This window comes from Natator depressus, chromosome 21, assembly GCF_965152275.1.
Source record: "Natator depressus isolate rNatDep1 chromosome 21, rNatDep2.hap1, whole genome shotgun sequence".
NCBI lineage: Eukaryota > Metazoa > Chordata > Testudines > Cheloniidae > Natator > Natator depressus.
In genome coordinates this window covers 6757777-6873191 of record NC_134254.1, presented here as the reverse complement: position 1 = coordinate 6873191, position 115415 = coordinate 6757777, and the positions used below count along the sequence as shown (strand labels likewise).

Below are 115415 nucleotides of genomic sequence, written 5' to 3'. Positions count from 1 at the left end.
AGTCGGATTAGCCAGCTTGAGGGGTTCTCTCTGAGTGGATGGGATGAAGAACTAGAATAAGGCTCCTGGCTATGGAGCTGACATAGAGCAGTCAGGACAAGGAGATAAAATCCAGAGAGCGGGGGATAATGCAGCCAAGAAAGCACAGTTTGTGCATTGCTTCCTGCTCTGTGTTCCCCAGCAATCAGTCTCCGTGGACAGGCCCCTCCTACCCCGCTGCCAGTCCTCTCTACGGAACATTGCTGCTGTCTCTCTGAACATAAAGAAAAAGGCACGAGGCTTCCACCCTCAGTGGGATTGATTGTAACAGACAGGAAAACCGATCAAATCCCCAGCCAGACTCCGTAACTAGGATTTCATACATCTACTGAAACAGATGATAAAAAGGGCAAGACAATGTATGTGCAGGGTGGGCTTGTGGCTAAGGCACTGCTACAGAACTCAGGAGAGCTGGATTCCTGGTGTGACCTTTGGCCAGTCATTTACCCTCTCTGTGCCTCAAATACAAATCCCTCCTCCCTCCCACTATTTATCATGGCTGGACTGTACACCCTTGAGGGCAGGAACCATGGCTCACTCCATGGATATACAGCACCTAGCACAATAGGTCCCAATCTTGGTTGGGGCTGCTGAAATACTGCTAATTCAGAGATTCCAAGGTCAGACAGGACCATTGCGATCATCTAGTCTGCATAACACAGGCCACAGAACTTCCCCACAATAATTCCTAGAGCAGATCTTTTAGAAAAACATCCTGTCTGGATTTATAAATGCTCAGTGATGGAGAATCCACCACGACACTTGATCTTTCATGCAGACTCTCACCTTCGTTATCATTTGGTAGCTTCCTATGGCTAGCAAAGCTGATCAGTCAATAGCCTGCTGCTACTCAGCCGTCCGAGTTCTGATAAAAGTGACACCATTTTCCACTTCGCTCCACTCATAAGGGTGTGTTGAAGAGCGATCAAGCCACGTGAGCAACGCATTGAGTGGGTAGAGCATCATGGGGGCCATGAGAACTGACTCACTATTCCCAACGCTGCCACTAATTCACGGGAGCTTGGACTCCCTCGTCTAGTCGGTGTAGGCTCTTAAGCCACACTCCTCGCTGTAATATCAGAGCGCCTTCCAGGCGGGCATTAAGCATCGGGACTATCATCTGTCACATGTTCAGTCATCCTCTCCCCAGGGGAGATATGGGAACAGTGCCGTGTTTGTTTTGGATTTACATACACACGCATGCTTATATTATACACACACACTATCTGTGTACACACAAATACACATATATGGAGTATGTGGGTAATATCTAATCAACACACACAGCTGTCTGTTTATGGTAGAGAAGGCAAAGTAAAAGAAATGTGCCTTGCACAGAGCAGAATGTGGCGAGATTCACTTCTTTGCCTTGGGTTACCTATCTGTAAAGTGAGGTAATAAAACTTACCTGCCTCCCCCGGGGAGATTGTGAGGATTAATCATTCTAAAGTGTTAGGAGATCAAGTGACAACAATGTCATATTAAATATTAAGAGGCCAAAGCTGTTCTTGGAAACTTCATTACCTTCAACAAAGTGACATCAGGAATAAATCTGACCCCTCCACGCTGTGCACTGAACACTACAGAATCGTAGCTTTGGCAAAGATATAAACAGCTCTCTGTTGTGTTCTAATCTGAACTAGTACAAAAGGTCCTGTTTATAACATTTTGTATGGAGTACAGCGATAGGAGAGAGAGCATAACGAAATAGTTTTTTTTTTTTTTAGCCAATTGGTCATTAAAGTCAATGCATAGCCTTGAAACGAAATCCCACAGAGCACAATTAGAGCACAATGTTGGAAGCTGTTCTAAAATGAAGGCTCAAAGGGCTAGAGGTGAGACACAACGAACTAGCAGAGGAAGGACTTATTCCCTAGCCGCTGAGAGAGTGAAGCACTCAGGCCATGTTGTTACCCTCACCCATTCAGGTATGCCGTGATTCAACAAAGCACTTGCCTTCAGTGGGACTTACGCATGTGGTAAGCACTTTGCTGGATCAGAGCTTCCGGGTCAGATTTTCAGAGATGCTGAGGACCCACAACTCTATTTAAAGTCAATGGGAACTACAAGTTCCTTAATGTGCACGGGCTCCCCAGACCTACCGTGCATTTTAATCTCCTCTGATCTCCAGAGACTCTTTTCTGACCCCGAATAGAGGGAGTGGAATTCCTGCTGAGCATTTATGAAATCATTTATCTTGCCTCATCTCAGCAGCCTAATTACTTCCTTTGGCTGCTTCCTTTAGTGAAAAGCCAGCCGATTAAATACTGCTGCTTAAAACCCATCTTCCCGTCCTGCTGCTCTGACCATGTGTCATTTCCCCACTTCACATCCCCTTCCTACCTTCCTCTCACCTGACCTACCAAGTTCTAGCTGCACATCCTCACCTTCGAGCCCCCATTTCCATCTGCTCCCCTGCTGGATACCCATCCTTTGCTTTCTCCACACTCATAATTTCTTCTCCCATATTGTCCCTACTACTTGGAACTCCCCAGGTCAAATTCTTTGCAAGTGTAACTCTACTGACCGCAATGGAGTTACACAAGTAGAGATTTGGTCTTGTCTCTACTCACATGCAACTAAACTCTATTTAAACCCACCTTAGAACATGATTTTCCTATTAAAGATCAACATAATTTTAAGATTCTTAAATACTAAGCCACGTGCAAATTCTACCCTAAAGTTGGCCACACAAGCTCTAAACTTGTGGAGACTGGCATAAAAGATACCTCCAACATTCTGCTTGCAAATATGGACTGTTCAGCCATGTTCAGCTGAAACTCAGCAAATGTATTACTGAAATCTTGCCATCTAATGAGCTTAAGTGTACAGCATATCAAGTTTAAAGACCCAAAACTCCTACAAAATGGATTTAAAAGAAAGAGGTAGGAGCCCATCTAGCTGAGTCTGAGCATCACATTTTGATTGCAAAAAAAGTTTACAACTTACGGCTATTTGTAACATCTGAGTTTCCAAGAACTGTTAAATTCAGTTGAGGCAAAAAGCTTTCAGCCAAGTAACGATGGCCCCAGAACAACTTGGAGTTACTGAGCTTCCACCAGATGTTTGACACCTTAAAATAAGAGTGAAAACGGAAATATAGAGCCCTGTTTATTTTCCTCTTTCCTCATTTGGCTAATTGATGAACTACAACCCACTTGTGATCTCTCTATAATGGAATCTGGTTTATTCATCATCATGGGCTTCATCCTGTGCCCTTCTGGAGCCCAGAATAAAGCTCCCACTAACTCCAATGGTGCTGGATGAAATACCATTCATGGTAATGCTTTACCTATCTGCCATTTTTGACAGGTTTCAGAGTAACAGCCGTGTTAGTCTGTATTCGCAAAAAGAAAAGGAGGACTTGTGGCACCTTAGAGACTAACCAATTTATTTGAGCATGAGCTTTCGTGAGCTACAGCTCACTTCATCGGATGCATACTGTGGAAAGCATAGAAGATCTTTTCATGCTTTGTGTGTATAAAAGCTTTTCTATCTGCCATTCCACACCTATCAAAACCAGTGCAAGATGCAGGTATTGGCTGTACAATGTGCCTTGTGATCACAATATCATCTTTATGGTTCTCATAAGGTAGAAATCATTCAAGGGGCTTGCCTTAAGCCAAGCAAGACGAGCAACTGTTTGAGGTTGTCTGCTCTCACTCAGGATACGCTGCAGCAGCCTCAGCACTTCATATCGTGATCACCACCCTTCAGCAGCTGGGCCCGCAGTAAAGATCCCTGGCTACAGAGGGAATCGTTTGAGTTGGAAGAGCAGCCTTGATTACTGCAGAAGTAGTAACAATAAGCATAACCTTCTCCCCTGCCCCCCAAAAACTGGTCACTTAATTTCAGCAACAAAGCTGCACCCCTGCATAAACTTTCTTACAACTGCAATATGTTCTAGGCCACGTCTCAAGAGCACATGACACGAGGCATTCCTCATGAATACATACACGCAGGGAAACCCAAAATGTTTGTGAAAAGTAAAGTTCAGGCTGAATAAAGGAAGAACCAACACACACACACACGAGATCTAATAGATTCTAGGATTGTCGCTCAAGGGAGTTGGAAGTCCAGCTAGTTGATAACAAGCCTGACAAAGCACTAGAGAGCCATGCTAGACTCAGTTATGTCCCCTCCTCCCATTCATTCCTCAGGCTGGGGCTTTGTCTTCATTGAAAGGTTTGGGTTTTGAAATACAGTGAGAACACACGATATTTATCTTGTTGTAAAATCCTAAAAGAAGACAAGGCACATGTAGCATTTGCTGCATGGTAGCAAGGTGAGGTTAGCACTATACCCACACCCATGGCTGACCTTGCCTAGTTTAGCACACAGTAGAACTACAGTGCTTTGTCTCCAGTAGGTTTTTACAGCTGGATAGTTTGGTGCGTTTAACAGACACAGGTTGTCAGTGAGGACCTAGAAAAAGAATGTCAACTCTTTGGGGCCAGGGTTGTCTTTTACTCTTTGTCTGTACAGTAGCATGACGGAGCCTTGTCTGGAGGGAGCTGTAAGTCTGACTGTAATAATAGTATGGTATATTGCGGGGAACAAGAACACGAAGGGAGGAGGAGGAGGAGGAGGAAGGAAGGAGCAGTAAGCCAATAAGGTCTTTTCCATCTCTGTTCTCCATGGATCACTTCCCTATTCCCTTGTTTTGTCCAGGGCACGAAAATGAAAGCAGCAGCAGCATTTGAACTTGAATAGGTGCCCTGCTGCACTTCTGGATGATCCCTGAACTTCAGACCCATGTTTTACCATAGGCATTGGCTAGGACTGATGTACTGGTAACTTCTGACGCCCCCCGCCTTTCTGTGCGCACCAGGAACAATGGCTGTAGGCTAACTGCCAAGAACACACACACACACACACACACACACTATTAGTTACGGACTGTATTAAAGCTACCTTCCACACACGAGAATATTGCCTGTAGCTATCATTTTTCAACAACTGATATCCTGGTGTAGCACAGCTCATCTTCTATCGATGCCTTACACCACCTTCATGTTTGTTCGTTTTGCTGAGCTGTTCTGTAAAATGAACAAGCACAATATGTGCTAAGTTAGCTCCCTGGGGAACAGGCATTGCTTCCTCTACCGCTTTGGTAAGGTAATGGTTGCTTTCTCTAGCTCAGGGGAGATGGGTAACAGCTGGCACAAACAACTTCTCTGGAGGTTGAGGAAGCTGCTTGTGTTGCCCCCTTCCAAGGTGAGAAGGGGAATTAAAAAAAAAAAAAATATTGACAAGGATTAACTAAGCTTTCAATCTATTACATGCTTTCTTAAGTAGCCGAATCAATTACAGGGAAGCAGATATTGCTATAGGGTGGGTGGAAATTTGAATACTAGGCATTTTCAGCAGATCCAGCAAACCAGTTTTCCGCATTTGCTGCAATAAATTAAATTCAGGGTTTTCCCTGGCCCCAGGTCTCTTCACTTAGAATGTACAGCACCAAACATAGTAGCCCAGCAAACTGAAAATTAAAAAATAAAAACCCACCTATATACACTTGCCCTTGCAGGTCCTAGATCAAGAAATAGAACCTAGTGAGGGAGAGGGCATTACCTGCTAACATTTTCCTCAGGAGTAGATGGCAGCAGGAGAAGCAAGGAGCACATGATGTCCAGAGCAGTGGTTCTCAAATTATGTACCATTGTGGGCTGTATATACAGCTCTCTGTGTGTTACATGGGCTCCATCCATCCATACCACACACACACACTGTATGGCCCTGAGGATGTCACCTGGGCTGCTGATGTGTGCCACAAGCAGCCCACAGGTTGAGAATCACTGGTCTAGAGAGGGACAAGAGTAAATTCACTAGCTTCTTTGCATTATCCCAGTGGGGGAAGCACTGATGGGTCCCCCAATGTGTTCCATGGTGTTAGGCAGCTAATGCCAAGAGACGGGAAGTCTGGTTAATATTGCTTCTTCCTAGCACATTATAAACTTAATTGATCTGGTGGTAATGAGAGGAACAGGCTTTAAAAGAACTCGCAGACAAAAGTTAAACAAAAAAAATTGACGTTCATGTGAACTACCCATTCAACATACAACTCTCTCCAGTGCAACATCCTTTGTAATTCCATGAAGACTATTGTGTAAATCTGGCACGTCAGTTGCTGTGGTCTCAGATCACATCTCGATGCTGGGAAAATGACAGGTTCTCTTCAAAGCACTTGTGGGCTTGTCTACACCAACAGAGTTCATGGTAAGCTAGGGTGCAGACTGAAACGGGAGTAGATTACAGAGCATTAACAAACTGTGCACGCGCATCAGAAGAGTGCGCATGGACAGTCAGCACACGGCAGCCTACTGTAAGGTAGATTCATACCCCAGCTTGCCACAAACTCAGAGTTCATGTAGACAAGCCCTGTGCTGCATTACCCTGTATTCAGAACTTGGAACAGTCTTAGCTCTTATCTCAAAACCAACATAAATTTTGAAAGTCTCTGTAGAGGCAAGAGAAAGTTTCTCAGAATCTGCAGGAAATGGGGGAAAAAAGGGAGACAATACCAAGCTCTTTTCATCACAGGAAGCACCAAACTTTGACCTTAAGGGGACAAAATTTAAAGCTAGTTGCTTAAGCCGAATCATCTATCGGAGGCAATATATTTTACAACTAAGACAGATTTTGGGAAGACAAAAGTTGCCATACTAGTTCAGAACAGCAGTCCCTGGGGGGGGGGGGGGGGGGAAATGCCAAAAAGCAGAATACTAGCCGCTTCAGAGGAAGATTTAAAACCCTTCTAGAATAGAAGGGTTTTGCAATAGCAAGCTATTAGGAATGTTAAGGGTGTACAAACTACATCTCCCATTCTCCATCCTAAATAACCAGACCTAAGAAACCAATTTCAGCTGGAAAATACAACACAAGATTTAGAGACGGGACTGAGTGACAGCTAGATTGCTGCTTACGTGCCCCTGCTGTCAAAGGCTGAAATCACAAGGTGTGAATTTGAGGAGGGAAACAGATTTCTTATCACAAGGCTCTTTATTTAACATTGTAGCAATTGAACTTAAAATAGCTTGGTACTTACACAACAATCTGAACCAGATAAGTGTTTCCATGTAAATACAAAACCATGCAAAAATAGCACCGTCCAGCTTCCGTTGCATATGCTATATTGAAAGATGGCATTTTTTCAAAGCAGCTAGCATTTTAGAACGTGCAACTCAGAATACAGTGGCAGAATTTTCTGAAGCAGTGGAATTAAAGACAACAATTGTAGGAGTCAAGCCCTTTCTCCTTGTTACTAGTTATCTGTTTAGGAAAGATAATCCATTATCTCACATTGAAACTTTAGCCAAGGTTTTAAGTGAGGGCATTAGACACAGTCGTAAAATGATTTGCTGAGATCTTAGGCTAATTTTTAAAGGCATTTCATTTAGAAGAGACCATTCAATATCTTATGCCATTAACGGACTACATGAGTAGACTTCAAATTAAACACATTTCATAAGGCTTTGGTGATGTGTTAGATTTCTTAGGGTCAAGCCCTAAGTTCAGAATTCTGTGTTTTTCCTACAAGAGCTGCGGACACTAAAAGCCCTCAACTTGGTCCTAGCAGGTAAAGAGAAATGAACTTTCATTTATGGTTTTAAAGCATCTTAATTTTTACAGCATTGTAACTTGAGTGATTTAGGATTTTATATTTAAAAAACAAAAAAAGACAGCTCAACTTTAAATCAGGAGGAAGTGCATTGCCTCAGAAACGTGCTGATAACCACAGTACCCACTTTTGATACGATCCAGAATTGGAGGAGTGAAAAAGAAAGCAAATCTCCTGTCATAGTTAAGATATGAGAAGGCACTCCAGGGGGAACCTGAGACTTGCTCCTCACTGTCTATGGTACCATGCTGGCTGTTACCTGGCTTGTTAGAGGTGTGCAATTTGTTTTCTAGGTCTCAAGCTAGTGCTTCTCCAATACAAGGGAGCAACAGTTCAGTACAAGAGCGTTCATTTTGGGGAAAGAATGATCAGCCACTGGTAGTTTAGAAAAATGCAAAACCCTTCCGCGTGGATGAACTGATGAATCTGATCATGAGATACATGGCTGTTTCTCCCCTGCTCAAGGTGAGGTGATAAATTGTGAAACAAGTTGGGTCTCCAAGACTTATGAGCCTCTCTATATAATGAATATTTGACAAAAGAAAACTCAGTGACTAGAATTTTTTTTTTCCCTGTTGGCCTTTTAATTCACCATCTCAAGAGCTTATTCACATGTAAGTAGGGAGCGAAAAAGGCGTTTGCTTTGTTTTGTAGTCACTCCTAAATGCTCCCTAGCTAGTTATCGGGACAGCACTACTATCCTCTTCCTGTGATGAAGTTTGTGAATGGATTGTCTGGGTTGGTCTCCATAGTTACATAGACAAAGAGTACGAAAACAAAGATAGCGAGTATAGCAATCCTTATGGGCATTGATAAGATTCCTCGATGGACCTCCTCCCGCTCTAATGCTGCTGCCTTGGGCTTCTCCTTTTCCACTTTGGACTTCTCCACAATATTCTGTGTTGACTGGTCACTCTCTCTCACTGATCTTCTCTTAGCAGGACTGTGAAAAGGATGGTAAAGTTTAAGACAACTTTTAAAAAAAATCCATACCGCTAACCACGGTTACCTTTCAAACTTAAGCACACAGACTCAGAGAAATATAGCACCAGGAATCAGGCTTCTTGTGAACAAGACATACTAAAATATAGTCATGGCTGGAGCAAACCTCCATATGATCAAACATGCTCCTTTGAGATTAACGTAAAAAGAGGTCGTTTTTGTGAACTGTGTATACAGGGACAGCCAAGGGTTGCTTTAAACTCAGGCTGGGCACCCACTGCAGCCAGGAAGTTCATTTTAACACTGCATGGACCAGCATGACCTGCCTTAAGATAGAACTGGAAGGAATACGTTCCCAGATGGGCTTGTGCCATATGGTCACTATTTGTTGTGTTAACACTGATGGTAAAGTGGTATTGGGAAACGCTGCATTCTGGTTGGTAGCCAACAGAAGCAAAACCTGCAGGTCAGGATGCCTTTTGTTTAATGAGCTGCACTGCATGATAAGCGCTCCTCCCCAAGGCTTTCTAAGGCAGCAGCAGGACACATGGGTTCTTGTCTACGAGAAGCGCTAAAGAATTAGAAAGTAGCTTTTTTGCAGAGCTGCAAAGGAAGCTCATACCTAAAAGAGAAGCAGCTAAAAGCCTCTACACTAGTTTCAGTGTATTTTTGAGCAGTGAATTTTTGAATTTGTGAATGGCTGAAGAGCATTACCTTATTCCTATGGGAGACCGAGGATCAGGAAACCATGTTTCACCTTGACCATCATCTTTGCCCACTGAGTCACCCATTGTGTCAGCTGCCTAACAAGAGAAGAAAGTTTATAGTGGGAGATTTAGTAAATAGAATTTATGCAGGATCCTTTATTCCCAACTGCTGAAGCCACTGAACAAGGTGTGGATACTTGAGAGGAAGAATATCTTCGTTAACTTTTTTTGGAGTGAGGATTCATCGTGGTGGATTTTCAATGACCAAAACCAAGATGAATGGGAAAAGGCAATTACATGCCCAGTGCTAGCCTGGAACATTAGCTGTGATCACAAAAGCCGGAAGGAGAGTTGTGCCAGAAACGTAATAACCAAATTCTTTATTTTCAGATAAGAAGCAACTCAGTAAGTGGAAACAGCCTTCAAATAACTTCATTTAAAGTGAATATTTCCTCTATCATGACCAGAAAAAACACCTTGTGAAGGATTTATAGCCACCCAGGAGATTAAGTTTAAAAAAATAGATTAGTTGCCTGCGGTCTACTCTGTTTAACAAATATTGAGGCCTGTGGAGTATTAGCTGGTGTTCGATAAGTCATTGTGCTCTTGTCCAGCATGATCTTACCCTGCCAAAGAAGCAAGTGATTGCAGCTTACTTTAAGTAAATAAATCAACATTCCACAGTAAGAAGTACTTTGTATCTGGACATAGGATCTAAATCCACTAATTCAGTAGCCCATATAAACAAGCGTAACAAAGACCACCACTGCAATTAAAAAAAAAAAAGTGGTTCAGGTAAGAAAGAAATGGAATAATGGGTGAGGGGGAAATGGGTTTTAAGCTTTTTTTGATTGTAACACTTAGGGCATTTAGGGCAAATCTGAAATTCAAGAGTGAATTTGTTCAAAAGATTGGAATGGCACTTACTCCAAATGGACCCAGTTAGGTTGTTGGAAGGCTGACTAGCATTCACTGATCCAAACAAAAAGTGTTCAACTGCCAGTCAACAATTATTTTTATGGATAAGCTAGGTTTATGGGCTGAAGCACACAATAGGTCTGGTCTAAAGCCCTCAGAATGAAAAAGAAACAGTGATATATCATATATATCCCACGTCTCGTTCATTTCAGCGGGAGCAGGACTGGAACCTGAGAAAGAGCTGCTAACGCCTTCAATCCTTTCCCACCATGAGATACCTACAAGGAGAAACTGGAATATGCCACATTTGTGCCTTGTAGCATACTGGCTGGTCCAGGGAGATGGATGGGCAGGGTCCCATAGTCAGGCAAGATTTATTGCTAGGCATCGGTACCGTCCATGTGACACTGCAGGAGCAGGCACTGAGCAGCGCTGGGGGGTTCCTCTCTTTTCATGTCCTGGTGATATAACATTTATGTTATCACAGCATCCAAAGGCCTTCATCAGGACTGGAGACCCACTGTGCTGGCTGCTGTACAAACATAAGGACAGCCATACTGGGGCAGACCAATGGTCAATCTAGCCCACTATCTTGTCTTTGACAGTGGTCAGTGCCAGTTACTTCAAACACAATGAAGAGAACAGAACAATCAAGTAATCCATCTGATTGTTCAGTCCCAGCTTCTGGCTACCCTCACTTTAAGGACATTACAATCTAATGCCCCAATCTGGCAAAGATGTAGGCATGTGCTTAACTTTGTGCTCTGTGATAAGACTTTACAGGACTGGGGCCTAAAACAAATTCAACTCTGCTGCACTGAAATTTTGCATAAAGTTATTAAGGGTACATCATACAGTTTCAACATCTCTCGCTGATTTAGAAATGCAAAGAAACATTGTGATTATTTTCTATTCTTTAAAAGGAGGCATGCAAATGTTTGTGCATTTTGCTTGTTTTAAGAGTCCACCTTTGAGGTAGCGCTACTTTGTCTTAAATTAGGGTAAGGGAAGATTTGTATTCGGGATCAAATGCAACACCAAGGAAAGGAATATTTGAAGGGCATGGATAGTGCCTTAGGTAGCTAAATGCTATTCACTGATACCTCATTTGCACCATTTTGCTTTACTATTTGCTCTGGGACATGGTTTTGTGGATAGCACTTTTGGAAGATTTTCTGGAAAAAAGCCAGTTTATTATAAGTTAATTGGTGCCAGAGTACCTTTGTCCTACGACTAGCCTGGGGACTGCCGCCACCTGACCTCTTCTGTCCTTGTGTCCGATGTGCTGGCAACTTATCCTCTGGCAATATTTGCTCTAGCTGTTAATATCCAAGACAGGCATTCATTAATTGGAAGGGTAAACAACCTATGCATAATTGAATACTCTCCTGGTCAAAGATGCTGTATCAAGGTCAAGAATACTGTGCACAAGAGACTATTCTCTTGCAGTTAACAACCTGCGCTTATCCAAGTAATGACTACTAGTGATTTTTCCCACCTGTGACAATAAGTCTACACCTTCATTTATTGTGCACTGCTAATTTTTTTTTTTTTTAAATGTAAGAACCTGGAATCATCTGTGCTTCACACATCAGACGTATAAAATAGTTCTCAAGATAAGTTTCTGCTCTAAGTAGCAATCGAATATCAGCTTGCTTTATTTGTTAAAGGCCCAATGTAGATGTCTAGAACACGGCCCATTTGACAGTTAATGGAACACCTTCATTGACATTGGCCAGTAATTTCATAAGAGAATTATTCTCATGACTATTTCTAGTATGTAATTTGAACGATAAGGCTTTTCTATATGAACAAGATGAAAATAGGCCAAAGCCAATGTTATAGGTCAACCCCTGATCAGTAATAACCATTGCTGAAAAGTTAGCAGTAGGTGAAATAAGAAGCATTCAGCTCCACTACAGCATGCCTAACGAGAAGCTTTTTCTCATGCAAGTTCATGCACAAAATTCAAGATTTGTGAATTGTTAGGAGCACCAACATAACCATAAATTAAAACATTGGGTGGGTGGGTACTTTCCTCGGCCACTATCTTGGCAAGACTGTAATCTGCATCAGGTGCTAGGAGTTTCTTGTGGCGTTCTGAAAATTCGATGTGTGGCGCCTGTAAGAAAAAGAAATCCATGAGGAACGCTGAAAACCGATGGAGACTTTTACTCACACCTTAACTAAAGGTCCATATTTTTTGAAGGGCACAATATAGAACTGTTTATTTTACACAGATGGAGCCAGCACATCTTAGTATGGTATTTATCACTTCAGCTTTCTTCAAATGCTGCAGGGCAATCTTGGAAGCCAATTGTTGTAATTAGGAAATTTTTTTCCATAAAATATGAAGAAACATGAGGAAGGCTTGTCCAATGGTTAGAGTAGTACCCAGGATGGAGGTTCAATTACATGTCTTGCCACAAACTCCCTGTGCAGCCTTGGGCAAGGTCACTTAGTTTCTCTCTGCGCCTCAGTTCCCCATCTATAATGTAAGATGGGGATAACAGCACTTCCCTATAAGAACTTTAGATAGATGGGATGAGTCTGGTCTTAAGGTTTATAGGAACTTGCTTTCACACCACTTATAATGGTCACCTTACTTTGTGTCCCTTTAAAATCTAAGCTTAAATGTTATTTAACATGGTTAAACACTGGTGACAATCAATATTTAATAGTTAATTTTATATTTTAAACACACTGATAAGTCAACATTTATAAATTACTTGGGCACTTTGTATGTCAGGAAATACACTTGCATATTCTTAAACACCCGAGCTGACTTTTACAGTTGATTTCCTTGGGCTGCACAGTAGAAGTTGTGCCATAGAAGCATACTATAATTAACTGATTGAAGGTAATTGCTGCATTTGTCAAGAGCTTAATACAAAGAACATCCGTTTCTATTAACTTGAAATTTCCTGCATGTAGCAGCTACATAAAATATTCATGCATTAGTAGGTTACTTACTTTACAGTAGCCAGTGGCACAAGCTGCTGTCACTTTAAAGTCTTTTGTTTCAAGGACTACTTCAGTACCTGTCTCTGAATAAGGAGAGGAAAACTAATAAATGAGGGACTTAAGAGTAATTATGCTGGAGTATCTATGCCACCTTGCCTAAGTCAATACTTCAAAACAAGAGCTGTAGGACAGCCATCTTTAGAAATTGCTTTGCTTAATTATCCTCCAGTGCTTTCACCCAGCTACAATGGTGATAGGCAACATACAAATACATAGATGAGAAGGTGCAAAGAGGCAATGTGCCCAAATGCCAGCGGTCTACCTAACAGAGGATTAGATTCAAGTCTTCAGGGCTACAGGGGCAGGAGAGGGGTCAGAACAGTATTCATATATTGGCAATCACGTCTGGAAAATTAACGAGTGAATAATTCCTTATCCATTCCCTAGCATTATGCAGTAGAACCAGGAAAGTTTTTATACTGAGTGAAAATAATTTAAAGGAAAACAGGCAGCTTGTTTGAGCTAGCTATGCTTTTGTTAGGACAGCTGCTATGCTGTCAGATTAGTCCAACGTGCAGCTGTTGGTTTAGTATTTTTCAAAACATTTCTAATCCGCTCAGGATTTTGGAACTCCCTTTTTTCAAACAGCAACAGAAATTGACCCACCAAACTAATTGCTTAAAGAAAGCTAGCAATTCCTTACAGCCTGTAAAATAAATGAGAGGCTTGGCTATCTCCTTGATAGGAACTTCAAAGGAGGCTTACAAGTGATAAAAAAGAAAGCTTGGTTTTCAGTTCTATGCAGCTCCCCAAAAAGATCTTCAAGATTGAGCTACTGAACGTTACACTTCTGCCGAGAGAAAACCCTACATTCGTTTTTTCTTCTGAAGATACTTCAATTCCCTTGATAGTCACAAAGGAGTTAGCATGCCAGATCAGACCACAGGGCCATCAGGTTCAATAGCTGTCAGACAGCGGTCAGTGCCAGACATTTCAAGGAACCCTGTGGCAGGCAGTCACAGAACAACCTGCCCATAGACTAAATTGCTTCCTAATTCCCACACAGATTGACTTATGCCCTGAAACATGCTGGTTTACATTTCTTCAGACTTCTAAATGTCTCATTTAACAGTGGATGTTCTCATTTTCCATATAGGGCCTGATTCTAAGTTACAAGTTAGGAGCCAATTTAAGGCCCTTTACAATGTCAGAAGCAAATCCTCAACAAGGGTGATGATAGTTTACACCAACTGCGGATTTGCCCCTCAGAGTACTGTAAAGAAGTATTAGTGCAAATAAGAATCAGGCCCCTAACTTCTAGTCCTTTTTATAAAAATCTAGCTAAGATCTCAGGCCTGGTCTCTGCTACAGAATTAGGTCAATGTAAAGCAGCTTATGTCGCCTTAACTCTAAGTATCTACAGTAAAATTTAGTTCCCACCGACTTAACTCGCCCACTACACCTACTTAACTCCACCTCCATGGAGAGATGTAGTGCTTACGTCAATGTAGTCAGGTTGACGCAGCGTCAGCTTAGACACTGTTGCAGACATTCACAGTTGCTGCCTTTCAGCAACTATCCTACGTGCCCCACGCTGGCAGTGAAATCGATGCAAGTGCTCCTGGTAAGGATGCGCACCGCTGACACAAGGAGCATAGCGTGGATGCGTAAAACAGATTCACTTACTGCGGTGGCTGCACGTCCACGTAACTTAGGTCAACTTAATTTTGTAGTGTAGACTTGCCCTCAGACTCAACAATATCTTGTGATGCTGAGTTACAACAGTTAGCTGTGCATCAAGTATTTCCTTTTATCAATATTCAGTTCATTACCATTCAATTGCATTCATTTGTTCTGTGTTTGTCCAGAGCCTAGCACAATGGGGTTCTGGTCCATGACTAGGGTTCCTAGGCATCTAATACAAATAATTCTATGTCCCTAATTTACCTTCTTAAAACTCTTGCTTTGTTTGCCTGGATTGTGTCTCTTTATTTCCCTCCTCTTCAAACTGAGGAGCCCCAGTGTTTTCAGCATAAGAGACGAGACTGAAGACTCCATCCAAAAGCCAAGGAAACTTATTTTCTGATTTGTGGAATACGTGCAAGCCCTGTAGTGTGTGTGGTTTACTTGGGTTACGTGGCCCAGATCTGAATTTTGTTGCATCACCCAGGGACATTTGCTGCGGAATCACACTGCTCATCCCAGTGTTTTATAGCATTTTTAGTTTTCCATCTCGGAGCAGAGTCAGTCTACAACTCTACTGACACTGAATAAGCCATGTGCCATTATAGTTTTGGTTTAAAAAATCCCAATCATATACCAGACAGTATGCAGGGGTGCACTTGATAGTGAAGTGCAAGATGGGGATTGGAGGAGTGGAAGACAGCAAGAGGTGATAGAACAGTTAGACCACAAACCCATTAAGCCACACTAAATTAAGGACAATAGGTGAAATCCAGGCGTCACTAAAGTCAATGACAAAGCCCCCACTGACTTCAATGGGACCAAGATTTCACCCCATGATTCTATGAAGAGCACAATATGGAAGGGACAGAAGGCATTTGACCTAAGAAATTACTCTGGAGTTCAGCTGCAAAGACTCTCAGAACCATTGCAGCAAGATTACTTTCCTTCATAAAAGGTCACCATTCAGATACTTTTGTTTATCAGCAACATTTAAAATAATTTCAGACAGGTGGATTAGCACATCGTGCATACTATATTGAGTAGACTTTTCAAATGTCAAAGGGCTCATCTACACTTAAAACACAGCTGCGCCACTGTAGCGTTTCAGTGTAGACACTACCTACGCCAACAGGAGGGATTCTCCCACCGGCGTAGGTACTCCACTTCCCTCAGAGGCAGTAGCAAGATCTAGCCGGGGATTTAAGTCTGCTTTACTGCACCGGTCAGGGGTGTGGATTTTTCACATCCCGGAGTGACATAATTATGACTACGTAATTTTCTAGTGTAAACCAGGCCTTAGGAGCACAAGTCCCACTGAGAGTCAATGGGATTTGTGCTCCTAAATTACTTAAGACCAGATTTTTGAAGCACTCAAAGATGCAGATAGGCCTAACTCCCATTGAAATTAATGGAAAATAGGTTCCTAGGCAATTTAGAAAAAGCTCAGTTATACTAAATGCTCTCAAACACACAAAATATTAAGATGGATAAACTGACATTTTAATTTCTGCATCTAAAGAGTCGAATACTGTACCTTTTTCTTCCTCACTCTCAGAGTCCCGGTCAAGATCTCCACTTTCCTTTGGCTTGGCACATAATCCTTGTGGACTTGGATTCACCAACTGCCGTAGTTTATTCTCATAAAGAGTCCTTGTAGAAGCTAAAATAAGCAGTTCCAAATACAAGGGGATTAATAACAATTGATTTCTGAGCAATTAGTTTTATTGTTGTAAAAACCCAGAAATTTAGGACCAGATTTTCAAATGAGCTCAGCACCCAGCAACTCCAGTGGAGAACAAGCGCTGAGCACGTATGAAACGTCTGGCCACATCATTTAGGTGCTGAAATGGGAGCTGAGCTCTTTTGAAAATTCAGGCCTTTGTTTTTTGTCTTATGTTTTTGAATTGGGCTGAGACTCAATTTCTCACTTTAAAGACCCTTTAAATTGATTAGGAACAGATGGGGAAGTAGAATCCAGAACCATAATTCATTTGAAGCGTACGTAGTATCGGTCCAGGCTCGGCACCATACATGAGAAGCTTTTCCTGCAATTCATTGTCACTCAGTAGTTTAATGCTGATTTCATCTGTTGCGTCTTGGTCTCGGTTTTCTTGTTCTTGCTTTTCTATCAACACACCAACAGTGACCTGGGCCATCTTTTCCAACAGCAGAACCTTTGAGATAAGATATGAGAATTTACCATGAAAGTTAAATACAGCACAAGGCATCTTTAAGCATTTATCCTGTTGCTCTGCAAATCCTGTTTTATTAATCACTTCTATATTTTTAGATAAACTGGAAGAGTTACATTCGGGTTTCCTGCCACTGTTGGAATGGTTTCCAAGTGCCTCACTATTCCATCACAGATTTCATACAAAGTTAAGTAATAATTATATTTAACTAACAATTACAACTAAGTGGAACAAGAGATGGTGTGCTCAGATTTCAGAGGCGGCTTCCAGAAATGAGGTAAAAAGACTGTGTGTACACTAATATATATGGCCAATAATTACTACTAAATCCCTAGGCCTATATGCAATATGTTTAGAAAAGTAGTTTGAGTATCCCTTTATAGTCCAGATCTCCATTGTTTGCAGTATCAAGAGTTTGGAAATAATTTCTCCTCCCTCCCACCCTCAATCCTGCCTTCTTCACTTCCTTGTCTGTCACGAATGCTCCAGAAATATGGTTTTGTTAACTTGCTTTCCTTTTGCTGGCCGTCTCTGCAGCAACCTAAAAATATTGTATTATCATTCAGTTATGTTTGTCGTGATGGAGAGGTGTCCTTTTCAGGCCTGCCACTCTGTCCAAGTTGTATATATGTAGATTTAATAGTCTTCAGTAAAGCGTCTAGAGCGAAGAGGCAGATTGCCTATGCCTATATGACCGAAGGGAAAGCCTATAAGATCTGCTTTGTCTGGGTTATATTAATAAGATAGGTTATTTTTAAGTACCAGACTGACATTCCCACAGCACATTTCCATATATATTACACAGACTAAATGAATCATTTCTAGCACAAAAATACCGCGCATGACTGCATGCAACAGCTGCTCTTCCATGCCTTGGTCTCTTGCGCCCTGGTTTTGATTAGAACAGGCACCGTGTTCTGATTGGAAGAGAGTCTGTAGAGATCCAGATATTTTAAAGGGGCAAAAGCATTGCCTAAAGCCATGCCTCTTTCACTCACTTCCCCTTCCCTTTAGTGGGAAGAAAAGGTTTCGAAGCCATCTTATGCATCTTTTCAGATTGTGTTTGGGAACCACTCTACCCCAATTCTACCTTGACAGAACTGGATAAGATCGAATTAAAGCGGTTTCACTCTGTTTGCTTGCTTCTGTGTCCATCACCCCATCTGTCTCATGCCTCACAGGGACGTTGTGAGGTTTAATTCATTAACATTTACAAAGCCCTAGGGGATTCGCACATGGAAGTTGCTATAGAAGGGTGATGTTTTTATATAAGCAGAACACTGTATTCCTCTGCACACTTGATTTTTTCAATTGACCCATGAATGTCAGAATGAAGTCTTAGAAGCAGTACAGGAAACACTGGCAGACAAGTCCACATATTGTTGGCAGAACAGACATCTGTGGTGCACTTTCATATGCCTTTATTATTTATTGACTGTCATCAGCATATGAGGTGCTCTGCAAGACAGAAAGACAGTCCTCAAACAGTTTTCAGTTTGGAGCAGACAATCCAGTTTTTAATCTCAAGATTAGTTAACAATGCATTAGAATGAGATTATTCCAAACACAAATTCTACACTTGTTTACCGAACGTCTTAAACATTCAACCAAACCTTAACGCTTTGCATCACGGGAAAATAAACAGTTAGACATCAATTCAAATTCTCACTCTGCTTATTTATGATTTGAGACGTGAACTTAACCGTATGTTGTCTGTGATCACTCACTTCTACCCCTTATTTACCAGAGCTGTTTTAATATTGCAGTGACTATTACTGCAATGTAATTACGTGTTACAATATGATCAGTGCCAACGTTAAACTGGAACTCTGCTAGCGATCTGTCACTGTCTAATTACAAAAAAACTTCACTAGCCAGGTCTGTAGACTTTTATTCTGTAACACTGGCTAATTCAAAACCCTGTCACCTCTACTATTAAGATTAAAAAAACTGTTTAAAAAAAGCGTATTAAAAGAACATATTCTATTGTAGCAGATTATCCAGAGCTTTTCTACACAAGAGTTGCACCAGTTTAAAAACAGATTTGGTTAAACCAGTACAAACCCCACTGTGGACACTTAGCTAAAGGTCCAAGCTCAACTGATATAAAACCAGGTTTAAACTGACATAATAGTGACTACACACAAAGCTGCCCCAGTTTATCGTCATACCATTAGCTAAACAGATGCAACTTGGTGTTTAAATCAGGCCTCAGGATCGTTAAAAGCAGACCTTCTTTCTAGTTCTAGAATTCTGTAATTCAGACTGGGATTTTCAAAGCAGCATGAACTAGCTAGGCATCCAACTGCTGACTTCCAATGGGAGCTGAGCACCTACCTCTTGGCCCCACCCTAAATCTGTTTAATAACAAACACATTTCCATCTAGAAGAGGTTTTAAAAATAAAAATTAATTGTACCTAAAAGTGTCTAATGAAAATTCTAGAACAAAGACCCTAATGGGTTATCTGAGGCAGCTTGCACTCATTTTTTCATGCAGGGAGCCAGTCAACTCACTATATTTTAGTGTAGCTTAACAAGTCTCTTATCTCTTGGCTGAAGCCCAGGATACAAAGTCAACTCATGCCTTCATTTCTCTGTAGTGAAAAAGGGCAATTTTCTAAACGACTTACATATTTTTTACAGCAAAGTACATAATTTTACAAGAACCAAGTCTAGATATTTCATGTCACCGTTTCAAAACGTATTTGTGCCTCAAAGTTCAGCAGCCTTTTTTTTTTTTTTTTGGGGGGGGAGGGGTTAAAAAAAGAAGGTATCCCTGAAAAGACCCATTTCAATTTAAAATGAGGGTGTCATTTCCTAAGGCTGAATCTACCCTGGTCAAAATTACAATTGGTCACTCTCCACTGGGACAGCTCTACGGATAGGAATGCCAGATCCCTCGTATGCCAGGTTAGAAACAGTCTTGTAGACTGTTCTGATATTCCAGACAAATTCACTTACCCCCTCACATGATCTTATGAAATTCTGACTCTGTAATTAAAACAGCTACAGATGTTAAAAAGGACTTCCTCTTTCTCAAAGCCCAGATGCCCCTGCTCTTCATGCCCAGAATAAAGCTCTAGTGACTTATCTGTGACATCATTAATTTCCATGGTAATAGACTGGTGTCAAAACAGATTGTGACTTCACTACAGGTTCATTACAAGGAGGAATTTTGCTGGGAAGAAGAAAAGCCAATCTATTACGCCGGTGAGGCCTGAAAATAACGTAACAGCTTCATGAGGTTAGAAATACAAGATGCATATGTTCAGAAGGCAAGTAAATACATATGGGGAAAGCTAATCCAGGATAGATATTTATGGAAGTGATACTTCAAAAGAACATCTGTGATGTCTACAAAGTTCTAGGAGCTCTAGCAAAGGACAGAGCAGCAGAAATGCTAGTGTTTTGAGGGTCGTAGAGGCATCACACAATGGAAAAGGAAAGAGATACTCCGTCTATAATCACTCAGTTGAGAGCATGACTAGAATACTGCATTCACTTCTGGACACCTCAATACTAGAAGGTATTAGTTACAGTCCTTGACTAAAGGATACTGTATAGTAATTACTAAGACAAAAGGTAATTCAGAAGAGCAACAAAAATGATGAAGAGTCTGGAGTGATTTATTTATGAAGCAAGATTAAGAGAACTAAATATGTATAGCTGACTGAGACTGAATGTTAATGAAGATCTCCTCTATAGGAAGTTAACTACACTGTAGAAGAAGTCTTCCCAGAGAATTGGCGGGGGGGGGGGGGGGGGAAACGACACACAACATTGCTTGAAATGCTTAGGACAAGATAAAGCTCTCCACACTACGATGCAACTAGAAGTCACTGGCTGATGGGTGTTTTAAGAATGACGTTATTAGGATTCTGTGTTCCAGCTCATTTAAAAACATTTAGAGCAGGAAATAGTTACAGAGAGCGCCATTTTAAAGTTCTGATATTCGCTCAGCCATTACATTAACCAAGCTCACTGGAGGTGGCTAATATTAAACAATATTTCTTCAGATGCTTTACTCCCTACCACAGACAGGCCTCAACAATCTGTCCTCGGCCCCTAGAATAACAAAGCTAGAAATTAGTATTTACTAAGTACCTGGCATGTTTCAGCCCCTGTTTAAAGCAAGAAACACCCCCCTCTGCCCATTATAGGAAAATTATTCAGCTAGCACTGGGATAGACATTTAAAATCCTTTATCTAGCTTTGTATTTATACTATGCACCTTTCACTAAAGGCCTATGTGAAAATAGGATTCCCTTTGAAACATGTGGCATTCTAAGTAAGAATTTGTACAAGGAAACAAGAGCTGGGGACCTTCAGTGACATCTCGCACTTACAATTAAAACATGACTAACAATTATCTTAAATTGTGTTCAGTTCCCTTCCCATGGAAGCCACATTCCATTTAAAGACCCTTTTCAGGTTGCACTTGTGAGTGTACGCATTCACTTAATCTACAAATACATTTTAACAAAGGAGTCAGCCAAACTGAATGAACAGCATTTCAGATGGCCATCTGCTAAAGCCTATTTCCATAAAAACCTCAACAAATTGCACCAGAAAACTGAAAGTTCTGTTTTCCATTCATTTTTATGCATAAACATACAACTCTTTACCAGTTCATTCATTTGAAGAGATGCTATTAACCTGCCTCAAGTTTCCCCGTGACACTTCATCTCTTCCCCCGCCCACCCTGCCCCCAAACATACAACTAAAACACAAAATCAAGGCTGTATGTTTGGTTATCAGAGTCAATGTGACAAGGCTATATGACCTATTCAGCCCCACAAAGGCTAGGTTTAGACTTAATTCTAGATCTTGTAGCCATATGAATGATTTTAATATAGCCTCTTTCATTCACAGGACTCTTAATCAATGCTTTTGGAATTATTGTTTTGTCCATCAACTTCTCTTAATTTAAAGAACATCAAGGACGACAGTACACTGGACTAAACAGGAAATTCAACTTCAGCTCTTTTTAGTCAGAAATTATTTTTCTAAATAAACAAATTGAGGAAACAGATAAGCTCAAAAAACAACTTTTGTTCCCAGCGAGATTTGGTGAACAATCTAGTCATAACAAAAGCCATCTAAGGAAAAGAGACTGAACATTTAAATGAATAGAAGAGCACTAAAGACCAAGGTTAAAGGAAATGCAGGTGTACAAAATAAAACATCTTGAAATGAAGGTTGAAAGGGTTAGAATCCAAGAACACTCAAAAGCTTTTTCTATTGCGAAATCGTCAACACTTTTATAAGGCATTCTGTTGCTTCCCAATCCAAAACTATTTGCATAACCAAGTGCGTATGTCACTTTCCAAGCTACCATGACACTGCAATGTCATCATAACTAAATTAATAAAATGGCATTATTAGGTAAAATTAGTTCCAAAAATTGGGTTAGCAATTGTTTGTTCCAGGCAACTACTGACTGAATGACTTTGCAAAAAGCTCTGCTAAACTGTGTCATGTCATAGAAACAGTCTAATGATCTAACAGTTACTGGTGGGTTTGTTTTGTTTACCTTTCTCAAAGTTAGTTGCCTAAGTTTTCCTCTAGGCTTTGTACAGGCATCAAGGACTGTAAGGAGCTGGAGACTGATCCAAAACATATTGAAGTTAGTGAACGAGACCCCAATAGATGTCAATGAGCTTTGGATCAGGTGCTGAGTTCTCACAGCTCCCACTGAAACAAATGATAGCTGCAATTGCCCACCACCTCATGATCACATTTGACTATGCTCAGTACATTGAGAAGACTGGATAACATTTTCAACATAGTCAAAAGCAGTTAGACTCCCTATCAATAGGCCTACTCTGCCTGAAAGTGTTTTTCCCCGCTGTGGTTACGAAAAACACCTAAAAATGCTATAAACTGAAAGATGAGAGCAAAATATCCCTCTCAACACTGAGATTTGTTTGCTTTATGCATCTGACAGCAGTACTGTATGTAGAGATGGTCTCCGTTTCCCCCAATTATAGTCAGTTTCCTCGGTTATATTTATGAGGGTATTTCATACAGCAGAGAAAACAGAATTTTAAGAATCAAAAAGTGTAGTTGTGAAGCTGTATGCATTGGCAGAGGAACTCAGAAGCAGGTGCAATAGTTGAAAACAACCTCAGATTTTTTTGTTTTTTTCAGTTGGCTAGATTTGTTGGTAGTTAATGGTATCGGGCCCCAAATTTAGATTTGTGGAGGTTATGATTGTTTTGTTTTTGAAAAAAACAATAAGCATTATACCCACTCAATCTCCTCCTGACTTTTAAGTGTTAGTAAAACAGCTTTGTGAGGATGTTTACATCCTCTAATTATTTGTAACTTAAGTACTGTAGCCATAAGTTTCTGCATGATAACCAGAGTGAAACTAACTAGTACAATAATTCAGTTAAAGGGGAAAAAAAAGAAAATAAAATCAAACTTTGTTTCAATTTAACCTTTGGTGTAATTTATATAGGCAAATGAGGCTCACCCCCATGTAATTTTAACCCAGTAACGTCAATTTACTATAATCATAAGTACTTACTTAGGATTTACATCTGTAATGATCCCTCTTTTCAAGTTGATTTTGCTGAGACTAAAGAAGACTGCTGTAGGAATATATGCCAGAACTGTATCATGTACATATACATAGTGTTTTTAAAAAGGAAGAGGAAGGCATAAAACTCACTCTATCATCCTCCCTCAGGGGAAGTCACAAGTCAGCTGAGCATCTGCATCCAAAGGGCAGGAACATACACCCCTCCCTGTGGGGCTAAGCAGGAGTGCAATAGCTAACAAGAGAGGGGTCAGCTGCAGCAGGATGAAGTAGCAGATTGCCTGAGGAGGTGCCTTCCAGCCCTACATTTCTGTGGCCTGGTCTACACTGGAAAATTAAATTGGCTTAACTACATCACACAGGGGTGTGAAGCAGGGTAGTTAAGCCACCCTGTCTCCCCCACACACAAACAGTGCTAGGGTGAGGGAAGAATTCTTCCCTCGACCTAGCTGCTGCCTCTTGGGGAGATGGATTACCTGTGCAGAGGGAGAATCCCTCCCAGAGGCCTAGGTAGCATCTACGCTGAAAGTCTGCAGCTGGGCCACTGCAGTATAGACAAGACCTATGAGTGGAAATATATATAAAAAAATGCTCCTTGGGGTGACTCCTACCCAGGGCTCTACCCTGCAACCACACCTCCCAATTGCCCTTTGTTTTAATTTGGGGAATCTTTATCCTTCCCATTATCTCCCTCTGCTTTGGGGGAAACCCTATGCTGCTCCCCCACTGCCTCCAATTGCACCCCCATGCACTATTCCTAGCGTAGGGGATTCCCAGAGACCCTATCTTCCTCCATTTTAATGGGCCCCCCTCCATTTTACTTTTAGGGGCACCCCTCCCATGCACCATCAACTTGTGTTATATTTCAGCTCCCCCTCACCCTTCCCAGGGATCATTACTGGGGGACCCCCAGTGCCCTGTCTCAGACTGCCTGGGTTTATGGCTTGGGATCACCTCCCCCTTATTCCCCTACACCAGAGGAAACGCCCCCACCCCACCTCTCGTTTGTTAAGGGTGTAAAATAAATCCCCCGCAAGCCGGGGGCACCCTGACCCCGACGTGATTCGAACACGCAGCCTTCTGATCTGGAGTCAGACGCGCTACCGTTGCGCCACGAGGTCCCATCAGCCCAGCCTGGAGCGGCGCTTGAAGAGGCTGTGCGTCTCAGGTCTCCCCGTCACTCTCCCTCCGCGCATGCGTACTCTGCCCCAGGGGCGTCCCAACCTCACACCTGAGCCTCTCGCTCTCCCGGCCACCGCCGCAGGCTGCTGCGCGCTCCCGTGGCGGCCCTCACCTCGGTCTCCCCGCCGGACGCCGACGGAGACAGCGATAGCGCCCCCACGTCATCCTCCCACGGCCGGGCTGGGGCCCACCCAGCCGCCTTCAAACCGCCCGCCGGGCCGCCTCGCAGCCAACCACCGCCCGGCCACGCCCCTGTGGGCGGTACCAACTCCCTGTGTCTGTGCCGCGGGGGGGGGGGTGTCAGCGGGCGCTACCACTCGCACATCTCATAGGGTCATACCACCGACAACTCCCGGGAGGGGATCTGCCTCTCTTACTCCACAGGACTATACCATTCCCATGCAACCTCAGACATAAAGGGACAGGACATGCCCAGCCAGGGTTGGAGCTGTATTAGGTGCACTGAGTTTTCTCAGACATCAGTTCTCAGCTCAAGCTGAAATCTCTGGGTTTAATATTAACTATTATTATTATTGCATTTAGTATTATGTAATATTTAAATCAGTATTGTACTTTAGCATTTTAAACCCTTTATACATTATAGTATTTACCATTTATTCTTACACGTTGGACTATCAACTAATCAGTTAATCTGATATCTCCTTTCATAATGTCCATCTCTTTCTTCTTTCTAATGCAGGATTGTACTATATGCTTATCTCACTCATTCCACTTGTCTCAGTTTGACATTCCTGCAAATAATATTATTCCCCCTCCAACCTCATCTTCCTCTCAGTAAATTCAAACCCCACTTTAAACTTAAGCCTGTCATCTCGTGTAGTTTGTTGATCAGGCTGGCTTCTGTGGCGAGTGGGAGGTGTTACATTGTCTGGTCTGGTTGATATAATGAGGGGTACAAGAACAAAGTGACTCCTGACAGCTGTCTGAAACCTACCCAGACTGGAACTGAGGAATGTCCTATAGGTGGCACTGTCTCACCCTGTCTCTCAGCCTGTCTTCAGCCCACACAGAATCAGGCAATGAAGAATGCAAAAGGAAAAAAGCAGAACATGCCATTCACATATTTACATCAATACTGTCAAAACAGTTATTTTTAAGCTGGGCACATCTTGCTGCTGATTTAAAACTAAACAAAATGGCTGCATCATTCCTGGAGGAGCTCTGGGTTACAGCGGCATTGGTAGAAAAGAAAGAACAGACCCCAGATGCCCCAGCATTTGCAGGGTGGGTTGGATGAGAGTCCCCCGATCCAAACCCACGTGTGGGTGGTTCTGGGATGAATCCCAGCCAGAAAGGACCTATTTTTGCAAGTTGCAAGGTGACAGAAATCGCACCGATCTTCTGAGGTTTACACCATTTTGGGCCACACTCCTGCCCAAGCAGTTATGATATTTCAGTGCTGTTGAACCCTAACCTAACCCGTGGGTCTTGAACACCAAGCCCCAGACAAATCCAGATCCAAGCACCACCCATAACAAATCAATTGTCTTTCTCATTTCAATCTTGTTTTTCAAAGGCAATTTCTCAACATCTCTGTGATAGCTTCTTATATTGACTGTTTGCTTCTGTATATGTCCGCAGAATGATCTACCTTTCCAGTTGTCAGCCATAGGTGCTGGAACTAGCAGTGCCGGGGGGATGCTGCTGTACCCCCTGGCTTGAAGTGATTTCCATTATATACAGGGTTTATAGTTTGGTTCAATGGCTCTCAGCACCCCCCACTGTATAAATTGTCCCAGCACCCCTGGTCAGGGCTGTTTCAGTGGGAATCTTTCCATTGACTTGGATAGGATTCAGATCAGGTCACCAGTGCATTGTACAGTGGAGACTGCACCAAGATTCACCTTTTGTAGGCCATGTCCAAGTTCTTCTCACATCACCAAAGTTTCCTGTACAATTTACTCAGCCTTTAAAGACCTACCTTTACTAGGTGGCTAGTTTTTGCTAGACCCCTGCCTTTAGAGAGAAGCAGCATGGAGTACTAGATGGTGCAACAGACTGGCACGCAGGAGACTTGTGTTTTAGTCCTGGTTCTGCCACTAGGCTGCTGAAGGACCTTGGGCAAGTCACTTTACTTGCTCTGTGCCTCAGTTTCCCCATCTGTAAAATGGGGATGATGATACTGACCTGCTTTGGGATCTAGATATTTTTATTCTTTGAAATGAGTGACACTTGGCAGCATCCTTATTTGTCTTGCTGCAAGTCCTGCTACTCTATTTTTAGCTCTTCTTATTTTTAGCTCATCACCTCCATATTGGTGCACATAACAAAATTCATGTGGTGGGGGTGGAGCTGAGGCGTTGGGAGTATGGGAGGGGACTCAGGGCTGGGGCAGAGAGTTGGGGTGTGGGGGTGAGGGCTCTGGCTGGGGGTGAAGGCTCTGGGGTGGAGCCAGGGATGAGGGGTTCAGGGTGAGGGAGGGGGCTCACGGCTGGCACAGAGGGTTGGGTGTGTCAGGGGGGATGAGGTGCTCTGGCTGGAGATGCAGGCTCTGGGGTGGGGCTGGGGATGAGGGGTTTGGGGTGCAGGCTGCCCCGGGGCTACAGCGGGGAGAGAGGACTCCCCCCAGCTCACTCTCCCCGCAGCAGCACCTTGTCTGGGGGGGAGAGGCAGCAGCTCTGGGGCTGGGACTGCAGGATAGGCGCCTCTTCCCCGGCTGTAGTAGGTCCGGGCTGGGCTGGGTTGGGGCTGGGGGAGGGTTGAGGTGCGGCCTCCTGCAACTTTCACAATAAAGAGATTGTACTTCAGTACTTGCATGAGGTGAATTGAAAACTACGATTTCTTTGTAATTTTTACAGTGCAAATATTTGTAATAAAAAATAATAATAGAAAGTGAGCACTGTATATGTTGTATTCTGTGTTGTAATTGAAATCAATATATTTGAAAATGTAGAAAAATGTCCAAAAATATTTAATAAATTTCAATTGGTATTCTGTTGTTTAACAGTGCGATTACAAGTGCAATTAATAGAGATACATTTTTTTAATTGAGATTAATTTTTTGAGTTAACCACGTGAGTTAACTGTGATTAATCGACAGCCCTATTTATTATTTATTTGTGTTGCAGTAATGCCTAAAAGCCCCAGTCATAGACCATGCCTCCATTGTGCTAGGCGCTGTTCTAACGCAGAACAAAAAATAGCCATTGACACATCCAAAATGGCTATAAAATGCTACCTGACTGGAATTCTCCACTCACAGACGGGCTGATCCAAAGGCCAACATAATTCAGTGAGCTTTGGATCAGGCCTTTATGTCACTGCTGGCGTTTTACACCCGCTTTGCACAAAATAAATGGTTAAAGAAGGTACAAGACAATGGAGAATCAGGCACAGGGAGTTTCCAAAGTATCTGGGGGCTTGGGAAGGGGACAGGCCTTTCTGAGCCTCAGATGCCCCAATATGCATGGAGAAACCCCACAGATCGGGAGGCATCCTTTCAAGAGTAGAACCTCTGTAGAAGTCCCCTGGGGTCCCTTGTCCGCTGTGGCAGTACAGTTCCCTCAGGATCCAAAACAGCCATTTCCAAAATGCCCCCAGTTTTGCACCGCTCTACCAAATACACAGCATGTGAAGGGGTGTTTCTTTGCACAATTTGGCCTATATAAACAACAAAGGGTGCAACCTCTAGATTTAATGAGGAGTCCTTGTGGCACCTTAGAGACTAACAAATGTATTTGGGCATAAGCTTTCGTGGGCTAGAACCCGAAGTGGGTTCTAGCCCACGAAAGCTTATGCCCAAATAAATTTGTTAGTTTCTAAGGTGCCACAAGGACTCCTCGTTTTTTTTGCTTATACAGACTAACAGGGCAACCACTGAAACCTGTCTAGATTTAATGTTATCTGCCGTTAAGTTGATTGAGTGACACCTTATTTGTTTTCATGAGAGTCAGGATAATAAGGAACAATTGATCAATTTTGACCGTAATCTTAATGACCCCATTTGCACTCTCTTTAAATGTTCTCCTTTCAGCCTTACTCTTTGTATTCTCTTTCCCACCATCTGTAAGTGCCATGTTTGTACTCCTTTTGCTTGGCAATGTTTGCAATAGCCTGTTGGTGTAGATTCATTGAGCTCAGTAATAATAAAGAAGTATCAACAACATGGAAAATGTAATTCATCTACTGCAAAGGGATATTATAAAGACTCTTTATTACAGCAATTAACATACCTGCTTTCCTAGTCATGCTTTTACAGTTAGAACAAGAAAGTGCTTACTCCAGGTGCATAGATTTCAGAGACATACAAAAGAACAGAAATAAAGCCAGTTAGCCGCTTCCAAAAATGGAACTAGTCAGTAAAGAAAATTAATCAGCGGGAGACAGATCAATAGGCAGGTATTTCAGTGCAAGATACAGACATGATATGCATCTATAATTTATAATACATTCTTGTAAACTAGATATGTTACACCAGAAGTCACTGGGCTACATGTATATATAGCCCTGGGATAGCTATTAAGTGTATAAAGAAAATCACCTTGGTCATCATCACACGTGAGAGTTTTATTGATCTGATTCCAGGACAGTTTTCCTAGCCCAGCTACCAATGTTGGAGTGAGTAAGCCGGATCCTCTGCTACATTGATTTACACCAGCTGAGGATCTGGCCCTGTGTTTCTCTGGCATCAATGCTGCAAAGTATCCTCAGTACTTCCTGCAAGATACAGCGTATGCCTTCAGCTCCGGTTGAAGTCAGTGGGAGCTGAGAGGCAAGCAGCACCTTGCAGAAGACATTCAGCCCTTTGCAGGATCAGATAGTCTATGAAGGGTGGCTTGCATAGCACCATTGCCCTGCCAGAATTTTCCACCTCACAAGGCTTGTGTGATCTGTATGAAGGGTGTATAAGGTTAGGGTATTCAAAAAATACCGTACAAGGTATACATGCATAATTTTAATCAAGTCATACCAAGTATGTGGGAAAATACCACCAAGGCCTCAGTCCTGCAATGTGATGTATGTGGGTGGACTTTTGTGCCAGTATTATTGTGCCACTGAAGTCAATGGGGCTCTGCATGTGTGCAAAGGTCTGCCCCGTTACATTGCATTGCAAGTCGGGGACCTAAATAATTTCTGCAGATGTGACTGGTTTTAAGAAAACCTCAAGGAAACAGATCCTCTATCCCGCTACATTTATTTCATATTGCATATTGAATTTGGCTGTAGAATGCTAAGCCACTGTCACTCATTAAAATGCGGCGTGATAATTAATCATACACATTTGTTTCTCAGTCCTGTTTAAAAAGCCTCCAGCTTCAAACATGAATGAAATCCTAGAAAACAAAGTCATTGTTTGGGGATTTTTAATACGATTGCATTCTCACAGGCATTGATTTAATTTCCAAACACTGCCAATGTATGTCTGGGACAGGGATTAAGCAAGCAGCTTGAGAAAGGAGAAAGCAAAACATGTCATGTACCAAAAATACTCTTTATCTCCAGACATCTATAAAATCTATACTCTAAAGCGTGTGCTCTAAAAAATTATTACAAATACTTTTGTTAGATAGGAAATATAATAGTAAGTGAATAATCTACTCTGCATGTTTATATACTCTCCTATTAACAAGTTTCACATTTATTTTTCTTCTTAAATATACAGTACTTTACAAGAAGTTTGCATGGCTTTTAAAAGACACTAATTTACCATGCATTAATACATGAGGCTGACCGGGTCCTCTGTCTTTCCAAAGTAGAGAAAAGTCATTTATTGGCATCTTGAAAAACAAGCTAAAAATAGCTGGTTTCTATGGCTACTGAGGCTGGGAGACTCCTGAGGAACATGTCTGGTTAGGTCCCTTTATGATAGAATCCAGACAGTGAAAGAAAAAAGGGCAACAGGGAGACACTTAACCCACTGAAAAGACAGTCCTGTACCTTTAAATGTGTGGGTAACTGTACATTTCACTGAAGAACAATGGGGTTACATTAGGGGTGAATTAGGCCCATTGTATTTTAGGATCCAATCCAGCAAAGCTTTTTAGCACAAGCTTAAATTTATGCATATGCTTTGCTGGGTGAGTCAGGGCCTTAGTGTTGCGTCTTCTGTGACTATATCCTTGCTTTGTTCTGCTTTTTGTTGGCATGCCTTTACACTAGAGATGGGTCTGAGGCCCCCCCAACATCCCCAAACTTGGTGGAAGTTTTGGGGTGCTTGGATCCAAGGGGTTGGTTCAGGCCCATCTCTGTACTACACATATTTTTTTGGAGACATTTGAACACACAGACAGACTCTCTGCATTTATCAGCATAAATGAGAGTGAAATGTGACCCTATATATAAGTCTGTACATATAATAAACTTCATAGTGAGGATTGTTTGATTATCAGTGGTTTAAGTCCACGAGTATGTTACCCATGTGGTCACCCTGCTTTACAAAGTGGCTGTGCAAATTATGTACAGATACATTCAATAAATATACATTGCATTTAACCAACTGTCTTTTTACCCTTAAAGAAGAGATGCAAATAATGGTCCAGATCCTGCAGTTCTTGTTCAGGGAAAAATTCCTGTTTAGCTCAACAGAAAGGACTGCAAGATACGGACCAGGAAGGCTATTCTGCCGACGAGTGGGGATGGGGGAATGGGGGGGGAGAGGAGAGCAGGGAGATTTTCTGAAGTGACTAATGATTCTGAATGCCCATCTAGAGACACCTTAAGGGAGCCTGATTTTCAGAAAGTGCAGAGCATTCACCCTCTGGAACTCAGCACTCATTAAAGTCACTCAAGTTGGGGACCCAAAATCACTCGTCACTTTTGAAAATATTGGTCAAAGAACTCATTGGGGGACCATGTCGGTTACAGATAGATGGACGGTATCAGATGAGACAGTAGTGTGCAGATGTTTGATTTCTTCACACCTAACTACCCATAGATGTTCCTGTGCATAATCATAAAGAGCAAGATAACTGAGGCCACCAACTCAACATGGGGGAGTAAAGTGCATTTAAAAAACATAATCCTATCATATCACCCTAGAAGTGCAAGAAAGAAAAGGACACCTTTGGTTAGATAATCTTAAAAGAAATTGGATACACACTGGAATGCAGAAGTCACTCTGGCCATAATAAACAGAACACTGGTACTTTCCCAGTCCAATTAAATGCCAAAAGCTTGTGTTTGCAAAGTATTCCAGTGGAATGAAGACTTAAATCCTATTGTGGAGTTTATGAAAAAAAAGAGATTCCAACTTGATATATTATAGATACGTGGGCTTGTGTATCAGATTAGATTAGGCCAGGGGTTCTCAAACTTCATTACATTGCGACCCCCTTCTGACAACAAGAATTACTACATGACCCCAGGAGGGAGGACTGAAGTCTGAGCTCGCCTGAGCCCAGCTGTCCCAGGTGGGGAGGGCCAAAGAATGAGCTCCACCGTTCTGGGTAGGGGAGCCAAAGCCCAAGGGCTTCAACCCCAGGTGGGGGTCCTGTGACCTGACCCCCACCACTAAGTGATGACGTCCTCAGGCTTTAGCCCTGGATGGTGGGACTTAGTGTTGGGCTTCGGCCCCTAGCCCCTGCAAGTATAACGCCAGCCCTGGCGACCTGATTAAAACGGGGTCGCAACCCACTCTGGGGTCCTGCCCACAGATTAAGAAATGCTGGATTAGGCTAGATCCCTGTTCTTTTTGCACATCTTCAGTAAGACTTTCAGGAATATGTTACACGACAAGAGTTCAAGCTGCAGCTTTTTTATGGGCTTCACTCTTTGTGCATGTTCTGTACCCTTCCAGCTCACTGCACAAACATTTCCTTCATCTTAAATAAATGCAGTGAAAGTTCCCTTGGCAAGACCACATCTGTCAAGAGATCATCTGCTGCTGATAAAAAACAAAACAATTTGGGATGAAACCCCACCACGCACACACACACACACACACACACACACACTCACAATTTTTTGGTCCCCTACCCACTTATTGTCATGCAAATAAACATCTGGAGACTCTCTGGCTCCAAAGTAGGCCAATATTCACAAAGAGGGTACACTGCCTCTGTTGGAAGTTAGCCCAAGGCAACGGTCTGGTTATTTTGATCATTAAAGCTGTTTCCCCCTTGACTACACCATCAGCACTGCTGCAGACGCTCTACTGTCAAGATCAAGCAATGCTGGTTTCCTTTTAATTGCAACACATTTTGGGCCCGATCCTCAGCTCTAGTAAATTGGTGTAATTGGAGCTGTGCTGATTTATACCAGTGGAGCATCTGGCCCTTTAACTTAAATACATTTTGCCAGCTGCCCAGAAAGGATTGGATGGGGAAAGGGGGCTGCATATTTGGTTTCCTAAATTCCCATGAGCCCACCACCTTGCTAAATTCATAGGTCCCCACTGGGTCATCTGAAAAGCTGGTCTTGGGGAAGGGTGGCAGGTGGCCAGTGGGGTGGGTAGCAATGGAGTTGCACACCTCAGTGCTTGCTGCATTGCAGAGATGAGCAGATTTGCCTGTTTCAGAAATATCCTTCCATTCTCATTTAGAGAAACTTGGATGGTTTCCTTCACTGTAATAGGATTAAAGATGGATTATTTCTGGTGGGAACAAATGCATCTTTGAGGAGCATAACATTCATTTTCTGAGGAACAATGATGGTAGCTAGCACAGCACACTTCTCTTTGAAACTGTTCCGGGGAGTTATGTTACAGTTAAGACTCCTGTTATAATGGGGAGAATTATACACAGACTTCAGCATGGATGGGATTGATATTAAAGCAACTGTCATAAAAAGGGAGAAATAACCTTACATTTCCACAGCACCCTTTTCACCCAAAGGATCCAAAAGAGCTTCACAGGGACAACTGGGAGTCAGGACACCTGGGTTATTTTCCTGCCTCTGCCACTGACTCCCTGGGTGGCTTTGGGCAGGTCACGTCTCTGCTCTGAGCCTCAGTTTCCCCCTCAGTACCATGGAGGCAATGATGCTTCCCTTCCTTTGTAAAGTGCTTTGAGATTTATAGATGAATAGCTCTGTATTAGTTTATCATTATTGTTAATTTAGTAGTGGTAGTAGTAAGATTTGTATTTCTATAGCACCACTGAAATGCAGTCACCTCTGACATGGAAAGGTGGAAGCCAGATGGACAAGCAGCATAAAGCATGTTACACAAGTATGGGAACAAGGGAAATTCTGGGCACTGAAGCAAAATGCTTCTTATATAGACATAAAAAATGCCAGGGCTTGTGCAAGTATGTGGCTGAGGAAGAGAAAGGGAGAGGGGAAGCTCATTTGTACTTTGACAAGAGCTGTTAGCTTTCCAGCTTTCACAGTTTTGGAAGAGTCTGGTGTCCTAATAAAATGCTGCCACTGGGGGAAAAAAATCTAACTTTTTGCCCACTGCAAACTTGTCATGTGGAAGTTAGTTGGCAGCACCCGCTCTCAGCCTGGGCAATTAGCAAAGAGCAAACTGCTTGGAAGTTCAGACTATTGACAGGTTTGCTGCAGAAAATCACGGTGCTGGAGCCTGGTGGGAAATGATGTGTGGATGAAGGAACCTTCAGCCATAAACCTAGAGGTCAAGTCATTACGATAGAAGAATCAAAAAGCACCACGAGGCATTTATGAGCACCACAGGGGTCAAGCCAGGAGCAAATGATTTTGCTTGGAGCCACTGTGGATAACATATTATTACTTTGGGAGCTATCTGTCCACATACATGGAAAGTTCTCTTTAAAAATAACTGCACCTTGAGCTTTTAAACACTCATATTGTACTTGTGTAATTTATTGCATTTTCAGTTTTATATATATATATATATATATATATGTATGTGTGTGTCTGTCTCTATATATTTTACATACTGTATTCATCCATGCCTACCTAGGAAGCTCTTTGCTGGAGGCAGGTGCAATTCTAGAGCTGAGAAAAATTCGGCAGCCATATGGTGGTCTACAATATACATTCAATAGGTTACCGTATTGTCCTGGATAGATCCCCCTCCTGCTTCCAGACCAGATTTTGGAACAACCACAGTGGAGAGAAAACCTCTGAAGCACCCATACCAGTTTTTACGTAAGACCCATTTCAGGAGCATTTAATTAGTACTATATGAACCTCCAGCCAAGCTGGATACATTCAATAAAGCTGTTAGCTCTTTACAGAGTCTCAGGGTGTGTGTATTAATTTTGGAATCTTAACTATGAAGCCGTGATGGCTGCATAATCAAAGGCTCATAGCAGCCTAGGTTCCACAACGATAACCTTGGCTATTCACCGAGTGCTCCATTAAACAATTAAAAACTCACCGCGCAGGAGAAAACATTAATATTCTTAGTTTACATGGGGTCCAACTCACTAAAAAGGAAACTGACTGTGATCATCTGCAAATCTCCTGCCTCTGACTTCGACCCAAAGGAATTTGAAAGGTCTCAGGGACTTGCGGCCAACTGATCTTCAGTTGGAACAACCTCCTGCTGCCAGAATGGCTGCTATAGCTTACAGCTGCGATGAGCAGGGGCTGTACCCACACAGACACTGGTCCTAAATAGGGATTGAATTTGTGTCCATCAGCACCAAATGCACAAGTCTATGCCACTTGCACTAAAGAGGTAGCTCTTGTTGCTCTGTGTAAGTAGAAGGCCAGTAAAGATAGTCTCTGGTATCCATGGAGAGCTATAACTGCTAACAGTGTGTTACACAATCAGCTGAGCATGAGGTGATGAGCTGACCTTGATGAAAATGAATGGGGATGAGTCAAAACAACTACCCCCACCTTGCTCAGTGCAGAAAACAGAGTAAAAGTTCACAGGCTGCCAAGCACTTCTTGCTATGCAGAAACTCAGAACTGTGATAGGAAATATTGAGCTGTATCCTGGCTTTGGATACATATATTGGGCTCCCACTGGCATCAGTGGGAGCTGCGCAGGCATATCCCTACCCAGAATACGGTTGTAGCCGGCTTTCTTTAGAAATCATGTTTCCTATTGCTGCCAACTTGCAGAATAGGGCACACATTTGTGATATTGGCATCTAGAGATGCTCAGTGACAGGATTCGTCCTCTGCATCACTTTTCCTTCTGCTTTATTATGGGATCAATGATTGGAAAGAATTTTAGGGCCAAATCCTGAAGTCTTTACTCAGGCAAAACACCCAGTCAAGGGGCAATATCCTGAGGGACGCTGAGCACCTTCGGCTCCCTCTGCAGCCAATGGAATTTGAAAATGCTCCATTCCAGTGAGGCATTGACCCAGTGAAAGCTTTTCCTGGGTGAGAGACCCCAAGATTTGGCCTGTAATGTTTAATATTTAAACACGACCATTTGCTAAACCTCCTAGGAGATTTAGATACCCAAACTAAGCCTAAAATTCAGCCTTCTGCTAAACGTTCTGCCATCATTGGAATGAGATGAAAATGAGCCCAACAGCCTCCAGTGATGGGCTTCTGTAATGCATCAAGCAGTAGCAAAATGGTCACCATCACAAGTTGGCTCAGCCATGCAAAAGTTCGCTGAGAAAAAAAAACATCTGGGCCATATATATCTGGAGTGTGACCCCAATGCTTTCAGTGTTGAGTCCTTTCCCTATGCTTGATCCTTCATGTCCATGAACCAGACAGCACCTTGTGTGAGTATCTTCTTCATGCTCCATGGCGAAAATACAGTGCTTCTCAGCATGTGAACTTTCCAGACTGACTCACTAAGCAAGATCAGGTGCAGCTGGACTCCTTGCTATGGTCTGCTACCAGCTGTTTCGTGTTTGAAGTGTTTGAAGTGACTCAACCATCTCCTAGAGCAACCCCGACTACTGGCACCCGACAAAGATTATTTTAAAGCCGCTTAGTTCGTTGCTCTTCTTATACCCCAGGAGATGATCTCATGTGTCTCCTTTTATTGGTCATCCTTGCTGGGCAGAGGTTTCATGCTAAACCCTTCAGATAAGACAATAAAATAATGGCCCTGTTGGTTTTGGTAGTCGGCCAAGCTAGCAAATCTTCCCAAAAGGAGAGCTTGTCACCAGCACACACAGCTCTGTTTGTCAAGCGTAAATCCGGTCTGGCAGCAGCGGTCTGAGCACTGGAAAGGTCAGTGTGTTTTATAAGTGGGGGAAAGGATTTGTTTTCTGAGTTAGCTCAACTTATTCTTCTTGGGGCCAGATCCTCAGCTGGTGTAAATCTGCATAGCTCCACTGAAGTCAACGAGTCTCCTCTGATTTACACTGGTCACAGATCTGGCCCCTAAAGATTTACCTGTCTGCCCTTCCTAGAGGGGAGCAGAGAAAATATTCCTCAGAGACCCTACCGGGCAAGGTTTTGCACCAGAGTTACAGCATTAACAATCTCTGGCCCCACCGCCCTGCTCCTCCATGTTTGGTCTTTAAATAGAAATGGTGGTTTTGCCCCAATTACTATTTTTTGTTTAATATTAATAACCTACCCAAAGCCTTTGGCTGGCTGCAGTGAAGGCCTATTGACAGTCCCATGCAACGTCATTCACTTGTCCCCCTCCCCAGACCTCATCCACCAGATTTAGCACATGACCTTCTCCCACTACCCATCCTCTGCCCTGATCGATTCTGAGGGCTTGGTTCCATTCTGTGATGGGAATCGGGCCTCAGGAGATGTATCCAGAACTGGTGCAATGGCTTTGCTGAGGGACTTAGAGGAGCAAGTGAATGGAGGTTTTCTGTTACACAGGAAGAGGCAGAGAACCAGCAATTTACCCTAACCAGGAGCATATTAAAGGGGGAGGCATCCCCATTCTCTAGGGGGCCCAAGTGGTCCCCACTGGGTTCTTGTTCAGCACAAAGCAGCTTCTACTCCACACCACTGAACCCTGGAGCAACAACAAGGAACCTCCCACTGGCTTTTCCATACAGAGATGACTGGGGCAGGAGGGGGTTCATGAGGGTTCCCTACAGCCGCCAGCTTTGCAGTACTGGCTTAACCACCCCTGCCTGAGGCAGCCATTTTGAACCCCTCCCCAGATCTCCACGGCTACCATCGCAGCCTGTCATGCTGACAGCCTGCCTTTCTGACTCTGTCATGCACCCAGCTCAGGCCTTGCCACCAGTTCTCGAAAGCCACAGCAGCTGCAGTTTATTCTGACTGAAAGGGCTACAAATACTGTGTGACCATCCTCACTGGGTATTCCCTCCTAGTCACTGCCATCGAAAGCGCAAACCCCTAGTAGCCTCGGGGGCTGCACATTTTGGAGGTGGCAGCAAACGATTCAGGAGTGAAGGGGTTGAGGCTGCCTGAATTAACCAGAGCTGGGTCTGAGTGGCTAAATTTGGGTCTGGATTTCCAGTGCCATAAGGCTGCGGGTGTTTGGAGCTGAGGGTTGGGTTCTCCAACACTACCACAAGAAGACCTTCCTGAGTGAGGTCCTGATCCAAACCCACTGAAATCAAAGGAAGAGTTTCTACTGACCTCAGTGTTCTTTGGATCAGGCCGTGAAATAGCTGTATTTTCTGGGATCCACAGTGACAACTGCTAGGGCTACTTTAGGGTACCTGAAGAGGACAGTCTGTCTGCAACACCTCCTGAAAGGCACAGCACCCAGGGAGTTTCCATATGGCTTTAACAGCAGGAAGGAAAGGCGTACAGACAAGGAAGGAGAAAACAGGGACAACCTTTGAAACTGTAGCACTACACTAATGCTAATGGCTATACCTGGATTAGGTGAGGCAGTGCCAGCAAAAAAGGTTAATGATTTGAACACTGGCATTTTCCAGACTGTCAGCTGCATGAATTTTTTTGAGAACATGGGCTCTTATCCTGGGGGTTGTGACCCACAGCATGTACATGAACAGGTGTCAGAGGGTCATGGCCATTCTGCCTGTCCCAGGTTGCTAAATGGTTAGATTGGAAGAGGGCACCCATTATGGGAAAAATGGAGAACCACAGGAGGATGCATACATGCTAGAGATGGACCTGAGCTTCAAAACTGAGATCTGAGTCCCAGTTCCAAACTTTTCTCCACATAAAGTTCAGGCATTTTGATTCAAGCCCATTATAGAAAAGGGGCCAAATGCAAAATTCACTTCCCATAGTTAATATAGACACATAAGGGGCATGAGTCTGCTCTCCCACTGGGCTAACACCATAGACTTCAGTGGAGTGACTCCTGATTTGCACCCGTGCGAGAGGGAGCAGAATCAAAGCCCAGTGTGTTTGCACCACTTCCTAAGAGTTTCTCCATGCTGTCATCTAGCACATCTGAGCACAAAATGTCTCAGAGGCATTAGGAACTGCTTCTTGTAGACACAGACATTTGCCTGGGAGATACTAAAAACACTCTACAGCTTGTTCATTTTCAACTGACAGTGCACTTAAAAACACAGAGCCAATTCCTGCTGCCCACTTACTCCAGGGAAACTGAGGGCAGGACTTGGCTCTTGATTTGGAAATCTCCTTCAGAGTCTGTTCATGGGGAAATATTCGAGCAAGACAAGGACAGCTTTCTCATGAATGAAACTTTTACCCAGCAAAGGGACAAACTCTCTCTCTGCCGCGGATAGCTGTGGGGTCCAAGGCCAAGCACCTTTGAGACCGGGGATCTGTGCTGAACCACCCTAGCACCCAGGATAATGCCTGTTTGTGGCTCTTCTGTAAGGGTCATTTCTGAGTTTCAGCTTTTTTTCCAAGCCAGGCAAGTCTCTAGGAAAGAAGAAGGAAGAGAAAGAAAATGAGAGAAGTTGCAGGATAAACGTGTGAACACAAATTAACCAGCTCCCTCCGCCTTCTCCTCAGCCTGCTGCTGACATCGATGAGCGAGCCCATCATTCACATCCCAGGCGCACCTCCTCCTGCCAGGACACCTTCCCGAGCTCATCTATCAAGTGCTGTGGGAGGGCTGTACTGAGCAAGACAGCCTGCCCCTTGGGAATGTTGCACTGATGTTGAATCCCCATTTCCCCTCCCTTGCCCCAGTCACAGCTATTGTTGCTAACAGGGGCTGTGTGCTGATGGTTAGATGATCCTGGCTGGAATTCCCTCTGCTACAGTAACCAAGAACATCCTACTAAACTTGAACTGGCTCCCTTCAAGTCCCCTAAGAAGCTGGCTGTCCTCTTATGGATGCCAATAAGGTTGTTCTACGGGGAAGAGAGGAGGAAACCAAATTTATTCAGGTGCAAAAGACGTTGTATAACCAGAGGTGCTGGAACTAGGGGTGCTGAGGATGCTGGCACTGTCGCATCCCCTGGCTTGAAGTGGTTTCCATGATGGACAGGGTTTACAGTTTGGTTCAATGGCTCTCAGCACCCCACTGTACAAACTGTCCCTGAGTATAACTGACTCCACTTCGAGCAACAGAGCGTTTGAACCCAAGACCTTCAATACTCAAAGCACAAGCTGCTACCACTTAGGCTAAAGGACTAAGCCATTAACTAGGAGCAATAGTAGAATCATAAGCCTCTTATATGGGCCACCCACTAGAAGGGAACAAAGATCTGCAGTCTCCTAGTGGAGGTCACAATTAGAGCTGGTCAAGAAATTCTCAGCAAAACTTCTTTTTTTGTTGAAAAAGGCCGATTTCTCCAAAGCAAAATTGTTCATGAAGTGGTGTGTAAGCTCGAAAGCTCATCTCTCTCACCAATAGAAGTTGGTCCAACAGAAGATATTCCCTCACCCAACTTTTTCATGAAACTGGGTCAGTTTCGACAAATCTCCTGACTCAACAATGTTTGGAAAAAAGTTTTGGCTTTTCAAAGGAAAACGACGTTTTATACAGAAATTTTAGTAAATATAGACCCCCCCCCCAAAAAAAGCTTAAAGGGGAAAGACTCAAAATGGAAACGAAACATTACAATTGATCCAAACTGTTTCCCCTGTGCACATCAAGTGTTTCAGTTAGTGGAAGTTTTTGAGATTTCAATTTGTCATCCTGATTCAGGACATGAAAACATTTTGAAATTTCAAAAGTTCTCACGGGACAGGAACCCTGTTTCCTGCGGCCCTAGTTATACTTGGAGGATTAACTATCGACAGTCAAGCATAGGAAACTCAGCTTTGCTGTTAGGAGTTAAATGAACATGCTGGTCTTCCTGTCCCAGGGTTTGGAGCATCACTCCTGTGACTCCCTTCTCTCCCCTCACCCCCCGATCTGCGCACCCTCCAGTACAGAAGGGGAGCAAAATAAGCAAGGGACACAGATGTGATGGGTGCCTCATCATGGCTACAGAGGTCAGAGAGCAGAAATGGGACTGATTCCCCTGAGGTGGGATCTCAGTCAAAGGGCAAAAGTGTCATACCAAGTTCAAACCGGGGCTGGGATCCAGCGATGTGAGTGAGCGGGTAAATGTGATACACCCGAGACAAGTCTCACACTGATGTCTCCTGCTCTGCGCTGGGCTCTTCTTTTTTCCTCTTCATCTTGCAGAAGCCATGGAGCCCGCAGAAGCAAGCGAAGGTGAACTGGGGCATCCCCTATGGCAGGTCAGGCTTAGGAGCATCCAAAGGAAACCTAGTTGGGGACGGGGAGAGGAAGAAAAGAGAGCGTTTTTTAAATCAGAGCAGCTCTTGCTGATGACTGGGAAGGAGGGTGGGCAGGGATGAACAATCACTGCCTTTCTTTGCAAGACAGACTTCCCCCCAACCCCAGATGCAGAACTCCTGGCAGTCTCCTCTCCCAGCACAGAACCTCCTATCTCCAGCCTTCTCCATGTCAGATGCCCCCAGTCACACTCTCTAAAATTTTCCTTTCCAGTAAAAGAAGAGGGGGTTGAACCAAACACTTGCTGCCCGTGGAAGCCTGTGAGCTGCAGTTCCCACATGCACAGAAACATAGATAGTTTGCACAGTCTGCTAAGCTAATGAATATTACAGGGATCTTAAGCTTAGGCTCATTGGGGTGTTCTAACAAAGCTTAGCGATATATACCCAGCAACCGCAATTAATGAGAAGCAGCTGATATCAAAGCTCAGTGTCTTCTTGTCCATTTTCAGTGGATCAAATCATGCCCCAAAGCACAGCCCACATTAGGGAGTAACAGCTCTAACAGCTGCAAAATGTAATTATGCAAACAAAAGCCTTTTTTTTAAACACATGGAAGGGAAAGAATAACATCTGATGTCAAACCCACCCGCGCTTTCCCCCTATTTTAATTTTTAGCATTTCTAACTTTGCAAATGACTAAATCTAGTTTTGCCAATGAGAAAGAGGGTAACAGTGATTAAAGTGCTCGAAAACAGGAGTCTTGAACACTAAATTTCTACATTTTTATGGCTAGGTCAGTCTAGTCTCTGAAATACAGAAAGTCCTGAAGGAAACTTCAACTGACCCCTCATCCCTATCTCAGCAAGGGAGGCAGTGTGTGCTAGCGTACAGGGCATGGGATTGGGAGAGCAGACTCTTCCAGTTCTGTCACTAAATTACCATGTGAGTGAGTCACTTAACTCCTCTGTAAAATGGGGATAATGAAACTCATCCAAGCTTTGAGATCCCTGAGTGGGAATTGCTATGTAAGTTCTAGCATAAGCTCCAGAGGGGCAAATATTGCCCACAGTGGTTAGCAATGAATCATAGCTTCTGACACTGGCAAGCTGCTAACAGAGACATGCCTGATTCATACGTCCCGTAACTTTGTGGAAATTCAGGGCTGGACCTGTCTCTAACTTACATGGAGACATTTAGGAGAAAAATAAGAACAATATCTTTAACTGCATTGAATTAAACTGAACACACTGGGCCAAGTGCTGCTATTCGGCCCTGATCCACCAATGCACTTTTGCATGTGCTTATCAACGAGTAGTCCCATTAAATATGTGCTTGAGAGATTTGCTGGTCGGGTCCAGTGTGAGTGCAGAATAAGTCCACTGAGTGAGAGCAGGATTTGGCCCAAAGGAGATTTTGCAAGAGAAATGGCAAATATATTGCTTTAAAAAAAAATCCATTTGGCATGTGACTCTGCCCCTTCCCACCCCCAGGGTTACAAAATATCCCAAGCTGATAGTTACTCCAATGGAGAGACTGCAACTAAAATCCCATTCAGGGTGGCTGCTTGTCAATAGCTCAGCTGGCTCTCAGGGGTCATGCTAAGCTCCTCAAGGCCATGGAGAATGTTTGACTGACCTTCCGGCTTCCAGCAAGGCCATTCAGTATCCATTAAGAGCCCTTCAATTCCCAGCACTGTCATTCCGACATGGCAATGAAAATCACATCATCCCCATCCAGTAACCTGGGAACCAGAGCGCAGCTACCTAGTGGGCTGGCTTTGTCCTCTGTGCTTTTGCCTGACTTTGCCTTTCCAATCAGGGCCCAGCACTAATATAGAGCAGATAGCAAGCAAGGGACAGAGTCCCTTTAATAAACTTCTCCAGCCGCCCACCTCCCCACCTTCCCCTTCGTTTGACAGCCTTCTATGTACCTCTCTAGCAGGCTCCCAAATTAAAAAGGCCCCAATGCTACCTCTGAGGCTCAGAGTCAGGAACAATGACAACAGGCTCCTTAACGAGTCTTCCTGTCTGCAGGGTTTCTTAGCATAGTGGCAGCTCTGTGTGCGTCTCTCTGTATGCTGCTGCTTTTTATTATAAGCCAACGAAAGGGTCTTCTGAGGTAACAGCTGGCAGGGAGCAAAGTGCCACTGGACGAAGCTGTCTGAAGGCGAGATATGAAGCTAGCTCGTTAGTGTCTCCCTCTCTCTCACTGTAGCGACACTCTGTGACTTGAGGTGGCAGAAAGGAACTCTCTGCCGAACCGGTCTGGTATACTTGCAAATTTGCATTGAGAGAAAGAGCCAGTGAAAATGCCTTGGTGGCTTTACCCTGAGGTAACTGCGCCAACCTCAGCTGCTGCTGATTTATGCCAGTGTAAGCAAGTGGAGAATCAGGCTCAGCGAACCTACTTCAGCTCCTGCTGCAGACAGTGGGCCAAATTCTGTCCTATGGACCAGATCTAGCTCCCATTAAAGTCAATGGAAAGACTCCCATTTCACTGTAATGGCGCTACTGCCCGTGAAACCTCAGCTGATGTCAGGAGCTGTAAATTTGGCTCATCAGGACCGTGTTTGAGTCAATGAATATTTTTGTAAAGGTAGAAAATTTCTCCTCGATCCCTGTACCCAAATACCATCCCCCAACATTAGCGATGGGCCTGAACAAAATCACCAGATCTGTCTCAACTTTGGGGGTGGTCAAAATCTGAATCCAGATTCAAATTTCTCAGCATACATATTATGTGGGCCCAGCTCTAGCTAAAAATTCCTCCTGAAACCCAGGCGTACTGCAGAACTTCAGGACTGTTAAGATTTTTAAACTATTTAACAGGGTTTTACCACCTGCACCTAAAATGGGCGAACATATTTTGGGGATATTTAAAAACCCAGAGGCCAGATCCTTAGCTCATGTAAATCAGTGTAGCTCCTTTGGAGTCAATAGTGTTAGGCTGATTTATACCAGCTGACGATCTGTCTCCCAGATATAGGGAAAACAAAATCTAGCCCATAATATCCATCAGAACTAGGCCCTAGAAATGGTACCCTCTTGAAAGTACAGTTGTGGGCATATGTCAAGGGTAACAATACCCTACCATTTTTAGGGAAATGGGACATTGGGACAATTTCCAGGGAAATTTCAAGACACACTGTCAAGATAAAAATCTGAAGTCATAGTGCAATGAACCTGCTACCTCACTATTGGGTAGTTTCCTTGCACCCTGGAAGAGCTGGATGGAAATGGTCTAGTAATATTCACCATTCACATAAGAAGCATAAAATTAATTGAAGCTTGAGGAGTTGCAACCATTTATGCCAGTGGTGAACCTGAGCTCAAATACTTTAGGGCCCAATTCTGTCCTTTCATACACACAAAGGTAACCCCATCGAAGTTAGTGGGACTTTGGGCCTGAGCCAAAGTCCACTGAAGTCAGTGGGAGACAAATCCAGTGACTTCAGTGGCCTTTGAAACCTGCACTATATGTAGAGTAAGGTACTACTCAATGGGACAGAATCTGATACCTTATGCTACAAGGAGCTCTGTGAAATCAATGGGGCTGCCCTCTGAGTAATGTATTATTCAGTATGGGCAAGGCTATCAGAATCGGACCCAGCGTGAGAAAGGATGCCAGGATACATTGTTACCATTTAAAATACTTTTTCAAGTCAGGTTTGTTTCCCATTATTTATGCTGCTTGTTTCCAAATTTTTCAGCTTGGACAATGAAACTTGACAGCTCAGTTTAACTTTTGTTCATAGCTAGTTTCTGTTTGTTTTTCTCATGCATTTCCAAGGAAATGTTAAAATTTAAGAAAAATGAAAATGGGATCTTCTTGGATTTTAATATTAAAAACCCATGAACATTTGTTTAATATTATTAATGGATCAAGTCAATCCCTGGTGTGTGCAAACCAACAGAGTTACTCCAGTGCTAAATTCAGCCCATTATGTCTTGTAAAACTCGTTGGAGTGCATTTTGCACCCAAACGAATTATTATTACTGATATTATAGTAGCACCTAGAGGCCCCTTTGTGCTAGGCACAGTACATACATGGCAAGAGATAGTCTGTCCCAGAGAGTTTACAGTCTAAACAGATGGGGGGGGGGGGGGGGAAGAGAAAGGAGAAACAGAGGAGCTAAGTGACTTTCTTAAGGTCACTTGGCAGCTCAGTGGCAGATCCAGGAGTAGAGTTCAGGGCTCTGGACCACACCATATCTCTGACCATGCTGTCACTCTACAATAAGTGTGAGTACAATAGGTAGATAGTGTGTCCCTTTAAGCCCAGTCAGGCAGGTAGTACTAACAATAGATCTCCCCATTCTCTGGTCAAGCTGTGTTAATCTTGGCTCTAACATGTATCGTGGGCAACATCATTCTGCCAGCATTTCCCTTTGCTAACTATCTGCCACTGCATACGTATCCACAATGAGCCAGCAGCTCACATAAGGCGCTGGCAAGCCTGACATAACTGATAGGAAATCCTTATTCTAGGCAAATGGCCACCTAAAAGGAACTAAAGACAAGTTTTAATCAAGCTGAACCTGGAGATAACAAACATTTAGCATATGGTCTGTACTGCAGCCATGGCATTTCCTGCTGAATTGACATTTTCCTGCCCAGCAACGGGCTGATATTTACCGTTAGTGCTCTGCATCTCAGCGCCCTGGGCCAAGTCCAAAGCATGAGGTGCCTGATCCAAAGCCCATTGAAGCTTGAGACTTTTCATTGACTTTGATGGGCTTTCGATTAGGACGTAGGCAATCAGGGAGACAATTGGCCAGATCCTCAGCTGGTGTAGATTGATTTAGTTCCAGCAGAGTCCCTGCTGATTTACATCGGCTATGGATCTGGCCCCACGAGAGCTTCCAGAGGAAACCAGAGGTGGCAAAAAAGTAATGGCCAATACCAAAAGAAAGAGTAACCATAAAATAGCTCCTAAGTGGCTACCATTGACTGTGTGGACAGGACTTTGCTCACGGTACAACAGGTCCAATGAGGGTGCTGACTCCAGTTGGACAGGCCTTTGCTCTGCCTGCTTATGTCTCCAGGGCCTCATCCTCGTTGCTGTTGAAATTGATGGCAAAAATCCCATCGACTTTAATGGGAGCAGGTTCAGGCCCTCATTCAAAAGGAGGGGGGAATGGGAAAGGCAGAACTGCTGAGGATTCTTGTTGGACCCTTGCATGACTTGCCCTTCCCAACTCAGAATCAGCAAGAGAGGAAGATGGCAGCTACTACCATGAATGGAGCCCAGGTCTCAAGAAGCCAGAGCACCTAGAGAAGCTGCTCAGAACCAGACATGTTCCTTGTCCTTACACGGCCACTTCCAGTTCACTTCACAAGCTCATTTTAGGCCAAGACCCTTCCCCTTCCTTGCTACACTTTCTCTATTAAACAGGGATAAAAAATTACTTACCAGACCTCACAGAGAGGCTTAACTAACAAACATTTGCGAAGCACTTGCACTCAAATACCTTTCTCCTTGGATATTAGCAGATCCCAGGACAGACTGACTTAGCTGCAGACACAAAACCATCATCAGAACCTGGGCGGTCTGACTGACAGGACCCAGCTTCCATTATGGAACTATTGATGTCTTTAGGGAAACTTGTCGCACGGAGGCTTTTAAAAGTGACCCCTCTGCCTTCCATTCAGGGAGCAGACAATGATGAACGAGCCTGGAAGAATGAAGGCAAGCACAGCTGAGCCTAATGCTCCCGTTCTTCTTGAAAAGGTAGAAAAAGGATCTTGAAGGAGCAAGGAATAATTAAAAAATAAATGAACTGGCTTCGGTAGCAGTGACAGAAGCCCTGTTTGATTTGCAAGAGCTGGGTATGCTTCACAGAGCTGCGCTGCCCTTTCTATTCAAGGGAGAAGATCCTTTGGATAAAGCCCTGTGCAGCAGAGAAAAAATGCAGGGTGCATTAAAAATGTTAAGCTAGAGAATTCTCTTTAGTCAATTGCACAACCCCTGGCCATGTTTGTCACTGTCACAGTGATGAATTGGGAGCTGTCTGAAATCAGCATGCTCACTTTAATAATGTCACTTTCTCTGAGTGCTAATAAATGTCTTTCTGAACCAGCTGGACAGAACCTATTCCTTAGCCCAGCAATTACTGATTTCACTGGGTTCTGCTTTTCAACCCCAGCTATTCTTAACAGCCAGGTCAGGCTGATGAAATGGGAAATCTTTATTTTATCTTAGACTTTCCATGCTGTCTTTTCCTCTCTTTCTCGGTTGTATGGCAAGAGGCAGTGTAATCTTGTGGTCAGAGCAAACGAATGGGAACTGGGACTTCTAGGCTTTATTCCCAGCTCTGCCACTGACTCACTGTGTGGTCCTGGGGTAGTCATTTCTCGAAGGGCCTGTCTACACTGGGGATTGGTGCAACAGGACAAACCCCTAATGTAGACATGGTGCACCAGGGCAAACCCCTGTGTACCGTGATGCAACATGTCTACACTAGGGATTTGTACCAGTGCAAAAATTGGTGTAGCTAGAAGGGTGCAAAAATCCTCAGTATAGAGAAGCCCTCAATCTCCCTATATGTAAAATGGTTAATGTATTTATTAGTCACCTCCCAGGAGGGTTTTGTGGCTTAATGAATAAAGTGCTATGAGATCTTGGTTAGAGAAGCGCAAAGGGGCAAAATTCTGATGTGATTTACACTGGTTTAAATGCAAAGAAAGTCCACTAAAGTCAGTGGGCCTGAATCACTGCTGCCCTGCCCCTTGTGCAGCGATTTACGCCAGTGAAATGTGAAAGTAAAATGCTACCGTTGCATTCTGATAACGTTTTACACCTGCTTTGCAATGATATAAATGACAACGCAAGGTGCAGGGTGACAGTGAATTGGGCCCAGAGGAGTTACTACAGGAATAACTGGAAAAACTGAGGACTAAGAGAGTCTACCTGGGGCGTTATACTGGTATAACTTGTAAAACTTTCCCATGTAGACAAGCCCTGAGAGAAGAATCTGACCCATGCTTTTTATTCTAAGTTTATGTCTACACTGCAATAAAAGACGAGTACATTTGTCCCTACTGTTTATTCCTTCCTTGAAGTCATAGGACTAAATTTACCTACAGGGCAATTGCTACTGTCAGGTTGACCAATCACCTGCATCTTGTGGTATCATGTATTGTTATCCTAAAAACGGCTACCGGTCATAGCCACTGGGCTCTGCTTCGGGTGAGGGAAGAATCAGGTGAACCCTCTTTTCACATGGCTAAAAGCAGAGTTGCACTGAAAGAGAAGGTTTGTCATGATGTGTCACTGGCCCTTTAATTGTCCTGGCAAAGGTTTGCACAGAAATTCTGAGGTTTCAATTCATGTGATTTTTATGCCACTCCAGTTTTGCTTTTCTGAGAAATGTGATCAAATTAACTTTTAATTCCCCCACTAGAAAAATGTTAAATTTTACACTTTGAACTCCAAATTTTAAAACTGCCTTTTGCCCCCAGCAAGACAATTTTTCTTGGGAAACGGACTGTTTTTCGATGGAAACGGGTCCCGTTTTTTTGCAAAAAATTTGTGAGGTGAGGCCAATGTCCAGGTAAAATGACTTAGTACTGGAAAGTGCCCAAATACCAAGGACCTGAATAGAATAAAATAGCTTGTAATGAAATATGAAAAAATGCCTTCAAATTTCAAGTTGTTTCCCATTCATGGTGGATATTCCAGCCATCTCTGACCTTTGTAACCAAGATTTTCAAATGGGATCAGTGATTTTGGGAGCCCGATTTGAGACACCTTAAAAGAGCTGGTTGAGTAGACAGTGCTGAGCACCCATCCTCTGACCATCAGGCCCCTTTCAGGGTCTCATGTGGGACACCCCAAACGACTGCCACTTTTTTAAAACCTTGGGCTTCAAGTGTGTCAGCATTGTGAGCTATGCCCCAGCATAGAGGCCTATGTTAAGAGATTTATGACATATTTTTTTACACCCTCACCCAGTTCCAAAAGCCAGCGGACTCTGGAAAGCACAGATCTGGACTCAAATTGGGCTAGGTTGGTCTTTACTCTTGACTGTTGTAACGAATCCACTCACCTAGGCCTTTAATAGTCACTACTGCACACTGTGCAATGTGGCCTTAAGAACTTAATGAAAATTACAGGGATGGAATCCAGAGCCACCTGCTCTAAAATCTATCAGTTAAAATAATGGACCATCTATTCCTTTAGCTATTAGCAGTACAGGGCCATACTGATCCCATCCAGCAGAGGGCATGCCTCACATACGCACTAGACACTTCATTACACTCCTCTGTATGCCAGTTGCTGTATCGCTGGCTAATTTTACCACAGTATCCACATTATTTAATTTGTTTTTTATTTCCACTTCTAAAATTATGGTTATTATTTTTTCACACACCGTGGGTGCCTCCCTCATTATCACCAACCTAAGGCGAAACCCAATTAAGAGCAGCAACCCATAATTTACAGCGGGATACTTTTTTTGAAACAGAAGAGACCGGAAAAGGACTAAATCAAAAAGAAATTCTGTCCCTTTAAGAGGAGATAATGAACCAAAGCACTGTTTCTTGGGCCCGCATGTTTGCAGAGAATTGCTAATTAAAACATCACTTCTGTAAAGTATGCTGATCCCATTGATTCTTCCCCCCACACAGTTAATTTGCTGCTAGGAAGGCAAAGTCACAAGGGTACTCATTATAAAAATTTCACTGGCTGCAGCTAATGGTTGTAATTAATAGGTGCAATAAATTTCAAATGGCCAGCCAGGGTGTTCATTAGTTTCAGGCTGACTCAGCACCAGTGGGGTAGCCTGTTATTTAATAACCCATTTTCAAGCGGACCTGGCGGCGGGGGCCAGGGAGGAGGCATCCCATGGTATATACAGTAGATCCATATCTTTCCATAGGTAGCAGAGCCGAGTGAATAGTTCATAACAAAAAAACTGTTTGTCCCTTTTTGTCCTATTTGTGAATTTTCCAAGCAAAACTCAAAAGGCATGAAGACACTTAGCAAATCAAATGGCGCCAGATTTTCTAAAGAGCTCAGCCTCCAAAATGAGCTCTTTTGAAAATCTCTCCTTTAATCTCTCTGCGACTCAGTTCTCCAACTGTACAATGAGCATAAAAAATCCTTCCTTTCTTCCACCCTTTGTCTGTCTTATCTATTTCAATTGTAACGTCTTTGGGGCAGGGACTGTCTTGCTGTGCATATGTACAGCACCTCGCACAATGGAGTCTCGATTTATGTTAAGGCGTTTATGTGTTACTGTGACACAAACAAACAATAAATAATAATGTGAACCCAGGCACGGATCAAACGCTGACAAAATGGCTTGCATGAACCACAGAGCTACACGTGTCCAAGCGAAGCCCCAGTTGTACAGATGTGTCTCTGGGTCTGACTGCCAGTGAAATGGACTTGGGCATGTCTAGCACATCACCTGGTCCTTATTTCTCTGGTAGTATGAGCTGATGGGAGCCTGACACAGAAAGCCTGTGTGGTGTAATCAGTGGAGGGATTTTTTAAAAAAATATTTTCTCTTTTCAGGAGGGGCCTAGCCAAAGAAATGTTAACAGCTGGCAGATGCACAGACATCCTGCAGCACAGCGGGGCCTAAGAGAGCAGCACGTCTGCATTCTAGTTCTACTATACCTAGTGTGTTACCTGCCCTCGCCCACAGATCTCTCATCACCCATGAAACCTTCCTTGTTGCTGAATGCAGGTCCTGAACTTGTGAAGTGCTAAGAGTGCTCCATTTCCAGGACTGGGCTCTTAGTCAAAAAGTCCCTCGTGACAGGAGAGGCAGCATGTCCAGCTATATCCTCCATAAGCCCCTTGGCTTTCCTCCTGAAGTTCCCTATCTGCAAAGGCTTCCCAAAGAATCAATTGTAGTTGTGGTCAGGTTTTACGAGGTTCAGGTGCTTCCTGCAACATGCTCAGCACCCTCACCCCTGACTGACACCTCTGGGAGTTGAGGGCTCTTGGCACTTTACTGAAGTAGTGCAGCACATTGCCAGGTCAGGCCCTGAGGCTGGAGGGACCAGGTCAAACAAAAGAAGAACTGACCCGAACCATTGCAACGACAGCTTGGAAAATTGAGGAAACTCGGTCCCCATCCAATGTACATCCATAAATGAGGATGAGGCAGGAGGGAAGGAAAAATGAACTGCAAATCTCCTGACATTTCCCCCCTTCATTATCCATGGAACAGGTACAGTGTGGGCAAACTTCCCCATCACTAGCCCAGCAATGCACCATAGTCTCACCCTGGGAAGAGGGACCACCACTAAGATATAAGAGGGGAGTCAGTCTCCATGGCCCAGTCAGTGCTTGACCCCTCTGCTGAGACTGTCAACAAGCGTCCAGTTAGGATGAGTGGGATTTTTGGACACTTGCCCATGAGTAACTGGACTGAGACCCATCAACGCAAAAGACACAATTAAAAAGAAACTGGAACCACACAGCGACCTGCCTTGAGCTGAGAACCTTTCTACGATTCTCCACCCAGTTAATGGGGATTTTCCCATGGTGAGCAGGTGGCAAAGCAAACTCTGGGTGAATAAACAGGCCAGTTTGATCCCTGATGTTACTGTGGTGGCTTCATTGGGATGGATGGGTCCAATGTACTTGGGTCCTGATCTTCAGCCCACTGAAGTCAATGCAAAGACTCCCACTGACTTTAATGAGCTTTGGATCAGGCCCTTAATGATAAGAAGATAGAGGGGACTGGCTAACAAGTGAAGGTGGGAATGGTCTCTGCGGCCCATTGAGACAGAACTAAATAAGAACAGCAGCTTCTTCCTTCTTTGTATCTCATCCCCCAACATCCTCAACCTAGAGCGAGTTAAATGAGCTTGGCGTGATTGAAGGAAAAGAGAAGCAGCCTCTTCCTTCATTACCCAACTGCTGCAGCTTTAATAAAAAACGGCTTTTCGGTTCGTTATCATCTGGCTGTAATTAAAATATTAATAATTACAACTCCCTCCCTGGAGTCATTTATCATAGTCTGCAGGGAAATTGCTCCTGCTCAAGGGATTGTCTTCCATACGACCAGCTGACCCAGCAAGAAATCCAGAACTCCAGCTCTGTTTGTAAGTAGGGGGAAGTGTGTTAACGCAGAGCCCAAGTGTGGCTTTGCCCTAAGCCCTGAGTAAGTTATCCAGCCCCTGGAGCAGACCAGCAAGCAGATTGTGACTTATCGAGAATTCCCCCTTGCTTTGGTAGAAGTACCTGTGCCAGGTTACCTGAATAGGTATGCTGGCTGGCACATAGGGGAGGGATATGGCACCAAGGTTCTGCCCATGCACATGGGGTAGGAGAGCTATAGCTGCCCTGTACAAGCTGCTCTCACCTATAGGCAGCTGCCGATGATGGGATGCATAGGTGTGTCCTACTGTCCTGCACAAGCCAAGCCGCCATCTGGCCCATAACAAATACTAGCTAGGGTTTAGGGTGTCAATAGGTAATGGATGCTCCTAGTAGCTTGACTGGCCCTCCTCTTTAGTTCTTGGTAGCTCTGAAAGGAATTAACAATATTGTAACAATCTGATTTCTCCTGTCTCCTTCTTTTCAGGGCAGGAGACAGCATTATTGCAATGACAATAAATAGCATGGCAAAAACAATGAAGAGCTTTGAACTTCTTAAGAGCTCTTCCTTTTGTTAGGGATGAGATTTCCAAAGCAGTCCAGGGGACTGAGACCCATCTCTCCTGTTAAAAGTAATGAAAGGTGTGTGTACAGTCTTCAAGGCTGCTTTGAAAATCTCACCCTACGTTTGTTAGTTCGACTAGTCGTTTTATTTTTGTTATAACCACAGTGGCAGAGTTGGCCTGAGAGTCTTTGTCTCGTCTCTTAGAGAGCTAAGTCACAGAGTCCCGGCTGGGGTCAGAGGTGGAGGGGTGGCTGGAGAAGGGATTTCTACTAAATTAAACAAAAGCTTTGAGATGTTTCACTTCAAAGGGAAGACTCATCATCTTCTTGCTGCATTGAGAGGCAGGGATGTTATTAATCTCATTGACCCTAATTCAAGCACTGGAAGCTGGGGCCCAAAAGTCTGCTCCTGGATGTGGTCAGCAGGGCTTGTCTACACTTGAAGGTTAGTGTGGATTAAGGGAATGTGTGGATAAAAGCTCAATAGCTATTCCTGAACAATTCCATGTGTGGACACCCTTAGGGCTGGTCTACACAGGGACTTATTCCTGATTAGTTTATTCTGAATTAGCTTAATTCATTTTGGAAGTGGATTAAGTTAATTCAGAATAAGGTTCTCTTATTCAGGAATCAGAGCCTCTATACAAGAAATTATTCAGGAATAGCTATTCTTGTTTAAATTCACACACTACCTTCACCCAAATTCACTTCTTTGGGTAGACAAGTCCTAATATAGGCGCTTAGACCAGCAGGCAAAGGTTGCTTTAACTGTAAGGCCGCATGAGCTACTTTCAACTCTTGGATGACAACCAAGCCCATAGCTCACCTGACCCTGGAAGTCTTATGTCTTCTTCAGTAGATGCTTTGCAACCACCCTTGCTAGCATCCATTCCTGCAGCCACTTGTCCCAAGTCTTACTATGCCCTTCGTGCCTCCTATGAGGTCTTGTTTCAAATGCCCCTTCTGCCGCAGTCCCCGAGACACTCCTCCTGAGAGTCCCTGCAAGGTCAACCCCATTTCCATTAGTGATACGTCTGAAACAAAAGCCCAGAACCAAAACAACTCTGATTTTTTGGGTTGCTTGATGTCTGAATCAGGCCAATGGCAGAGACAGGCCCAAATATGCTCTAGGTAAAAAACATGCTCTCGCTCAGCTCGAAGGACTGGGTTTGATGCAGTTACCATAGGGTGAAAGCCTATGGCCTGTGCTTTGCAGGAGGTCAGATGAGATGATTGTAATGGTCTCTCCTGGCCCGAAAGCATATGAATCGATGCTCCTGTCATTATTATAGGCCAAACCAGATCCAAATACTCCTCAAACTGTGGAGTGTTCAAAAATCAGAATCCAGGTCTTGCAGCTTGGGTTGTCTCTGGCTTGGCAAGAAAATATTCCATCTGAAAAAAAAATGCTAAGGGAGAAAAAGACTTTGTGGGACGTGTTTGGCCCTAGATCCATTTGTTTTTGACCAACAGAGGTGATCAAGTGATCAGACCCAGCTCTCACCCTCCTACCCCAGCTGGGTTTCCGTCCAACACAGTGTTGAAAACATACATGTTGTGGACTGTTTCTCTCTCTTTCTTTTTTAAGCACCTGCTTTGCTAAAAGAAAAAGCAATAGCATAAAGGGTAGTCAAAGCGAGTCTCAGGAGATGAGTATCTAGCCTGCGTTCTGCAGACAGGCTGCCAATAATCTTGTTCTGAGCAGCTTTGCCCGACAGCCACCGAAATATTAATGGGGTCTACTGCCGCTTCTGTTTGGGTATTTGAGATCCTTTGCAATCTCTTGGAGCCTGTTGACAATAAGAAGCAATTACCACTTAAAAATTGTGCCTGTAAACAAGTGCCAGCTTCCCGGCATCCTGATTATAAAGGTGGCATGTTGTGCCCTCCATATTCATGAAACAAAGATACAAATTAACCCAGCCTGGCGGCTGGATTTAGCCGCAGAATGAAGCGTTGCAATTACCGGAGATGACTGAGGCTAATCAGGATAAGTGGGGACAGCGTAAGGAGAGCTGGGATCCTGGAAGAACTGGTTCCCCAATCCTTTTCAGCAATGTTCCCCATTTAAATCCCCTATCGTTATGAAAGTGTGGGGGGCCCCAGAGCAGCTGCACTGATCATTAGGAATTCATTCAGGAATAGCATGGTGATCTCAGGGCTGTGCATTCCACAGGAGTTTTGCCACAATTCAAGATGGGTTAATGTACCATTAACAGGAAAAGGGGATTTTGCTCATTACTTTCCCAGCACAACAAAACATTTTGGTTTACGACAAAGAAGGTGGTTAAATGGGCTCGTTAATTTTTTTCCTTTCCTATTATTACTGGTTAATTATCCAAGCCCTCCAGGACTGGAGCATTAACTATCAGAGTCCTGCTCCTTCACTAATAGCTAGCCAAGATCAGAGAAACAGGTGTCCACATTGAGTCCAATTGAAGTCAATGAAGATGTGACTGCAGGGTTGAGTCCTCATTGACACAAGTGATGGGGACCGGTTGCAATAGGCAAATTTTGTGAATGAGCAAATCCTGCCCCCTCCCCCCCCCCCCGCAAACCCAAACCAACCAAAAATACCCTAACAGCCTCACAAGATCTGCTTTGTTCAACTAATTTTCACTAGCACTGCTTAGTTTTAATTATTTACGTGGCACACTCTTGCTAACTCTCATGATTTTATCATGAGTCTTGGGATGGTATCTGGTGCTTTTCTGAAAGCCCCAGCTCCTGGAGTCATGTGAGAAGCTCAGCTTTCACTTTTTTATAAAAGGATAAGTGTGGAGGAAAAAAGCTTAAGACTGTGACCCCTAAAAGCTCAAAGATCAGAAAGTAAGCCTCATGATGGTGGAGGTCCCGGATTCATGATTTTGAAATGCTTGGCTTGGGGATACATCATGCATGTCTTCCCACTGCACGACCAAATGTGTAGGGAAATATAATGAAGTCTGATCCACATGAAACCTCACCACCGCATCTTCTTTGCTGCTCAGTCTGAGCCAAGAAGCTGGGCAAGACCTTGCCAGGTTTTGAACTTGAGGATTATTGAGGTTTGCAGATTAGCACAGTGAGAATTAGCACAGTTCTGCTGTATGATTTTCATCTTTCTCCAATCACGCCCCCGGTTTCCCCCACCCCCAACTGATCTCACAGCACAGCCTCACAGAAGACACTGGGACAAATCCTTGGCTGGTGCCCATTGATGTGGCTCCACTGAGGGCAACCGAGTTTACTGCACCTGCCATGGCCTCGAAGTGCACAGAGGGTAGGGGAGACTGGGAGTGCAGGATGGAATCAGAGTAAAAGTGATTGGAGGGGCCTGTCCCTTTCTTGGACACCTGTGCGATCCCGCTAGAGAAAGGAGACAATAGAAGAGAAAGGGCTTTTATAATTACCTGGTGGCTACTTTCTGTGGCTCTAGTTAACTGGCACTCTGTCTCCATAGGAAATAGCCTTCATTTGTGCATGAACCTTTTGTTCAGAAGAGCTGCAGGTGGGGGAGCTTTGAACTGTGTGAGAAAAGCCCGGCACTAAAAAAGAAACTCAAAGCCTCCCTCCCAAAGACTTCTTAACAGCAGTTGTGCAGCCCTGGACGCACCAAAGCTGCCTTTCAGCTCTGAATGGGGAGGAAGGGCTCTGAAAGGCCGACATCACCCCCCACCCCTCCTTTGTCTGTCCCTTTGCTAACCACCCCCTACCCTATTTGTCCGGCTAAAACTTCAAGGTCGTGCAAGGCTTCAATGCCCCCTTTCACTTGCTATTTGTTACCAAATAAATATGGGTGATTAAAAAGGGATCAGGAATCCGTGCAGAATGTAGAGGTGCCTGAGAAGGTGGAGTCGTCCTCTATGTAGCCCATGGCTTTTAGCCCTACATGAGTTAGGAAATGCAATCACATAGGAATAAAAAGCCATAGACCACAGCAGAGGGCTTACCGAGGATAAGCCAGCCGTCTTTAGGGAAATAAAAAAAAAGGGAAAGGGAAATAAAAAAAAAAATGAAACCCCTCTTAATCCCTCTGAACTGTGGCCACCTGGACTCCATGTCTGACTCCCCAGAGTTCACAGGTTCCTGAAGAAAATTTAATTTAACTGGAGCTAGGCCCTGGAGTAATTTGCTCCACTTCTAAATAAAGTCACCGGCCTATCATGTGATCCCTCCCCACTGTCATTACTGGGATGTTCGATGGGGTGGGATCTGAGTTACTATAGAGAATTCTTTCCTGGGTGTCTGGCTGGTGAGTCTTGCCCATATGCTCTGGGTTCAGCTGATCGCCATATTTGCGGTAGGGAAGGAATTTTCCTCCAGAGCAGATTGGCAGAGGCCCTGGGGGTTTTTCGTCTTCCTCTGTAGCATGGGACACGGGTCACTTACTGGAGGATTCTCTGCACCTTGAAGTCTTTAAACCCTGGTTTGAGGACTTCAATAGCTTAGACATAGGTGAGAGGTTTATCGCAGGAGTGGGTGGGTGAGATTCTGTGGCCTGCATTGTGCAGGAGGTCAGACTAGATGATCATAATGGTCCCTTCTGACCTTAATATCTATGAATCTGTGAATCTTTCTTGGGCCATCCTTGAAATGAGTTTGGTGGTCTCAGCTTAGCTGCTTTTACAGAACAGGACATGCTGTCTAATGAAGGCCATTATGGAGTCTTTACCATGCGTCGCCTCCATTAATTAGCTAAAGCCTGTCGCAGTCCGGCTGGGACCCTACAATGAGCTGGTTGCTGCTCTCACTAGAGGGCTAAACCTAGCCGAACACCTAGGAGTTTCACCGACAGGACCTGACTTGCAGTGTATATGAATACCCACCTGTCTGGATGAAGTACACTAACGGCAGTGGGTGCCTGGAAAGGCCATATTCTGATTTTAGCTACACCATGTAAATCCAGAGTAACTGAAGTCAGTGGCGTTACTCCAGATTGACAGTGCAGTAACTGAGAGCAGAATCTGGCCCTTAACATTTCAAAGTGCTGTTGTGGTCGGAAGAGTGACAGTAAAAGGGATATCTTGAGGGTGTGCATTTATGTCCAGCAGTTTGCACAGTTTACAGATCAAAAGCTCTAAAATCCCAGCTTTTCTCCTTCTGCCTCTTGTCTCTTTTTCAGCAATACAGGTTTTGCAGTCAGAGCTTTGCTGGCAAGGCAGCAGGTGGTGCAAACACCGCAATGGATTGATTCTCCTCACACCAGTGTAAATCACGAGTAGCTTCACTGCCTAGTCAGTGTCATTCCTCTGGTTTAAAATGAGAGTGAGGGAGAGGAGGATCAGGGAAATAGCATGCACCACACTCTCCCCCTGCCACACAGACTCCTGCAGGGCTAAGGGAGTAACGCTGAGTTTGGGTCAGTCGTCCCTGCAAGTTGTACAATAGGGCCCTGAGTTTTTATGTTAAGGTTGCTGCATTATTCCTCGCTTACAAAGACATCTTTAAGGGGCAGATCCTGATCCCTTTGGACCCTTTGGGAATTTTACCATCAACTTCAAGAGCAGCAGGACTTGGTCCTTAGAGCCCTACCCTGCAAGATGCTCAGCACCCACATCTATCATTGACTGCAGTGTGAAATGAGGTGCTCAGCACTTCACAGGGTTGGGGTCAAAATATGCAAGAATGTGGAAACTCCCTATTAAGGACACCTATGTATATTAGACCCAATTCTTCTCTCACTTACGTAGGCATTTTAATGTAGTTACTCCTCATTTTCTCCAGTATAAATGAGAAAAGAACGAGGCCCATCGTTTCTAATTCCCTTAGCGTTGATTTGCAAACGGAATTGTATAAAACAGGCAGCTAGAAAGCCCTGCGCCCTTCTCATCCAAGTTGTATTTTACAAGCTGCACTGTAGCATTGTAGTTCTAGGGGCAGCACTGTCTTCCAGCAGCGATGAATCTTAAAGAACTTACCTGCTCCAATCCTGCTCCTATTGAAACCAATGGCAAAACTTCCAGGGAGCAGTTGTGTAAAGCACGAAGGAGCCGATTTTTACATAGTCCATTTTCTGGCCATAACTGCACCTGCATTATTTCCTGCCTGTTCTGCTAAATGCCTGCCATTGGCATCCGATATGACAGCATTTTATGTTGCTTTTAAGGATCTCAAAGCATGTGATAAACATTGGATCAGATCCTCAGCTGGGTGTAAATCAGTGTAGCTGCAGTGTACACCCGCTGAGGACCTGGTCCATTAAGTACAGTAATACTTTGCACTTATAAAGCCACTTTCATTTGAGGATGTCCAAGGAGTTTACAAAGGTGGTTTAGTGTTATTACATCTCCTTTATAAGCAAGGAAATGAAGCCACTGAGCTTTGAAAATCTGGCCCCACAGCTGGTAAGGGACTTGTCCAAGGTCACACAGCAAGTCAACAGCAGAGTTTGGAATAGAACCCAGGAGTCCTGCCTCCCATTTCCAAGGACTAGTCTACATTTCTTCTCTAGCAGCTATTGTAATGGCACTGGCTACTAGAATAACTGAATGCATAATAAGACGCAGCTGCAAAAGGTGCACGAAACAAAACTTTCTCTGTAGGCTGCTGGAGAAAGAAAGACTTTTGCTGAGAGTATGTTTCCCACTCCCTCCCACTCCGCTTCCCAGGTTGATGGTCTCCTTGGGTGCCTCTTCCAAGAAACCTTTCTTTCTGCAGAATCAGAGGCAGCCACGAAACAGGCTCGTCTGGACAAGGTAAAGTGTGTTCAGAGGAGAGGAACACAAGAGATACTCCCAGCAGCTTTGTCTAGACACAGGAACAGTCCCCGCTCTCTAGCAAGTGCCTCCGCACCCTGTGTGCAGTATAAACCAGGGAAGCCTGCCGAAGTCAATGAAGCTACGCAGATTTATACAGCTAAAGATCTGGCCCTCTGCCGTTATTCTCTTCCCTTACATACCCTGCTGTTGCTCACACTTGTTCAGCAACAGTGATTGCTAATTACCAGGTGCTGATGAGGCCAGTCTAAGAAAGTCCCCTCTGTTGCCTCGGTAAAAGTCTTTGGGAAATTCAGTTTCTCTAAAACGGTACAGTCAGCAGGTTTGGTGAAATCTTAAACCCTGCAGTATAGAATAGTACACAGGCCTTTCACTGACTAGCTGAGCTTCTGAAGCACGTGGATGGCTCTGAAATGTTGCTTGCCCACATCCGTTCTCCTTTAACAATCAAACCTGAATGTCAGGAAAAAGGCACCACCTGCTCCATATGGTCCTACGTGGACACATTTGCTTTTTGGCAACATAGTCTTTATCTAGGCAACGGAACTTGCATTGTGAATGCCACCTGCATGGGCTTAAATGGGCACTGTGCAGACATACTCTGAGCATGGCTACATTGTTCTACACTGTCGTGCATTGTGTGTGGGCTGTGTGGCCACCTGTATGGTCCTGTGTTGGTGCACATAGTGCTCACCTGTTATGTATCCACTGGTGCTATACAACAACCTGCTCCTATAGACATATCTGTACACATATGCCTATGTGCTCCTATACAGTCCCATGCACCCTATCCCCAACTGCTCCTGTGTGGACATGCATGCTATATGCCATGGTATCCCATTGCTGGACATAAAGCACAGCCCCAGCTTTCCAAGGAGCCTGGTGCCTTCAGCATCAAAGCCAGGTGCCTCTGTGGGGTCAGCACCGATTGCCCGTGCACCCTACTCTTAATAGAGCAGCATGGTGCTTTGCACTGTCTCCTTGCTCCAGCGCCCAGGGCTGGGAGGATATAGGAGGAACCTATTGTGCTTTTAACTCCCCCCCCTCCATGACACCAAAACAACCCAGCCCATCTCTGCTGCAAACCTCCAGTGCAGCCTCCAGCCCCGTCCTGCTCCCTCAGTCTCGCCCCAGGAAAAGACTGCTCTCTACCCTTGGAGAGCGCCACACAGCCGTCAAGAGGGAAAAGGGAGATGCACGCACACCGTGTCAGGTTAAACGCCATCCCGGATCTTTCCTGAGCACCCTCCACTGCTTCCCCCCTCTTTCCTCTCCACCTCGCCCCCCTGCTGGCTGCACTAAGCCCTAATCAGACACGCCAGCCCCCAGCAGGGAGAGGATTGAAGGGACGCATTGTTTTCAAAGTCTCGGCGCCGACGGCTGGGCACAGATGATCTCACCTTTGGCAGCGCGACATCGTCACGGCGGGGCTGGCGCCCCGAACCAGCCGACCCGGATATAGGCCTGAAAAATGGCAACAGCTCCCGCCACCCACCCCGCTGGCTAGGAGAGATGAGATCTGCGTTGCCGTCTCCTTCCCAGCCCCCGGTCCATGGCTATTGAGTCACAGGCTTTCCGGTGCGGGGGGGACAATCCTCCCGGCCACACCAGCCTCCCGGGGATCCGGCCGTGAGCGCTGTGCACCCCGACTCCCGCTCCACACCTCCTGCTGCCGTCCCGCCACAGAAATCTGAGCGGCATCCAACGAAACTTGACTCATTTTTGAAGCCGTTGACCCCTCCCCTGCCTGCCGTCCCCTCTCTGCCTTCCCTCTCCATCTCTCCACCAGTCGCCAAGTGGTTGCTGTTCCACTGCACACTTGAGATGGTTCATCACCCCGGGGCTGGGGCTGGCGGGCGGGGGGTGGGGGTGGTGGTCAGGTATTTCTCCATCCTTAATTCTCAAGAGCCTGGGTAACAAAGGCTCTATTGAACTCCTGCCTCTCTGGTCTGTGAAGCAGAAACCTCTTGTATCTACTTCACTGGCTTTGATCTAACTCCCACAGTGGGATGCGTATTACTCACGTCCCAGTGCTGGGGTATTGCTGCCAGGATGGGGAGTGGGGGTGGGGAGGAATAAGCCTCTCCTCCCCTCATCACCCCTGTTTTGGAAAGCACCCTGCCGGTAAGCCTGCAAGGGATCACCCGGCCCTAGCCTCTCACACCAGCTTTTCCACTTTCTCTCTCTCTCTCTTCTTCCCCACCCTGCCAGTTCTCTCCCCCTAGCCCCAAACAGGTCACCCTCCCAGTCCCAAGGGATGAGCTACGCATGCCTTTTATCACTGGCCTGGCCACTAAAATGACCGAGTCTTGGCTCCACCGTTCCTCTCTCACCCTGAGAACACTGAACTTGGTGGAGCAGGGACGAAGATTTTGTTTGTCAAAAAGGCTTTTACTGGCATCTGGGCAAGGGGCAAACAATGAAAACATCTGACTCGGGGGGGGGCCCAAGTCTTCTGAGTCTTGAACACACAGTATCTCCCCCTTGTGCAGTTCCCCTGTGGGGCATGTTTAGCTCTGGGGGCTTTTTGGAGGAGTGGGGTGGAGAGGGGGCATGCAGCAAGTTGGTTGTTGGATCGCTGGGCTCACAGCCTGATCTGATGGTGCTGAGCGTGCTGAGCTCCCACTGTCTTCTGCTCAGGGGACAGACGTTGAGAAGCTCTCAGAGCCCAGCAGCTTGGACCATGACGCCGGTGGGCGGCTATTCCTAAAAGCTCCCAGGGAGCTGAGCTCTTCTGAGAATCCAGCCACTTGTTTAGCTGCCTGAGCTGTTCGGAATATCTAGTCCCAATACTGGGAACTGGACCCTTCTGAAAATTCTGGGCAACATTTTCAAAAGCCCGCAAGTTCCTTGGGTCACTTCTGACCAGATTTTCAGAGGCATTCAGGTGCCTAAAGATGCAAAGTGGGATTTTCAACGCGCCTAAGCAGGCTGGGTGCCTAACTCCCATTGACATCAAACGTTTATTTGCATCTTTAGGCACCGAAATGCCTTTGAAAATCTGTCTAGGAGTTACTTGAAAGGCAATAGAACTAAAGTCCCTGAGTCACTCAGGCCCCTTTGGAAATTGTACCCTCTTGCCTCAATGTACGATTTTCAGAAAGTGTCAGCACCCAGCTGTTCCCAGTGACTTCAGCTAGCTGTGGGTGCTCAGCACCTTCTGAACCGCAGTCCTTAAGGGGTGTCTCAAATTACGTACCCAATTAGTGAGCCCTAATCTACAAATTTAGGCCTTAGTATAGCCAAGGGCTTTCAGTGCTGCCTCCCCCACTCCAGCCGCTTCGCTCTTCCTTCACTAGCCCTCTCCCCCATTCCTCAGGTGCTTTCATTCCACTGCTGCCCTGGGCCTCCAAAGAGCTGAGACATTCAAAAGAGTCTCTTCCCAGGTGCCACAGAGGCCCCATTCTTCTCCTGCCTCTGTCCCCTCTGTGCTCTCATTGTTCACCATGACTACACACATTCTTGAGCTTCTAATGAGAGCCACGTTGCCATTTCCGTCTTATGAGGGGGAGGGAGAGAGAAATAGCATTATAGCAAAAATAAATACAAATAAAAGGATAGATAGATAGATAGATAGATAGATAGATAGATATCCAGGAACTGCCAGACTGGATCAGACCTAGGGCCCATCTAATCTGGTATCCTGTCTCCCACAATGGCTAGTGCTAGATGTATAAGTGGAAGTTGCAAGAAACCCTGCACGTATGGCATAACCTACCCCCAGGCAAAGTTTCCTCCTGACCCCCATCACCTAGCAGCTGGCTCGTGCCTTGATGCATGCGGGCCCTTCCGAAAGTCTTGCTTATTTTTTAACTATTCACTGTTATAACTCAAGAGAGCAGCGGAGATCAGTGAGCTGGGAGATAGTGGGGCAAAGAAACCTAACTTGTTTCAAGACTGAACATAATCAATTTGTGCAGGGGATGGTATAATGAGGTTGCCTGCAATGGCATATGGCCCATCTGCGACTGCTAGTAGCAAATATCTCCAATGGCTGGAGATGGGACACTGGATGGGGAGGTCTCTGAGTTACTACAGAGAATTCTTTCCCAGGTGTCTGGCTGGTCGGTCTTGCCCACATGCTCAGGGTCTAACTGATCGCCATATTTGGGTTTGGAAAGGAATTTCCACCCAGATCAGAATCTTGGGGTTTTTTTTTTGCCTTCCTCTACAATGGGGGGAAACGAGTCACTTGCTGGTTTGAACTAGAATGCGTGGTGGATTCTCTCTGACTTGAAGTTTTTAAATCAAGGTTTGAGGACTTCAGTAACTCAGCCAGAGTTTATGGACCTACTGCAGGAGCAGGTGGGTGAGGTTCTGTGGCCTGTGATGTGCAGGTCAGACTACATAATTGTGATGGTCCCTTCTGGTCTTAAAGTCCATGAGTCTATGAGACTTGGGCAACAATCCATTTCCCAGCTATCTTGACAATATCAAGCTGACAATAGCTATCTTGGCTCCAGCTCAGAGAGATTAGAGCTATCCAATCACGTTTATAAGGCCACCTGTACTATGAATTGAGTATTTGGAGAGTACCTTTCCTTGTAACAAAGTCATTTCCTTACCCCCAACCTGCCTTACTATGTCCTAGTCAATGAGTTATATTGGGACTTGGCTACATAATGCAGCACCTTCCAACTGGGGATCTCAAAATGGGTTCATGATGTTAACCCTTTTGTATTTAATACTATTATATACTTTTCTTTACTATGCACATTGTATACTGTTTGTCCCTCCTGTGTCATATGCAATATTTTCTGATCCTTTATGAATTACCACCTTCTCCCACCTATTTTGTATCTACATCTGCTTTAATAAAAAGAATTTAAAAAAAATATTAGCTTCATAATAACCCCTAATAAACTTCACAACACCCCTCCTTTTAAGGATGGAGAAAAGGAGGGACAGGTACATTTAATGACTTGACCAAGGTCACACGGTGAGTCATTAAAAGAGCTGGGGGATTCAGAGCAGAAGTCTTGGCTCCCAGATTCACCTGCTGTAACCACATTGCTGTCAGGAACCAGGAACTGAATGCAGGAGTTCTATCAGTGCCTTGGTCTAACCATTAGACGACACTGCCGCTAACATTCTCTAAGACACCGCCTTAGAGTTTACTTAGAGAGACCTGTGTTTGTAGAAACGTTCACATACTTGGACAGCACCATCAGCCAGGATGGTGGAACAAGCCAGGACATCCGGAACAAATTCAGTAAAGCCAGGAACACCTTCAGGAGCTTAAATACAGTCTGGAAATCATCAGAATACAACACCAAAACCAAACTCAAGATTTATCAGAGCTGTGTACTTTCAACACTACTATAGTGCAGAATGCTGGGGAATGAGAAAGTCTGACACGTCCAAAGTGTCTTCATTCCATACAACCTGCCTCAGAAATATCCTCCATATCTTTTGGCCCAGAACAATCTCAAACCAAGATCTATTGACACAGTGCAGCCAAGAGGATCTGAGCCCCATCGTTGCCAGGAAGCGCTGGAGATGAGGTGACCATGTGCTTCAGATGGAAACTGATTCCATCACCAGAGTAGCAATAAGATGGACACCTGAAGGCAAGTGAAAACGGAGCCGCCCGAAAACAACCTGGCGAAGCGCTGTGGAAGCTGAGCTGAGAAACCTGGGGCACAACTGGGAACCATTGGAAGGCCTGCCAGAAACAGACAGGAGTGGAGGAGCTTCATCACTGCCCTAAACGCCAGAGGCGTAACGGGAACCTGATGATGATGATGATGATCATGTGTCTGCATTAATTACAGGGTCTCCGCCATGGTGTCGTCTCCACTCAAACGGCTCATGTAGCACCAAAATGACTGAGGCCCAGCCACAAATGCAGCAGCAATGTATTAACCAGAGACACTATCAGCTGGATGCTCGTGGATCAGACAGAACCTCTGCGTCCCCTTTAGCCTTTACAAAAAAAAAAGCCACACGCCCAATTTCACTCAAAAACAGTCCTGTTGCTTACACACACACGCGCCATACTGGCTCCTCCAGGCTCGTCCAGACTGAGAGGTCTTTGGGGCAGTGACTGTCTTTTCAGTACATATGTGTCCCGCGCCTAGCACAATGGCACACATAGCATCGTGGGGCCTCTAGGCATGACAACAACAATAATAATAACACGGAAAAGCAGCCACTGTTCTGTTATAACACAGACTAGAGGGGTAAAGGAGGCTGCCTGCTTTGCTCACCTTAAGCTAAAGCACGTTGGAAGCTGTAAAAACATACCGGGGCCAGAATCGCTGCTGGTGTAAATGGGCGTTGCTCCATGGAAGCAATGACACCAATTTACATCATCAGAAAATCTGGCCCACTACGGATTAATTTAGGCTGCTAAGGATAATCAGACAGCTGCGAGGAGAGTTTCTGATCTCCGAAAGCCTGGCGAAGGTAGGTGTTACTATACCAAGTTCATGATGAGGTGTGTTGGAGCGTCACAATACAGACCCTGCTCACCCCCACATACATCACCTCCAATTTTGCTAAACTTCATTGCAAAGCTGAGAGACTTCCTCTGGCTGTTTCTCAGGGAGCAGGGATAAGACAATGGGCCAGAACTCTTCCAGCAAAGTGCCCATCAAATTACTGCATGGAACATTAAAAGAGAGAAAACATCCCTCTGGAATCTAGGTAACTCACTAATTAACAAGATCCTCCGGTGCCATTTTGCACCGCTCCCTGACTCAGATATTTCAGCTCCAGCAGCACCAGCTGTAATTAAGTCTAGGCTACGAGTTAGGAGATGCAGTAGCGGGTGATTTAGCCACTGGGGATTTTGCCTAGATCTGCAGAAGCACGGGGGGCCGGATGAGCAATGGGCTCTGTCACTGAGAATGAGACACCAGCTGCAGCCAGAGTCTACGGTCCCTAAGGGGTGCAGAGGAGTAACACACTCACATGAACTTCCTCACTCTAGCGCAAGAAGTTGGAGCAAGGAGGTGATGTAAGCTCCCCTCATTGAAGAGTGCTTGAGCAATCACTGAGGTAGGCTGTCTCTGGAGCAGACCACCTACACAGCAGAGTCAGTATTAGGACTGAATGGAAATGCTGCCTTCACTCCTGCTCACCCCCTTCCCCACACCCGCCAGTACTCCCTACATGCCGCTGACGCTCTCCACCATGAGGGAGCTGAGTTACTCAGAGATTTGAATTGGAAGGTGGCAGGCACCCACACGGCTGTCGATGAGCTGGACTGCCAAGAGGGGAGGAAGATGTGGAGGAAGGCTCTTCGACATTGGTCTTCCCAGCTGGGGGGGGGGCACTCAGGCTGTGGGCTGCCCACTGTTTGGCTGGTCCAAACCTGAGTGGTGCTGTGACCAGGTGCCCAGGTTGCAAAGTCATTCACTCTGCCAGACACACTCTCCATAGCTTGAGACAAAGCCATGCTGGCTTATTTCCCCTCCTCCCCCCCGCACTGGGATGTGCCTGAGCAGAGCATGTGACCCCTGCAACTGGCTCCCACCCCCATTTCACCCCCAACAAGAACTCAGCAGAGCAATTTGTATCTCAACAACCGAGCTGGGTTTCTCTGCAAAGGGGAGTGGGGCTGAAAACCCACAATACTCTCATCCTCACCGAGCGCGAGAATGGGGAAGGAAGGGGCCCCTGACACGGGGGTGGAGAGTTCAAGATGAGGTCTTGTGGGGGTAGGTTAAAGCAAGAGGGATGAAGGACGCTGCGCCCAGAGATATACAAAGGGAGACTCAGGGAAGGTCTAAGCCTCTGGATCCCTGCTTAATCCCCGGCAACTTTGACTTGGTAATGGGGAGAGAGGAAAACTGCCAGACTGTAAGTGATGCCTCAGCGAGCTGGATGTGAGGAGAGGGGAGGGGCAAAGAGAGACAGAAAATTAGAGAGGGGAGTTAAAGAAAAAAAGGGGGGGGGGAGTGTGCTGAGAGACAGATTCAGAGAGGTCTGGTCTAACTGACACCTTCCCAGGGTGCAGGTTACAGCAACTCAGCCTGGCTTGGCCCCACTTACCGCTCTGTAACTCACACCCCCTTTTGTGCCACCTCTGCCCCCAGAGCTCCGGGAATCCCAGTCCAGTGTGGGGGTAACTCCGCTGACTTCAGCGGCTTTACACAGAGGGTAACCGTGTCCCTCGTTGGGAGGGAAAGGGCTCGATCCTGCTCTCACTTCCAGCAGGTGCGACTTGGCCAGCTGCAGCAGATGTGTCTCATCAACGCCTGACGTCTGCAGAAGGAGAATCGGGCCCCTGAGATTTCGGTTCAGCTGCCGATATAAGCCTCTGACCCCCAACAGGGAACAGGGAAAGAGGACAGTGAATTTAATCTCCCTGGGTGTCCAGCTGCGAGAGGGAGCGCATTGCCCCCACTGTGCATGGCAATCCAGCCTGTTCGGAATGGAGAGGAGCAGACACCCATAGCCCCCGGGCTGCTGCTTCCAATCCAGCCTACTCAGTAGCCAGCTGCACTTCCTCCATCCTGACCCAGCCGTCCCTCTGCCTGCTGCGTGGGGTGTACCGCCCCTCCGAGTCCGATCTGCCCCACTCATCCCTGGCACAGGCAAGACAAGACTTAGCCAGACCCCCATCACCAACCCATGGCATGCATGAACCACCGCGGGCAGGAGACAGCTACCACTGTTTGCACTGGGGTTTCCAGTGATGGAGCCTGAGGACTGGACGGCGCCAGTCCCACAGCTCTTGTCCCCACCTGCCTTTGTCCATCCTTTTCGGCAGAGGAGATCCCTGGTCTGTGGAATGTGACAGAACTGAAGAGAGAGGGGGGCAGAGAAGAAGGGTCCCAGACCTGTGGCCATCACTCCTGCAAATCTCTCAATTGACTTCAGTGGGGAGTCCTGCCAGAATTAATTTTATAGAATGCAGGATTGGTTGTTTTGGTCCCTCCAATATCAGCAGCTGAACTCCAGTCCAAACACGATCCGAGCCTGCCCCCCCCTGCCCTCAAAAGAGATAATCACACCAGATCTGAAATGCCATCGCGCGTAGCTTCACGGCCACACAGCAGGGAACTAACCAGGATTCACAATACACATGGGCCCAAGCCATGGACTTCAGATCCGGTTTCTCCCACCTCCTCCCCAGAGCTGCTGCCTGATGGGATATTGGGCTTTGATTTGACCCACTGAAGAGAAGGTGGGTAGGCTTGAAATTTGAATCTGGAATCCAGATTCCACCATCGTTTGGGATGGGGTAGTGCTTGGACACAGGGATTTGTGTCAGGGCCATCTAGTAAAGAAATAGGGCCCGATTCTCTTCTCACTGACCCCGCCGTGGCTGGAGTCACGCTAGAGTAAGTGAAGGAAGCACCTGACCAGGAGTCCTCTTTATAAAGCCAAGTGGCTGATAGCCCTCTGCCTTTCACCAGTGCCTTACTCCATTCAGCCCCAGGGAGGTCCTCCTGATTTCCACTGGGGTAGAAGAGAGGAGACTCCCAGAGGACAGTTGTGCTTTGGACTTCCCCATGCATTCGCCTCAGGCTCTGTTACTCAGGGCTTGATATTATTATTTTTTAATATTTTCCTGCAAGGCGTGTGTGTGGAGGGGGGCGGTGGGGGAATGAAAGTAAATCACACCCAGGAACACCAGCCCAATCTCCGGTGAAGCGAGGTGGGGATGCCCCCTGCTGACATTCCACCATTGCGGGCTGGAGAATAATTAGCTGAGGCAGCTGCTGGAACAAGTTGGATTAAAAAGATCCTTGCTGGAGTTCATTTGTTTGGATTCACTTGCTCTTGGTCTCGCTCACTCCCCCACCTCTGTGCTCTCACTGGTGTAGTTTTGCACCCACCCACAGTCCGCATGGGAAGAGGAAGCTCTGTGTATGTGTGTGTGAGATGGCATGTGGGTGTGTGGGTGTGAGAGAGAGAGGGGCCTTGTGCTAGGCCTTGCACTAGTTTGCACACACCCCCAGGACTGGGTGAGCCTGGATTAGACTCCTAAGGCCATTGATTTACAGCTCCTCTCTGAATCCTCACTGACTCTAGGGTAAACCAATGCAGAACATGGGCCACAAAAGCTGGTGTTGGCAAAGCCCTGCTAGGTCACCTTCTCTAGCCACGCAGACAGTGAATGATTATTTCACACTCGGGGAGGTCTGGTGTTCTGGTTTAACAGGACCATTCTGCTTCTGCAGGGATGCCCCAGAGACTACAATAATGTAACAACACCTGGAGTTTGGGTCATTTCAGCAGTCCTATTGCCTCCTCTCATGGCCTGGTGGTCTCTCCACTCTGGCCATGCCTGAAACCCTGTCCTCCACATGGCCACTGTCATGAGTCCTATGACACCACTGCTGTGCCTAACACTTTACCACACAAGGTTTTGCTAGGACCCTACCCTGGGGTGCATAAAACCTGGAGAGTCCTGAGAGAGAGAGAGACCTGGAGAATCTGGGAGTGAGTCTCAAAGTTTGGCTCCACTTCTGAATGTTCCCACCATTAACGGAAATGCACCTGGGAAGAGAAGTGGGGAGGGAATAAAAACAGAGGCCCTTTAAGAGCTAATAAGGGTCCATAGTGTATCGTGCCATCCCCACAGAGATATTTCTCAATGGAGATTTGCTGGCCGCTGAAGCAGCAACCGGTTTCTATATCAGCCCAAGCTTAGGGTCAATATTGGCTTAAGTCATTGTGGACAAGCTCGGGTGGGTCTTCAGCCAGTGGACAAAGGCACTTCCCCCAAGAGGGGTTGGAAGGAGGGAGGTGGTTGCTTGTGCCAACAGTGATCTCTGGTGGTGGGGGAGAAGGTCTGATGGGCGAGAAAGCAACCACGCTCCATTATCAGCACCTATCCCCCTCTCCCTGCACACCTGTAATAAGAATCCCATCCTCAGCCCAGCCGGCACCTCGTCTGTTGAAAACAAGGCCCACAGCGGCAGCAGCAGCAGCATTAGTGACGCTTTTGCCAGGGGATGGATTAAATGGGTGAATGGAGAGATGGGTGCATTAATTAGGTTTTCCAGAGAGGATTATGGAGGTGGCTGCTGCTGCTGCTTCTCCCCAGCCCCCTGGAGAGAGGAGGATTGCTGGGGAGGGGAGGAGGAGTGGAGGGATGAAGTCTGCTGGAGACTCCTCTCATGAACAACTTTCTCCCAGTTTGAAGATGCCAAGGACCCTCTTACCCAGCTGTACCTTTACCTGTAGACACCACACATCAGCTCTCCTGGTATAAGACTTTGCCCTTCCCTCCCAAAGAAGCAGCTCTCCTACTTTAAGGCACCCCCACCCCACATGCACACAGCTCCCCCTTTGGGGACATGAAGTCCTCCCCGCCCCCTGGAAGAACAGCTTCATTTTGTTGAGAGCTCACTCCAGTATTTCTTATTCTGGTCCTACTTAAAACCCCCTAACAGCAGGGCAGCTGGTCGTGGAGATGAACCTACTTCTCCAGCAGCTTTTCAAGTTAGCTCCATCCCTTTGGAGGTGAAGGACCCACTTCTTTTCTCCTGCCAGTTTTACATCTGTGAAACCCCACTGCCCGCAATGCAGCTCCTCCTGATTTACAGCAGTGTCAGTGACAGGGGCATCAGGCCCACAGACTTGGTTGGCATTACTCCTGACGGCCGCCAGTACCAGTAAGAGGAGAACCCAGCTCCAAGAGAGCTCAGAGCTGTGAGCTCTCCGTGCTGTGTCTGAATCTGCTCTGCCTGTCTAATTGAGGTACTTCAAATGCGCCCATCTCCCTGGCATTGAAGCCCGGAAGGAAATAACCGGGGCTGATGTAGGTTCATCTAAAGGCTGAGTTGGCTTCAACTTCATGTCATTCCCTCCCAGCCTCCCAGCAAAACCGAGGATGAAAGCCTGCTTAATTCTGTGTTGGGCAGCAAGTGAAATGTGCATTCGGAAACGAGACCTATCCGTGTCTGTGAGGTGATCAGTGAGAGTGGCGTGGAGACGCGACGGATCCATCCAGACTCCATGGCCAGCATGACGGCCATGGCTTGGCGCTCGCTGATCAGCGCAGCATTGCAGAGGGAACAATGGGGACCTAGGGAGAAGCCTGCACGTCCCAGCAAGACTTTCATTAACCGCATCTGTGCAAGGCAGCCACATCTCCAGTTAGCTTTCCTTTAATAGAGCCAATTCACAGCTCCTTAGGGCTGGGGGGAACGGACAAAGAAAGAGAAGCCAAGGGGAGCAGGAACAGGCCCCAAATTGCCACCCCTTTCTTCTCCCTGGAGAATTTGCAGATGCCCTGAGAATTCAGAAAGAAAGCAACCCCTGTCCGACCTGCCTTGTCACCGACTGAATGCACGGGCTGGACTATCCTCAGGTAATGGCCTTATGGGGGTTATTTACTTACAGTACTTACAGGTCTGGATTCAGGGGTTTCTCTCTCTCCCTCTCTCATTCCCTTTGTCTTTCTCTCCCCCTCTCTCCCTCCTTGTTGCCTCTGCTGTAGCTTCCAGTAGAGAAAAATAATTATTCTTCTCAAAGGGCTAACACAGTCCATGCACACACACAGAGCACACACTTTAGCATTTGCACCCAAATCAATGCACAAACCACAGGAGACCTCTTAACCTCTTCGGACCAGACCAGCCATTGGAAGTCAATATTCAGGACCACTTTGGTGGAAATGTACATGCACATACAAAATAACAACAGAAATGAAATGACAATGAAATCAAGGCAAATTCCTATTTTAAAGGAGTTAATTCTCCCTTTCCTTGTGCAGAAGTCACCATGACCATTCTGATTAATAAATGCACCATGTTCTTTCTTTCTTTTTTTTTGGTTTGTTAAACTAGGGATTGCCTCATTGTAGGAAATCCAGAGACTCTCACACACAATGGGTTTCTTTTTTTAGCACTAGTATTTGAACTGTAAGTTTTCAGATAAAGATTTCTTAGGGGAATCTCTTATGGAAACACTGGTCTCCACCTATCCCAGTAACAATTATTTTCTTAAAGGACTTAAGGATGTCCAGCAAAACACACTCACTCACGAACAAATTTCAGTTCTTCATGCTTCAGTTCGCACTCATGAGGAAAAATATACTTCTGAACTAACCAGCGAGTTTATCTCTCCTCTTTGCCTACAACCAAGGATTGATACTGACTGAAACAGATAGAAGAACTTAAATCTATTTTAGTTGAACACACATATACATTAATATATGCATTAGCTATATTTTGTATATAGTACACAGTGCGTATATATACAAACATTCACGCTCACGATAGTTGACTACAACTGATGAAGAACTTATATTTTAGCTGATCACACATATATACAACTGAACGTATACGTTTCATATACAGTATACGATGTATAGATAGATATACGCACACATGCATATTCAAACACGGTCACACAGTTGCGCTTCTGATACTTGACTAAAACAGATAAAGAATTTATATTTAATTTAGCTAAACACACACATGCACTGGCTTAAGAATTGCGTGTAAACTTCATGCATAGTACACAGTGCAGTGTACATGAATATGTGTTACATAGATACACATAGGTATATACACACTCAAATTTATACACATACATGTATTTCATTGATACCTGAATAAAACAAAGAGAACTTTTATTGCAGCAGATCACACATATATATACATGAACATAAGTATTTCAAGTACATACATAAACTGCATGCATGGTATGCAGTGTGACTGCATACACACACACACACACACACACATACACACACACACACACACAATACTTAACAAAAACAGATAAAGAGCTTAAATTTCTTTTAGCTGATCACATAGAGATGCACATATATATTACCTGTGCAATACATATTATGTAGGTATATGTACATATATATATATATGTACACACTCCCATTCACCATCCTTCACACACACACTTCCATGATGCAAGACTTTTTAACAAAGAAAGGAAGAGAAAATGCTGTCTTACTTTTTCCTTCTTTTTTTCCCCCCTCTCCTCCCTGCAGCCTTAATTTCAGGACTTCAGGGGGAGTGGAATTCTTTGGTAGAGATTATGAAAAGCAACATAACAAACGACTGAGCACTGAACACTGACTTGCAGAGGGAATGGCTTTGCCAGCAAAGACGAGGAGGAACAAAAGCCCAGCAATAAGAGCGGTGCTGAATAGGTGTCTTCCTAATTGTAAGGGAATTGTATGGATGTGTGTGTGTGTGTGTGTGCGGTAGCAGGGTGGGAGGGAGGCGGGTAGAAGGGGAGATATGAAGAGACCTCCCTCTCATACAGGCAGTGGAAGGGAGCCTGCAACCTGAATGTGAGGTTATTGAATAAATTATCCTCCGTCTCTCGCTCTCTCCTCATTGGGCCAGGGAGCAGGGAACACTTCTGCATCAATGATGTTATGATGAGACCTTTGCATTCTCTGCACAATCTCACACTGTTACCTTCTGCTAGGCAGCGCACAGATCTGTGCATTCTACCCAGTTAGAAAGCTCAATTAAGACCCTAAATCATTCCCAGGGAAAGAAGCAGAGAATTAATTTGCTTGCTGTCTTTCTCTGCCCCCTACCCCTTCACTATAATCCTTCTCTCTTTGGGTTTTTTTCCCCCCTCTCCCTTTATAGCATGACAGATGAAAAAAGAGAATCTGGCCCAAGGGAAAAAAAATTCACAATGCTCTAAATTCTGCTTTCAACAGGCAGGGAAATTAAAAATAGCCAACATAGTTCTAAATCTGAGGCAGGGTTCTTTCTCTAATGAATGTAATTAGCAAAGTGAGGGTGGAAGTGTGTATCCCCCGCTGTTTTCTGCCTCCCTCGGTGTTTTTCTTAACGCTAGTCTGCACAATTCAAATGTGATTGGGAAACATCATTTTTCCACTTCCAAGAATTGCTTGGGCATGAGCGTCCTATGGAAATGACTGTTCTCCTCTCCACACACATCCATCCACGCCCCTACAAATCTTTCTTCCCTCAGCCTTACCCGTGATTCTATCTCTGTAATAAGAAAAGGAGGACTTGTGGCACCTTAGAGACTAACAAATTTATTTGAGCATAAGCTTTCGTGAGCTACAGCTCACTTCATCGGATGCATCCGGAAAGTGAGAAATGGCAGAGAATCTATGGAGTCCACCAGGGACTTCGCTATTGCTAATTGATTTTATGTAGAAGATGCTTGTATACTATAGTAATGAGCTGCAGTATAAAACCCTTAGATAGATAGATAGATAGATAGATAGATAGATAGATAGATAGATAGATAGATAGATGAGCTGTGTAACCCCAAACCAGTAGCAACGTGAGAGTTGTGCCATCTTCAGGCACCAGACATTGTCCTCATTTGTAGGATTTTTTTTAAAATTGTCTTGATGTCCTGAATTTCCATCATTCCCAACAATGCAGCTTGGCAGGATTTTTGCTCTGAGCTAATGAAGAGATGGCAAAAATAAACATGTCATATAAGATTTGTTTATATTTTTCCATAAGTGAACTGCCGTCAAGAAATGATTTGCTACGAGGGTCAAGCTTGTGGGAACAGTCACACTGGTCTGCCAGACACAGAAGGTGTTTGTTTTGCCCATAATGCACAACATTGCCAGAGCCAGGAACGATAGACTGATGGACGGTGGCAGAGAGCATGAGTTGGAAATAATACCTTTAATACACACAGGGCTAGCCTGCGAATGCTTCTCTGCCGTTGGGGAGCAGTAACGCACAAGAGTAGCCCCATTGGCTTTAATAGGTGAAGAATGCGTCACACAGGTGAGGAAGGGGGTCACAATTTGGCCCAAGGCAGTTTGCAAATTGACAACCAACTACAGAGTAATTGGTCACTCAGGGTTATATTCTGATCCCATTCACTCATGTTATGTAGTACCTCAGCCCCACTGAAATACATGAGGCTAATCCCAGAGTAAGAGTGGCACAATCATGCTCTTATTTAAAAGTTAACTCACAAAGGATCACATCCTATGCTCCTTACTCAGCTGTGACCAAGTGCCCTTAAACAGGCAAATCCAATAGTCTACCTGAAAAAGAACCTCTAAAACTGGCTCACGAACAGCCACCAACTCAATGCCATTCAGAGACCAGACACCCCAATGAGGAGCTACAGTTTGTATTTAAGGAATGATGTTCTTGCAATGCCCAGAAGAGCCAGAAAAATATCCTTGCAATTGATTGCACGCTTGTGAATTGTTGTTATGATATGTGAGATATTCTTCTGCAGGTTTTAAAGAGGTTCACTGCTGTGATTACAACACATTTGCGTCCAATAATAGCGATCGATGTTACCTGGAGTATTCTATTTTTAGATTTATTTTCTTCCAAATTGTGGGCCGCGTAGGACCTTCTGTCCTCTCACACTGCTCTCATTAACATCACTGGCAGCTCTCCACGCACTGTGATGGCAGGAGTTGGCTTCATTTATGAAATTAGCTCCATTAGCTCAGAAAGAAACAATATTATTTTGCATTAATGTCCAAATGGACACGAGTGCCTTTCTGCTTGGCAGCTGGGAGCCGGGGATTGTGCCACTGAAAGCAATTTCCCCTAGATTTTGCAAGATTTTACCAATTACCTCCAAGTCATGAGGTCTTAATGATCTCAGGATGAGTAATACACAGTGAATCAGGAGTAACTGATGTAAATTTTTAACAGCCAGGGTAACTAACCATTGGACCAACTTTCCCAGAGATACGCTCTACCTGGCCCACAAGTTATTGGGTTTGGCGCAGGAATTACTATGTGAAATCCTCTGGCCTGGGATGATCAGAGGGATCCCTTCTGACCTTAATGTCTATGAAAGCGAGCGTGAGAAGAGAATCGCTCTCATGACATTTTGTAGATTTGATCGGATGTTATTATTTTAACAGTTTCACCAATTCTTGTGATTTTATCTCAAGTCGTGTGATATCTGGTGCTTTTCTTCAAGACCCAGCCCTTGCAGTCCTGTGATGATGGGAGAATCTCACATTAATATAAGTTAAAAAGTAAATTTCCAGTCTTCATGGTTGTGGAGAAAAGCTTGAAAACATGATGTCCTAAAGGGTCCAAAACTAAAAGGATCAAAAACGTATTATCTACTTTTTAAAAATGGTGTGAATTTTAAGCCACTCTTGTGATTTTATGGGACTGACATATGCTATTTGGACACTTGAGGTAGGCAACACTGCAAGCTTGAATTCAATTACGTAGAACTGGTTTATACTGGGAAAGAAACCCACCACCCGCTAGTTACTAAAACAGTCAAACTGTCCTGTGAAAAGAACTCATCAGCTTTTAAAACCTGGACTCAGTGGACACTGAATGAGCCCCAGGATAAGGTGCTGTGCTTGAATACAGTGCAGATAGCTCCCTGATACTGTTATTCTGAGCAATGCTCCTTATTTACTTTGTGCCCCTTCTACATTGGCGAGGGTGTGTGTTGTGTAGCGCGTTAGGCTAGCAGGTAGGACACATTTTGGCTGCTGTGTTGTCTTTTCATTAGCAGGATCCCTGAGGTGCAGAAGAGGAGATGGCTGTCTATAAACCACAGGGGGAAAGGAAATGCCCAGTTCAACTCCTGATATTAGGGAACTTAAGAAATAATGAGCCGGGCAAGTGAAGCAGAGCAGGAGAAGGTGAGAGAGCGAATGAGACAAGCGAGTGAGTTGGAACGAGATGGAGAAAGGAGCCGGTTGGAAGGCGAGGTTGGTCTGGCTATGAGCAGGCACAGCTCCCAGCAGGGAGATCGGCATGCCTCGACCCATTGCCTTCACTGGGGCTGGGCATGTGTGTAAGGGCATCTGGATGGGGCACATAGAGAAGGCCAAGGAATAAAGCGGTGTGTGAGCTGAGCCCATTTGCCAGTTTGGAGACCAGACACAGTGGTGAGAGGCACTATAGAAAACACGGACCTAGATGAGACAGTCAGGGGCAGAGAGGGCAAGAAGAGGAATAAGGGAGAAAGAGAGAAACAGAGAGAGGACTAGAGACAGACAGAGTGAAGGAGACCAGATGAGCAATGGGGGCGAGACACGGAGAGCAATAGTGTATATCTCCAGCATCCGATTTATGATTTTCCTCCCTCCCTGAAGCTGAGCAGCGAGAGGCTGGGATCATCTGTCTTCATTACATCATCCAAATAGGCTCTGTCAGTTTACACTGTAAAACTAATCAATATCCCCCTGCAGACCTTGCAGACTGCTGGCCCCCTGTCATGCTTTAGTAGGCAGCTTCTACCTCTGGTGGTGCAGGTTGGGAGCGAAATGGCGGGGGAAGGGGGGTTCTGAAGGGCTGTGAACCCCTAGATAGATTTACACTCATCTCTTGGTGTGTTTTTCTCACACACAGAGCCCTGACTTTTTCCTTTCCAGCAAGAAGGTCTGTGATTTAGGGGTGGACAGATCTGGGCAAACTATTGCAAGGCATTGTCTGCAAATGTTCATGTAAGGTTTTTTAATGAATTTGCTTTGGCCATGTTCACACCCTTTTTTTCTTTCTTGCTTGCTTGCCCCATAGACATTATCTAATCTATCTATCTATCTATCTATCTATCTAGGTACTTCATGGGCCCCCTTCACCATCATATCCAAGCACCTTGGTGTTTGCTTTCCACAAACATCCCAAGCAAACTGCATGCACAAGCTGCACAAGTTGATCCAGTCAGGAAGCAAAAAGCCACACTAAATGGCTTATCTGACTGGTTGGAAGTGCAAGAATTCAGTTCAGAATACTACTATTCTCCCACAGAACTGTCAGGTAAAAACAATCCAATAGGATAGTCATCGAATAAATGCAAACAACAAACACATTTGGGAAAATCATGATTGGCCTGTGGACATTCCACCAGCGGAGAATGAAGCTGGGCTAAATTATCAGAAGAGTTCAGCTTCCGTGTAGGCACCTCCACTAGGGTGACCAGACAGCAAGTGTGAAAAATCGGGATGGGGGTGGGGGGTAATAGGAGCCTATCTAAGAAAAAGACCCCAAAATCGGGACTGTCCCTATAAAATTGGGACATCAGGTCACCCTACCCTCCACTAAGTTCTGCCTGGAATGCCAAAAATGCTCAGTAGCCAGTAGCTGCCACTGTCCTGCATAAGGGAGTTGCTAGGTGCAAAGCTCCTGGTCAAAAATCTGGGCCCACGTTCATAGAATAAATTGTGAGCTGCCCACTATTTGTTCAGCTCTAGCGACAGAGACACTCCAACATTAACCCAGCCTGGAATTATTCTTCCACGGTGCAAATTTCAGCTCACCACAATCCCTGGCTGTGCACTGGAAATTCTCTTTGTCTCCTCTGTGCCTCTGCATGCTCAATCCTCACGTATAGGGACAGGGAGTTAATAAACCTGACCCATAAAGTTCAAGATTCAATCATCCGGTGCTGCTGGATGTGAAGCAAAGACGCTGAGGCTTTCAATTGCTTGGCAGGCATGGGCCTGACTGAACAATGATGGAGGGGCACGGTGGGGAACTGCCACAGGAGTTTGCAGGGGTGTGTGGTGCAAAGGGGTTAACCCCTTCAGCGCTCCCTGAAAAGGCTTTTGGCCTGGTGGGATGTTTGCAAAGGGATACCCATCAAAATGAAGGGAGCGGCTGGATACTGCTTTCCATCACAGGAGTGTTAGGGGGCTTAACTATTTCTAGTTTGCAGAGGGCTTCTAAGATTTAGGACCTGTTGAAATCAATGGGAATCTTTCCACTGACTTCAGTAGGCTCGGGATTCACATCCTGAGCGTGCTAGGGAAGTGCGAGAAGCCAAATGTTACACCAGTGTAAATCCAGAGTAACTCCCCAGAAATCGGTGGCATGACACAGCTACACTGGTGTAATGGGAGGATTTGATCCAAAGCATTAATATGAGTAGCTTCTCCTTTTTGTTTAATAACCAGGCAGTCTGGAAGACTGCCCCAGGCCATTCTGCTGCACTTGCTGGGCAGGGGGGCCGGCTCGGTGACCTCATTAGGTCGTTTCCGTCTGGAACTTTCCTGGTTATCCCCAGAATCAATGACTCAGGCCGATGTTCGAGAGACATTGAGCCCGGTTCTTCCGCCTGGCTCCTTTGTGCCTGTGCACAGGGGCTGTGAAACGGCACCACGTCGAAGTGCCCACGCTTTGCAGAGGCGTACGCGACCGCACGAGGCAGATGTGCTCTGGGTCAGCCACGAGGTATGGGCTGGATGCAAAGATCACTGGCTGAGGCTGTCTGGCCTGGGTTTTGCCAGGTAACAGATCAGCTGATCCGAATGGTCCCTCCTGGCCTTCCAAACTATGCCACAGAGCAGAGAACCAGGCCACTGGGGTTTATCCTTCGATCCTTCAACCCCCTTAATGTTTCCGACCCCAACTCTGGACACAGCCCAAACGGTCAGTGGGTATCCTCCAAGCTTTGCCTAAGAGCAAGACCAGGCCTTCAGCCCCATTCAGCCCTCACCCCTTTGCCACTGAATGCAAGCTAGACTTCCACTTCTGCATCCACAGCCCCGTGGGCTTTACCAGGCTGCCCAATGTCCATTTCCCACAGAGGGTTGGTGAAGAGGAATCTCCCAGCTCAAGGGGATTTGGAATGGCCCCGCCACCTATGGTGTGGAGGGCGAAGGCTTGCTCCTTGCTCACCATGCCCCTCCGCCTTGGCTGGGTTGAGCTCTGTTGCCAGCACCTGGCTAGTTCCTTCCTATTCCCCTTGCTGTGGAGATGGGGGTTCACTCCTGCCAGGTGGCAAGTGTCCTCCATCCCACCAAGCAGCTGGCAGCTCCCCCAGAATCTCAGTCCCTTTCAGATTCAGGTCCTTGTACTTGTCGCCACAACCGCTTTTCCTCACAGCGCCCTGGATTTCCCTGCCTAGGGATCCCACTAACTCCCCATGCAAGGTGAACACCCTAAATCCCCCTTGCTCAAGCCCTGGGGATTAGCCCCGATTCCTGCCACTGACATAGCTGCACCAGTGCAGAGATGCAAAGTCATTATGTGCCCTGTTGGGGAACCATCACTGCTTGGAACCTAAGTAATTTGCTCGGGTGCACACTGTGGCTTAGAGCAGCTTAGCCTGTCTACACCTGCGCTTTGCACTGGTACCTGGCTGCCGATGGCTGGAATCCAGGACTTTTGCCTAGTTCCTGGCTTCTCACCATGCTGCTGCTATGCTCCATTTGAATAATCACACACCGGTATTCCCTCTGACAAGGAATCTGTATGCTCAGAACCATTAGACTTGATATAAAGTGACAACTGATAGCAAACTGTATTGGCAGCCTCTCATTGAATGTAATTACTTAACAGCGATCCTCCTGAATCAATTCATACCCGCGTAGCTCAACTTTAATTCTGTGCTCCCCAGCGCCCCAAGAAGTGACTGTGGTTTTGTTGTTCTTCACTTACTTCGCTTTTCAAGGCCTTTTGTTTACAGCTGTTGATCTTGGCAAAGTGACCAAGCTGATTCCAGATGTGAAGAATCCAAGCAAAGAGAAAGTGGCCAAGGGAACAAGTCTTATTTTCACTAGCAAATAAGAAGCTTGTGGGGGGGGTGGAGGGGGTTTGAATACAGGGTTAGTTAAAATCAGCAGTGTGGCCCATGTTCTAGCTATCATATTGGTTATTAATGACAGGGGAGTCTGGAGGTGCTGTCTGAGATCAGGGCTTTGTTGTGCTAGGTTCTGTACATACACACAGGAGACAGTCCCGCCCCAAAGAGTTCACTACTGAAATAGACAAAGGAAGGATGATTATCCCCAGGTTACAGATGGGGAGCTGGCACATGGAGAGAAGTGGCTCGCACAAAGGTCACAGAGGGACTCCGGGGCAGAGCAGGGAATGGAACACAGCGCTCCCCCAAGCCCCACTTCAGTGCCTTACCTGCAAGACCCAGCCCCCGGTTTTGGTTTATATATTTCATCCCTACAGCCCCCTATGCCCAATACAACTGGCCCAAGCTCATCCGCAAGCTCCCAAAACAGCCCAGATTTAAGTCCCTCTTACAGACTCACTTCTGCGACTTATCTTAGCACCCAGAGGCCCCACCTGAGTCCAGGGGCCCAGGAGCTATGGGCTGTCCGTACCCAAAGACATGCCTGATGCCCTTGGGAGATTATACGCTAGATGGCCGTGGCAGACAAAGGCACAGGAGGAGAAACAGAAGTGCGTAGGTGACTTGAGCAAGGTCATTCATCAGGTCAGTGGCAAAGCCCAGATCTCCTGACTCCCTGCCCTGTGCTATACCCCACGGACCAGGCCGGCTCCACTGAGCTGATCTGACTGGTATATAAATTGCCCATTGCCTCTCTTCCTCCAAGCTTTGTCTCGTTGTCTGTCTGTCCTTAGCTCCATAGCTGATACAGATCATGGGCCAGGGGGGTTCCTCTCTTTCTATCACCATGAACAGCTTTTGTTTTGCAATGAAAGCTTCACCTGGATTCCGTAGGGCCTTTCTCATCTGTGCAGCTGCCCCATGTTTCCGGAGGGATCGAACAGAGAACCTCTGAGTTGATGTGCCTCGCCCCTTCCTTCTCCAACCCCAAAACAGGACAGGGGCCAGATGTTCAGCTGGTGTAAAGCAGCCTAGCGCCACTGAAGTCGATAGGACTACTCCGGATTTGGCCTGGTATATTGAGGAGGCACAGAGTGTGAGACACCCCATGCCTCAACCCAGAAGCCTGGCTTCCTATTGATGGCAAAAGTCTCGCCCAAGACAAAACCCATCCATCTTATTCCCAGCCGCGCTGCTAAAAATAAGCCAACGAAGTAGCAATCACCTCTGAGCAGCGGCAGCTCCGTTAAAGCGCCAGGCATCTGTGTCCAGGCTCCTCGGTGCGTACAGGCCAGGAACCTGATAAGCTTGCACCTGTCAGGGGCAGCTCTGCCATTCTGTCATCCTTCTTAATTGGAGCCTCGGGCTGCAGCTTATCAGCTGCTGGCTCTTCCCAGATAAGGTCTGGCATTCCTGGGCGGCCTGGCTGTCCTTCCAGAGAGCTGCTCTACCTGACTGAACTGAAGCATTTAGCCCGGCCCCAGCTCTCAGCACAGACACAAGGGAGATGCCAGCTCTCTAACCACCCCCAGCCTCGTCCCCCGGCCCGGGGACTGGGGAGCTGAGCATCTGGCGGGGAGAAGGTAAACTTTCCTAGGATTACCTGTTCAAGGGATTATTAATTAATAAATAAACGCTGGATACTGTGACCATTTTTAATGATCAATACTAGTTACTGGTTATTCCTTCATAATTGCTGGTTGTCATTTTCCATTTGTACTACGGTAGTGCCGAGAGACCCTAGCTCCATTGCACTACCGGACCTACACAAACATATAACACAGAGACAGCCCCAGGGAGCTGCCAGTTTTTAAGTAGAGCTGGGATTAAAACCCAGTTCTCTTGGCTCCCGATCCATGGGCCCACACTGCCTCCCATCAAAACCAACAGAGTTAGTGACCAAGGCCGGGTGAGAAGTTTATGCAAGATCAAAAGTACCAGTAGCCAGGAGTTCAGGGAAATGAGACTCCCTGGAATGTTCTAACGCCTAAGAAGCAAAATCTGCTTAGAGAATTCTTGGCTCCCTCCTTGTTTCGTCCAGCGATATCTTCCCTACTCTGCCCCATCCTACATGTCTGCACCTGGCATTGCCGGGACTGGAGGGGCGATGTAAAGAACTAACCAGGGAGCAGTGAGATCCTAGGAGGGACCTAGTCCTGCTGGGGAACCAGTCAGAAGAGGAGCAATGAAAGCTCTTATTCCTGTGTACCAGCGTACTGAATGTATTTAGTGTCAGTGTATGCGTGTGTCTCAGCACCTGAGCGCATACACAGGTCCCTCACAACACCCCAGGTGGGGGATAATTCTTATTCTGCCCCATTATATAGCAGGACCAACTGAGGTACAGAGTAGTTAAGTGACTTGTCCAAGGTCACAGGGCAATCAGTGGCAGAACTGGGAACAGAGCCCAGGAGTCTTGACTCTCAGTCCTCTGCTCTAACGACTGGATAAAATCCTTCCCACAGCCTGGGCGAGAACCCAGGCAACCTGAATGACCGTCCTCTGCTCTAGACCCTGGAGGATAGTGCCTCCAAAAATGACTGAGTTAGTTGTCCCTCTCTGTGCAGATGTGTGCTGGGAGGGAGAGCCATACTGATTTGATGTGATGGATATTTGCATCACTTTCCGTTACAAACAGCCACTCATCATGCAGATCTCCAGGCATTTTTTAAAAAGGGGAGATTAATTTAGGGGAGTTCTCAAATCCAGTTTCCTCTGGCAACGGCTCTATTAGGCCACGCGCAGTGGAGATACAGACTCTTGTCCTCCTGCTATGACTGATGGAATTTGATTCTGTGCTGCCAAATTTGCAGGGTTGCAAACACATTCTCACTCTTGATTAATGTGAGTAATTTCTGCTCGAAAGAGGGTTGAAATGAGCAGCTAAGGGGAAGCGAGCAGTGAGGGTTCCCCTCCCTCCCTATCCCTCTCTGCTGTTTTCATTTTACCATCCCTGGCATGGACTAACAGATAAACAAAAATGCTGGGCCAGTTTCAAGAGTAGCAGAAGGCGCGGGAGGCAGGCGGGCATCTCCGAGAATGCTCGGATGCTGTTGTGCTCGTTTGGTTTATAAAAGGGAAGAGATATGGTATATTTATCCATCAGCCTCTACCTGATGCCTGCCCCTCCCCCCGAAATTAGCTACTGGACCCATGGATCAAGCCCAGCCACATCATATTTAATCAGCAGCTATCTGGGAATTCCCTATATTCCATGATCCCTCTGACCTTCACAGTAATGGCAGGGAGAGAACTCAGATACCTCTAAAGCACATGACCCTGCCCCTAAGATAAAGGAGAATCTTCTGCAGCTCTATAGGGGCTGTGACACACAGGTGAGCAGCCTGTCCAGTGGCAGGCAGGGGTGCATGAATACCCCAGCTGGCACATTGTACTGGTTTTTGTGTCTGTAGCTCCTTCCAGCATTTTACAAACAATGAACAGATGCACACAGCACCTGGGAAGCAGCGAAGTGTTGATGGCCCATGTTATGGATGGAGATGCTAAGCCACAGAGGTGAAATGACTTGTCCCACATCATGGAACATGCCAATGAGCAGAGCCAGGAACACAATCCAACAGTGCTGACTCCAGTTACTACCAGTAACTCACTCTTCTATAGCACTTTTGAGCCCCAGATCGCCAAATACCTGACAAAGGACGTCAGCATCATTATCCCCACTTCACAGCGGGGGAAACTGAGGCCTGGAGAGGAGACATGAATTGCAAAGTGGCACAATAGGTTAATATCAGAGGTAGGCTACAGTCCCAACCCCATGTGTTATCTTCTGGGCCACCCGACCCCTCGCTGGCCTAGTCTTAGCTCAGTACAATATTGAGAAGAGGTTCCCGCTGCTGCCCATCTTCCAGGGGCACAAGAAGAACTTTTTGTGTTGTGCCCAGACTCCACTCAGACAGCTGACACCAAAGAAGATTATGGGGCAAAGTGAGATTGGGCCTCTGCGATCCAATTTACGCAGCAGCCAGGGCCGGCTGATGGGCACGTTGCAATTGGCCCCCCAATTTGGCCCCCACCCCCACGAAACACCATGCAGAAGCTACAGAGAGGTGTGGCTTCTATACAGCAGGGTGCACTACCCTCTGCTGCCACTGGGGAGACCCCTGCTGGGGCTTGGGCGTTTCCCGCGGCTGCAATACCGCTGCGTGCCAGCGGAGGGCGCGTCAGCCCCAGCAGGGGACGCTGCCGCGCGTGGGAGACGGAGCGGGCCGCTGAGGAGCCGGCTCCGTGCAAGGGCCAGAGGCGGGGTGAGGGGCGTCTGCAGCTGCTTCTCCAGGCCCAGCAGCAGGTGCGTGGGCTGGGGAGTTGGGGTCTCTCAGCCAGGGAAGGGTGGGGTCTGGTCTGGTCTGGGGGGTGAGGACACGTCCCCCGCTGCCCCAAGGAGTCCCCGTGGGACCATGTGCAGGTGGCCGCAGTTTCCCCCTCTGCAAAATGGGGTTGATAATCCTGTGACTTGCCCCCCCCCCACGCGTGCACCACGCTCCCCTGGTGGATATTCCCTGACGCCCACTCAGCTCGGCTTCCCAACGCGTGGGCGCGCACGGATACAGGGACACACGGCTCTGCTGTCCTGGGACATGGGTGTGCCCATGTGCACACACAAACCCGTGCACACACCCAGCTGCCCAGTGCACACTGCTCCGCTCTCCCTCTTCTCCCCCCCCCGGCATGTGCACACACCCATTCACACTTTCTGATCTGCTCCCCTGACACACGTTTGCACACACACACACACACACACACACACACAGCTGCTCCTGGCATGCACATAAACCCCCACACTGCCCTGCTCTCCCTGACACACACAGGCACACACCTCCAGCTGCCCCTGACACCCCCCCACACTGCCCTGCTCTCCCTGACACACACAGGCACACACCTCCAGCTGCCCCTGACAGCCCCCCACACTGCCCTGCTCTCCCTGACACACACAGACACACACCTCCTGCTGCCCCTGACACCCCCCCCACGCTGCCCTGCTCTCCCTGACACACACAGACACAGACCTCCTGCTGCCCCTGACATCCCCCCACGCTGCCCTGCTCTCCCTGACACACACAGACACACACCTCCTGCTGCCCCTGACACCCCCCCCACACTGCCCTGCTCTCCCTGACACACACAGGCACAGACCTCCTGCTGCCCCTGACATCCCCCCACGCTGCCCTGCTCTCCCTGACACACACAGACACACACCTCCTGCTGCCCCTGGCACATGCACACACCCACACACTGCCCTGCTGTCTGTGGCACACACGCACCCTGAGAAACACATGCTCGCAGCAAATCAGGCTGCTCCCTCAGCCCCATTCACAGCAGCTGCTGGCTAAGCCGGGGGGGCTGGATGTGCGTGCCAGACTCTGGCTGGCGCGCCCTGGAGTGTGGACTCTCTGCTAATCCCAGAGCTGTTGTCTGTGCGCCGTGCAGGTCCCGGGGGACCCGGGCCAGGCGGTCAGCGGGGTTACCGCAGCGGGGCTCAGTGAGGAAGCCTGGGGCTGCCTGCTCCGCCGGGTTGTGTGCAGACACCTTGGGGCTGGGCGCAGTTTCCTAAGCCTCTTGTGGCTCTGGCTTTGAGGTGTGCCCTGTCAGAGGGGCTGGCAGTCTGCTAGAGGTGCTGGAACTGGGGGTGCTGTCACACCCCCGGCGTGAGGTGGTTTCCATCTGATCCAGGGTTTACAGTTTGGTTCAGTGGCTCTCAGCACCCCCGGCACCTAATTCTGCGCGTCTCCCCTCCATCCCCCCCCCCCCCCGTCGTGACCTAAGATACCCACCAGGGGCACAAGCCTTTTAACCCCCGTCCCCACGTGCCCTCCCCCCTCCGTGTCTGTGTCAGTGGGGTGCATGGTGGAGCCAGAGGAGAGCGTGTAAGGGGGTGAGCGGGTGTGCACAAGGGTGCAGTTGGCAGGCTGTGCCCGTGGATGGTGGAGGGGGGGTGAGTGTGAGGGCTTGTGATGGTGGCAGTGCTGAGGTGTGCCTGGGGGGTCAAGAGTATGGAGAAACGGGGCTGGAGCATGAATGGGGCAGAGAGGAAGGGGACATGCCAGCGTGGGTGGGGATCAGATTTCAGTGCTGGGAGGCTCTGAAACGTTCTCTCCTCTCCTTGCAGGGCTGGGTGCTGCTCAGGGTGTGTGTGGTGGCCTGCGCACTGGGCTGGGAGTCAGGAGACCTGTGTTCTGTTTCCTCCTCCACCACCAAACAATTGTGTGACCTCAGGTAAGTCCCCGCGCCTCTCTGTGCCTCGGTTTCCCCTCCTACCCTTCATCTGTTGTGTCTGTATAGACTGCAAGCTCCCTGAGGCGCGGAACATGCCTCGCTACATGTCAGTACGGCACCTAGCGCAATGGAGCCTTGATCTCAGGCAAGACCTCTAGGTTCTGCCATAATATAATTAATAACAACATGTGGGTGGTGCTGCCTATCCCCGCGGTTGTACCCTGAGACATCCACGCTGAACCCAATTGTCTGTGCAAGTCTTCAGCCTCTGAATTTTCCCACCAGTTATAGCAACAACAGGAGCCCTAGTGTAGACAGGCTGCTGGTGTTTTGACCAACCCGCTCAGAGTAGGTCTAGATGACAGGATCGTGGAAATGTCAGGAGCCCATCTACACTAGGACTATCAGCAGTATGGGATTGTAAGGTGCCAGTGTCTAGTGCAGATGGGGCCGGAGTGTCTCAGCCCACAGGTTGCTCAGGGTCTCCGGCGGTGAGTTCTAAGTGCAGTGCGGAGGTGCTGTGTGGTTGGAAATGGATTGTGGTGGAAGGAAGTTCCAAGACTCCAGAGCCACTGGCACTGCAGCCCCCTGCCCTGAATCAGACCAGGTGGGTTTTGTGCTGGACCTGCCCAGCTCACCACACCCCGGTCTCAGGCTGGAGAGAGGAGGATTGGAAACCGACCTGAGAACAAGGATGAACAGGTTGGGTTTAGACAAGAGTATGAGAGGAGGGATTGTTGGGGGAGGAGAGAGCCCCCCAATCTAAACTGGGCTCTGAACCAGCCACAGAATCTAGACACCTGTGCAATGTGAGCTAGTTCAGACCCAGATCTAAGATGTGGGGCTGGCCCCCTGTCTTCTAATGGGCCAAGCCAAAACCCTGGATCCAAACAGCCTCAAACCTTGCATCAGAACTTGGCAGCTTGGACCCAGCTCTACCAAAAGCAAACAAAACGGGGAACAACCTCAGTTCTTCCTCTTGCTCCCAGGGCCAGCGCAGGTGCCCGGGCAGGTGCTGGTTCAGATATGGGGAATATGCGACTGGCTGGAGTAGAAAGGCGGATGCATGGAGCAGAGGGTGTCAGTCAGCGCTTGCCCAGAGAGTGAGTGAAGGCTAGAGAGGTCCTGGCCTGGGGCTCAGTGCAGGTCGTGGCTGAAGGGGGTGGTGGGAACGGCAGGCTTGGCCAGCCAGTGGGGAATCCCCGCAGGGTATCGATGTGTGCACTGGGCTGCCAGCCAGGCATGTTCTATGCAAGCAGGATTCCCAGCAGAACAAGGACCCTGCGGCATGTCAGTTGGGCACAGAAGAGGCAGCAGGATACCACTGGGATCTCCCCTGCTGCGTGCTGTCTGGCAGGGATAGGTAGGCAACAGGGATGCCACCTGTTGGTTCTTTCCCTCGCGCTGGCCAAGGGGGTGGTAAGTGGCTCTTCCCTTCCGCTACCAAAATCTGGGACCCCATGCCATCCTCTTCCCCTGGAGAGGCGGTGGCTTTTGGTCTCCTTTTCAATGAGTTCTTACAAAGGGAGGGAGAGCGTCACATCCTCATCTGGCAAAATGTCAGGGAGTGATTCAGAGAGAAGGCGAGCGGCAGAGAGAGGCAGCCCACATAGGAGAGTTGTTTCTAGTTTCCAAATGTCAGCATGTCCTTTAATTAAATGCTGATTAACTGGGGACGTGCTCCCTCGCGCTGGAACAGGGCTGCTGCCATTAACATCAGGCTGCTCCGAGAACCGGGGCGTTCGGCTCTCACTTCCTCTCGTCCTTGGGGGATAAACTGTCTGGTTCAAAGGGCCGGTGGGGGAGTGGGGAGCCCTCAGGAGAGAGTGTGGTTTCATGGCTAGGGCACTGAGCTGGGAGTCAGGAGACCTGGGTTCTGCTCCTGCCACTGAGCTGCCGTATGACCTTGCCCAAGTCACTTCCCCTTCTTGTGCTCTCGTTTCCCCTCCCACCCTTTGTTGCGGCTCATTAGACAGTGAGCTCTTTGGGGCTGGGGCGCTCTCTCACTGCTATATTGTCTACATGCAGACGTTGCACTGGTTTAACTGAAATGAGTATTAAACCAGTGCAAGCCCTTGTGCGAATGCTCTTCTTTCGGTTTAAGAGCAGCTCATTTTACCTCAGCTTGAACCTGTTCCCCATCGACTTCAGCTAAACTGCAATAAACCTGTTGCAGACCAAAATGAATGTCCACACAGCCTCTTGCACTGGTTTAAGATTATACCTAGAGCAGTGCTGCTTCCTCATGCAGATACCCTGAATGTATGTGCCTCTGGCTGCTAGCTTAATACCCCCAATAACAATGGCCTAAACCTCAGCCGGTGTTCTTTTGTTCCCAGAACACCCAAGGCCCTGCTGCAGGATCATGGAAGCCCAGGGGATTGTTGCCCTTGGCTTTACCGGAGTTGGATCACACTCCTCTCTTAATTCCCCCGTAACACTGTGTTACGATTCCCAAGTACACATGCATAATTACATAGGCGATTGTCAGCAAGAGGTGCATTCTAGCTCAGCCACAAGATAGGGGCTGGATGCAGGGTGATGTTCCCTGGCCTTTGCTATGCAAGTCAGACTAGATGGTCAGAATGGTCCATTCTGGCCTTAACACCTGTGACTTTGACACAGATTTGACTTTTGTCGTCTGTCTACATGTTATTCGTCCTTTGTCCTGTGACATGTGGAAGCCATTCAACTCCAGAGCTCCCTGGGGACAGAGACTTCACAGGAAAAGGAAAGGAAGGCCCCACAGCCACCGCACTGTCTGCTCTGCCTTGCCTCAGTAGTGTAGCTCTGTTACAGACAACTGGGTAATCCGTCTGCAGAAGACTCCCTGGAAATTTACTGCAAGGTGACAGCACCTCAGGGAGCAATGTGGGGCAAGATTTTCACAGCAGCCTAGGGGATTTCCACACACTGAAGTGAACAGGTGTTTCTCAGTCTCCTAGACTGCTTTGAAAACTTCTGCCTCTTGGACAGCATATTAAATCTCTTATTGGACAGCCCCCTTTGGGAGACCACTTCTGTACTATGTCCAGTCAACGACTCATATGAGGGAAGGCTGGGGCACAGGGCAGTGGCCTGGGGCAGTGGCATCATGTCTCAGGAGCCTCCTAAGAAATGTTAAATAGTTCAAGGCCTGTTTCTCGATGCCAGGGAGTGGGAGGAAGGGTTTATTTTCCCTCTTCCTGAACAGCAACTGTTGCCCTTTGCATTATCCAGTTCTGGCATCTGCACCAAAAGATCACGCTGTTTACACTTTCCTCCTGCCGGTAGGCGGGCGCTGGCGGTGGTGTGGGCTCTGAGAACTCCGAGGCCTCTTTGCATTGCTAAGAGCTGGAGTAAAGCGCTACACAACGGAAACCATTTTCAGTGCACAGCAGCAAATTTTGTTTGTCCTACAAACCCCAGCAGCTACGCTAGGTATCCTTAAGTGCCATCTACTGGCACCTTATTTATTAACTCATTTGCATATATACAGCTACAGGGCACTCCCATAACATCCGCCGCCTTTACAGCGTAGAGGGGCATTGGATTGGTTGGAAAATACACCCTGTCTGCTCGGGTGATGTAGAGCTGTCAAAAGGGCTCTGTGTCAGCACTGTTCCCAGCCCCTAGCATAGGGGGCAGAGTGGGGGTATGTCTGGGGCATGGCCAGAGCACACGGCACTGTGGTTAGTCTCTTCTTCTCAAGACCTCTAGGGGGCCATGGTCAGCAGTATATAACATAGAGCAGCCTGAGGCTGCTCTAATTTATACCAGGGGCCAGACAGGACCCTGGACTATGGGAATGCAAAAATGACTTAAAGCTACCTTTTCCCTACCTCCCCTTCCATCCCTGCCTGGGGTAATCAAGAATCCAACCCTGAGTCTGTAGAAATGGAATGCAAGAGCCATGTGCTCCTGGGGGGGAGTTACCCATCCCCCAAACATCAAGCCCTGGGGCTGTCAAGTGACAATGGCAGGCAGGGGTAGTCAAGGTCCAAATTTCTCGGTCAAGGTCCAGACTCCAGAGAAAATAATAACAATAATGATAATAAGTAAATAAAAAGATTTCAGGATCCGATCCAAAGCATTTGGCAATCCGGATTTGACCCGCAGGCTGCTTATTGATTCCTCCTGGCATAGGGAGCCACTTTCTTCTAACACTGAATAAGGAACTTTGTATAATAAAGAAGACAAGGTGATTCCCTAAAGCACTTTCTCCCTCTACTTCACTGCAGAGCTGCTGTCTAGACCCTTCCCATACCCCCATCTGCCTGGCTTTCTGCTACTGTTTTAAAGAAGCAGGATCGGTGCTGGACACTCATCAGGGCTGTTTGCTAAGCCTTAAGGGCGAATGAACAGAGAGGTGGGTCAAAAGCCTGCCTTCCAGTGGAAATTCAGGGGTGAACCCCAACCCCTGCTTCTCTGTAATCCCCTCTGCCCATCTGAGCACCTGCAAGCCTAACGCTGGACTAGGAAGTGCCGTCTTGGTCAATGAGCCTGCTGCTGCTCATTAAATCCCGACCCGCAAATCCCAAGGAGCGCAGTGCGTTGCACTCCCACAAGGAGTCCGCCTGTCCCTTGGCCCCTGCTCGCTGTCTGGCATTGCCTGCCTGGCTAGCATCCCAGTGCCCAAGTTAGCAGCCCACCGGCCCAACAGGTACCAACCCACTCTGTCCTGCTGCTTTCCCTGCGTCTTGTCCAGCCTCCGCTCCTGACTTCTCTGCGAACACGAGCAGAACGTTGAGAGACCCAGGGGGAGAGATTGCAGCGAAGTTTTTTGTGCTGGGAGGGATATGAGGTTTTGGGGGGTGGGAGGGTTTGAGGGGAAACAGGATGAATCATTTTAGAGGAAGCCAGATTTCCATATCCCCCCTGCTGGAAAATTAAAGTCTGATCTTAGTTTCAGGGTAGCAGCCGTGTTAGTCTGTAACCGTAAAAAGAAAAGGAGGACTTGTGGCACCTTAGAGACTAACCAATGGCTTTCGGAACCCTGCCTTGCAGCGCCTTGGAAAGCACGTACCTCTCAGCAGCCGGCCCTGTCGGGATCAGTGTCCATGCCGTCTGCCTGGCAGCGGGATCTTCCTTCCCCTCGTGCTGAGCATCATCTTTTCTCTGAACACCGAGGTAGTCAAAAGCTGCAACTTAAGGACTTGACAGACTGGGGAGGGCTGGATGGACTCATTGTGCATGCAAGGCAGCCATTGGCTCTGCCTCTCCAGCTGCCGTGCCAGTGGGTTAGGTTACGCATGTCATCCCTCTCCTCTGTTCCTCATATTCCTGTGTCACTGTCCTTCCCCGCTTGGTGCTAGAAGGGAGGAGGGGGAGGTTAAGTTATTGCTGTGTGTGTATGGGGGGGCGGGGAGATTAACAAGGCGGCGCGAGTCAAGCCTGCCGCCTAGTGTGTGCACTAGAGCAGATGCAAATGCTGCTAGAGGCAGAGACCAGTCTAGCAAAGCCACCTATTCTGCCGTCGCCAGTTCCCGCCCTGCACAGTGCAGCATATGGTGCATGGTTTTTAATTTCCTGGGCATGACACTTCTTATGGCAACTAGCAGGTTTCTCGTTGCTCTTTATCAGGCCTTTTATTAACCCCCCGCTGGATCCATACAGGCCAACTGTCCCCGTTGGCTGAGCAAAGCACTTCCCCTTTTACTGCTCGGTGCTTCCCGCGCCTTGCCAAGTCCTCAGCAGAATTCTTGTCTCCGGGATTTGAGTCCCAGCCAGTGCAATGAGATCTGTATTGCGCCTTTAAGGCAGCATTTCCCCAACTTTGGGGGAAATTAAACCAGTCATGCCCCTTCTTCCACCCTGCCACGTGGTGTTAAATGCAAACCCCAAATGAGCTGTCGCTGAGTCGATTGCGTAGATCTTCACAATGTGATCAAGGTAGTTAACATTTAAAGTATTGTCATTGGCATCTGAGCTAGCAACCATTGAGGGTGTTGTTCCAGGCTCTCTGCAAAGTCGGGCAGAGTCGCTGCATGGGTTATGCTTGTCATGCTTTGAAGTGTTTTTTGCAACCATAACAGCTAAAAACTTACTTTTTTTTTTAAACATGAAAGCTGAGGCTCTGGAGAACAGTTTGAGAAGTCTGCCAACCCCGCTGGCAAGTACAGGGGGACATGCCCCTATACTTTTGTGAAACGTTTGTTTAAGGAACTTTATGGGAACTTTATCACTTGAACTCTCTTTCCATCCAACATAGTTCAGTGGAGTTAAAAGGGATTGCTAGTTTCCTCCCCCTTATTTATAACTCTTGAACATGGGCAGAGGTTTGATGACAATCGCTGTGCTGTGTGTGGAGTTAGGCATTGAAAGCATTAGCTTTTGTTTGGTAAATGCCAATTTCCCTGTACACGCCCAAACCGATGAAAAGATATTTCCCTCGATAATAATCAGACTGTACAGACAGGCAAAGTAAGAAAAACGCTGCATGAGGACTTATTAGAGTTTGATTTAAGGCTATTGACTTCATATCTTTTGACACATGATGTTTACAGTTTGTGTTTTAATGGTTATAAAGGTTGAATTTTTTGAATCTCTTCATCGATTGTCATTAATAATTGCTTGACCCTCCTGCAGTCTGAACCTCCCATAATTTCCTGCCCCGTGGGGAATATAAATTGATTACAATTGAAAAAATGATCACAACTAAACATCAATATTATCTGTTGAAATTATAAAAAAATAAAAACCAAATTCAGCCAAGCGTAGGTATAGTTAAAGTGGGACAACTTCTGTGTCTAGACAAGCCCCCACGCTGCTTCATTCTGCCTAGTACAGTATTGCAGGGGAAGTAATACAAGATCAGCCCGTACAGTAAACCCCCTATTTAATAAAATCAAAATGTTCTTAAAATCGAACCCCACAGGTGCAGGGCCTGGTGAACTGTGTGGCTTTTTTCTTGTGTGGCTTTTTTCCTTCACCTCACTGCAATGGGGTTCCCCTTGCACTGAAGGCAGCGGAATGGGAAGTCATGCCGACCTGTTCCTCACTGTAAAATCGAGGCTCCGGATGCACAGGTGCCGACTTTCCAAAGACTGCGCCAGACCCCGCACCCACTCCACCCTTCTCCCAAGACCCCGCCCTGCCCCGCCTCTTTCGGCCCCCGCTCTATCTCTGCCCCACCTCTTCCCTCCCAGTTCCTCCCCCTCCCCTGGGCACACTGCATCCTCACTCCGCTTCTATGCCCTGAGCCTCCTGCACGCTGCAAAACAGCTGATTGCGGCAGGCGGGAGGCACTGCGGGTGGTGAGGAGCAGCTGATGGGGGGCTGCCGGTGAGTGCTCAGCACCCGCCATTTTTTCCCCATGGGTGCTCCAGGGCTGGAGCACCCATGGAGTCAGTGCCTGTGCTTGGAGTATGTATAGCTATTTCCTATTTCTGGCTAATGTATTCCTGTTCCCACGTGCTGATCCCGGCGGTGTCTCACTGGAGCTCTCGTCCTCTCTCAGGCATTGAAAAGCACAAAAATGATCCCGTTAGTGTGCATGGGGCATGGCAAATGGATTTGCTGTTTTCTCAGACTTGATTTTTTTTAACAAAAGGGAAAAAAAATTAATCACTTCATGCTGCTGCAGTTACAAAGCAATACAAAGGCTGGCAAGCAATTTTAATCACGTACCCATTGTCTTGCTCTGCCCAAAGAGTGTTTTGTAAGGATGATTAGGACAGCAGATGCAAACAAAGAATTCTTCCATTCATTTCATTCTTCGGTAGTGCCTAGAATTGTAGTTACGTTCTCACAGATCCACAGCAACGTCAGATTTCACTGTTGTCCCTATGATATGCATAATGGCCACTTAGAACCGCCCAGGAATGGAACCCAGATCCTCCGGCTGCAGAATCGAAGGCCTCTACTGCTTGAGCTAAATGAGACCCTGCTTAGCAGTACAGGGCCTGTCACGTGCTGGTGGAAAGTTCTGATTCTATCCACTAGAGGGCAGTGGTTTGCATCTGCCTAATCCAATGAAGCGCAACACTCTGTGAATGGTTTCAGAGTAGCAGCCGTGTTAGTCTGTATTCGCAAAAAGAAAAGGAGGACTTGTGGCACCTTAGAGACTAACCAATTTATTTGAGCATGAGCTTTCGTGAGCTACAGCTCACTTCATCGGATGCATACTGTGGAAACTGCAGAGGACATTACCTGTGAATTACTCTGTGAATATTATTGCAAATCTTTGAAGAGTGAAGAGGAATGGAGGAATTCTCGGAGCCAGCTGCTGCAGGGAGTTATTTTTGAGCAGCAGGTAAGAAGTACGGGGTTTTGTGGGTTATTGACAGTGAAAATGAGTGTTTGTGGGATCAAATCAAACAGCTGTCAGATGTTAACAGCTTTCAGCTGCTACTGACCTGGATAGAGTTAGACCAGCCAAGCTAGAAATTGAAAGGCTTTATGCTTAGACCTGCCTTGAGCGCAGGGGAGTGGACTAGATGACCTCTCGAGGTCCCTTCCAGTTCTATGATTTTGTAGCAGAATACCAATACCAAGCCCCTGGGCTGGTTAGTCCTTCTCCAAAAGAGCTCCTCATGGCTTCTCAGAAGTTTCTGGTACAATTGCCCTGGCAAGGTAGAGGAACAGAACAGACTTGTTATCCTGTTATCTTCTGAACATGAAGTACTGGCAGGGAAAGGCTATTTATTTAGCATTCAATTTCCTGAACTTGTACACATCCTTCTCTAGGAATAGTTCCAGGTGCATTTTCAGCAGCAAGTCTCCTGTCGGTCGGGTCTCTGCATAGACTGGTTCTCTGCAGGGAAATGTGTGCACATGGCGTTCTCTGCAGGGAAATGTGTGCACATGGAGTTCCCAGCACTGCAGAAATCAAGGAGAAATGACCAGCCCCGCGGATGTGGATTGAGGGGCAACAGGAGGAACAGAGCCAGAGACGCAGAGATTGGGGACTCTTTCGGGCACTGTACTTGTGCTCCAAGGAGAGACTGATCAAAGTCGAGTGAGTTCACTAATGAGGAAGAGAGGGTGCAGGTGCACACATATGGACACTCATACACATGTAGACATGTGAATGTACACAGATGGACACACACAGTGTGCATGCATAGAAACAAACACATACATTTAAATACACCCCCACAGCCCCATCTCAGTGCCTGTTAAATGAGAGGGCTCTGGTTCTGACAGTACAGATGATACAGCGCCTGGCACAATGGGGCCCTGATCCCTGGCTGGCACCTCTAAACTCTACTGTAATATAAACAATGTCAGTAATTTATTACCATGCCACAAACCAGATTCTCCAGGGTAAGTGAGTTTTTCTGAGCAGGCCCCCATCAGAGTTTGGCCCCATTGTGGACAAACTTATACAAAACAGCGCCCGACTTGGGAGGTTTACAGCCTTGGGTGCTATTGTAACATAAAAAGCAAATAGTAACGGTCAACCATAGTTAAGGTTGAGAGTCACTGTTCAAAGACGACTATTCTAAAAATGCACATGCTGAGGGGTAGGGTTAGTGCTCCAAATTTGGGGTCATTTGAGCAAGCGGTTCATGAGATTTAGTACCCCTTAAAAACGTGTTTACAGAATCAGCTGCTTGTTGCAATCCAGTAGAACCTCAGAGTTGCAAACACCTCGGGAATGGAGGTTGTTCGTAACTGAAACGTTTGTAACTCTGAACAAAACGTTATCGTTCTTTCAAACGTTTACAACGACTGAACATTGACTTAATACAACTTTGAAACTTTACTATACAGAGGGAAAATGCTGCTTTTAACTATCTTAATTTCAATTAAACAAGCCCAGAAACAGTTTCCTTTCCTTGTCAAATCTTTTTTTTTCCCCAACATTCCCTTTATTCTTTTAGTAGTTTACGTTTAACACAGTACTGTGCTGTATTTGCTTTTTTGGGTGTGTGTGTCTTTGCTGCTGCCTGCTCGTGTACTTCCGGTTCCAAATGAGGTGTGTGGTCGACCGGTCAGTTCGTAACTCTGAGGTTCTGCTATAGTAAGAAAGCTCTGTCGTGATTGCAGGTTTTACATCTGACAGGTGTCTTTCCAAAATCCCTCCACTAGAGGGAAGAGGAACCAACATACGTAGAGACTGGAACTGTGAGAGATAGCTTCTTTGCCTTGAACATATTTAAGATTAAGCTTAACAGTTGTGACATAGGCCAGACCCCCAGGTATGTATCCTGACTCTGCAATAAGTAGCATAAACTCGCACGTCTCCGAAGCAAATCCTAAATCAGGGACAAGATTTTTCCTCAACATTTTTAGAAGCCCCGACTTCATCTGTCTTAAATTTAAAAAATGGACTGAAATGTAGAAAGTCTCCTGGAGACTTTACTGTTCTTCTTTCTTGTCACTGTTTTCCTTATTCTGAAACTGGCCATTCAGACCAAATGCACTTTGGTTGCTCCTTGTATCGGGGAAAAAACCATGCTCAGCACATCTGTAATTCCCTTCCTCTGAGGAGACTCGAGGCTTGTTCCAAACCCTAACGCACAACAACCTTGCGAAACAGCCAGTGCCCTTCTGGTTGGACTGAGGGGGACCTGAAGCAGTGACTCTCCCAGTGTCACACTGATTCAGTGGCAGAGCCAGGCCTGGAATGCCGGAGCCCGGACTCCCAGTCCCAGCTGCCAACTTTCACGTGGTAAATAAGCACCCCGACTTTCACAATAAGCCAAAAATCAAGCTAATCCCATTTCAAAATAAGGCCAGAACAAGCCAATTCCTAAGAACCTCAACACTCTATGTGACTAGATGCCCCCGGCACACAGTCTGGGACTGTGGGGGGCCCACTGTGCACCCCTGACTCTCTCCCCTGCTTGCCGGGAGCCAATCGAAAAAAAGCAACAAGCTGCAAGCCAAACAAGCTACAAGCCAAAAACTAGCCAACAAGCAGCTCACCAGCCAATTAAGCCAAAACGAAGCCCGATTTCTGTCTGCTCCCAGTCCCCACCTACTCTAAGCATTGGGCAATGCTCTTCTCTTTCAGTCAATGGTTCCCGGTAGGCCAGGGCAAGGAAGCCCAGCAAATATATATATAGCTCTCAATGCTATATGCAGCGGGGAGTTCATGGCTTTTTGCTTGAGGTCTCTGTGACCCTTCTCTGCCCTTATGTCAAGAGCAGCAGTGCAGAGAGATTCCAGGGAGGGGGCTGGCAGCCATAGGGCTGCCTCCCTGGTAGAACAGGTCTTATAGCCGGAGCTTGCCCCTGGGTTAATATTTAAAAGGCAGCAGCATGCGTGTGTGTGTGTGTGTGTGTGTGTGTGTGTGTGTGTATTGGGGGCCGAGGGATGCAAAATAGCTGCTGGCGATGCTGTTCTGGAGAGCTGCTTTAGCCCTCCTCTCCACCTGATTAACCCCTGCCTTACCGCAGCATAATGCCCGGTACAGATCTGTGCCCTCTCTGTGTGATCAGAGGAGTCAATGCTCTGTTCAGGTACAGGAGGGGCCACAACTTGGTTGCCTGGTCGATGCTTTTATCAGCCACCAGGCTGGCTTGTGCTCACATCAGTGCCCGTGAGAACGGAGCCGGTGCCATAGCCAGCTACGGGAAGGGCGACTGCTGGAGCTACACAGAGGTGCTTTAATTTGGCCTGGATGAAGGAAAGTTCGGTAGGCTGCCCGGCGCCACGGCGTGGGTGGGTGGGGCGGATTCACACCACCTTGTGTCTGCGCTGGTTTGGCCTAGGCTGGGGTTAGGCCAAGCCAGCTGGCCTTTTGGCAGCCAGTCATATCTCTGAACTGCCACAAGGTGGCAGCATGTCCAAAAAATAATGCAATGCCCAACCAGGGCGGGGTTTGGGGGGGCTGGTTCTGTTCTTCATCTGACTTGAGCACAGGTGATGCTGCCAGCCCAGGGACTCTGGGGATACCAGAGGAGCTGGCAGGGCACTGCAGAGCTGTTGTGCTCTGAGGACAAGAGTTCAGAGAGAGGTATCACAGGGACTGTCAGGGGTACAAGGGGACAGGGTTCAGACTGCACTTGAAGTAGAGGAGAATCTCCATTAGCGGTAAGGGGTGTGTGACACACACCTGTTTAGTTGTGATCCCATCCAGTAGGGGGCGCTCAGACACACTAGCCAGTTCACTATACTGTTTTTAACCAGAACAACGAAGCAGCCCGTCGCACGCTGGTAGCTCAGTGAGGTTGGTGATGGGCTTCAGAGCTGATTCTCCCCTTTGGTTGCCAGCCTGAATCCAGCCTGGGTCAGCTGGCTTCATGCTGCCCTCTGGGAAACCAGGTGGTGCTCACGGCCTGAGAGCCTGGCTTTCCACGGCACCGTAACTGGCACTAATTGGCTCCCTCCTTGGCACTCGGAAGCAGAGAGGCCAAGGAGAGAGCTGGCTTGTTTTCCCTCTGCAAAGGGTCCCTCCCGGGCCGGGCTGAGAGTGTGCGGGGAAGCTTGCCTTGTTCCCAGGCTGCACCTGTCCGGTGGCTAACCAGGATGTCATTCTCCAGGGCTTTGCACCCCACAAACCCTTTAAACATAAGAGCTGCCCTGATATCAGTGTCTTTGTGCAGGTGTGTCTGCTCCCCCCAAACCTCTGCCATGTGAAGCTAGCAGATCCAACAGCCCCAGGGCTCTGCACTCTGCCTCACTTTGTCTCTGATCTCTCAGCTAACAGGGAAGCAGCTATGACGGGAGCAGCAGCAGGGTCTGTTCATGGCAACGCATGAGAGGGACCCGGGTTCAGATCCAGCCACAGCAGAGGGCAGGTAAACGGAGGTGGCAGAGGGCAGGAGATGGTGCTTAATTCTCATTTGCAGGGCGTTGGAGGGAGACAGGGAGGGACCCGGGCTGGCTCCCTGCAGCAGAGTCACAGCGGATCAGCTGTGCCTTATCTAACCAGGTGACCGATAGCAAACCTATTGTGGCTGGTCTCTTCCGCAGTCCAGGAAGTGCATCTGGGACTCGCTCACCTCCTTTGAGGCGGCTGTCCCAGCGTGCTGGCTGCCATGCAGAGCGGCTACTGTGGGACATGATGACACAGGCTAGAATTTTCAAAAGGGCTCAGACCCCCACAGTCAGGGTCAGATGTTCAGAAGAGCTCAGCTCCCACCGACGCAGTGATCAGCTGTAAGCAGGTTGGGCGCTGAGCCCTTAAAAATCTGGCCCATAAATGTCTTCCTCCTGGTAATGTCATGTCTAGGTCATGAGTCCCCAGTCAAAAAGCTCAGAACCAGACCTGTAGAATAACCCTGTGCCCTTCTCTAGCATCCTCCCTGCGTGTTCCTGAATTGTGCCCCGTGATACCTATCTATGAAATATTTTCTAGAGGAGAAAGCTGAAGCACAGAGAGCAGAAGCAACTTGCCCAATCTTCACCCAGCAGCAGAGAGATTAGAACCCAGATCTCCCCACTTCCAGACCGGTTCCTTGTCCATACTGCCTCCCTGGAGTCTCAGCTGTTTAACTGGAAGTCCATCCTCCATCAGATGCAGACTCAGCGCTTCAGGTCAGTGTCTCATTTACGTCAGCAAGTTTGAAGCTGTGTCTAGAGCCACACACCACTCAGCATCTTTGGCTGGTTCATTTGAGTTTGCTTTTTTTTTTTTTTCATTCCTTTTGCTTCATATGGTTTCTTCCTCCTCTTGAGCTTTGCTTTCAGGTTTGCGTTCCTGGCAACTTACAATGAACCTCCAAACAGAATTGGCCTCTCCGTTTAAGATCTGTGCATCCTGTAGCAGTTTTCAAGGGTTTCTGAGAGTTTGATGGATTTAGGTCTGTCGTGTGAACCGTCATTTTGTGCAGGACTAAAGTGAAGCCACCAAATGTGGTCTCCGAAAGCCGATCTGCAGAATCATCCCAAACCAGATCAGTGTTAAATAGGGGCTTGAGCACCCAACGTTTAGATCTCTATCCCAAGCACCCCAAACTTTGGGGATGTTGGATTCCAGGAGTTTGGGGAGGCCTGTTGTCTAAATGGAACCAGCTGCAAAATTGTGAGTAGGTCTGCCTTCATATACTAGCCCCATTCCCACGCCACCCCCCACAAAGTTGGGAGCTGTTTGGATCTGGGGTTTGGTTTGGATCCAGAATCTTCAGCATGACAGAGTAAATGTGCAAAGTCCAGCACAGTATGCAAAATCACCCTGACATTTCCCTTATGTTTGCTTAACGAGTAAGCAGCTAAAAATATGTTGGTTATATCCAGAGGCTTGTGAACCAAAAGATTTAAAGCCATAAACAGTTGTTCTAACCTTGTACTCATTGCTCTCAGTTCTACACAAATGTAGCTTCATTGACGTAATGGCATTATTCCCGATGTACGCCATGTGAATGCTAGGAGGGTCACATCCAGCTCCTGCAAATGCAGGTGCTCTTCTGTGGAGTTTCTGGATGTAATTTATAAGGCTCTCGACAGTGTAGAGAGAAGCTTCGTAGAGACAAGTCCTGACAGAACCTTCAGCCATTGCTTTGGCAGCTCTGCAAGTGCAGGGAAAGCTGCTTCATTCATCAAAGCAGTGCTAGAATTGCGCTGTTTCCTAATCTGCATTAGGATTTGCTACTTTGGATTTGAGCTGTGGTCGGTGGGTGTTTTGTAGATTACAGGTCCGGTTCTGTGCTGCCCTTCTTGGAGGCACGGCACAGGGAGGGGTGGGCAAAGATGCGTTTAAGATCCCCAGATTCTGGCCCAGATGAGGACCAGTTTGGTACCTAACATGACTGAGAGCAACTCGGGGTGATGCTATCATTTATGGCAGCCTCCTAAGCGCTGCCCAAGGGCTGAAATAGCCCACAGTGCCTGGAGTGTTATGCATTGCAGAAACCCCCGTCTCATCCCTTATGCGCCCTACACTGGGCCTTGCCAGGGGAGCAGGGCAGGGTCAGTTACACTGGTCCTGTAATGCTCTGGTGCCAGGGGAATTCTGCCCCAGCCATAGAGGCCAGGGTAGTGGGGAGAGTGCTATCTGCATTCTAAAGGGACAGTTCCCCTGGGCTTTAAGTTACAGATCGAACCAGCATGTATCCGAGCTTGGCTGCGTTTGTTCAGAACATCTGGGTCTTACAAGGCAGGGTGATTCTGCAAGTATCCAGAATTCCCTTTTGTGCTGCTTCACCAACCGGGTTTTGAAATGCGCCAGCTCACTTATTTCCTGTCCCGTGATCCAGGCCCTATTTCATTCGCAATATTGCAAAAATTGTAGATCCCGCAACATTAGGCGTCCACCGCAGTTTTTTAAATGCGCTTACCTTGCACAATCCACAATTTCGCAGACCTTTTGAGTATACAATTAGTGCTGCCCTAACTCGGAATCTACAGCAGTTGTGTTAAGACTTCTTTAGTCTTCTGGACTTTATATTGGACCAGTGGCTTTTTTTTTAATGAACGTAACATAGTTGCAGCAAAATGCCAGATTATATAAAAAAAATCATCATGCATAACAATACCAGAGTGTTTACATTGTTCCAGCAAATTTTTCTTTAAAAACATTGCTCTACTCTGGCTTTTCCAAATTACCGCTATCGATAAAGGTCCATTATTACTTTTCCATGTCTTATCTGCAACTCAACTGCAATTATTTGAAGATCATCCTGCAATTCAAGTAGGGCTTTTCCCATGATGGATAAGCACAGCTGGAGACATGTGCAGGGGAGCAGTCTAAAGATTTGCTAAAATACTGCACGTTGTATGTTCCCCTGGTTGTTTTGGGGAGCTGGTTCTCTGTCGGAGATGAAAGGCATGGAGTTAATAGTGATGATCATTCTTTGGTGCCTCTATGGAGCATTTTCGTTCCGAGACCTCAGAGCTGGCTCAGCCCTGTTTAATAGATGGGGAAACTGAGGCAAGGAGAGTTTGGGGTTTTTTTGTTTTGTTTTGGTTTTTTTAGGGGCTGATTTTCAGAGATGCTGAGCGCCTGCAGGTCGTATTGATTTCAGCGGGTGTTGTGGGTGCTCTGCGCTTCTGGAAATTAAACTCGAACTTGATTTGCTCAAGTGTCATATATAATTTAGTGGCAGGGTCAGGACTAGAATCCAGGTGCCTGGAGTCCTAGGCTTCTGTGTAGTCCACTGGAGGACAGTTATCCCTTCCATGGAGTACCATGCCTCTGCCAGAGCTGGGGTTGCAGGGTGAATCTTCAGCCCCTACTATCTAAAAGGGAAGCAAGCCTGTCTGCACCATGGCAGTACAAAGGCTTTCAGGATGTATTCATTGAATGTGGGGAATAAAAGGCTCCAGATACCATTGGACCACTTAATAGCTTGAGAATGACACTGCTAATGAAATATTAGGGGTCTTCAGCTAGGGAAAAAATCCTTTTGTTATTTACCTAGGGAACTGAGAGCTGTGTGTCATTTGACACCACTGGCCAGGAGCTCCTGCTAACCATGGCTGCCATTCTCCCCATGCCAATGGCCAACTCAAGGCCGGTGCATCACGTAAGTCCCATCTGAATCAGGTTCTACGGATCTATCCCCAAACCAGATTTTCTGCAGTGTGGAGGCTTGAATCCCTCTCTTCAAACTCTGTCCCCGGGGGCTGAAGTGGGGTTTTCTGCTGGCTTTGTGCACAGGGCTGGAGTTCCTCCCCATGCGATGGCTAGATGGTGATTCTCCTCACAAGCAAACTTGCTTGTGATCACACAACAGGTCAGTGGCAGACTTGGGACTAGAACCCAGGACTCCTGAGCCCTAACCACTAGACCATGCTGCTTCTTGGGCCTCTGCGGAGTGGCACATGCCAGCAGTGTTTCCATCTGGAGCACGTTGCGAGCCTGGCAGTTTCCAAATGCCATTTGAAATGAGGGTGAAGCCCTTGTAGGCATAGTCTTTGCCGCACCCGATCCCGTGTGTGCTGGCAGATCACCCAAGAGCAGCCCCGGCATTCCTGAGCCCTCGGATTGCTCTGAGAGGGCAGGATTGGCCTGCAGTGGTAGACAGCTTCAATTGGTTTTCCTTCTTTCGTCTACAGTTTTTGCCATCTGCTTTGCCTCCCTAATTATAACAGCAGAGAGCAGTGGATGTCGGGTCTGTTAGCAGGCGTTGTGTGACGGGAGGGGAAGGGACAGGACAGCGTGCTCCAATGCCCTGGATGGAGCAGTCTGGTCCAGAGGGGATCTGGAACACAGGGTCACCTGCAGCTGATCCCAGATGTGGGGCCGTGCCCTCTCCATGCCCCTCTGACCCCAGCGTGGTGCATGGGTGCAATGGACAGGCCCAGCCATTGGTCAGCCTCAGGGGGCTCTGCGCCGGGTGCTGTATGTGCCGTGACTAGCTCCTTTTGCTTTCCATCTCAGAAATGTTTCCCTGCTCCCCTCTCCCACCTGTTGCCGTGGAGCTGACAAACCCTCCGGCTGCACCAGTGTTTGCGGAAGGCAAGGGCTGTGCTGGGTCCCCTGCTCGGGCTGAAAATAGCAAATGGGCTGAGCTGCAGGGAGGAGACCCCGGCATGGTGTCCTGGTGATGGCAGATGCGGCAGCGAGTGTGTGAGTGGCCCCTGCCATTCCCCTCTCTGTGCCATCAAAGCTCTTCTCCCTGGGGCAAGCCAGCCATGTGCATTGCTGCAACCCTTTCTTTCCAGAAAGCCCTGTTATACAGCCAGGAGGGGCCACAGGGATCCTCTCATCTGACCTGGTGAATCAGCTACATGCAGGTGCTCTTCACCCAGCCGTAACTGGTACGGTTGGTCTCCAAGCGGAGCACTGGACAGCAGTCAGTGGAGTGTGATTCGCATCACTCGAGCTTCCCCCTGCCCCCTCCGCTGCACCAGCATTCCCACCCTGGTCCTCCCCTTTGTCAGTCTCTTGGACAGTCACCTCCATGCCTTCCCCCAGGCACACTCGCCCTCCCTGAACTCATCTGCTAAGCCCTCCCCCCTCGAAAAGAGACCCGTCTGCTGCGCAGCTCCTGGGGAATCTTGTTGATGTGGCTAGAAAGGCCCTTGTGTTCACCCCCTTCCTTGACCTCTGGCTGTCCTTAGGCTGTGACATGCTTGGGGCAGTGACCGCCCCTTCTCGTCTGTCTGGAGAGGACCGAGCACTGGGCAGGTGCTTCTGCGGACACACAAATGAATTAGCCACAGCAATGCTCTGCGAGGGAAGGGTTTGACCTGCTGTTCATGCACCCGAGCTGCCTGTTTGCTCGTGCTCCTCCCTGCAGGCAGACTCTTCCCTGTAGCTCTTTAACCCAGCTCCTGCGAAGGCAGCCAAGTCCTGGCTCCATGCTCTCGCTCACCTGTGGCAGGAGAGAGGTTTGTTCCTGGCCCATGACTAAGCCAGTGGGACGGATCCCTTGGCTTGGAAAAAGGGAAGCTTGTCAATGAGTCCTCAGTGGAGGGAGATGGATTGTTCCACCAATTTATCTCACCTCTGTCTGTGCTCAGTTCACACGGCGCCATAGAGGACAGGGTCCACGGCTGGGAGCAAATTCCTTTGGCATTGGCATTTGACTGCTCTGCCGGTAGAATAGAGAGAGAGAAGGAGACTCGGGGATTTGCATATTACATGTACGTTGCTTTTGCCACCCGTGGCATTTCCCACATCTATGTGGAGCCGGGCTTCATTGTCGCTCTCCAAAGAACAAATAATAATAACAAAGATCTGCCCTTCTCTAGCTTATTCCAACCCAAGGATCTTACTGACATCGACAGATTAAGCCTCACAACACCCTTGTGAGAGCAAGTGTAACTAACCCCCTGCACACACACTTTTCGGATGAGGAAACTGAGGCATAGAGCAATCAGTGGCCTGATTTTCAGAGATCCTGAGCCGTGGCAGCTCCTGTTGATTTAAACATGAATTGTGGGTTCTCGGCACTTCTGGAGATCACACCATAAGTGGCTTGACCAAGGCTACCCGGCAAGGCTGTGGTAGAGAAAATAGAACCCAGGAGTCCTGGCTCCTAATCCAGTGCCTTCACCAGATGATTTCCTCCTTCAGAATTAAGGACCCAGACTCCCCGAAATGGTCTTTGGTTCTGATGTTTCAGTGTTCGGCTGCCCAGCTTGAGACATCTTAAAGGGGCCTGTTTTTCAGAGGTGTGGCAGCTGCAGCTCCCATTAAATTGAGGGTGCTCAGCACCTCTGAAAAGTCAGACTCCTTTAAAACATCTCAAGTTGGCCACCCATAGAGCAGAGGAGTGAGGAGAGTTTTGTCCTTAACGTCTAACCCTTTTCTAGACAAGGGGGTGGTCTTTCTGAGCCCCTAAATGCTTCAGGGTGTTGCTTTTGACTCTGTCCTGTGAGTGAGCCCCAACTCCTTGCCATCCCCAGCCTTGTGTGTGGGACAAATCAGCACACCAGCTGGGTCTTTTAGCCAAGCCTAAGAAAGGTGGGCACCCAGCTTCCGCCGAAATCCATGGGCAGTGACAGTGCAGACATCCGCCGTGCTATCCTGCTAACGTGTCCTAACGTAACCTCTGCTAGAGACCGGATGGGAGCTGAGTCTCCTTAGCCCGTTGAGTCAGAGCGAAGTCGCCCGCGTGCAGAGGCCCAGCACATGGCCTAGGCACCACGTCTGCCCTCCGCCCTCCCTAAATGGTAGGTTTTGGGGTGCTGTCCTGCACAGGGGGGAGCGTCCTCCTCAGTCCTGGCTTCTCAGTTGAAGCTGCCAACCCTGTGGGCCAGCTGTGGAAGGGGTATTTGTGCTATAGATACCGGCCCACTGGGAAGTGGGCTGAGTCCCTCCCCAAACTCATCTCACATAGTATCTAATATCTGACCACCTCCCCCCAGGATACTCTGTGGGCCAAATGCTTCCCCAGTATTGTCCATGGATTTGTCCTAGTGATAAGCAGCCATTAGAAGAGAGCAATTTGCTTCAGCATGGGGAATGCCAGTTCCTGTGTGATAACTCAGATTGCTCCCAGCTAAGCTTATAATTAGGTGCTTCAGTGTGTTCCTCTCTTAACCTCAGTATACCTGGGATAGCTGACCCAGAAGGGAGTTGCCTGAATATCCAGTCCCTTTGCATTCCTCTTCCCCAGCCACTACACCACTGACTTCCATGTTCTCTTCAAACCCTGGGAGCGAAGTTAGACAGCAACGGGCAGCCTTGACTCCTGGTCAGTAAGCATTTATCGGCCACATCCATGCAAGAGCCACTTCCCCAATTTGTGGCTCTGTAAATAATTAGCAGCAAATATGCGGATTAATTGAGCCTGTGTCTCTTCTAGGAATCAGAGGGGAAAGGAGATGGCAGGGAGGAGCAAGGCGAGTTGAATGTGAGGAAAGTTCCACCAGTTTTTCCCTGCTTGGGAGCCTCTTTGCCGCACGGGGTCTAGAACATCTTCCCAACCTCCGCAATCCCAGGAACGTGGGCCATGGAGCCAAGCAGGGGAAGCCCATTTGAGCTCACAGAGCCCAGAAGCCTCAATTTCAGACTTGGAGCACAGATGCCAGAGTAGCAAATGTGACTGTAATCTATCCCTCTGTCAGGCACTGTTTCTCCTTTCCTTAGAGCCGGGCCACACCTGTCTCTCAGCAGCCCCTAGCAAATCTTCCCTGAGCAACTCCAGCCAAACACTCCTGCTTGCTTCCCCCAGTCCCACTGCTCTTTGGAGAGGGTGACTATCCCCACAGTGCAGAGGGCTAAGCCAAGACCTATGCACTACTTAAGTCCTGCTTCAGCCCTAGTGTTAGCAAGTTCTGGATGCCTGCCCCATCTCTCTGAGGTTTCCAGGTAAGTGATGCCCGTTCTCCTATATGCTGGCTGCGTAAGGGGCAGAAAGGAGCCATTCTGAATCGCACAGCCAAGAGTTAAGTAGTGCAAACCGATGTCCAAACTTCTCCCTAGGATAACTCCGTGTCTTTGGCCCCAAGAGCCTCTTGGGTGGAAAAGAGCAACTATTGATTGCAACCTTATTGTTCATTTGACATGGCCCTGCGTTTCAGGCTCTGGCTTTGCAGTGTCCAAAGGCCTTTTGAATGGATTTACATGAAAAGCTTGGAAAAAATACTTTCTGCATAATTTTTATTCCCATGTAATTCATCTGCCTCTGGTTGCTAAGTGCACAATTCTCCGGCTCCGATTGGTGGATCTGTTGTTATGGTGATGCTGCGAGGGCAAAATTGAGACTAGGTGCTGCTGGATTTATTGTTTTCCTATTGGTCTGTTGGTTGCTATGGTCAACTGTGTTTTGGCTGACTGTATGTTTTTAGTGTGTGTGAGGTGTGTAGCGTAGCGTCCAGTGAGTTTAGTTTAGCAATGAGGTTAGTTGATGGATTTTTTTTTTTTTTTTTTTTGGCTGAAGTGTGTCTAAGGGTATGTCCACACTAAATTGTAAACTGAGTGTGTGGGCTTGAGCATCCACACTGCACTGTGAACCTGAGTTTACAGTTGCTGGACCCAGCTCTCTCAGCCATGCAAACACGTCCACACTGCACTGCGCAGACTTCCTGACTCAGGTTTGCAGCTTGACCTGAGTCCACAATGACAGGGCTTGGACCTGGGTCACCGCAGGACTCAGGCTCTGATGCACTCCCCACCCCAGCAGGGTCCTAGGACCTGCTTGTTCACCTGAGTTAGACTGATTTGTATGTGGACAGAACGGGGACATGGGCTCAAACCGGAGTCAGAGTCCCAGCTTAGTGTGCAGTGTAGACGTACCCTCAGGTGATTAATTCCCATGTGGGATGGTCTTGTGGCTGGTGCACTGTACTGGGATTTAGGACACATTCTGCTCATTTCGAGACACTGCCACAGATTCCCTTTGTGAACATGGGCAAGTCACATCTCAGTGCGAGTAGTTATTACTCAGTGTAAGAGTATCCAAATCTGGCCCACTCTTTCCTGTACTTCAATTCCTCACCTGTAAAATGAGGATAACAATACTCCCTTTATCCATCTTGTCAATTTAGACTGTAAGCTCTTTGGGGCAGGGATTTTCTCTCGCTCTGTGTATAGCACGGCAAGGCCCTGATATTGACCAGGGCTGCTGGCACTCCTGTGGTACCAGCAATAAGAAGCTGCTGCTGCTTTAGCCTCTACAAAAGCAAAGTGACAATTTTGAAATAGCCAGCGGAGGTCAGATCTGCTTGAATTTTTAGGTACACAGGCTCAGCTAACCTCCAAACGATCCGTGGTCTGTTACCTGAATGGTACTTTGCCTTTGAGTGGGGCAGCTTTACTGCCGCATGCTGGAACAGAGGCACGAAGAATGTCTGGTACAAGCTGTGCCTATGGTGACAGCTACTTCAATAAGAAGTTATTTAGATAACGTGGTGATCAACAAACCCCTCTTAGCACATGTAGGATGGGGGGGAGGGAGGAAATGACAGGATAATAGCAGTTTAACATTCCCCTCAGCTAAAGATCTCAATGTGCCTGACACAAGTTAGGTAAGCCTACAAACTGGGGAAACGGAGGCATGGAGAGAGGTCTTAGCCTGTCCAAGGTCCCGCACAGTCAGGAGCAGAACCCCGGAGTCCTGATGTGCAGCTGTCTGCTCTAACTCAAGGCAGCAGCAAAAATCATCTGCCTCGGGCCCCAATTTTGCAAAAGCGGACGCTGGTTTTGTGTGTTTTCAGAGGCTGCTGAGCCCTCGCAGCGCCAGGTGAAATCAGTGGGATTTGCAGGGGCACTTGGTACCCTGTGAACACTAGGTCCCAGGTGACTCAGATTGGGCAGCCAAAATCAGTGGCCAGTTGCACATTTTGCCAATGAAGTTGCCCATCTTGATCTAAAGGTCAGACCGAATGCTTCCGTGGTTGGCCTCCTGGCAATGATTTTCATGTGCCCGGGGGTGTGTGCAAGAGACTAACGTGACGTGGGCAGCAGAGATGGACATGTTTTGTCTCCAGGAGTCGGTGCCTATGTAGCTCCCGGGTGGCAGGGTGATGGGAAGGTGAAGTGCTTACTGGAAGGAGAGACTCTAAAACACACTGTATGTCCTGCTCCCCGAAGACCTATCTGCCTGCTTCTGTCTGAGTGGAGCGTGTGTGTGCACGTGAGCTATCTTGGGTTAGCAGGGGAGAAAACCTGCGTGTGAACATCTGTAACTGCACCACTGTGAATCCTCCGGGATCTGGGACAGCTGTGCCATTCCAGTATTGCTCTACTTGGAAGCGAGGTGAAGGCAGGGGGATTGCTTAAAGAAAAGAGGTGACTTCCCCTTGTGCTGACACTTGTTCCATAGACTAGCAGAGAATATTATCTGCGGTTAGTATGTACTTATTGCAGCAGATTCTTTACTTGTCCAGTCTAGACTGTCAGATGCACCCATGTTAGAGTGCTCAGTATAGGATTGTCGTGACTTTTTATTAATAGGTATGCCTAGTGGTTAGAGCAGTGGGCTGAGAACCAACGCTCCTGGGTTCCAGTCCTGCCTCTCAGAAGAAGTGGGGTCTTATGGTTCGAGCACCGGACTGGGAACCAGGGCTTTATACCCAGCTCTTTCATTCACTCCCTGTCACCTTTGACAATTTGCTCAGCCTCCCTTGTGCCTTAGTATCCCCTGCAATCAAACGAGGCGAATGTTCCCCTGCCTCGCAGGGATGCTGCGGGGTCTGAGCGCTGAAGGTTTGCACCGGGGCATTGAGCTCCACAGACGGATGTTGCTCTAGATGGGTGTGGAATTACGTAGAGGGTGGTGCTGGTGCCTGGGACCTGAGTGGCTCCATCGGGGATGCTAGCAGCCTGCCAGCATGGAATGCCCAGCTCTTTTAGCGCAGATTGGCCGGGCTGCATTTCCAGGCTTGGAGGCTGAGATGGGTGTTAGGGGAGACCAGAGAGGGCCAAAGGGTGATTGAAAACGAAAGATCTCTGGGATGGATGGTTCAGGGGTTTGGTCAACTTGCCAGCAGGTCACCTCCAGCCCAGCCTGGTAGCTAGGAGAGGTCGTCGTGCTTGCTGTTTGGTGGCTTGTATGCAATGAGCTGGGGTCTCGGTGCATTTATAGCGGACTGGGCCTGTAGTACGAAAACTGCCATGCATTTGGCCCCCTCACTGCTAATCTCAGCACGGAAGGACCAGCTACTGAATGGATCATGAATACTGAACTCCCCTCTTAGCCATTTCAATGCTCTGTGCCTCAGTTTCCCCATCTATTAAATTGGGATAATAACCCCTCCCTACTTCACTTGCCAGGCTCTTCTTTTATTTGTAGCACTATAGCACCTACAAGCTGCAAGGTGCTTTTTGTATACATAGGGAGGGATGTCCCTGCCTCAGAGTTTATCAATCCCTCACTCCAACCAACATCAAAACACAACAGAATTGAGGCCATGCATCTGAAATGACAAATAACCCAATACAAATTCTCCAGTGGGAAGCAGGAAGGTCTGCCAGTAAACACAGCTCCTCCCCATGCTGCCTTGCCCAGGTGGTACCCAGCTGTTTCCTCATCTCCAACCTAGTACAAGTTACCCAGGAATGGGGTGGGAGCAGTGGGGTTGCACCCCCTGGTTTTGTACTGGTGGTGGTGGGCGAGGGTGAAGCTCTGTGGGGCTTCTGCTACAGTGAATGATCTCTCCTGCTCCCCTGCCTGCAGAATGCTGGAACACTAGGTTCTGCTCCATGCTTTGAGCAGGGGGTTGGACTAGATGACCTCCTGAGGTCCCTTCCAACCCTGATATTCTATGATTCTGTGATTTCCTCTGGGGCCAGGGCTCGCATGGATCTGCAGAATGCAGATGCACCAGTTGAAGGAGAGCGCTGTAGAGAAGAACAGCCTGAGCAAATCCCTTCTGGAGTCTGTGATTAGAATGCTGCTCAGGACTCACCAGCCTCTCCTCGAAAACTGTTGGCAGGGAAACCTCCTCCCCATCTCTAGCAAAAGGACCCATCGCTCCCGTAGCTCAGCAGTGTCATCTGGGATCTCTCTGCTGTTGGCTCATCCTTGGGGTGGGGAGGTGCTTTGGCTTTAAGGAAGAAACGTGGTGCTCTCTGTGTAGAGGGTGGACATGCCCATATCTCTATGCCCATCTGGGGAATTCACTTGCTACTATGGACATTCCCGCAGAATCCTAACCCACTGGTCCCTGGGGGTGCCCACTTAAGGGCCATGCTGGCAACTTGACAGGAGCCTCAGGGCTGGGCCTAACTGGCATGAAACAGAACAGATTGCAGCGGCTGTCATTGCTCATGTGGAGGTGCAGCCCGTGTTGGTGCAGGTCCCGGCATGCCAGGCCCATCTGGATCGAGATGGAGAGTTACCTGCTGGGCTTGACTCTCCACTGCCTGGCATCCTATGTAGCCATTTCCCCTGACTAAAATGAATGGGCGGTGGATGTAAACACTGCAGTCCAGATCTGTGAGCATCTGCACTCATGTTATGGAGGGGTAAGTGACTGCACAAGGAGCCAGGCTGGGTAGGAGGAGGTCTGATGTCTCCAGGGGATGCAACCTGTATCCAACATGAAAGCAGCCATGGGCTTCCTTGTGGAGCTCCCCAGACCGCATCTGACCCATTGGCTGCAGTTTGACCAATCTGTGCTCTAGGAATCACATTTCTGTAACAGCTCCAGGGTTCACTTCCCTGTCCAGCCCCGCGGATTCACTGAGCAAAATATCCCCAGGAGAAGCTGCCATGCTCACAATCATTAGCTTCAGCAAGCTGTCGCGACTTCCAAACCAGACCCATTTTTGAAAAATATTCCTCACTGCAACGAGCTCATTTCAGCAAAATTTGCCTTTGAAATTTCACACGATTGCTTGATTTCGCAGCCCTAGTTCGTGGGCACAGCAGGACTTTGGAAGAAACCCAAACATGCCTCCGTTCCACCCAGCTGCTAAACTGCCATTTTGGAAAAACACCTTCCACACTGCCTTGCAAATCACTGAATCAGAGAAATGCCAGGCTGGAAGGAACCTCAGGAGCTCATCAAGTCCAGCCCCTTGGGCTTGCAGATCAGGTAAACCTGGGCCAGCCCTGACAGGTGTTTGTCCAACCTTTGCTTAAAAACCTCCAATGACAGGGATTCTAGAGCCTCCCTTTGAAGCCTGTTCCAGAGCTTAACTACCCATAGCGTTAGAAAGGTTTTCCTAATATCTAATCTAAATTTCCCGTGCTGCAGATTAAGCCCATTTCTTGTGCTACCTCCAGTGGCCGTGGAGAACAATTGATCACTGTCCTCTTCATAACAGCCCTTAGCATATTTGAAGACTGTTGTCAGGTCCCCCCGCAGTCGTCTTTTCTCAAAACTAAATATGACCAGGGTTTTTTTAACCTTTCCTCATAGGTCACATTGTCTAAACCCTTCCAAGCCTAAATGTGCCACTCTGTATTGCACAGGCTTCTGCTGACATGTGCCTGACTCAAGGCCAATGACCATCAGACCCTGCTGTCCTCCACAGACTGTTGCTTAGGGGACACTTTGCTTTGGGATAGTGTTGGGAATGAACCGCGGGTTACAATATGGAGCTCAGTGCCTCCCTACTAGGGACACTGTATTGCTGGCCTGCATCCTAATGAACATCTAACATTCAGTATAATGCTCCCAACCTCTCCCATGCTGCTGCCATGTTTGTCTGAGGTGGTTTCTCTCCCAGTCTGTCTCTGAACAGCTAGCACGAGGAAATCTTCCTGTCTTCCAGCTGCACCTGCAGAATTTTTGGCTTCCCCACTCCATGTCATTCCCATCAGGATGAGAGCTCTCCCTTCCGTGGCATGGTGATTAATGTGATTTATTTTTATGGGGAATATTATGGGCCGATAGGCAGCCAGTGTGATGCAGGCACTGAGCTTACGTCCGTGCTCACTAATTGCTTGTAAAAGTCTTTGCTTGCATGCAGGTCCAGTGCTGCTTCTGAAACTGGTTCTGCGAGTGAGTTCTCTTTCTGTCTTCGGTTCTGGGCTCACTGTCCCTAACTGGATATGTTTAGCCTGGGATGCTACTCTGCTTCCTGGTTCTAAATGACTTTAAGGTGCCAGGTTGACAGCAGTGGAGACTGAAGTTCCTTTTGGTGTCACGTGAGCAGCAAGAATTGCCGTTCTATTGAAATCACCCTATCGTGCAAGGCATTGCATGTAAACATGTTAAGAGATTGTTCCTGCCCAAAGAGTTCACCATCTTAAATAGACAAAACAGACAAAGGAAGGATTATGATCCCCATTTGGCAGATGGGGAACTGAGGCACAGAGAGACTAAGTGACTCTCCCGAGGTCACACAGGGAGTCTGTGGCAGGGCTGGGCTTGAACTGAGATCAGCCATGATCTAGTTTGCTGCCTTAACCACAGGCCATCAGTTCTCACCTGCTAGCTTATTTACACACCCCACCTGCCTAACATACCTCAGACATGAACAGCTTCTAAAGATGAGAGCAGAATTCAGCCTCCAAAGCCTGGTCAACTCTTGGTCTGTCTGTCTGGGATGTGCAACAAGGTCTTAACTTCTCATTTTGGCTGGAGGGCCCTCTAGAAGACTAGAGAGTTGGGGTGGGAAGTTTCTCAGTTATTGTGGTAAGGATGCTGAATCTTTCACAAAGGTCAAGTCCCTCCCGAGGCCTTGGTCGGGTGTTAGAGTTATAAAGGTATTAAGATGAGCTAGCAAAACAGCCTGACTAAAAATCCCTTCCTCTCCCAATTGCTCAGCTTTCACACGCTTGTGATGTCGTCATTTCTCCAGGTCTCCAAGGAGTTGTCCGGCAGAAAACAGACAATTCTGTATGAAAACAGACAGGACAATCTCCCAGGATTTTCTCCAGAATGAAAAAAGGAGAGGGGGGAAAAAAGGCAGAGTGAGGGAATGGAGACTAACTACTGCATTTCCCTTCCTGGTTTAGAGTCACTTTCTATCCGCTTCCCCTTTTCCATCACCTTCTTCTGGCTTCTTGTTCTCCATGCCTTCTTTCAAAGGCATGCCATGCCCTGCCACACAGAGGTGTGTTATTAGCATCCCCATCTTATTCCAACCCTCCCGTCTCCCCCAATCCTCTTGGATGACGCAGACATTTTAACCTGACATTACATACGTTATTGAAATTCTAGTGACCGCCAGACGGTGTTGGAGAGGGGATGGGCATGGTATCGCAAGTTATGTGAGAAATTAATTAGTCACAGACAGATGATGTTGATACCTTCTGTAAACCTGATTTATTTCCATGGGTGCCTGTTTTTGGAAAGCTGAATATGTTTGGCTAAATATAATACAGCAAATAGTTACTGGCGAAGATGATCATGCTGCAAACACAGAGTCTAATGGAAACGCATTAGGCTGATAAGTAGAAATCTAAAAGATGTGGGCAACCAATTCCCCAGCCTTGTGTTTTCTTGCCACAGGTTGGTTGGTTGTTGGTGTCTTCATGCTGGGAGTCAGATTCATCCCACATGAGCGTGGTGTTGGGATCAGAGAAGTGAGAGTGGGCAACACTGGCTTTATGTGGAGGCTGCTAGGGTCCAGTTCATCTTCTGCATCGTCTGCAGC

At 47.0% G+C, this 115415-nt stretch overlaps 2 protein-coding genes and 1 non-coding gene across 7 annotated transcripts; all 3 read right to left on the bottom strand.

Annotated features, from left to right (window-relative positions):
- Positions 1-7041: 7041 nt before the first annotated feature.
- Positions 7042-24754, bottom strand: LEMD1 (LEM domain containing 1). Its single transcript, XM_074935882.1, has 8 exons — positions 24668-24754; positions 16880-17051; positions 16412-16537; positions 13201-13274; positions 12262-12349; positions 11448-11542; positions 9317-9405; positions 7042-8603 (listed from the first exon to the last, which is right to left on the bottom strand). Exons 1-8 carry the CDS (start codon positions 24737-24739, stop codon positions 8357-8359), a joined length of 963 nt encoding a protein of 320 aa, XP_074791983.1. The 5' UTR covers positions 24740-24754; the 3' UTR covers positions 7042-8356.
- On the bottom strand, positions 24664-24735 carry TRNAW-CCA (transfer RNA tryptophan (anticodon CCA)). The gene has a single exon. It is a non-coding gene; the product is annotated as a tRNA-Trp (tRNA).
- Positions 24755-31384: 6630 nt separating the features above from the next.
- BLACAT1 (BLACAT1 overlapping LEMD1 locus) lies at positions 31385-92311 on the bottom strand. Of its 5 annotated transcripts, none has more exons than XM_074936227.1 (3): positions 92163-92311; positions 41005-41216; positions 31385-39409 (listed from the first exon to the last, which is right to left on the bottom strand). In XM_074936227.1, the coding sequence occupies exon 2, from the start codon at positions 41174-41176 to the stop codon at positions 41075-41077; it is 102 nt and encodes a 33-aa protein (XP_074792328.1). In that variant the 5' UTR covers positions 41177-41216; positions 92163-92311; the 3' UTR covers positions 31385-39409; positions 41005-41074. The 5 variants fall into 5 exon arrangements, with proteins under 5 accessions (XP_074792328.1, XP_074792332.1, XP_074792333.1 ...); XM_074936231.1 differs by lacking the exon at positions 92163-92311 and adding an exon at positions 73391-73968; XM_074936232.1 differs by lacking the exon at positions 92163-92311 and adding an exon at positions 60910-60954.
- Positions 92312-115415: the final 23104 nt, after the last annotated feature.

What these genes read in the sequence shown, in the direction of transcription:
- LEMD1 (XM_074935882.1), bottom strand. Translation starts at nt 24,739, where the DNA reads ATGGGACCTCGTGGCGCAACGGTAGCGCGTCTGACTCCAGATCAGAAG. An exon ending in CGAGCCTGGACCGATACTAC is followed by an intron (nt 16,538 to 16,879) that starts GTACGCTTCAAA and finishes TGCTTATTTTAG; the next exon opens with CTTCTACAAGGACTCTTTAT. An exon ending in AGGCTAGTCGTAGGACAAAG is followed by an intron (nt 9,406 to 11,447) that starts GTACTCTGGCAC and finishes TTCTCTTGTTAG; the next exon opens with GCAGCTGACACAATGGGTGA.
- BLACAT1 (XM_074936227.1), bottom strand. Translation starts at nt 41,176, where the DNA reads ATGCCCCAGTTCACCTTCGCTTGCTTCTGCGGGCTCCATGGCTTCTGC.